This window comes from Lepidochelys olivacea (genome assembly GCF_965140295.1).
Source record: "Lepidochelys olivacea isolate rLepOli2 genome assembly, chromosome: 3".
Lineage (NCBI taxonomy): Eukaryota > Metazoa > Chordata > Testudines > Cheloniidae > Lepidochelys > Lepidochelys olivacea.
The window spans coordinates 148,477,145-148,587,682 of NC_140413.1; the positions used below are offsets into that span (position 1 = coordinate 148,477,145).

General features: G+C 46.3%; 4 protein-coding genes across 12 annotated transcripts in view; 1 reads left to right on the forward strand and 3 right to left on the reverse strand.

The window, feature by feature from the left end:
• Window positions 1-9,048, reverse strand: part of FAM98A (family with sequence similarity 98 member A) — an 18,855-nt gene extending 9,807 nt beyond the window's left edge. The window contains exons 1-5 of one of the 2 annotated variants that reach the window (XM_084624645.1): window positions 8,991-9,048; window positions 8,649-8,754; window positions 5,354-5,502; window positions 3,149-3,283; window positions 1,402-1,586 (exon numbers count right to left, since the gene is read on the reverse strand). In XM_084624645.1, coding sequence (XP_084480771.1) covers window positions 1,402-1,586; window positions 3,149-3,283; window positions 5,354-5,502; window positions 8,649-8,701 — 522 coding nt within the window. In that variant the 5' untranslated portion in view covers window positions 8,702-8,754; window positions 8,991-9,048. Of the gene's footprint in view, window positions 1-1,401; window positions 1,587-3,148; window positions 3,284-5,353; window positions 5,503-6,379; window positions 6,493-8,648; window positions 8,755-8,990 lie in introns of those variants that run through there. The other variant, XM_084624646.1, reaches the window with a different exon arrangement.
• A 15,751-nt stretch (window positions 9,049-24,799) lies between these two features.
• Window positions 24,800-60,242, reverse strand: ZNF318 (zinc finger protein 318). Its single transcript, XM_084624150.1, has 10 exons — window positions 57,580-60,242; window positions 50,383-50,534; window positions 41,472-42,099; window positions 38,177-39,589; window positions 35,766-35,865; window positions 34,275-34,561; window positions 31,653-31,856; window positions 31,079-31,178; window positions 29,812-29,930; window positions 24,800-29,367 (listed from the first exon to the last, which is right to left on the reverse strand). The coding sequence occupies exons 1-10, from the start codon at window positions 57,904-57,906 to the stop codon at window positions 25,807-25,809; spliced, it is 6,891 nt and encodes a 2,296-aa protein (XP_084480276.1). The 5' UTR covers window positions 57,907-60,242; the 3' UTR covers window positions 24,800-25,806.
• A 6,130-nt stretch (window positions 60,243-66,372) lies between these two features.
• On the forward strand, window positions 66,373-89,950 carry ABCC10 (ATP binding cassette subfamily C member 10). Of its 4 annotated transcripts, XM_084622461.1 has the most exons (23): window positions 66,373-66,594; window positions 70,974-71,171; window positions 73,038-74,418; window positions 75,463-75,690; window positions 76,069-76,225; window positions 77,136-77,275; window positions 77,372-77,451; window positions 77,618-77,789; window positions 78,818-78,916; window positions 79,177-79,366; window positions 79,828-79,902; window positions 80,643-80,831; window positions 81,387-81,522; window positions 82,016-82,211; window positions 82,792-83,135; window positions 83,318-83,487; window positions 84,482-84,642; window positions 85,087-85,340; window positions 85,749-85,894; window positions 86,400-86,497; window positions 86,775-86,887; window positions 87,541-87,632; window positions 89,373-89,507. In XM_084622461.1, exons 2-23 carry the CDS (start codon window positions 71,011-71,013, stop codon window positions 89,375-89,377), a joined length of 4,587 nt encoding a protein of 1,528 aa, XP_084478587.1. In that variant the 5' UTR covers window positions 66,373-66,594; window positions 70,974-71,010; the 3' UTR covers window positions 89,378-89,507. The 4 variants fall into 4 exon arrangements, with proteins under 4 accessions (XP_084478587.1, XP_084478584.1, XP_084478585.1 ...); XM_084622458.1 differs by lacking the exon at window positions 87,541-87,632 and having other exon boundaries at window positions 66,377-66,594; window positions 89,373-89,950; XM_084622459.1 differs by lacking the exons at window positions 66,373-66,594; window positions 87,541-87,632 and adding an exon at window positions 66,608-66,716 and having other exon boundaries at window positions 89,373-89,950.
• A 1,302-nt stretch (window positions 89,951-91,252) lies between these two features.
• Window positions 91,253-110,256, reverse strand: DLK2 (delta like non-canonical Notch ligand 2). 5 transcript variants are annotated; one of them, XM_084623021.1, is made up of 6 exons: window positions 109,937-110,256; window positions 102,072-102,173; window positions 99,798-99,861; window positions 95,494-95,624; window positions 94,170-94,314; window positions 91,253-93,536 (listed from the first exon to the last, which is right to left on the reverse strand). In XM_084623021.1, exons 1-6 carry the CDS (start codon window positions 110,016-110,018, stop codon window positions 92,759-92,761), a joined length of 1,302 nt encoding a protein of 433 aa, XP_084479147.1. In that variant the 5' UTR covers window positions 110,019-110,256; the 3' UTR covers window positions 91,253-92,758. The 5 variants fall into 5 exon arrangements, with proteins under 5 accessions (XP_084479147.1, XP_084479148.1, XP_084479150.1 ...); XM_084623022.1 differs by lacking the exon at window positions 109,937-110,256 and adding an exon at window positions 105,654-105,672; XM_084623024.1 differs by lacking the exon at window positions 109,937-110,256 and adding an exon at window positions 105,499-105,521.
• Between the last annotated feature and the right edge of the window lie 282 nt (window positions 110,257-110,538).

Genomic DNA, 110,538 nt, shown 5'->3' on the forward strand with positions numbered 1-110,538 from the left:
ACCATTACGTTTCAATTTTGTTTATAGTCAGTGTCTAATCAGCTTCACATTTTGGTTTCTAACTACTACCAAGATATTCCAAAGTTTGGATTGCAAACACTGCAAATTCCCTGAAAAATAAGTTTCTGCTTAACGTTTTTTAAAAATTCACTGAAACATCTCATTAGCCTTTTAGTCTGTTTTCACTACAAGATGACTTTGGGGCCTAAACTGACTTAACAGTATCCCTTTAAGCTTAATAGACTTAGCATTGCCTGTTATTGTGAACCAAGCAAAAAAGTGATAGGGAAGTTAATTATGAAATTTTGAAAAAGTATGAACTCTAGTATGTCATTTTTACATTGTATGATCAGAATCTTTTGATATAAATACAAAGAATTATCTATAGAGCACCTTTCATCAGAAAAACTTTGCCATGTTAATGAGTTCATCCATGTGAGATAAAGCATTTTCTCCATTTTACAGATGGGAAAATGGAGGCACAGAGATCTTAAACTGACTTTTCTGAAGTCTCAAATCCATGACAAAGCAAGGAACAAACCTGTGATCTCCTGAGTCCACATTATCTTTCCCCTCCTAAATGAGGGCAATTTGGAAAGCCAAATTCTCTTTAAAGACTTCCAAATGAGTCATTTCTAGCAACTTTGACTCAGCTGAAGTAGAAATTCCTAAAAGATTAACAAAAGGTTTCTAAAAGGGGGTTTGGGGACCTTAGTAATTATGTAAACTTTAAGGGACAGATAATATAAGAAAGTTAAAGGTTTTTTTTAAACAAAAATGTATTTTTATAACAAAGAAAAAATATTTTCCTTTTTTTCTGCAGTTTAATTTGTGCATTCGACCACACATTCAGTTTCACTGTTTCCCCCAGATAGTAAGAACATTCATTATTTAAAAAAAAAAAAGAAAATAGAAAATGTAATCAAAGTCACACAAAATGACATGGGGACTCTAGGGTAGGTGTTCACTTGATATAAATTTTAACTGACTAGATTTCAAGATGACAGATCCCTTTAAAAAGTTGTTTAAATATCTAAGTAGTAATTAGAAACAAGTTTCTCCTTGACTTACCTGCCAAGACCTAAGTTCAGTGGTTCTGAGAATCCTCAGCAGCAGGTAATGACTCAGAGACCTACAGCTGCATAAGGAATATGGAACCCTTCATGGTAATGAGATAGCCACAGCCTTTGAGCAAGATACACAGAACCCTGACCTCAGGTCTTAACAACGAAGAAGCCCTTAAGTTCACTTTTAATATCTGCAATTTCTTTGTGATTCATAGCACATTCTGTAAACCACATTAATCCCCAATGGTAGAAAAGTTTCAAAAGAGGCAATGGAGCTCATTTAAATGAAAGCAATAATACTCTAATATTGTACTTTTGTTCCTTTGGATCTTACTTTTTTTTCGATTCCACTGAAGAACTGGAACATAGTTATGTTGGCTGGAGGCTTGGACATGCCTAATGCAATACAAATGCCTTTTAGCTCCTGAAAGACCTCGCTACCACCTCCTTCTTGTGCTTTTTTTGGAGGGGTGTTCACACATAGCATTCTGGCAGCTTCCAGTTCTGAGATGAGGTATGCTGGGGTAAGAAAATTAGATTTCAGAGTAAGATACATCTAATTTTAAAATTACTGAGAATTAAAGTACTTACAAATGATAAAGGCACAAACAGAGCATTTTAGAAAGATTTCAGAATGTAATTTTTCAATCCAAAGAAAGCTCATATTTGTAACAATCACTGGGTAGGAGCATGTGGTCCTGAGGGGATCACTGAGAAGGGGAAACTCTAAGGTTGAGGCACCTGTGGCAACTGGCAGTCCTGCCGAGAAGCCCCACTCCAGTAGATTTTATTATACTGCCTAACAGAGCATGGCTCTTCCCCTGCAAGGCCTTTCCAGAGTGAGTAATATTGATCGGGAACATGGGGAAAAAAGCAAGAAGGGGCTAGCCCATGGATTTACAGCCAGGTTGATAGGACTCCTTAAGGTCTTGGGTCAAAAAGTGGGACGGCTAGAGGTATAAATGAAAGACTCACAGGGGAACCAGGATTGGAGATCATCCAAGGAACTGGGGAGCTAGGCTGGCTGGAAAACAGTTAAAACAATCGCAGCTATTCTTGGGGGCAATGGAGACACTATGTAAAGAAAGCAGGAACTGATGCTGAAGCGGACTATAGAGAACTCTGCAAAGCTTTTCACATGAAGACAGCAGGAAGATGGCAAATCAGGGATTTACCACCTCACCCCATCCTCCCAAAAAAACTCACAAATGAACAAAATCTTGTGAAGTGTCTGCTTATGTACAAGAATTCAGCATTATGTTTAATGTCAGATTTGATTATGTAACCTTAGCTTGTGATTCCCATAATTTTTAAAGTTTGAATTAAAATGTGATGTATTTAATGGTACATTTTCTCTTTAATTTCACCTAGAAATCTCAACAGTAATTTAGAGTTCTTCTGTTCCAAAATACAATGGGAATTCTATGTCAACAAGAATGTCACTTTACTATGCTGCTTTCAAACACCAAACAGCAAAAAGAGATACAGGAGCTATTTATGGAGGAGGCTGACACAGAAAAACTGAGGCTCCTTCTCTCCCCAAAAGTCAGGCTTTCAGGTCGGTTTTAGGGGTGTGGAAGAGGGAAAGTTCTTAACCATCCACCACCTATTCACCACATCCCAAGAGTCAGGTAGAAGGCCATGATAGAAGATTCAAACTAATGACAGATCTAGCAGTCAGAGTGAGATACAAAAAGTGAACCCTCTGAGCAAAGTCCAAGGTCTTTACCCTGACTGGAATCTCAACATGCTTCCCTCTTCCCAGTACCTTTGTAGAGAGGAATGCAATAGGCTTTTCACCAGGTCATTGCCTCTGGTCTTCACAGGTGCTCTCCCACCCTCAAATCTTTTCTACTGGATACTGACTGGTAAATTTTTTGAAAACGTGGCAGTGTAATGTGACTCCTTCAATTCTTTTGTTTGGATTTTGGCCTACTTAAGAATTACTGAAAAATTATTCACTCCTTATGGGAAACAAACAACACAATACCACCACTATTCTGTTTCAGAATCATAAAAAGGAACAGGAGCGGAAATCTTTGCATTAGCAGGCCTCTACGAAAATGTTCCCTTTAACTTACTGAGCAGCAGGAGGCAGTTCTTCTGATTGAGAAGGCGTTTTGTCACATCTCCTGATGTTAGTGATGCATATGGACAGTTCATTTCCCCCAGAAGCCCACTCACTTCAAGTTGGAACTCTTCTGCCTCATTTGGACCTTTAAAAAAAGCAACTTGTTTAATCAGTTCAAATATTTAGTTTCCTGATTTTGTGATCATAAATTAATTAAGAACTACAGAACTTTGGAGACCAGGGTGATTTGGTAAAAAAAAAAAAATTGTGGCTACAGCAGAAAGTTATTCATGCTAACGGAGTATCAAAATGAAAATATTGCTGTGGGTGAAAGCCACGAAGTCCTCTGGGTTTTCAAAGCTTGGGACTCAGCATGACTGATTTGAGGACAAGTAGTTCCTCAGTGATTGCAGACTTATGCTTCCATTTGCTCTCTCCCCCAGTCTAGGAACTCTTCACTTAGTAGCCATATAAAGTACAGAAGTTGGAACTAATGATATCACAGATACCAATCTGGAATCCGTGTGGAATCTTAGTGTCACTTAAATATCAGAGCGATAGGCATCTTAGATTTAGACAATTTTGACTGAAGTACTCTTAGTAAATAATTAGGAACTGCTGGGTAAGAAAGGTCAAGAGTATCACAAACCTACCCCTTTTAAGTTTACATTTATGACCCTCACCTACTTGCTTTTTCTTAGTAGGAGGGAAAGTCAAGTAGCTTAGGTGCAACATTTAGATTGACAAAAGATGTGTTTTCTTGTCCTAGAGCCCAAGAACTAGAGTGAAACTAAGACAGCTTTTCATCATCCAAGCTGAGTGAAGTACAAAATGTGAATAGAAAAAAAAAGTTTAAAATTAGGGCATTTAAAAAAGAGACATCAACTCGAAAATATTATAAGACCAAATCAGACAAAATTAGGATACCACTTACTAGCACTATAAATATATAAACCCTTGATATATATCTATTGCCCAAGTTCCTGAGAATTTAGGAACAGGCACAAAGATCCAGTTTAGTTCTATTTTGATTCAGCCCCTGAAGTGGGAACCTTATAACATGCAAGATCTTTTACTGCCTCTACTAGTAATGTATTCTCACTAAAATGAATAAAATATAGGGAGAAAAGGATTATTGGAAAGAACACACTAAAGAGAGGAAGAAGAGATGGAAAATATTGCAAAAAGGAACAGCGGGAAAAAGAATGGAAAGAGACAGGACGCTGAGAAACAAAAAGATATATAGGGACATTGAGTAGATTACAAGTTAAAATTCTCTTTTTACATTAAGAGTCCATTTGCCAATCTGTGTGGTTTTATATTTACACACACACACACACACACACACAAAAAGTCTCTTGTGTTGAAGTGTTAAATGCTTTCATTAACCAAAGGGGAAACCAATTGTACCAGGGAAAATTAATGCACAAAGTAAACAAATGGAAAAATACAGAAAAGTCTATAACTGAAAAATTAAAGAAAAATATTAGGATTAGGTATTGTAACAAAAATAGGTTAAAAAGTGTATACAATTCCACAAATATTCAGAATTCTGTTGAATACCTGTTTAAGATAAAATATGGATTCTGATACATAAAGTATAAGTCTGAAGAATGCCAGAATTAGAGCTCATTAAAAACTCAATAAAATTGTTTAAACATTTTCTTGAAAGTTTTATTTAGTTTTTCCCCATTAAAGTTAAAAAAATTATGAAAAATTTTAGATTTCCAAGTCCTCCCCCACAAAGCATTTCATAATTCACTGTTTGTCTTCCCTTTAAGATAATCAAGAGTAAATAGGCAATTGAGGCAAATCTCTAGTTATTAGAGCATCCCCTCTGGAATTTTAAATATAATTTAATACATCAGATCCCCAAAAAGTTGTAAAAAAGTTATTTTGAAATTTTGATAAATAAAACTTTTTCCTCCAAAAATAAGAAGGTATTCGAGAACTGAACACACTCCTCTCTGTGAAAATCAGTTAAAGGAAAAAATAACTTCAGTAGAAAGTTCATCCCAACAATGAATTCAGCTTCTGTTGGATGCACACTGGGTCAGCTTGAAAAATGAGGTGGAAATCATCCAAAAACTGATAGGATGCGCACAGTACTCAGTGGTACAATTGATTTAACAACTGTCAGACCAAATCTATAGAACACACATCTATAAAAGGGTATTAACTGCACAATTTTGTTCTCAGGGCTGTGGTTACTTACTGTTAGTAGCTTGCACATTTTCTTCTAATTTACAGTATAGCTTTAACTCAGATACCAGCCAAGCAGAGAGTTTGGTAAATTCAGGGGAACTGGCTCCACCAGAGACTGCTTGAGTCAGCGCTTCATCTTCTAACAATGGACCTTTGTAACTGGCAAGTAAAATTAAAAGCACAACTTATTAAGCATCTATATTATGACTGAATTCCGCTATAGATTTTTTTTTTTTTTTTTAACATCTATGTGCACATGTAAGGAATATCACCATTATATCTTAAGTGTTGAAGATACAGGGAAATGTCATAAAAATTCATGAATTTAACTATGGGGAAACAGGACATTAAAAATGTTTGAGTAAAACAAATGTGACAGGAGTCAAAATGTTTTCATCCGGAGCAATGCTACCGAAATATGGAGTGCAACTTCTATCATAGATATTAGTTTATTGATCTATTCTTTCTGCAATTCTAAAGTACCTCTCTGGAATTATTGCTTCATAATATGTTGAGTAACTAGTGCCTGACTGTTCTATTGCCTTTTTTTTTTTTTTTTAATTGCCCAAATGTCATTTGTTTTCATATTTTTACTGGGTTGCCAGACAATGCAAATTAGAAACACTGGATAAAGATGTTATATAAGTAGTGAAGGAGGAATAATTTTCTGTTGAATAAAAACTTTAATATGGACATTAAAGAGGTGAAAAGTTGTCTCTGTATGGAGACCTATGGGACAAATTCAGGCCTGGCATAAGTAGGCACGATTTTATAATGAGAGTTGTACGCACTATGTCAAAGCTGAATCTTATTCAACTCTAAATATAACACATTTTAGTTATTTACTGGTTTTAGAAGATCGGAGGTTTTTGGTTTTTTTGTCCAGAAAACCTAACAATTTCCCCCAGCACGGTAATGGCACAAATTACAGCTTGTACTCTAGTAAATATAAAAGGTGCTAGATTGTTTTGATGTAATATACCCATCTGAAAAGGGATCAAAGAAACCTCAAAAACAATTGAAGTTACCCTGATACCTTGAAGAAGTAAAACTTCAAATGACTGAGTCCACTTTGACAATTGGTGCAGTCAACTCTTGATAGATGTCAAAGATGACAGATGTCTCAACCAGCATACGAGGGCTCTTATCCTGCAAAGATTTGGGTTGTTACTCACAGGGTGTAAAGTTACACACACAAGTAATCTTTGCAGGATTAGAGCCTAAATAGTTTGTCAAGAGAAAGGCCCACTCTCTGATTCTCCTAGCAATTCTCCCTTCCCTAGAAATGCCGTCCCAGCTAACATCTCTCTCATAACCTGGCTCCACTTCTTCAGCTCTTTAGCTAGCAATCCAATCTATGGATTGCTGACTGAAACTTCAATCTGTGCCTCCCCATGTTCCATAACACACATACTTCTGCTCCTCTTCCCTCCAGTAATGTCCCTGCTCTGGTTGATGTATTTTTTCTGCTGCAGCCTCTTGTAATCCACAGTTTGACAGCATTTTTGTTTAGTCCAGATGGATCAACAAAGCCACACTGGGCAAAATTCAGCCCTCCCTTACATTTGTGTAATCTCCTATTGACATTGAAAGTTAAATCAATGTGCACCCTGAATAATGAATTTGGCCCAGAGTGCTATAAAGATGACCTGAAAAAGGAAAAATGGGCTTGTGTCCTTTTATTCTTCTTCATAATGTACAGAGCCTACATATTTGTTTTCCTCCCTTCTCTGAAGGGAAGGTTTTACTCCTGGTTCTCCCGCCCCGGTTAGCATGAAAGCATATGTTGATCAAAGAACTAATGAAGTGAGGACATCACAAGAAACAAGGAAATTAAAGCTGAGTAACTTAAAGCAGAAGGGAATTTTAATCAGAGACTTTTAACATATTAAAGCTGTTTGGTTTATTCGTTTTTAACAACATCTATTTGATTTCAGTGCCTAATGAACACTTTGTAGTAAGGCATCCTTCATTAAACATTCAACTAGAAAGGAAAGATTCTCCATTGGTCAGGGTGCTAGCCTGGGACTTGAAAACCCAATGTTCAATTCCCTGCTCTGCCATAAACTTCCTGTATGACCTTGGATCTCAGTCTCTCTGTGCCTAGTTCCCTCATCTGTAAAATGGGTATAATAGTACTCCCTCACCACACAATGATGCTGCAAGGATAAGTGATGACTCAAAACACTGCGGCTGCTCCTACTAATGTTTCAGTGTCGACACTACCTACGCAGACGGGAGGGGTTCTCCCATCTGTGCAGGCCAGGGGTCCCCAATGCAGTGCCCGCAGGCGCAATGGTTCCCTTTGGGGCAGTTGTGTGCGCCCGCATGACACCGCGCCACTGAAATGCCACTGCTGAGTGCAGCCGCCAGAGAACCGCCCGCCGAAATGCCGCTGAGAAGCACTGCCGTTTCTCGGCGGCACTTTGGTGGCGACACTTCTTTTCGCTGCGGCTTCTCAGCAGCATTTCGGTGGCGGGGTGCCCGGTGCTCACCACAGTCTTCTAGGAATAGGAATGTGCTATTCCCACAGAAAGGTTGGGGCCACTGGTGTAGGCAATCCAGCTGGCCTAGACACGGTAGCTAGATTGATGGAAGAATTTGACATCAGGGGTTAGGTCAGTATAGCTATGTCTCTCACATGCGTAGATTTTTCATTACCTCTGAGAGATGTACCGATTACAATGTAAGTTCCCAGTGTAGACCATCTCTCAGATACTGCACTCACAGAATCCAAATAAGTACCATCAACAGACAAAAAGAAAAGGAAGACTTGTGGCATAAATAAATTTGTTAGTCTCTAAGGTGCCACAAGTACTCCTTTTCTTTTTGCGGATACAGATTAACACGGCTGCTACTCTGAAACCATCAACAGACACAACACAATAGCCCTGGAAACTAAGTCTGAGAACACAACAGACATGCTGTACTTCTGCGAGAGGATTTTTCTGCTGTAAGAAAGATTTCAAAACCTGCAAAGTCGGGTTTCTTCTAGAACAAAGATTTTCCGTTGAAGAAGTTGAATCCCTAAACCCCACCTCTCCCTCTGCCACTAGAGGAGCCCCTCACGTGTGCCTATGGAAGAGGGAACAATAGGCGAGTGTCACATTGGCCACCCGGAGCTAACATGGAAACACGAGCACAAGGAGTTTTCAGCCTCGATCCCCGTCACGGGAATTGCCAAGTCACCCACCAGATACGGGTCCACCTGCCCCCGCCCCGAGCGAAGCGCTGGTTGGGCGAGCCGGGAGGGGGTAGCCGGTCCCACACGTGTATCCCGCGGAAGGCCGGGGAAGGACACCTACCCTAGATCCTCCAGCGCCTCCAGGATGTCGCTCTCCATGAGCTCGAACTCCATCCTTTGCCCGGGCACCCACCGGCCTGTTTCCTTGCGAGGGAGAAAGCTGGCACCTGCACAGCAAAGCGGAGTCAGTCACCAGCGCGCCAGCCCCTGCCCCGGCTACAGCCCCGGGCCCGGGGCGAGGCCACCTCACCCCACCCCGCTCAGCGGCAACCCCGGGCCCCGGGCTCCTCAGCCACGCCCTCCGCTACCGCTCCTGCCCAGGCCGGGGGTCACCCCTGTCAGCTCCCCGCCCCCTCCTCCAGGCCTGCCCCCTCCCTTGCCCCACCGGGCTCCCCCGACGCACTCTGCGCAAGCAGCTACCAAGCCGACTGCCGGGTTGGCATGTCAGAGCGGGAGGGGGGGGGAGGGGAGAGGAGGGGAGCAGGCCCCCGGCCTGACCTCTCACCCGGCACCGGGAGCTGCCCTGCGCGGTGCCTAATTCACATCACCACCTTGTGTTCTTTTAACGTCTCCGCTACTCTCCGTTTCTCTTTCAGTGTGAGGGGTGATTTTTTTTTTAATTTCTGGTTTTTTGTTTTATTAGCAGAAACGGCCCCTTGAAGAAAAATATTTTTGTCAGGCAGCGTCTGGCAGCCTTGAGCGGAAGGACCCCCCTCCTGTGGAACCCACGTTGGAATGTGGAGGGTTCTGGCCGTCCGGAGACGGTGAAGTTAAAGAAACGAGGAGACATGGAGCGGGAAAAGGGACAAACTTCAGCAGATGGCGGCCGTGGGTGCTTGTGCTAGGACTACAAGTCCCATCATGCCAAGCACTAGCTGGAGCTATGCGGCCGTTAGGTACCACATCCGCACGTTTCGTCATGGCTCAGCGTGCATCAATTAGCAACCCAGGTTGGAAAGAACGGGCCTTGCTCCAGCTACAGCGCTACCTCCCATGCTCTGCCGAGCTGTCCGGCAGCCACCTATGCCAACTGCCGCGTGCTCACTCGCCCGCCCACCGACCCACCCACCCACATCTTGCTGCCCCAGAAAAGAGAACCTGGGGGAGGAACAACGTCCAGCCCTGTGGGTCCGCATCTGCAGCCCCTTCAATGGGCCAGACCAGAGTCAGGCTGCAGCAAAATCCTGTGCTGAACGGTCCACTGCCTGCCCATCTCCGACGCCTGCCCCTTTTGGAGCACGAGGACAAACCTGGCACATGCCTACACTGAATGCATCAGATTACAGCCCCTATTGTGGCTCCTCCAGAGCCTCCTGTTGAGGTTTGGGCTGCACTTTTCCCCACAGCTGTTCATTTTCGCACACCCTGTCCGCAGCCCCACCAAGTCACGAGACCGCCTCGTCAACCTCCTCCTGGCCCTGGCCAAAGTGACCATCTTCAACACCAGGAGGAGGATGCTAAACGAGGGAGTGCTCTGTGACTTTGGGGCCTATTTCTACTCTTCCCTGGTCTCACACATCCTGGCAGAGTTCCTCTAGGCAGCATCTGCTGACTCACTAGATAGCTTTGAGGAGCAGTGGGCACTGTTCAGGGTTCTCTGCTCCCCCACTGGAACCCTAGTTTTGAACCTGTGACCTTCACTCCTGACCCTGTTATTCATTAGTTGTCCCCCACATTCACTTGGTTCCTGGGGCCAGTGGTCCCCCTTGCAAGGCTGGGGGAGGGGCCTTTAGACATAGGCAAGCACCTCCCAGGATTTCCAATAAGGCCTTCCCCATTCCCACCCTGCCTCCAGGGGAAGACCCTCCTCTGCCAATTAGAGTCTCTGTCTCTGCTGAGGGGCTGCTGGGCTTCTCAGCACCTCAGCAGGCAGTGCTCCCTACTACAGGAATGGCAATTTCCTCCTGCAACTTTTCTAGCTCCCAACACTGCCAGGTCCCCTGCTCCCCATCCCAGGCTTAAGGAGACTCAGGATTTTGGAGATCAAACAGGGAAGGGGCCCTTTCCCTCAGCCTTCTAAAACGGAAGCAGGGTGTTTGTAATGAAATGCGGTTGCAGGCTTGTGTGACGAATTTAAGCTGCTGGCGAGGGGAGGTTGGAGAGAGAATGAAACTCCGTGGGCTCCCTTCTTTTTCTTTATGTAGATTTATGCAAATAAATCATGTTTCCCTGTGAGGATGTTGGCAGGTGTGTGTGGAGATTAGAGACTGCCCCGTTGCCAGGAAGAGGGAGTGAAGAATCTTGAGCAGTCAAGCCCATTAACACAATGTTAAACTCGATTAGTCCCTGCCTACAGTAGCTGCAAAGCCCTGTTGATCATCATATTACTTAACATGACTTTTCAAGATATTAAGCAGGGTGTCATTTCAGAAAAATTCTGTGGGGAGGAGACAAACGTGCCAGCACAGAGTGTTATCGGTGGTTAAATGGTATCCTGGAGTTAGGGGACCAAAAAGTGGAAGATGTAATATAGACCTATGAAAAGTGGGGGGACCTCAAAAAAGGGAAAGGGCCCTTGCCCCATAGCAAATTAGACTACTGCTGTTAAACAGAACTCTGCAACCAGTGCAAATGGAAACAAACTGTTTAACATCATGTTAACATAATTTTTCAAGGTCATGTTCTAACAAAACCTTATTTTTTAGTCAAGGTAAATCCTGTGAGAAGGACAGATTCTGAGTGGATTCTGCCAACATCCTCAAAGGGGAAACTATGTATGTGCATAAAGGTACAGAAAGAGGAGAAAGCACAAGGGAATAAGAACCCGTCGAGAAGGGAAGAATTCCCTCTGCTGGCTCTGGTACTGCTAGGCTGTTTTGCCACAGGACAGGCACCCAGGGTCCTGCAGCCAGTCCTGCAGAGAGTCCATGAATCCCCAAAGGGTGGCTTGTCAAGGATGAGACAATGTTAGGTGGTAAAAAGCGAAGCCATGTTGAGAAGCTGGTACTGTGCTGTGAATTGAGTGGTGCATGTGTTTTCTCTCTATTGTATTTGGTGGTTTTCAGGAGCTGCAGACTGACTGGTCCTCAGAAAGAGAGTATTATTCCTATTTCTTGTAATAAAAATGATCAGTATGTGTTATTTTGCAATGAAAAAAACCTTACTGTACATTAGCTGCTTTGTGCCTGCGTGGGGGTTGGTGTGTCTGGAACAGTGATGAGCTTGGGAGAATACTCCATAGAGTCAAGTTCCACCTAGGCTGCTCTTCAGGTGAGATAAGCTGAGCCCTACCAAGGCAGGTGCTCTTGGGGCCTACATAGAAACGAGTGATCTTGAGCTCATCCAGTCCCTTTCAGAAGCAGCGCTAAAGAGGGAAGCTGGCAAGAAAGCTTTGTCTTCTGTGGAACTCAGCTAATCAGATGAGGATTCACTTGGAGCTTAGGTTACTGAAGAGCTAAATATCCCTGAAGGGTGGTGTAGCCAGCTATTTGGGGATATGGATGTGTTGTGAGTACTCTGTGCTTCCCTGTCTCAAGAGCTGATTGGCTGGTCATAGGAACGATCAAGGCATTGCTTTAATTGTAATCTGTCTAGTATAGATGTGCAAGTCCCCAAGTTTACCTGCTGCTATTTTTCCATGCCCAGAGGACATTTCACATCCCAGGCCTAACTACTCTAAAAATATACACAAAACATACCTGAAAAGGACAGATTTAGAAACACACAAGTGGGGTACCTGTGGAGTGATCTAACTGGGGTAGGGCACTTGGCCAGGCTCCTTATAGAAACAGATTTAGAAAGCATATATTTGGTTAATAGAGTTCTTGGGGGATGTTTTCTAAGTTAGAAGCCCCAAATACCTTTGCAGATCTAGGCCTAAGTTCTTTGCCTCTGTTGTGGTAGGTTTCAGAGTAGCAGCCGTGTTAGTCTGTATTCGCAAAAAGAAAAGGAGGATTCATATTCTCTGTGTATATATAAAGCCTGCTGCAGTTTCCACGATATGCATCTGAGGAAGTGAGCTGTAGCTCACGAAAGCTTATGCTCTAATAAATTGGTTAGTCTCTAAGGTGCCACAAGTCCTCCTTTTCTTTCTGTTGTGGTAGGCTCAGTAGCCATAGTCCAGGCTCTTAGATTTTGGGCTTGGCAACATGGAGACTTAGTACACAGAAAGACAAGGTGTAAATCTACAGCCTACTAGCCTGATGCACACTAACTAGCCACGTGGATCTAGCTACTAAAAAATTCTTAAAGTTTTTTTAATTTCCGATTTTTTGTTTTATTAGCAGAAACGGCCCCTTGAAGACATACTTTGACATAATTCTGTTTGTACGTGAAAGCACGCTTCAGAACTTCTAGTGTATGGTAGCTGGGTGAATGTTCCCTCTAATTTTTGACAGGCCGTGTGCACAAAAAATTTCTTTGCAAATTTTTGAAGCAAAGTTCAAATTTCTGCACCAGGAGGCAATTGCGCCCAAGCAAGTAAAATGCTTATACATTTTAAAAGTTTTAATTTGTGATAATTTTACACCATGTTATTTTATGTCATTTTTAAATACTTAGAAAAAGGAAATTTAACCTCCTTTCCCTTGCCAGCTAGTAGAATCTTGCTGTGTTGATAGATGGCTGGCAAACAATGTCAAAAGTCACCCGTAAATGATATTTCGGCCTGGCTCCGAAGTAGTATTTCATTTTTTGTGCGTGCAGTGTTTCACCATGTGTGCAGGGTTTAGGATCTGTGTGTGTACATGTACACAGCTTAGAGGGAACAGTGGGGTCCACATGGCGTGTTAGTGCATGTTGGAATAGCCTACTGTAGATTTACACCTTGGCTTGCCATGCACTACATCTTCATCTGGACATGCCCTTAGGCTTCAGAAAGTTTTGGACAGCTGTAGTCCACAATGGTTTGTCAGGCCCAAGGATAAACATTTTTTAATGTTTGCTTCACCTTCTGTCTAATCTTCATGGACCAAAGCCTGGTCCACTGGAGTCAATAAGAAGATTGCCACTGATTTCAGTAGGGCCAGAATTTGGTCATATGAACAGTAAGGAACAAAAATGTAGGTCTTATCTCAATGCAGCTGCATTCCTAGGGAAATAAGCTTGGCCTACGTTCCTCTGCCTTTTCAGGTTGATGGCCCCTTATTCAAAGTCAATTTTTTTTATCTCCCTCATGTACTATAAAACAGTAACCGTAACAAATATATCATTGATAATGATATACCTCTATAATACAAACTACTATATTTGATCTCACACAGTTTGAAGGCTTTTTTAATCCCAGTTTTCTTTGCTTTAGATTTGTAATAAAATTTTCAGTGCCTCACAAAATGCCCCTGATTGCCTTTTGAAACCCACCAGCTGAGAAACACTGACCTATACCAATACAAGCACTGTTATAGCTGTGTCCATAGTAGGAGGTTGTACCGATTTAACTATATTTGTTTCTAAATCAGTTTAGTTATATGAAAACTGTAGGATAGGCCTATGGAAGGAGAGAGGCATCTGAACACGACAGGATGGCCTTTGAAACAAAGGGATCTAGAAATAATCTTTAGCCATGAGCCCTGTACCAATAAGAGGTGGTACTTCCTGTCAGTACAATTCATTACATTTCCCTTTACCAGTAAAAGATCAAATTCCCTTACTTGGGCTGGATTGGACACTTCATATGTCAGAGGATTGAGGTTCAGCCCTATACAGTATGTAGCATAAAGACAAAGGAAATGTAATGTACACAGCTGGAAATGGGGGTAACTCGTATGTTGAGGAGACAGGAGGTACTGCAGTAGGAAAAGCAATTAAGAGTGAATATGAAAAAGTAGGGGATACTCAGTTCTTACTGTTGGGAATTCCTTTCCCTGCTACACCACCCTCTCCATTTACACAAGTTTAAACACACCCAAACATATTATCATTTAGTTAATGTATCTGTTTGGCCTGGAGAAGGAAGGTTTGGCTTCTGTAAAGGATCCAATGTTAGTGATCTGATAGAAAGTCTCTCTATTGGTCTAATTGGTGCCAACAAAACATCTCCAAGAACTGAGCTGATCCCTATAGTTCAAATACGGATTTGGGTTTCTTTGCTTTGAGGTGCCTTTGGTTCCTGCTGTTGTTTCAATGACCGGGTGGCAGCAGCATGCTGTTTCAGTCTCTGAGCAGAGGGATGCAGCAGCACAGATACTATTTCTAATCTGTCCTTTGAGCCTGCAGCATTGGTAGGGGATTAGCCAAGGTTATTTCTACAGCAGCTGCCTGGTGTTTTACAATTACAATTTGGTCTTTGTCCTAGAGATCTTACCCTCTTAGGTAATATCCATTGCCCTACAACACTCTTCCTCCTGGTAGTAGCATAAACTCAGATGGTCAGTATGCAGGGGAGTTGGGACTGTTAATAAGCTGTATACACTACCCTGGTCTCCAGTGTACTGGTAACTGGACAGAGACCTGCAGCTCATTTAACACAGACCACCAAAAGTCTGGTGGATTATTTCTAGGGAAATGTCAGTGTTGGAGCTAGTGTCCATCTAATCGGTTATGCTTGCAACCACAAATCTTTCCCCCTTCCTTCTATCCAGTGCCCCAGCTCTAAGTTTGACTGACTTTTCCCTAGGATCACTAATGAGCTCCTCTTGGTTAAAGTGAAGAGGTATTTCTCTGTTCTTGCTCATTCTGTTGCCTTAGATCACTTCTCACTTTCCCCTCTCTAGTCCTTTGTACTCTGATTTTTCATCCTACCGAGCTGACTACTACCTCACTATCTCCTGTGGCAGTTCACCATCATGCTGTGTCCTGGAGCTGTTGTCACTGCTCAATATAGGTTCTGTCCTTGTTCCTGTATTTTCTTCCCCAAGACTGAATTCTATTCACAACTCTGTCAATGACTCTTCAGACCTTTGGCAATGGGCCATTGCTTCTTGGGGCTTCAGTTTCCATAGGTGCATATGGGGTTAGCAACACCCACCTGTGTAAAAAGTCTGAAGTACTACCATGAGTGCTAAGTATTACTATATTTTTCTTAGGTGACTAACTGCTATGGTTTCAGCTCCCTCTTCTATGCAGAGGATTCCCCAGAATTCTGTTTAGCCCCTGCCAGTTTCACATCTCTTCTTCTGTCTCTTCCTCAGTCTCCAGAACTAAGCTCAACTTTTCTCTCACTGCCTCCCCTCTCTATCCCTGTTGACAAATCCAATACCCATCCAGTGTCTCTTCCTAAGGGTTTGTATGGTGCCTGTCGTCATAATATTTGAGCAACTGCTGTCCCCTCTACTCCGAAGTCTACTATTTCATGTTCTCTTCCACCTTCCTCCAAATCCCCTACTCACTTCTTCCATGAGTCCTTCCACCAGTGGTTTCTTGACATCCTCTTTACATTTCTTTTGTCTGTATTAACAGTACTTAAATACAGGGCCCTACATACATAATGATTCCAAGGCCACTATCTGCATCTACCCCTTGAATCAGAATCACGATCTGGAATCTAAGCATTAGTTTTGAAATGGTTCTAGCCCCTTTTGGTTGCAAAGAAAACATTGAAACTATGAAGCAAGTGTAACCAAGAGAGGGATATCTGACTAGTTTGCAGGTAGTCAGAAACAACCATTCTGAGATGCGTGAACTGTCCCAGCTGTTATCTGTTATGTCATCCACAGCTGTCACTTTAAAAACTTAAATGTCAACATTAACTGTTTCACTACTGATCATTATAACATAAACATTCAGCGAATGTGCTCATCTCACAATCCCAAACAGCCTGCCTGGTGCCACAAGTGCCAGCTGTGAAACACTCCTACACTGCCGCACATTTTAACAATTATGCAAGGTAGCCTATTTCCCCTTGTTTTTTCCTACCCCCCCCCCCAGATGTTCTGGTTTAACTTGGATTTAAACTTGGAGAGTGGTCAGTTTGGATGAGCTATTACCAGCAGGAGAGTGAGTTTGTGTGTGTATGGGGGTGGAGGGGGTGTGAGAAAACCTGGATTTGTGCTGGAAATTGCCCACCTTGATTATCATGCACATTGTAGGGAGAGTGGTCACTTTGGATGAGTATTACCAGCAGGATAGTGAGTTTGTGTGTGTGGTTTTTGGGAGGGGGGTGAGGGGGTGAGAGAACCTGGATTTGTGCAGGAAATGGCCCAACTTGATTATCATGCACATTGTGTAAAGAGTTGTCACTTTGGATGAGCTATCACCAGCAGGAGAGTGAATTTGTGTGGGGGGGGTGGAGGGTGAGAAAATCTGGATTTGTGCTGGAAATGGCCCAACCTGATGATCACTTTAGATAAGCTATTACCAGCAGGACAGTGGGGTGGGAGGAGGTATTGTTTCATATCCTCTGTGTGTATATAAAGTCTGCTGCAGTTTCCACGGTATGCATCCGATGAAGTGAGCTGTAGCTCACGAAAGCTCATGCTCAAATAAATTGGTTAGTCTCTAAGGTGCCACAAGTACTCCTTTTCTTTTTGCGAATACAGACTAACATAGCTGTTACTCTGTAACCCCCAACTGTGGTCACAAGGAATAGCGAAATAAATAACACAAGGGGACATGGTGTAGTGGTTCTTACTACTACTTCTAGTCTTGGTCCCATAAGGGATTGGCTCAAGTCCTTCTCTATTCCATTCTGTCTTAAAGCATCAATCCAGTTTTGCTCTAAAACACTATTCCTCCTGGTAGTAGCATAAACTCAGATGGTCAGCTTGCATTTCCACTTCTCCCTCCAGCCCCTGTTGCTTCCCTCGTCACCACTGCCCCATCCCTTCTGCTTCTCCCACCCCATCTCCTCTACAAACTCTCCTTGTAAGGGTCTCATTTCTCTTGGAGTCCAGCCTATAGACAATCTCCCTATGTAACAAGTTAAGCTGCTGGCTTGACACAGGTAGGCAGCAGAAGGTGCAGCAGAGAGATTTCTTTACTTGGGGACCTGCTTTTTCAGTGAATGAGGCTTCTCCTGTGTTCTGATTTGCACCAAAATCAAAAGGGTTGTGCCTGTTGATACCTAGAACATTCCCTGAAGTTTTGGAATTAATTTGATGTGGCATACCAAAGTTATCCCATTACAAAAAGAGAAATGCCATGAGATTGTATACGATGCCCCACATCAGAACTCCCACTGCTGTCAGTGGGAAGTTTTCACAAAGATTCAGGGTAAAATATGACCTTTAGTTAGCAATTATATTTTTCATTATCAGTATTATACCTTTTTACCAAATTCAGCATCACTTAGCTTCAGGACTACTGCTATTTCTGCCTCATGTTTCTTGTCCTTCACTGGCCTTGACTCTTCTGTTCTTCCTTATGCACTTACCTTCACTGCAGCAGCTCTCAATTCCCACTCCTAGGGCATCACTCCTATCTCATTCCACCTGGTAAAGTGATCAGCAAGTAAATAATGCTTAAATCATCAGCAGCAGGTTTTATAGCCAGCACCTGCTATGATTAATGAGATAGGACAGTTTACATCTCACTGCTATTGTCTCAGACTGCCTGCAGATTCAGGAATAAATCTCTGCATTGGTCCATGCTCCGTTCACATTAGGAAGCTTATTTTTGCAACCATGAAGGCTAGAAACTTATTGTTCTTTTTAAATACATGAAAACTGACATTCTGCACAACCTAAATTGTTTTGGGGTCCACAACTACAATAGGTAGGCCAGATATTGGACATCTCTGATGAAAAGGGATATATGGGGTCTTCACCACATGATCTACAAGCACGACACATGCAGCAAAATCAGCAGAATCCACTTCCTACAGATGGGAGAGCAGCTGTTGCTGTTTGAGCCCATCACTGGATTACTCCAATATTAACCAGATAGAAAGGACTTCAGTGCTTCTGTGGTTACATTTAGCCAATCCTCAACTTCTGTAGTGACAAATTAACAAAGAAGTCAGGGAAATTCACCATCTGTGGAGCAGAAGCAGGCACAGCCTTGGCAATTCAGTATGTAGACTATATAGAGGGACAAAGAGGAGTGAGTATGGCTGGTGCCCAGGTGTTACTTTAGAGGACATTTGTTTTTCACAATGAGAATTTCTTCCATGCAGCAAAGACAAGTGAGATCAGCTATTTCTTCTCACAGCAGAACTAGCTCAACTTGCATTATATATACACACAATATAAGGCAAGCTCCTGTGCAATATTTTCTGGGATAATTAACACCTATGATAAATGAATTTAATAAAAAAAGTCCTCTCCCTGGATTTGTTTCTGTTCTTTTATGTGCTTGCCAGCCACAGATTAAGATGCTTTCATTACAAGACATTTTTCTTGGTGAAAAGCAGCAGCATCCCCCTCAGAAGCAGGTGAAATAACTTCCTGCAAGTGCTTTGAGCACATAAAAGAGGCAACTTACAAAAGAATTTAAGAGTAGTTGTCAGTTTCACGCTGCATGGAAAATACCCAAGAAGTGCAGAAAGGTAAGAGTTTAAAATATCCTGTCCCTGCCACCACCAGTCCTTCCACAGAGTACATACACACGATTGTCAAATTCTGTTCAGCACACAAGCAAAGGTCCTGGGAGGCAACAGGAGTGAGGCAGCTTTTGCATCCTCCAGCACCTAAAACAGACACTGTTTTTAATATTCCTTTAAAATAACCTGCATGAAATAAAAGTTTTTAAAAATCCTTCACTGAAAATAAGATTTAATAAACAGCACACAAGGTCCAGAGTCATTTCACATTAACTGTTTAATATATTGCTTAATATTAGAAAGAGCAGTGTCCACATATACACACCCTTCTAGGATGCCATCAAAAGAACAAACATACACACAGGTAGGTCATGGACAGCACATCTGAAGACTTGGGGGTAAAAGCCTCAGCGCTGATTAACAGGCTCCGTTTTTACAGCAATGCTTTAAGCCAGCCTGAGACCTTGTGCCCTCTCATCAAAGAGAAAGGGAAAATAAGGAACTGTATAAAGCATGCAATTCTATACCCACCTTCTCAGAGTAGGATTCCAGCAGTCAAACAGCTCCAGAAAACATTTGTATCACTCCTGTGGGAAATTAACCAAAAGCCAGGAAGGGGACAGGGTCTGCCACAGAGCAGGGCAAACTGGGTGGTCAACCCAGACACATGTGCTGAGTACTTAAGTCTATACCACTCACAACCCTGTGGCGCCCTTTACTTTTCTTTCCAGCCACATCAAAACCTTCTGGCATACAGTTCTCTTAATGCCATCTGGAAAAAAGGCAAGTGGACTCAGAGCAGAATGAAAACAGCCAAACAAACTGATCTAGACACAATCGTGGATTGTGCTAACATCAGTAAACAGGCAACTGGTAACCACTGGGATAAGTGTTACTGGGGAAAATAAGCAACTCTGGTCTTGTCCCTTATGCTACTTAATCTGGGATGCTAACCCTCGGGTCACTTTACAAACCTGAGACAGGATATAGTCCCTCGTGTCCTTCCAGGAATCTGGACTGGGGATCAGCTGTAAGGGTCAGTTTGTACCTAAGAACACAATAATATCTAGCTCTTATAAAGAATTGTTATATTAGAATAGACCAGTTATCTAGTCCTGTATCCTGTTTCCAAGTGGCCAATGTGAGATGCTTCCAAGGAAGGTGTAATCCCCACATAACACACCAAACATACCATACCAGATGGGGTGTGGGATTCCTTCCTGACGTCAGTAGACAAGTTTGTCAAGAAGCATACAGACTGACCTTTATAATTTTCTCCTAGATGATGTGACTACAGATGCAATCAAGAACACATTTGTTTGGAGCTTGTAAAGACATTTGATGAAATAATACTTTGTGGCAGCAAGCTCCACACGTTAATTATACAATGTATAAATCCTCAAATCAATTTAAAATGTTGCTCTTTAATTACCTAGGGGCAACATAGTTCTTGTATAGTGGAAAATGGCAATAAAAACACTAAAGTATAAATGAATTGGCAGGAGTACCTATCTCCTTTTATTTACTTCTCCAAACTAAACAGTCCTCGTCACCTATCCCTCAGCTCTCCTCCCATGGGAATCCTCTCCAATCATTTTGCCTTTCAATTTCTGCTCTTCCCCATTTGAGTTTAGATAACCAGAACCAACAGAGGTATCAAGATGACACCAGCACCATCTATTTATGTAACAGCTGTAATATGGATTTGCCATCACCTCTATCTTCATAATAGCGCCTAACAACTTATTCTATTACTGCAAGACTGTGTATTTTGTTCTGTTTAGGTTCTTATACCACACTCATCATTGTATCTGAGTGACTTCCAGTGCACTGTGTCTACTCCATGGCTCTCAAAGGGAGCTGCTTTAAGGAGAAAAAATTGCATTTAAAAGTCCTAAAATTGTGTTCTCTGAGCTAGTCTGCAACTTTGAATCTGAAGTGTCTTGAATCAGCCCATCACTAAGGGGAATAGGTTAGCATGACTGCTTCCCACCACTTCCCCTGAAGCAGCTCTGATGCATGTTTTCCTTGCTACTGCTACTTAGCAGCTCCTCACTAGCTACTTGCTGCATCACAGAGGAAGAAAATAAATCTGGCTGCTCCATTACCTGTTTCCCTGATGACTACTGGACCTCCAAGAGCAGTAGAGGAGCTCTAACTGAGCCTAGGGGAGTGCCTAGCAAAGGACAGCACCCATCCCCCACAAAAGCACCAGGAAGCTGAGGAGAGAGGGGAGGAAGCGGGGACTGAACCAATCACCAAATATGGCTTCTGGAGTCTGTGCTGCAGCTCTAGTGCAGGTTACAGCAGCTTGAGGGCGGCTCTAACTTGCGCCAGCTATAAGCCACAATGGATCAGTCAGCTGGAGATAGCTGGAATGCAACATGAGGCCCAGAAAGGAGCTGTGTCATCTCTGGGGCTGCTGGGTTCTCATGGGTGGTTTCTGCTGCCTTTGTGCTATCTGAGTAGTGCAAAGAGGGTGGCACACTACAAAGATTCTGCCTCAGAGTACTAGTTTTAGCCTTCACCTTTTTGGAATATGTTTGGCCTCAAGATGAAAACATTGTTGCAGCAGTGCTGGACAAGTACCTACTCCAAGTACTCTAAGTGCTGGACAAGTACCTAGTCCATGCTTTTCTTTTGCCTTTTCTCTCCCCCGGGCAAAACACTAAATTATTTATGATGTGCTAAGTGTACATATTTGCTAAAATACAATACCTAGATCTTTTTTGTGAGGTTACCACTAATTCAGAACTCATCAGTGTATATGAGAAGTTTAAATTGTTTCTTTTAACATGCCTTATGTTGCACTGGTCTACATGGAATTTCATGGGTTGCCACATTGTCTGGCTTTGATTGGTACTTTTGAAGTTCCTCAACACTCCTTAGGCTTGAGGAACCTAACTAGTACCTCACTGGCATATTTTGCCACCTCTCTATTCACCCTTAATTTCCAAATATTTAATATATTAAACACCAATCCTAGAACTTATCTGTAGGTTTCCTTTAAGCCCTTTCCATGCTGAAAACCAGACAGTTATTCCCTCTTTTTGCCTAACCCTTAACTACTTTTTAATCTATACCAAAACCTTACATCTCAGCTCTCTGCTGCCTACCTTTATCCCTTAAACACAAATGTGGTCAGGAAGAATTCACGTCTGAAGATGGCTGACAGGCATTTTTTCAAAAGCTTTTTTAAAGTTTAAATAAAATTTTTTGTCATTATTTAGTTAACCATTTCGAAGAATTGCAACAAGTTAGAGACAAGATTTATCCTTAGAAGAACTGTACTGGTTTGTCCTCTTGTATTGTGTTATATCAAGAAAGTCAAACTTAATTTAACAAAAATAATCCAAGTAATTTCAGATTATTTGAAAGGGGTTACCTCTTTCCACATGCATTGTTAGATGTTACAGATGTCCAATACTAGGCTCATTGATAAGTGTTAAGAAGAAGGCCAGCAGCTTTCACAAGGAATTTCCTTGTTACATTGCAGCTTAGTAAGGCCCCATGTATCTTGCAGTAAACTTGATCTAAATTCACTACAGCAAGGGCTCTTCATTTCTGCTGCACTCCAGTATAGTACAATGAAACATGCAGCTTCTTGTACCATTCAAACATTGCTCTTTGAATTTACAAGAAGCTTGTGCCTGAAAGGTTTTTTTTTGCGTATTCAATATTATTCATGCTCCAGAGCGCTTTACTTATTCCACCTTATCAGCAGATGAATAGAACCAACAACTTTATAAGATGAAATGAAAAGCAACTTCCTACTTCACATAAAATGTTCAGACAGCCATCTCAGGGAGGAGAGGTAATCAAGTATGGCACCACTCACCCACCATACACAAACAAAACACCTCTCAAACTCAACCCTCCTCCTGAAACTCTTGAGTCAAGAATCCAAAGTCAGCCTAGGACTTAGGGCTTCCAAGTCAGAGGACTAGAGATCTACAAGCAGCAGGGATCAGTACAGTAGATAACCCATTAAATGTATTTATCTGTAAACCACAGCAAAAACAAAACTTATGCCATTTTACAAAAGTGAAGGGACCCATACAAACTCCCTGCCGCCCTCCACATATCCGCAAATATACCCTCATCCTACTCTTGAGCAGCTCCTGCTCTCCCACTGCTACCTATCCCAATGTCTGTCAGTACATCTCAATCCTAACATCCTGCTATTCCAATCTAGGCATACTGAACAAAGACGGTCAGTTGTACCACACTCTGGGATGAATATTTGCTAAGGAGTACAGTAAGAAAAAAAATCATTTCACATGTAATTTAAATCAGGTTTCAACATGTGGAGAAAAATATTGTGGCAGCAGTTCTCAAATTATGGCTTGCAAAGGGTTCTTGCTTTCAGCTTGTGCTAGCTGCTCATTTACAGTGTCTTCTACGGGTAAATAAGCTCCTCACTACAGAACACTGATGCCTGTAGAAGCAGCTGGAGAAAGAGGAAATGAAAAGAAAAAAAGGAAGACAGGATTCAAATGATTTCTTCTCAAAAAAATGTAATTTGGCATTTACTAATTCACCAAGTACACTACTTGCAACAGGGATATTGTGGTGCAGAATGGAGATGTATGGAGTGGGAAACTGTTCATTAAATTCTCATACATTAGTGATCCATATGATGACAGGCTTTGAAAACCTCTGGACTAGGGCAGTAACCAAAAAGTGCCACTGAATTCCAATGCACAGTGTTTTTGACCCAGAAAGGTGAAGACTAAGCCCCCAGAAAAGTGGAGAGTAAACTTCACCCTCACTATGTTCAAAGTCACCATTAATATTCTGAAGCTAATCCTCCCCCTCACCTGCCGACAAACTCTGAACGCCATACAAAGCTGGCAAGAAAATGGATTTCTCCTTCTCACTGGAGATTTCAAAAAAGATACCAGGGAGTAGGATACTTCTCTGAAGAAACTGATACAAAGAAAGGAGGAAAAACAACATCTACTGACATTTGCAATCAGTTGCATTCAGAGAACGTATCATTGGAGGAACAGAAGCTAATACAGAAGGGAGACTGAATCCCAAGACAAGAGCATAGAACTCAAACAAAACCCAAACACAACTTTGAAAGGGTACCTCTATGATGTATGAAGACGACTTGAACAATCTCTCTCCCCCTGCCCCAGCTTGTGTTTTAATAATAGCAGGAATGCATAATATTGTCTTCTTTGGTTTTGTGTTGGGAGGCATTTTGGGAAGTGGAAGATAAGCAATTACAACAGATATAACATTTTAATTGAAGAGGAGAGGGTGATGACTCACAAAGGCTTCCTGTATTCAAAATGGTAAACGCTTAAGTGTCAATAAAAAATAGTTTTAGGCAGTTTAACTAAAAATCCTTTCCCCTAACAGCTTAATTTTCATTATCTTGCTGCTTTCTTGTGATGTCACCATTTACACTAGCTCTCCAGTTTTTCAGCCTAGATGGGACCTAAATTTCTCACATAAAAATAAAGCAAAAACTTTTGAAAAAAATTCATGCTTTTACACGCATTTTTTTAAAAAGCAAAAAGGGCACCAGTCCGTTTTTACCTTTGTAAGTCCACCTTTAAGAATAAAGAGTTACAGGCTGGCGTGGAGTAAAACAAGAAATATGAAATGGTAAGTTGCTGCTCCTTTCTGCTAACCTTGCATAATTCAGAACTTGATCAATTTCCCACTGAAGTCAATTGGAGCCTTTCTGCTGATTTCAATGGGAATTAGATCAAGCCTTTACTGGTCAGGCTTAATGGTGGAGATCTTACTTCTCTACTGCGGTCATATTAGTGTCTCTCATCACCTGAAGATGGTTAAAATGAAATACTTGTTTGAAATAAAACAATGAATATTTAGAAAAAATATATTTTTGATTACCATAAGTTTATTTTAAATGATTTAACAAATAAAAAAATGTTAGATTTATGCAAGCAAACATTTTAACGCTTTAATCTTTGACAAACTGTACAAATGAAAACCATCACACTACAGGTTTAATGGCTCAGGGACCATTCAGGGTGGGCATGTATGCGGCTGTGGCACACCGAGCGAGTCCAATTCCTGAGACCAGGGTTCAGATCTTCTGGTTCTTCAGAGCAGGGCAGCTGCTAAATGATTTAACACAAATAGTTACTGGATCACAATACAATGAAAGAAAGGCCATTTCAAATCATGTAAGTGACCTCAAAATGTCTGGTCCAGGTGTCAGGCCACGGAGCCTTACCGATTAGTCTTCTTCTTCAAAAGTGAGTTGACAGATTTTCTCCCTTGCTTAGTGAGGTGGTATCCACATGTGTTTATACAATACAGTATGAGACCATTTAAGTACAGGTGTAATACAACAGTAATTACAAACCACAGGACATGAAACAAAGTCAACTCTATTCACACTTTCTGCATTTCAAACAATGGGAGCAATCAAAATCATGCATTACATCTGAAATAAACTTTTAGTTTCAATTCTTCTGCAAGAGTGTCCGTTTCCTTAAGTTCTGAATGGGTTTTCTTGAGCTTGTCTCACAGACTAGTCATGGAATGTTACTGATGGAAACGTGTGAACTGGAAACCATCCAAAAATGGTAAAGAATAAAAGACAAAAAATAAACAAAAACAACCAAATCACACATTATGAGATTCCATTTTAATGGCAGAGTACAGAAAAGAAATTGGTGAAATTTCACAAGAAAAGCATTTTACACAATTCAGTATGTACAGAATAAAGTGTGTGTCTGGTTTTTGGTAAAACAAGTGTAAGCTTTAGTCAGTATCTACTGCAGGATGCAAAATACTCCCATATTAAACTGAAACAAAGAATATACATAACAAAATCCCAGCACTGGCTCCTCAAATATTGAGACTGGCTGGGTCCATTTCAACCCACTGGGCTCTCTGCTGAGCTTTCAGCAGTTACTGAAACTAGCTTGTTAGTTTCCAAACTACCGTCAGCAGTTTTTGTCTTGCTCTGAACAATGCACAATCCATTGTCCCCTGAGCCACTCTCCTTTGCAGGTGTTTCCTTGAGCTCTGGGAGGACAGTTTCAATGCAGCCAGAAGCCTGGTTTTCCACACTGTCTCCATCACAGCTCAAAGATGGCATTTCAGCAATGTCTGCTGTGCTGTCTTTGCTCTCCTCCACTTGCAGAAGGATCTCAGAGATTGGAGGAATGCCCTGTATTTCTAGAACAGGCATGCCCACTTCGGCAGTGTCACTATTTGATAAGCGTGACTCAAGGTGTGGGACAGCTGTTTCAGAGATCAGGGTGCAAAATTTGTCTTCTTGATCACCAGAAGTTAATGCAACAAAATCAATAATTTCTGGTTCATCCACTGGATGCTCAATGCTCAGTTCACTGGTTTTGCTGGGCTCCAGCCCGATGGATGCAATGGTTTCTAATTTGGGGAGATCTTCAGTATCCTCATTTAGAATTCCTGCTGTTAGGATACCAAGATGTTCACGTTCCACTTCAATGTCCCCCAAACTGAAATCAATGCTTTCTAACTCCAACTCTGCTTTCAGGATGGGAGTGTCACTAGGTTTCACATCTTCTGGCTTTAAGGAATCTTTCTCATTTTCCATATTAAAATTTAGCGTGAGAGTTTCTGATTGTTCAAAGCTAAATTCTGAGTAAGTGGTGTTAAGGTCAAAGTCATTAGCTGCTGAGGTACTTAAGACCTCTTGGTTTATTTCTGTGTGGGTAAGGGTCCCTCCTCCAAGACGACCCACACTGAAGTCTGCTGGTAGAGCATCTAGTGGCTCTTGAACCATATCAGACTGAGCACTAGAAAAGTCAACACCTCCTATTTCTAATGCATCTTTCTCTGCAGTAAAATTCCCTAACTTTATATCTGATTCAGGGCCCCTCAATGTATTATTTTCAACATCATACATTAATTCTAGGCTGGAATTGGGTTCAACAGTGTTTGCAGTGCAGGTGCTGACTAGCTCTGTGACATCCTGTTCCTGGTGGTGGATGTCTAACGTCGCACAGCTTGAATGTTCATGCCTGAGCTCTTCTTGTACCACTAATATGCTATTTTTCATTTCTACATTGGTGAGACACGTGACAGGGACACTGACTTCATTAGAACCATTGTTTATTTCTGGATTATCTACTGTTTGAGTATATAGTAGTTCCTGACTACTTTGTGACTGAGAACTAACCAAGATGACCTGTTTGTTTTTATTACTAGTTTGAGAGGAGTCCAATTCACTTGGGCATTTTGCTGTCAATTCTGAAACCCTATTTTGGATCTCTGAAGTCTGGAGGGCTTCATCAATGACTGCTGACTGAGACCTTTCCAAGACTACATTTTCCAGTTTTATACCTCGTAAGGAAGCATTATGTTCTATCATTATCGCTACTGAAACTTTTTCCTCACTGACTTTATTTGATGTGTCTAGTTGTTCAGGAACCAATTCACCCTGAACATATGGCAACTCTGGGCTGTCAATTTCTGTATTAGTTTTATGGCTGTCATCACTTAATTTTTCCTCTGTTAAACTGGGATCTCCCACCTTGTGGATTTCATTGCATCTTTCAGGTAACTGATTCTCTGGGTGTCTGAGACTAAGTTCAAACTGAGCTCCTGTTAACTCTGAGTCTTCCATCTCTATATCTTTTTCAGAAGCATTAGATATATCTGCTTTGGCATCCACAGTACTGTCTCTCTTCTCCTCTCTGGTTTTCCCTTGGACCTCAATTATTTGTGGATCTTGGGATTCCTGGCAGACCTCTTGTTCTCCACTTGTTCTACCCATGTCTCTCATTTCTATAGATTTCTGGATATGGGTGACGGTTTTAATTTCTGACAATTGTGTGACTGACATTTCTGGTATCTGAGGCTCTGGCAGTTTCTTACTAATTTCTGCCTGATCAATAGTTTCCATTTCTAACTCATTCTCCCAGGGAACTGAAGCACCTGCTGCTTGATCTTTAGACTGCGCGATTTCCTCCTCTTTGGATTTAGCCTGAAAATCTGATGCAAGAACATTTTGGGATTCATAGCTCACCTCCCCCTGAACTCTGTTTGGGATTTCAGTGCTCTTTTCTGTATAGGGTGTTGAAGTCTCCTGGACTTCTATTTTCTCAGGTTCTGAGGCCCCCTCATCTGAGTAGACCTGACTAACCTCTGAGTAAGTAGCTATATTTTGGAAAGTTTCTTTCATGGAAGATGGACTGCCACTTGGTTTAGAGTTTGCTGGCATATCTATGCTTCTCTCTGTTTTTGCTATGTTAAAGTTTTCTCCATTTGGAACTGGGGAACTTGCAAGTTTGCTGTCAGATGAATTCTTTCCACCACTACTGTAGAATATATCATAGAGGTCTTTAGCATTTGCTGTGGCCAGACAAGAGTTCCGTTTCTCTATTTTTTTAGCCTGGTCACTAAAAGCAGTAGAAGGTGGTGGTGGAGGGGGGCGCACTGGCATTGCCAGCATTTCCTGGTCACTCTCAGATACCCCTGGCGCCACTTCATCTGCTAGGATGACTGCTGCCTGTTTAGCTGGGGGTGGAATTGAGGGTGGAGGGGGAGGTGGCTTCTCAGAGGATTCATTCTTCTCTGGCACTTTCATATCTTCCTGTGTCCCTTTCAAAATTACCTCCTCTCCCCCAAATGCTTTTGAGATTATATCTGGAGGCAGCAGAACATCTGCATTGGATTCTTTCACCACGGGTAGTGGTTTGGTGGTGGCACCAGAGGATTTTATAGACAAAAAAGTGTTTAAAGGTGCTGGCTTGCTTACTGTTGCAGTTGCAGACTTCCTGAAAATCATGGTAGGGACTGGCAGATTGGGTCGAATTTTTGCTTGTGTTGAAGTGGAAGCGACTGGCGTCCAGGGGCTAGTGTGTGGTATAACGGTCTTCCCAGAGAGCTTAATTTCAATGGGCTTAGCATGGGGTTTCCCAGATTGAGACTTGCCCTCCTCCTTATCTTTACTTCCTTCAACACTCTCCTCCTTTGGGGGAGCTGCAACTGCTCCTGGATTTTTATCCTCTCTCTCATTCTTTTTCCAGCTGAACTTTCCAAAGGAAGATTGAGTTGGCGATTCCTTTTTTGAGTCCTCTTTCTTCTCTTCTTTCTTTTCTTCCTTCTTCTCTTCTTTCTTTTCTTCCTTCTTCTCTTCCTTCTTTTCTTCCTTCTTCTCTTCCTTCTTCAATTTAAGCTTAATACCAAGTTTCCGTCCAGCAGTATCCATTTTGCCCTGAGTACTACTGGTTTCACTAACCCCTTCTCCCAGCTCTGGAGTGCTCTTTGTTTCTTCTTTTTTTGCCACTTTTGCCTTCTTCTCATCTTTCTCCTCTTTTTGCTTTTCTCCCAGTTTCCTTTTCATCTCATTCTGCCGCCTGCGCTCTGTTTCCAGGACCACAGCCAACCCAGCTTGACGGTCCAGGTTTCTCCTCTCTTCATAAAGTGGATTCTCATCCACATGTTTCTGTGAAAAGAAATGGCACAATCTCAGCAGCTGTTACTAAAGAAATAAAACTTTGCTCTGGAACGGTTCTGACTTGTTAGATTTGCCAGTTCAACACTATTAGGAGAATAGAGATCTTCTTCCTGCCAAGAAACAGGAAATAGGGGTTTCACGCCCAGAATTCTGCAACTCAATGCTAAGAAAACATTAAAATTAAATCCTATATTCTACGGAAATGTTTGAAAGTCAGCACTGGGATTAAAGCCTGACTTCAATACCACACAGATGAACGAGCCTCTATATAAGCTAGTAAATTCTATTTCTTGCTCTTAGTGTGTTTAATTTGTTCAGTCGTAAATGGTCACACTACTCAACCATGAGGCAAGTATTATTTCAAAGGGAAGGAACAGAGAGAATCAGAAGCTAACCAAGGAATGGCTCACTGCCAGTACCCCAGGTACCAACCTTGTATTTCTCATTGTGGGGATGACTTTTCACATGTTGCTCTCCTGAGATTTGATCTCCAAAAAATTCATGACAGAGCTGGCAATAATATCCAGTGATGGGAATCAGAAACTCAGAGCCTGAAAAGGCAAAAGAAAATATAGAAATAAAACAGAAGAAAATGCCTAACCTTTAATAAAAGCCAAAAAAAAAAATCCATGACAGGTACCAGTGATGTAGAACCTCCAGCAATGTTCCTATTCATGCTCCTGGAATTGGACAAACTATTCTTTACACTTCCAGTATGGGAACTTGCACTATCGGGAATACTCCTTAGATTTAACACATCTATCTTCAGCATCATGGCTGGGAGAATTATTTTCAATTCTTTCCCTCATCCACTACTATTTCTTAAAATATTAAACTGCTAGTGCTTGTGCTTTTTGTCTGCTTTCTCATCTCCAACACGAAGTCCACTCAAATACTAATCACCACCTAAAACTACAAAGCCTTCTAAAGGAAAGCACTGAAAATCCACAATGCATGCCTGGGGAAAAAAGGCAACTTTCTCAATAAAGCTTAATTCATTGGGTCTTTGTGCCCACAGGAAACCACCTACTGTAACCTAACATACAGCAGATCCTTCCTCCAGTGCCATTATCCAACACACCAGATTGAGAAGATTATACACAAGTCAGTAAATCAATTCCTAGCAGGACTGTTAAGTACATCACTTGTGTGCAGTAGTATTTTTTGATCCAAACATTATACCTTCCCAATTCACTATAAATCCTTTCCTCTGGTCTCTGTCACTTGAACCCAACAAGTTTACATCAGAGGCCTCTCAGGGGCAATTCCCAGGACCAAAGCAAATATATAAAGGAAAGTTACAGGCTTCAGAGCAGCTAAAATACTAAAGTCCCCCAAAACACTAAATTTTACAACCTTTTTCTTACTCCCACTGTTTCAGCAGCAGATCTTAGAACGTCTGGAGAGAAGGAAACAAACCACCTAACGCTTAGAAGAAGCAACCACCACAAAAGTCAAATGTTAAAAACAGCTTATGTTTCCCTACAATCTCACTCCATGCTCTTTTAAACTTGATAATCAGGTAATGAAACATTCCCACCTAACTTGGAATGGTTACCATACTCCTCCCATACATAGCAAGGTTTTACACACTATCTAGAACCACAATCAAAACCATTGGACTTCCTCTCCCAGAGCAGCTGGAACCTGCTGGAGGGCAGATCAAGATCATATGTAGGAGAAAAGGAAGTAAAGTTACCTTTGGCGGGAACCGTTATCTTATCAATGCGTTTTACGAAGTCTTGTTTGGCCTCACTCTGGGTCTTCGAAGCCCAAGGTCTGTTGTAAGGATCCAGGGTCTATTTGCATAGTGACAGAGGCATACAAGCTCATTCATTACACTAACAAGTCAAATACACCCTTCTTGTTTTTTCTTTTTACATCACTTTAATACAGTGAGAACCAAAATCAGAATACAAATATGTACACGAACTATGTTCTATTCCCTTTCCCCTTCCCTCCTTGTGATTTGTTATAAAGAAAATAACCTGTGAAAAGGTAACAGATAAATCAAATCAACAAGTAGGTGGTGTTTGAAATGCAAATTTTAAAAACTGGTGCCCTACTGAACTAGATACAAAAGCCCCATTTACGCTCATAAACAAGTTACACAAACTGCTGAAGCTTTACATTAAGCAAATTACATTAGGCAATTGCTCTTGAGTTCAATATCACTTTAGGCTCTCTTGCAAAGGATAATTTTGTGACTGATACTTCAGTGTGTAATTCCTTATAACATGAAATCTACTTAATGAAGGAGGCTTGACACATACCTGTCTGTGTTTCTTATTGTGCATGTGTGTAAAAAAGTCAAACATGGTCCCACAGATGGTATTGCAGTCTTTGCACCAGTGGTTCCCTGCATCATAATATTCATAAATATTGGCCAACTGGAAAGGATGCTTGGACGACTGAGAAGAGGATTCTGCAGGCTTGGGACTTTTACCTCTGGACTTTTCATTTGTTGTTTTTGATTCCTAAATGGAACACAAGGAAACGTTTCTTTAAGACATGGAAGGACACACGATGTGTTGGAACTCAAAACCTGCCTCCAGCAGAGACCATACACACACAAAAAATATATATCACCTGCTAGTCAACGCTCAGGCTAAGTCCACCGTTTCAGTGAGCTGGCACTGCAGACTCAGATGCTGTGTGGCCAATGAAGAGCTTCCAATAAGATTCCCAGATGTAATGGCTAGATAGTAGGTATGTAATTAAGGAACCAAATGAGCAAATACCCCCAGGGTAAGCATCCTCCCCATTTTATGGGGTAAGTGTATGTACCCGAGTGGTGCCAGTTAGGAGTACCAGCTAAACATTGCCAGGAATATCTAAAAAACTCCCTACTGCCATACTGCGGTTATTGTAAAAATAACTTGGATGGAAACAGAATAAAAAGAAATTGAATCATTTAACTCAAAACTATTTAACAGGCAAAGAACAACACCCTGCAAAACTAAACAAGCGCCTTGTATTTTCCAACAGGCTCATGATTTCTAAGGAGCCAAAAAGAAGCCTCTTTTACCCAAGTTTATGTGATACAACGTGTCTCTTGTGCTCAGATACATCCTGGAATAGACGCTAGCGCTTTACGCTTTGAAGTCTATGCTAATGGACACTGACCTGTAAAGGCCAAAGTCATACAGCAGAAGACTCCCACCATTTTTAAAAATAAACAAAATGAGTATCTGAGGTACAGGTGAAAATCTGAGAGTGAAAAAAATCAAACAATACCCAAGAGGGACATAAGATTGAGTCAGCCTTGTTGGCTCAGACAATGACCTGTAGATATTGCCATTTAGTAAATACCGAGTTTGTGCTTTACATTCTGATTGGGTGAAACAGCATCATAGGACCATTTCTAATCTGTGCAACTGTCTCAAAAATTAACGTTTTAAGGTAACTGAGATGGCACAAAGCATGGATCTGTTGCACCATCTCCAAGTTATTCAGTTCCCAGTGTCGAACAAATCCAACTATATGACCACTCCATATCTTCTCATTAGTGATCCCTACTTGAAGTTCTCTTTGATAATAGAGCCGGAAGAGATCTACACACCTAGTGGCTACTTCCATAACTACTGACTGCTCAGGAACAGAGTGAACATAGCATTCTCTCATCCAGAGAATGTACAGGGCAACAAGTGATTGGTCAAAAGAACAAGGAAGTGTATCCATTGTATCTAAGAAGTGGGATTGCTTATGCTGTTAATTTTATATACACTCTCATATTTGGGGTCCTACAAGGCATTTTGTATGGCAGGGACAGACCCCAATAAGTCACATCCCTTTGGAATGATCATATTGACCCAATGACAGATGGCAGTCACTTCTCACCTCCTTTTATGCTTCTTCGCTTGAAAGTGAGCAGCATGCAGATCACAGGATCTCTCTTCAATACCAACAGAAACCGTAAAGGAAAAAAGCTCATGCAGGAGAGCAGCCTTATTAGGGCCTCTTGTTTAACAGGCAATACTGCAAAATTGGTGCTTCACTTCTTTACCACTAGTATTATGTTTCAACTTCCATATTTGCAATGGGTTTGTGCCACCACACACTGACTATCCAGTCTCAGCAGACAGATAGATTGTAAAATATTGCCACAGAGACAGATACACTCATGCCATGGAGAGTTTGTTTCAGCCCTGCCCAAGGCCAAGAAAAATGTTCAGAATCCTCATGTCAGATTAGAAAAGGTCACAACCAATTTTTCTCTTTTTCTTTTTATTAAAAAGCTACCAATCCGAACTCCTAGGTGAATCTAAGAGATTAACCCCAGTATTCCATGTGCCTGTAAGAATATACCAGCTGTTCCTGGTGAGGGTGTAGAATTTTCCAAATTAAAATGAGCAACCATTAAAGGAAATCAGTTGACTATGAGTATACAGAGTACAAACAACATAAGACAAAGTAATAAGAGTGGAATGCTCCATAGTCTGAACTGTCGCAACCCCACCAACCCCTTTGCAAAATACACAATATGGTCACACCTACAAAACAAAACAAATTTATGGTGAATACTATCTCCCCTCCAAATATATGTTACCCATTCAGAAACTAGGTTCATACGTCTCCCAAACATATACACCCCTCTTCAGAGGCTGTTGTACATGTGACCTACATAAAAGTTTTAGGACTGTCCTCTGGAATGTAGGTAATCTATTCTGGGGTTATTGTTACCCCTTTAAATGTAGAGAGCCCATATGAAGAGTGGTGGCATTCCCCAAAAGTGAACAGGCATGTATGTATGTGTGCACCAATAATGTCATATAAAAATGTTAGCTTAATAAGTCTTGCCCTGATCTCCTAGTGAGTGGCTGGGAACAGACACCTCCTCAGTGCCCTCTTCTCAAAGAGGGGAAATCGTTTTTCACCCAAATCTAAGATTTTACCTTATTGGAAAAGGGCGTTTTCTCCAGACCTTTTGCATTCTCTGACTTGCTGTTTTTTTCAGTGGATTCTTTAGTTTCCATGGATGGTTTCCGGGGTTTTTCAAAAATGTTTATCCCCAGGATCTGGGCTACTTTGTCAAGCTCAGATTGCTTCTTCTCTGCTGCATCAGACTCCTTGTGCAGCTCAGAAATCTCCTTCATAATGTTTTCTTGCAGCCGGTTCACCTCTGCTAGTAAAGGGTCTTTGTGCCCATCCTTCTCCCGCCTTTTCTTCCGCAGCATCTCCCCTGAGCCAAATGAGGAGGTAGAGGAGTAGGAAGCGCAAGAGGAAAATCATGTTAAAACATGTACAATTATTCCAGTCAGATAATTAACTGTTAAATTTATAAAATATCTAGGAAATATCTAGGTTAGAGTTTTTGACCAGAAAGGAAAGAAGGATGAAGCTGAGCTCTTGGGAAATAGCCACAATGGAGTCAGCTCACACCCCAAGAGAGAAACTTAAATTTCCCTCTTACTTTTGAGCAAACAAGCAGTCCTTGGCTTTCCCTGCATTGCTCCACAAATGGATCTCAAACTCTGTCCTGAAGGACACTTTTTCCTGGGATGAAGGAAGAATTCAATCTTTTGTTAGTTAAACAAAAGTTTGAAATTACCCAAAAATATGTTTGACTCTGTTAAGAGATTGCTTGCACTGTTGTTGTATCCATGTTGGTTCCAGGATATGGGAGAGACAAGATAGCGAGGTAGTATCTTGTACTGGACCAACTTCTGTTGGTGGAAGGTACTAACTTTCAAGCTACACAGAACTCTTCTTCAGGTCTGGGGAAGGAAATCAGTGTCTGCACTAAATACCGGTTAGGATAGATTGTAATTGTATTTAGTTCAGACACTCGGATTTCTTTCCCCAGACCTGAAGAAGAGCTCTGTGTAGCCAAAAGCTTGTACCTTCCACCAGCAGAAACCGGTCCAATAAAAGATACTACCTCAACTATCTTGCCTCCCCAAAGAGGAATTTATCCTCTCTCTCCAGACTAAATTTAATAAAAACAAGTAAGTGAAGGGTAAATTGACAGGCCCCCATTTCTGCTACATTAACACACTGCAATGTACAGAGTGAAGTAAATTTAATTTGTCAAGTTGCTCAATGGCACATTTCAGAAAGTTGGGCACAAGTCGTGGCCTACATACTTTGGGTCACTACAGAGAGATTCCAATTCCAAAGACATGTAAGCAACTGCTGGTTACAGAATGGCTGTTTCATTTGCCTACACGCACGATGGTAATGTTACAGTCACTGCTTTCAAAAAAAATTCTGGGGTGCCTGGGTGGGAAAACATTATATCTCATATTCTAGACTATTATTCTGATCTGTACTCATATTCTAAACTATTATTTCTGATCTGTACTTATTCTGATCTGTACTATGACATAGGGCCTCTGGAGTACATCCTGAGAGAAAAGGGAAGGAGGAGAAGAAAGCAATAGTACCTTGTTGTTTACGTAGCCTATCTAATTCAGTCTTGAGATAATAGAGCTTCTTCTGTCTTGCTTCTCTGTCATTCTTCAGTTTCTCTCTCTCTTCTATGACCTAAAAAGATTGGGAAGAGAAGGGCATGAAACTCCCATCTCCTTCCAGCACAGATAAAGCAATACTGCAAAAGTGATTGCTAGGACCCCTTTGCAGTTCATTGGATGTCAGTCACTTATTCTAATCACTGTTCTCAAAATAATCTTTTGCTGTTAACTTTTTAATATAATAAACAAATCCACTTTTTTTTTCGCATTTTTGAGTTACTTTTTGTATCTGTGTCAATTTTTCAATCCAACGAAAACCCAAGAAAAAAGTCACCACTATATCTAGACTTGAACTGCATTAATTCTTGTTGCTGCTACTGCACTGGTAAATGCAGTTATTCTCAGAAAATCTAATTTAACTTTTTAAAGAATTCAATCACCAGTAAGTTATGGGAGAGAGTACAAGGCTCATGCTAATCTACTGCAAGCCAGTGACATCTATTTGTAGAATATAGCCTTTTGGCAGAGAATAAACTAAATCCATTAGCTTACAAATTCTTTTTACATTATGACTGGGATTTTCAAAAGCACTCAGGTGTTGGCCTACTGACTTCGCTGAGTGCAGTTAGTCCAGTGTAGAGCCCTTTTGAAAATCCCACGCTATATCTTCACAGCATGCACACTTCAACGAAAACAAATGAAAAATGGACTGCCAAGCCCTACATCTGGCTTTCACTACTTACACTCTCCTTGGATTTAACCATTTAGTTTTTGTTTCAGTGCTACCAAACAGTTTGTAATGCTCTATGTTTTGAAACACAACTGACATCTGTTGAGTCCCTGGATGCTGTCAGCTTCTTGTATAACACAGACAGAGATGGGGACTGGGGAATTCATAGCGCCTATTTTCAATGTAAATAGGCTTCCATTTAGAAAACAATGTTCCTGTTCTAAGGAAAACATTTACAATGAATTTGGAAGCTTTTTTCAGCTTCCCCTCATCCCCTCCAGCTTTGTTTTTTAAACAGACTCACCAGGTTTTGTTACCTAGGAGAATCTGGCAGCATACAAGGACCCTCTAAGAGGGTAACACTGGTCCCTCCCGTACAAAAACAAAATGGGATACAAATTAACATTAAGGAGTCTTAACGTTGTTGTAACCATAAAGTGCTGAAAGGACATCATCAGTTTGACAACCAGTCAAATTTTAAGAGTGAAGTATTTTCAGGTCCCCCTAACAATCAAAGTTTTATGCTACTATACTTTTATTCTAGGAGTGCTTTATCAGTAGGAATATCGGTACTTTATGCTGGCAAAGAACTCCTAGTGTGGATGCAGCCATACCAGCAAAGCTGTGCTTTATTCCAGTACACTAAGACCCTGCCCCAACAAGCTGGTAAAAGCATAGTTTTGCCACTATAACTGCATCAACACTAGGGGCTTCTTTCAGTACAGCTATGTCAGCCAGGGATCACTCCTCTTCACACTATATAGCTATGCTGGCAGAAGTCTATAGCATAAACAGAAAAACATGATTTTAAGGCTATTTTAAAAACATTTTTCAATCCCTGATCTTATGTGGAAGGCCCACACAAACAGGCAATCTGACTATACAAAAACATACAGGGAAATTAACTACACAAAAAATGCTGTCAAATGCACTAAGTAAATTTAAAAAGCAAAGAACAATATTTTTTCCTATCTCTTCCACTTCTTAGAACCTTTGGAGTTACTTGAAACAAATGTAGCAAAAAAAATTTTTTTTAAATGTGATGTTTAATCTGGTCCTTTAATACCTATTTAAGAATTTCTAATGCATCCAGCACTGTGCTATCACTACACTGTATTTAAAAAAAAAAAAATCAAATCAGAAAAGCTTGTTTACCTTCAAAGGCTCAACAGTTCCCCATCTCACCAGAAAATAGTCTTCTCTAACAACTATTTTTCCCGCTGATACATAAAAAACTCACCTGTTTAAAAAAACAAAACAAAAAAAATGCCTACTACTGTCAATACTCCAAGCTCCTGTAATGTTTTAAGCATAACATAGTGATCTTCATGTATTCCTCAGCCATTTCTTAGCTGGTTGAAGGTGATCAGCTTTGCACCTCCCTCCCAAACTGCTCAGCAACAGCCCAAGAGCATATGACTTGTTGCGGTTTAAGTGAATTCAGTATAAATATTGTTAAACTGCAAGCACACGGAAAAACATGCCTCTGAAGATGAAAAGCCAATTATTTCATCAGAGCATCAGCAGCAACTAGCAATCTAACCAAGAAACCTTGCTGTGTCAAAGAGGATTGAAAAACAAACACAGATACAAGTTATGATTCTAAATTTGAGTGGTTTAGCCACATATTTATAATTCCAAATAATACACTCACCTTCTGCTTTTGAGCTGCCCGATTTTTTTCATCAGAGATCTTTTCCGTGGTACTTTTGAGTGGGCGTGTGGCAAGCCGAAGGGGCATTTTGGAGTAAGTGGTAGTCGTGATGGGGATTTGCATGAGCACAGAGTCACCTCTCTTGATATTAGGGGGATTTTTGCCCATGGAAACTGTCTCAATCACCCGGAGGTTTGGGCGTGTGGGGTTTGCTGGCACTGCCATTGTGAGAAGCCCATGAGCCTCTGGCAGTGTAGGGTTAGGCTGCTGTGGAGGGGGGTACATGGGCCAGCCAGAGGCTGCATAAGCCATATAGTGCCCATATGCATCATAGGCGTGAGGGGCCATTGTGGGAGGTGGATAGTTTTGTGGCATCTGAGCTGCAGTGAATTGTGGATAGTTTGGAATCTGGTATTGGGAAACAGAGGTAGGGGGCAAACTGGCAGGAGCAGGCGGCGCAGAAGGGATTAGAGACACAGAAGGAACAGACTGTTCTGGTGGGCAAGCAGGTATCTCCTGACCCACAGCTTTGCTTTGAGAATATTCTGATTTCTGGAGAGAGGATGTCTCTTTGGATGGCTGGAAAGAGCCAGGAGGTGATGCAGAGCGCTGCTGGCTTGACTCTGGAGAACGAGTGTCACTCCGGCTGCGGCGCATCTCCCAGGATTCCAGTCTGCGGGAATCTGAAGAGTGACGATCAGGAGAATGAGATGCCAGCTTTTTGCCATGGAGACGTTCCTGCGTGCGGACAGCCAGTTTGCCAATTTCAGCCACCCCAATGTCAAGCCCAATGGTTTTGAGCAAGTCATGAATCTTTGCATATTCTGTATTGGACTCTTCCAGAGAATCTAGCTTTACAGCTGGAGAAGGAGTGGGACTCACTTTCTGGCTTGTAACTTCACTCCCACAACTCACTGGGGGCTTTTGAACAGAGGAAGATTCTGTTTTGGAGTCTTCATCCTCATCACCATAAAGAAATTTTTCTTCATCCTCAATGTCAGGAAAGCTGCGCCTTCTCTTTTCTTGAGCACTGGCAGAATCAGCCATCATGCCCAGAATGCGCGAGAAGCCACTGCCATCCTGACTGGCCCTCTCATGAGGGAGGAGGAAGTCAGTATGACGGTCTGCAGGCTCTGATTTTGGTTCCAACTTCTCCTTGTGACTTAAGAAGTTTCCAAACTTCTTTTCAAATGTAAAGTTGTCATTGGGAAGCCCAGGAAGTGAATTCCACTCATATACACCATCATGCAATTCCTTGTTTGCCGATTCCACAGAGTCTGTGTTAAACCGTTTGAGAAAGTTCTCCACTTCAGAGGCAAAAGGAGTGCTGCTGCTGCTCTGGGACAAAGATGAATGACTTGAAAGAAGAGGGAGATCTTTGCTGGATGGAGAGCTGCTTGGAAAGCCCTCAAGCTGAAAAAGAAAAGAATGTTTATTACAGCACCCCAAAAGGGGGATAAGCACCTCAGAGTACAAATAAAAAGACAGGGTCACTTCACCTGAAGAATTTACAATCAAAAATTTAGAAAAGACAACACATGAGAGCAACAAACCATGGAAAGGGAACAAAGGAAAAGAAGGTAAGTATTATAAAAAAGTTCATGTAGTTACTTGGAAAGTCATTAAGATGTTTTTATGGGTGCTTAAGAGAATACACATGCACAACCACTTAGCATTTTATTACAAGTTCTCAGCAGCCTCACAAATTGAAGTTTTCTTCTGTGAACTTCTATGAGATAGAGAACTATGCCACAGGTTTTAATCATGTATCTAGATAGATCAATCTCAAATACAGGTAAAACTGTGTGGATTGGGGCTATTTTCAATCACTTATATACAGGGTATGCATGCAACTCATTCTCCCTTGAATAGGGCTTCCTCTAATATATCTAGCCGAGACCCTTCACTTTCAAAAAGAAAAGGAGTACTTGTGGCACCTTAGAGACTAACCAATTTATTTGAGCATGAGCTTTCGTGAGCTACAGCTCAAAGTATCCTCTACTAAATGCTAAATGCATACCAATGAGTTTTTATTGCTAGCCTTAATTGGTGACTGAACTATGTAATCTTATTTCTCATAACAAACATGGTTGAGCCTGATCAGTACTTGAATGGGAAACCAATGAAAAATGCAAGATTTTGTAAAAAGTAATACTGATACTCAGTAGGTGGCTCTCTTCACTGATCCATTTCTAATCTAACACTCCGCTAAGCCATTTCCAATCTAACATTTTGATGCAAAGAGTTCTAGGGGGCACTGTAGCTGGAGGTGCCACTCAATTAACATACTGACTGCCTGTGTTACTAAAGATACTGTAGCACTTTCTGTAAAACTTGGCGCTGATCCCAGCGCCCTGACTAAATTGCAGCCAGGGTATTTCATTCTGCCTCCCTAAATTCTACTTGCATACAAGAGTCTTCATTAACTGCCCTAACTATCGTATGGAGCTACCATGAACTGCTGAATATCTGAATATCTAACCTAGATGCTAATGCACCATTTATTCCGGATTGTACACCCATTCACTCAAACCCAGCTATCATAGCTTTAACATAACGCAAAATTTAACACACACAAAAAATAGGCAATGCAAAGATTCAGGTTCCGACACGTTAACCTGGTCACATTAAATACATGTAACATCTTTTATTCCTCCTTTTCCTCTCTAAATATACAGGTTTAGTATATTTGTTTAAGTTATTACATATATATCTGTACCATAAAATATAGAATATGTGCATCTTGGCTGAGTTAATGTTGCTGCTACTTGACCTTTCACATCTCCGGACTTAACACTTATTTAACTGTGGGGACTTTCTTTAGAATTTCAGCTCATGTGCGCGTGTTTAAGGGGTGGGGAAGGGAGTATATCTTAATTCTGGACCTATGCAGACAATGACAGTGACCCCACTAGATGGCACTAAAGCACAAGATTTCCCCCCATAGCTATCGCTTCTCTGGAAAATCCTTGGTAGAGTTCCATTCTGCACATAAATGAAGATGTTTAAAGGGAGGACACACAGATCTGATGCCCTGAGACATAAGAAACTAGGGGAAGTGGTCACAAGTGGTTACAGAGGTACAGAGAGCAATTGCGGCTTCTGTAATTAACTGTGCTGGATCAAACTCCAAAACAGGGAGGACAACCTGCAAGAGACGCACCAATACGACAGAACAAGTATCCTTAATTCAGTCTGTCAGAGAAAGGAAAAGGCAAGAGACTGAAGATCAAATTAATGCAGTGGAGTGCAAATGGACTGTTCTGAGAAGTAGAGGAATAGTTAAGGGCCAAACCTGCATTGGGGACTCCATTTCCACCTCCACTCGTTTCTTCAGGATAGATTTTTTGGGCATAGATGGCGCTTCATCAGGTCTGTATAAGTACCGAGTCTCAGAAGACTGCAGTGTGCTAGTTAAGCCAGGGATCATGTATCCACTACCAGACAGATCATGGTTCAAGTTTCTGCTCCGTTCTTCCTCTTCTCTTTTCCTCCTGGCACGGTCAAGCTCCCGGAACTCTTCACCCAGATATGATGGGCTTTGGCTTCGGCCACGGCTCCGTCTGCGATAATTTCGTGTTCCCAGTGTGAAACCATGATGATCACCACTCATGCCATGCATCTTCTCATCCTTGTCGTACCGAGGGCGCTTCGCTTCTCGCCCTCTCTCCTCTGGCCTTGCTGGGTAGGAGGATTTCCTGAGTTTATCACTATCCCTGTCAGGTCCCCTTGACAGTTCTTCACGATGACCATAGTGTGGACTATAGTCTGATCGGTGAAGGAATACATCTCTGTTGCGGTAGTCCTCATCATGCCTCATTATGTAGGGACTGGAAGACGGATCTTCATGAGAGGGATAGCGTTCAAGGCCTCGAGGGCATGGGAGGCCTCTGGTAAATATTGGACCATCAGCCATGTCATCCCTGGTAAGAGAGGCACATGGAGTTAAACCTAGGTCAGTGAGTTAGAGGAAAAGTTTTTCAGTCTCTTACTCTACAGTAGCAAGACTTCAACGCTGCCATTTGAAAACAATATGAACTCATGGCATAAGTGAAAAGCAGCACCTCAGAAGCAGGGAAGAGGACCACCAGTATTATATACATATGATACTTCACCCCCCTCCTATGGGATCACTCTCAAATACAGAAGTCCAAACACAAATTGCAGAAGGACAGCCAAGATTTAATATAGGAAACTGATCAAAAGGATAGCTTTGGTTTTGTGAAGGAAAAAGGCTACATACATGTTTTCTAAATTTCATTACGACTAAGTTTCAGGCCACAAAAGACTTCTCCCACCCTCTGCTAGGTACTCTGGTTGTGTTACATAGGAATTATTCAGGATAATTTAGCTTTGCATTGCACACGTGGCCAGATCTTCAAGTGCTTTAAAATCAGCTATGCAGATTTACACTAGCTGAGGATCTGAGCCATGAATTCTAGACAGATTTTGTACATGGGTTATCAGTGAACACATTTCTAGTGTACCAGAAAAGATGCTTTGGAACCTCTTCAAACTTCACGAGGACACCAAAGCAGTGAAGTCTGTACATGTAAGAAAATCACTCCTTTGTGCTAGCCTCAGTTTAGATGGGAAGAGTATATATTTATATGATATGTTAATAGTTAGTACAACACCAAATCAGCACCTTCTTTGGTGACTGCTCCCTACTAACACTCCCCAGTGCACGGAAGATGTTTAAAGGGAGGACTTTAAGAATGTTTTTCCCCCAGTATGCCTTTCTGGGATCGGCCTTTAACAGAGCCAAGCAGCTGCAGTCCTGAAGTGGCCATTTTGCAACTGGCAGCTGCTGGATGTCTCTCTATCTCTTCCATCTAGTAAGTACCTGTTAAGCTTTCCCCTGATTTCCCCATTTTCTTCTTACTGGGAAGATGGAACATTTTCACAGTACATAAAACTGATGCCTGTACTGGACTTTTTGTAAAACACTGCTAATTACAGCTTACTATATAGATCAGTATTTGACACAGTAAAATTATGATATTTTGGCAAGAACGCTGGAAGCAAAATGAAACTGGAACAAGAGTCTGGGGAATCCAGAACCTCCTCCCAAGAGCTGCATGTGAGAGTAGTCTTCTCTAATATGGATGGGTCAGTAGCAACTATTTCTTCAGTGGCATTAAGGTTTTGTTCAGGTTTCAATTAAGTGTTATTTAAATCCTCATTGAGCATGGAAACAAATACTGATGTTAGGCTAAGTTCTAGAGTACTTTTTTTTATGCAAGTCTGACATGTGACCCCTTAGAGAAATTTAGGGCTGGTGTCTAACTGCTTTGGATCCCTCTCCTATAGAAGACTTAACAGTTCAAACTTTCAGGAGAGGTAGCTCTAAAAGTCTCATGTATTGGGTAGTTTTTAAATAGCAATATTAAAAAGGCAACTAACTTATTTGGGAATTTACTTGCCCTGTAATTTTGCTTCTCTGAAGAATTCATCTTGCAGGATTCTCATACATTACATGCACTGGAGTCATGGGAAATTCCCATCTCTCAATACTTTTGACCCTCTGAAGCGCATGTAGGGTAGCTTGAGGGGTCTGTCATATTGAGCATGGTTCAACTTCAGGTACCCAAACATTCTAGCTAGTTCCTTTCAACAGCAGGAAACAAAAGTGCCCTGTAAGCCTCTAATGAAACAAAAAGAATAGGGAAAAACCTCCCTCAAGTAATCAACATGCCACATAAAGGATGGACAATGGATAGATGATTGTCTAGAGGATGAAACCCCAAGCATATCATCTCCTATTCAAAAAATTCCAGAAATCGGAGATGTGATAGGTGAATGCATGTGATTCTTGCCAAAAAGACACCTTCAAAGAATCAGAATTACAGTAAATATATTCCCATCTCTAAAGATATCAAATAAATCATTACCATTAAAAATCCTAAGCATTAAAATGACTGGAAATTATTAGATAAGGTAGTCTGCATAAGTATTCTATTCCTCTTACAGTTTATACATTGTTAATAACAACACTGATATGTGAAAATTCATCTTCCTCATGCCAGTAATTCAACTCTGAGCCACAAGACAATTCTCAACACACTTCATAGGTCACTGATTGGATGCTTTACACAGAATAATAGAATATCAGGGTTGGAAGGGACCTCAGGAGGTCATCTAGTCCAACCCCCTCCTCAAAGCAGGACCAATCCCCAATTTTTGCCCCAAATGGCCCCCTCAAGGATTGAACTCACAACCCTGGGTTTAACAGGCCAATGCTCAAACCACTGAGCTATCCCTCCCCCCCAAGTCAGAGACATACAAATTTAGTGATGGATATATACTGAAAAAGTTAATTAGCACTGTCTTTGGATCAGAGTTAAGGTGGAAGTAGGAATTAACAAGGTTCTACTGTAATCCTAAAGTAGAACACACCCAAGTTGACTATATGATCACGTTTCTAGCTTTGGCTTCTGGCAACGTACATAAAATAAGCACCAAAATATTTATACCACAGTAACTGAAAATAACTTGCACGCATATAAAAGCTGGTACTTTCACCACTACAGGGCACAGCTGACTAACTTATTCTTCACTTTCAGGAAACACCTTTTCAGTACCACCCCCTCCTATTCCTGAGATCTCACTACACCCAGAAAAAATGCATGAAAATGTCATGGGGAGTAACTGATTCACGTTACAAAATACCTTCAGCTGATTTTTTTCTGCAATTAACTATGTCACTCTCACTAGCCAAGTAGCAATCAACAATCCTTATGAACTCTGATTATAGCAGCCAACTTAAGGGGAACATTTAATGATATCTCAGAGGGGATGGAGTTGAAATTGTGTCATCGGCGTAATTAGCAAAGGCACCAAAAATACACTCTGGACAGCAAAGAAACATGGATTTAGAAGACAGCCACACTGGAGAGCAAAGGATATAACACACCTGTGTACAGGGCTGGGGATATATGAAACAATTGCTTATCCTACAGTAACTCTGGTTCTTCAAAACATGCTGTCAATATACATTCCATTGTGGGTGTGCCTGCATCCCACACACTTGGCCAGCAGTTTCCATTGGGACTGCACCTGTGCCCTGAGTGTCCGCAAGCCTCCCATCCTGAGAGCATAGAGGGTGAGGCAACCCCAACCGCACCTCTGTTCCTTCACCAATAAAGAATCCAGGGATTACAGGATTCCCCAGTAGTGAGGAGGAGGATGGATCATGGAATATTTGTGGACAGTGCATCCTAAACAGCCACAGCTACTGTAAGGTAAGTAACAGTTTCTTTGCCTTTGATATGGTTCCTCACCAAAGATTCTTAAGCAAAGCAAGCAGTCATGGGATAAAAGGAAAGCTCTTCTCGTGGACTGGTGGTAACTGGCTTAAAGATAGGAAACAAAGGGCAGAAATAAATGGTCAGTTTTCACAGTGGAGATAGGTAAATAGCAATGCCCCCTTGGGACCTGTGCTGTTCAACATATTCATAGATGATCTGGAAAAGGGGTTCACACCTATATGGAAAAATCTGTCAATGATACAAAACTACTCAAGATAGTTAAATTCAAAGCTGAATGTGAAAAGTTACAAAGGAATCTCAAAAAACTGGGTGACTTAGCAACCAAAATTGCAGATGAAATTCAATGTTGATAAATGCGAAGTAATGCACGCTGGAAAACAATCTCAACCATACAAACAAAGTGATGGAGTTGAAATTAGATGTTATCGTTCATGAAAGAGATCTTGGAGTCATTGTGGACAGTTCTCCAAGAACATCTGCTCAATGTGCAATGGTAGTCAAAAAAAGCTAACAGAATGTTAGGAACCATTAGGAAAGGGATAGATAATAAGACAGAAAATATCTTAATGCCACAATATAAATCTACAGTATGCTCATACTACGAGTACTGTATGGAATTCTGGTCACCCCATCTCAAAAAAGTATATTAGAATTGGAAAAAGTCCAGAGAAGGGCAACAATGACTAGGGGTATGGAACAGCTTCCATATGAGAAACAATTAAAAAGAATGGGACTGTTCATCTTAGAAAAGAGACAACTAACGGGGATATTATACTGGTCTATAATATCATGAATGGTGTGACAAAAGTGTTATTTACCCCTTCATAAACCACAAAAACCAAGGGTCATGCAATGAAATTAATAGGCAACACCTTTAAAACAATCATAAGGAAGTACTTCTTTACACAATGCACAGTCAACCTGTGGAACTTGTTACTAGGCAATGTTGTGATGGCCGAAAGTATAACTGGTTTCAAAAAAGAATTAGATAGGTTCATCTGTGTTTATTAGCCAAGACGGTCAGGGACATAACCCCATGCTTCTGAGACACCAGAAGCTAGGACTGGACAACAGGGGATGGATCATTCGATAACTACCCTGTTCTGTTAATTCCCTCTGAAGCACTTGGCACCAACCACTGTCAGAAGACAGGATATTGGGCTAGATGGACCATTGGTCCGACCCAGAATGGTTATTCTTATGTTCGAGTGTTTATCCATATATATTCCACTGTTGGTGACTCACTAGCAGAGACCTAGATCAGTGGTTCTCAACCAGGGGTCCAGGGCCCCCTCGGGGGCTGTGAGCAGGTTTCAGGGGGGTCCACCAGGCAGGATCAGTGTTAGACTTGCTGGGGCCCAGGGCAGAAAGCCTAAGCCCTGCCACCCAGGACTGAAGCCCAGGGCCCTGAGCTCCACCACCCAGGGCTGAAGCAGAAGCCTGAGCAACTTAGCTTCATGGGGGCCCCTCTGGCGTGGGGCCCCAGGCAATTGCCCGGCTTGCTACTCCCTAACAACTTTTATATGCAGAAAACAGTTGTTGTGGCACAGGTGGGCCACAGAACTTTTATAGTGGGGGGGGGGGCACGCGGGCTCAGAAAGAAAAAGGTTGAGAACCCCTGACCTAGATCACAGTAGGTGGGCGCTAGGAGCCTACGTAAACAATGATTATAAAACAGCCCTACCGAAATGGGGATCAGATCTTGATGCTTCTACCACAAAGTAATGGTGAACCCCAGGTAGCTCCCCTATGTATCTCTTGTACTGAACATTTCTCAAAGAAGCTAAAGAAACTGCCTGAGCTCTAGTGGAATGTGCTGTAACACTCAATGGCAGATCTAAGTTGGTTACTTCACAGCACAACTTAATGATTGTAGAAATCCAGCATTAAGAGTCTGTGTGTGGATATGGTCTGACCTTTTACTCTATCTCCCTAAACTACAAATAATCTGGGGGTAGGGGATTCCAAAAACAATTTAGGGCATGTCTACTCTAGAAACTTAAGTAGACCTATATTAGGTCGACTTACAGCCACCGCAGGAATTACTGCAGTGGTGCATATCCACACTACCCTCCTTGGGTCAGTGGTGTGTGTCCTCACCAGGTGTGTTGCCCCTGCCCCTCGCCTCCCCGGGGGAAGCCACCCAAGGCTTCTTGCCTCCCCCTTCCCCACTGGGAATGGGGGGGAAGACACCCAGGGCATCTCATCCCCAGGGAGTGGGGTCCAACAGCCCTGGCTTTCTTTCCTCCGCCTCTTCCCACCCACTCCTCCTCAGGTTATTTCACAGCTCTGAGTCCTGTTCCAATAGGAAAGTGCCCTACAAACATCTAGGGCGTAAAGTTTAGTCTGCCCTTTGCTGGAATGTGGCTCTGAAAAGAAAACAGGCAGATGTATTATGTGGCTGACATGGAATTTACAGAGTACTTGGGCAAGAATTTTGGGTGAAGTCTCAAAATTACTATCTTTATGAAAAAACAGGGAACTTGTAGGCAGAATGCTCAAAGGGTGGACCCTTTAAACCTATCATTATAATGTTGAGATCCCAACAAGGGGGAAGCTTTCAGACTAGAAGATATAATTCCATAGGGTCTTTCAGGAACCTTGATACTGTAGGATGTAAAAATATGGAATATCCCTGAATTGGATGGTGGAAAGCTGAGATGGCTGCCAGGTGGCCCCTAAGAGAAAGAACTCTGGGCTATTTGAGTTAAGCACAGAAGGTATTCCAGTATGGCAGGTGCTAAATGGAGTCAACTGATGCTGCTGAGCGTACAGTGAATCTTTGCCACTTGGCTGTGTAAGTAAGTGTCAGAGTCCTTTCTACTATGGATAAGGATGTTTTGTACTTAAGAGATACAGGTCCTTTCCACGGATGTTAACCAGACAGCATTCAGGCTGTGAGGTGCCAGAAGGTGGATCTGGATGAAGAATCTATCCTCATCTTTGGGATATCACATCAGGCTCAAATGGACTGGAGGTTGAATGGAGAGATTCATCATGTCTGAGAGCCAGAGCTGCCTCAGCCATGCTGATGCCATCATGATCAATGTGAAAGTCCTGCCTGAGTTTCTCTGAAGTTCTTGGGATCAATAAAATATCAGAGTAAACATTAATTACGTCCAAGGGCCAGGGGATCAGGAATGCATCAGACTCTGACTATGCCCATCTCTGGAGCAGATCTTGTGGCACTTCTTGTTCTCGTTAGTGGCAAAGAGGTCTATGGATGACCCCACTTAATGAATATGTCTTGGATAATGGTATCCTTTACTGACTTTACTTTCTCCTTTTGAAGGAAGAAATCAAAAACTCTAAAGCTAATTCAAGTAACTAACTATTAAGTACCAAACTATGTACAATACAATGCATAGACCACTCAGTAACCAAGAAATTTGGACACTACAAGTTCTGACTCCGACTTGTAGCTGGGGGGAGGATATCTAAGACACAGCTGGGGTCACTGTGCCCTTTATGCCCTCAGGTGGGATGTGGGAGGCATGAGGACACTCAGGGCACAGATGCAGCCCAGAGACTGCTGACCAAAAGAATTTGAACTGGAGTACATGAGATGCATATATGCCAACAGTGGATAGATACGGGAAAGCATTCAAATAAGAATGTAAGTTTATATTATCTCCCTTTCTCCTTCTTATCTTAGTCTGGTTTAGCTGTTGCTTTTCATACTTTTTTAGCCCCATGTTCCTCACTACTTCTTTTACCATTTCAAACGAATAACAAAGCTTTATCAGGGAGTCTAAGTGAAAGCTGTTAATTTGTCTGAGGGAGGTAATGTCCCTCCCAGCAGGGCATTTTCACTTTCACATTAAAATAAACTAGGCCACTTCTAACCCTAAAGCATGACCACAAAACATGATATATATATACACCTACTGGAGAAAAGAAAGCAGTGGGGAAGCCCCAACAGGCAAATAAGGACAAGCCTTAAAGTTGTGGCTATGCTCACATTTCTCTTTTGTATCATTTCCCTCCACCTCCAGGACATGCTGCTATCCCCTGTGTATGTGCACCAGTTCTGGCTGGAAAACTAGTACCCTGCAAAGGGGATTTACAGATGAAACACTGATTACAAGAGAATTGAGCAGAAGGCTTAAAAGTGATAGTATTACCAACTAAACCCTAATTTTAATTACCGCACCTGCTGGAACATAACAACTTTAAAGAGCTGATATACTTCTCGAGACAGGAAATATAATGAAAGAATTCTGCTCAGTTCCCCTCCTTTGTGCTACTACTGTTGGGGTATTTGCATGAAAAGAGGATGTTTCAGTGCCTCCTCTGCACCTGCTGCTTAACCCCTCACCTGAAGACACAAGTGGCTCCAGTGATGATGATGAGGAGGGACACAGACTATGTAAAGTCTTTTCCATCTCTGACTACTGTGTTCCTATGTCAAAGCAGATAACAATTTCAGTGGAGAAAAGACGATTCAAGCTTTGAGTATTAGTTCTTTATTTCCTCTGCCCAGTTTCACCTGCTTTTCTGTAATAGACACTTTTAAAATATAGATGTCTATCTATATTTATACCATGCTCCTCACAGTACTATCTATCACTTCCAGTAAATCTCTGAACTAGGTGTACTTGTCTCCAAGTCCCATCACTGGGGCTTTTGAAATCCTAGCACTTCACTGAATTTTTGTCCTGTGTGAGACACTCTCCTTCTCAATGTCCTAGCAACAAAGCATGGCCTCTTGCTCAATTCCCAAAGGCTGCTTTTACATCTTGATGCGCACTCCATACAGCTTCCAGCCACTGCAACGGCTTTTTCCCAGCTAGAACACCCATTTCACTCTAGGGCTGTTATCTGGGCTTTTCTATGGCTCAAGCAAGTAGGGCATTCCAAAAAAATTGCTTAAAGAACCTGGGGAGCTAAGCCTTAGTCTCACTCTATGGGATCCCAGTCTGCAGAGAACCATACCTGTCCATGTCACTGAGGTTATCAACTGGTGAGCCCAGTCGTTCAGGCAGCCTCCTTCGCTCTGGTGTGTCAATGCAATACCGGTCATTACCAACAGTGATCCGCAAACTCTGCTCCAGTGAAGACTCAGAACGGAGGCTCGGAGAACGTCTCTGTAATTGAAGAGAGAATGAAAGCCCAGCACAGGACTGTCCCCTCAACCACAAGACAGGCATCTGAGTCTGTCCACCTCATCATATTAGACTTGGGGGCAGGGATCGTAAGAAATAAATTAATTGTACATCTTCTCCATTTATATAAATTACTATGCAATTTAAAAAAAAGAAAGGGACTGAGTGTAGTTACTTCTAATCCTACATGCAACTAACAGTCACTCTGTATTTACACTAGCTCCACAGGAACTTTTAAATTTGAAAATACCTTTGAAGAACTGCACTTCTGGAGGTAGAACAACAGAGAGGAAGAAGAGGAAAAAGAAGTTGTTCAATAAATTCCAAAGCTGCTGTTGTGCTCTCCTCTTGCTTGGGGACAGCCAACTGTATGAATTGCATACCCTGCAGTGCCAAGGAATTTTTGTGCACCTATAGCAGATACACTTACTGGGCAGGTCCTCTTGGCTTAACGAGAGCCTGGGTCAATGACAGTGACAAAGCCCATTATCAAAACTGGAAAGTGTTCCAGAAGGGGCTCTGCTACTTGACTCAGTAGTAAATGAATGCTCTACATCAGTAGTTCTCAACCAGGGGTACGCATTCCCCTGGAGGTACATCAACTCATCTAGATATTTGCCTAGTTTTACAGCAGACTACATAAAAAGCACTAGTGAAGTCAGTACAAACTAAAATTTTCATACAGACAATGACATGTTTACACTGCTCTATATACTATAACAAAGTTTCTCAACCTGGGGGTGGGAACCCCGGGGCAGGGGTGGGGGGGGGTCACAGGATGAGTTTAGAGAGTCACAAGTGCTGGGCCGGCATTAGCAGGTGGCAAGCAGGGGCCCCCAAAGCTAAGATACATGCAGAAGCCCAAGCCCCACTGCCCACGGCTCAAACTGAAGCCTGAGCTCTGCTGCCCGGAGCTGAAATCAGACTCATGAAATGGGTACAGTTCTCTGGAAAGGTAACCACTGCTCTACATGAAGGAGCTCCGCTATTACATAGGACGGTTAATCTTCATGAGCTGGCCAGTTCAAGATACTGAACACTGGTGATGGGTTAGAGATGAGAAGCTGTAATGTCTCCCCAAACACATTACTTCTGTAAGGGAAGGAAGATGCACTAGTCTGGAGTAAGAAGTACAGCACACATTTCTTTTTATCAAACACACTGTACCCATTCTGTGTTGTTTTGTAAGAAACAATACTATTTCCAGCTCCTCAACAAGCCACCTATTATTTGATGGAGCCCTGAAGACCATGTTCAAAACAAAGCCCTGGATTGCAATCGCTATTCTACCTGAAGAGTGGGCAGGAAGATCTTCCAAAGCCCATCAACAAATTGAATGGCTGAAGGATTGTTGTTGAAGGGCACAATCACCTTCCTATCTCCAGGACTGAGCAGCACCTGCACTGGGGTTTCTCAGCAGAAATTTCCACACGTTGCTAGTGCAACTCTATCAGAGCAGTACCAATGTGAACCTTAGTAAAAACAAAGCTTCTTTATCTACTGGCATTTTCAACACCTTCCTTGTTGTCTAACGTACTTACAGCAGCTATAAACACCACAGTGTTAAAAGTGCCAACGGCCACAACCGCTTCATGTACATTAGCATTACCCACATTGTTACCACTAGAATCATAGAATATCAGGGTTGGAAGGGACCTCAGGAGGTCATCTAGTCCAACCCCCTGCTCAAAGCAGGGCCAATCCCCAATTAAATCATCCCAGCCAGGGCTTTGTCAAGCCTGACCTTAAAAACTTCTAAGGAAGGAGATTCCACCACCTCCCTAGGTAACCCATTCCAGTGTTTCACCACCCTCCTAGTGAAAAAGTTTTTCCTAATATTCAACCTAAACCTCCCCCACTGCAACTTGACAGTTGTGCTAGAGTTTTAAAAAAAAAAAAAAATCTCTGTATATCTAGGTAGGCAAGGTCTGAGTGAGCTATCTTTGTAGACTTCCCCCTAGAACACTAAATACCCAAGAACTTCATTAACACAGAGTTAAGGTTGCCAAGTGAGGCATTCCAGAAGATGGAGTGATGACTAAACCTAAAAATCAGAAAATCAGGACATAAAAAAGTTATGGTATATGCCACCTGCACTACACTACCTTGACTCTGACCCTGAGCTAGCTAGCAACACCCACTGGGAATGGTTCAGCCAGGGAGATGCCATAATAAGCAGACAAGGAAGTTCTAAGAGAATATGCCACTGTTTCTGTTACATAGCACAGATTTGAATTCCAGCATTTATCTGCATGCACTCCAATTGCCTTCACTGCGTTATGTGTAGTTGTACTAAATGATGGAGGGTTTTGTTGGAGCAGTGTGACAGAGCTGTTACTGTGATATGATGAGAGGTGGCTGTATACTTTGAAGGATGAAACACACCTGATTTCTGCAATGAGTTTTGTAGGATGTCAGTAAACATGCACAAGGACATCTTCTTCCCATGGGCATTCTCAATGGTCTGGTAGAATAGATGATAGCATTCTCCAGGGCTTACCGAGGGGTAAGCAAAGGCAATGTGTCAGAAAGAATCCTCAGGGCAAGGGTGTTGGGGGACCACATTTAGCAACCGGGGCGGGGCGGTGAGTTGAGTTGTATGGAATAGACTTAGTGTTTCAAGGTAGGCCTGGTGAAGACAGCTCCCGATTGCTATACCTGTCCTAAACCCGAGTTTTGCCTTAACAAAGAGGTGTTGGAACTTTGTCCTGTAGTGCTCATGTGCTCTGGTCCCAAAGTGTTCTGTAGCACCTGAAGGGTAGAGTGCGAGTATATGTTACTGCCATGGGGGGACATTGCTCAGAGGGCAGAAGTAAAGATGCATAATGGGGATAAGATGTACCTTAACTTAGTATTTCCTGGTTTCCAGATGTTTAAGTTTGCATTACCTTAACTCTTCATTTTCTGGTTTTCAGTTTTAAGTTTAGCCACTCCCCTTGTTCTGGAAGGACATGAGGCATCACTGGGCAACCTTAACTATTGTGTTTATATTTTTGGGCATTTAATTGCCTTCAGTTTTAAAAATAATAGTTTCTCAGCACCCCCTTGTACCACAGCCCATCTCTCCCCCTCCATTGCCCCAGGCTCCTTAGCCATGATTCCTCCAGCCACAGAATGCACTGGCTGCACGTTAATCCCTTCACTGCCCTGCGTCTTGTCTTGGTCTCCCCTCTCTCTGCCTATCCACAAAGACTTGGTCCTTCCTCCCCCCAGAAAAGAAAGGGTCAGCAAAGGACCTGCAGTTTGAGGAGCTGTGACGAGGATGCAAGAAGAGTGCAGGGACAAGCATGGAGTCAATTGGGACAGACATGTGGGGCATGGACGTAGGGGGTTTGGGGGAAAACAGAGAAGTCCCCTAACATTCCCCATTGCACAGCTCAGAACTCCTGCTTTCCATCCCATTTTTCAATATACTGTTCCAACACCCCGCATTCTCTCACTGCTGCAACTGCCTATATTCCATTCAACTGTGTAAGAGACCCATCCATTGCTCCAACAGAGCTCCAACTCCTCCAACAGTCTCTCCCTTACACCCATTGTTCTGATTACTCACATATTCCCCACTGCTTTGAGGTTCATCTCCACCTCCCTCCCCCGCCAATTATATCATGTAAAGCCTTCTCACTCCACCTCATCCTTTTCACTCCATGCCCCTGCTAAGCTTGGAGAGCTTGTAGGGAGGTGGTGGGCTGCCAGGAATGCTGGACACAGCAAGGGGCAGGAAACTGGAGATGCAGTTTCCCATATCTAGTTCTAATGTATGGGGAAGGAGATCTACAAAGCCATCTACAGCATGGGAATCTTAAGCTATGTCTACTCTACAGACCTTACAGCGGCACAGCTGCACTGCTGTAAGGTCTCCTGTGTAGCCACTCTATACTGATGGGAGAGAGCAATCCTGTCAGCATAATCAAACAACCCCCCGAGTGGCGGTAGCTATGTCGGTGGGAGAACATCTCCCAGCGACATAGCACTGTCCATGCCAGTGCTTTTGTTGGTGAAACTTATGTCGATCAGGAGTGTGTTTTTTCACACCCGACCAACAAAAGTTTTACCAAAAAAGTGCTAGCGTACACATAGCCTTAGAGAAGTATAAAGAAGCATATTCAGCTGAGAACATCTCAAATGAATAAGTACAACCAATGGAGATGAATACAGCCTGAAACAATCACTCTGAGATTTGTGACCTGCTCCATTCAACTCAGCAGGTGTTCTCACTGCCTCCCTCAACCTTTAGGCTCACAGAGGGGAGAGGGGCTCAGATCCACACCCCCAATAGAAAGACCCCAGATCCCAGCTCACAACAGGGCAGGGAGAGGGGTTTACCCTCACAAAGGGAAGGGCCCCCTGATCTTGGCTTACACACTGGGGCAGAGGGACATAGGAAGAATGGCTCAAACTGCTCCACCATGCTAATCCCCCACTTCCACTTGCCACTCATCCCAATGCTCCCTCTCAGCCTCCCAACCCCTCTCCCTTTGCCATTTATTCCCCACCGCATAACCCACCCTCTCCTCATTGCAACTGCAAACCCCTCTCTCCCATCTCCCTCCTAACACCCTCTCTCAATCTCCACATTCCCACACTGCTCTAACAACCTCCCCACATTCCCTCTCAATGCTATAACCCCCCCTTATTTCCTTGGTCTGCACCAATAGATTATAAGGATCTGAAAACTTTATGAACAGCTCATGTTAGGGGGACTCTGTATTAGGAAAAAGTCCTGACCAAATGACCCAGTGACTTGCTCTCCTTTGATCATGCTTCCTGAACAATGGGAACTTTGAGTGTGAGCACATTATCCTGTCTTTCATCTTTTTTCTGTTTGATCAATGCTAATTTTCTTGAGAACACACCTAAATTTAAATGAGCGTATGCATGTGAATTTTAGAGCACTTTGAAAAAATATCATTTTTAAATCAGAAGTTTTGGTCTCAGGGCAAAACTTCCAAAATGAGCCCCTGCAGAATGCAGGTAGAGAACAAGGAATGTACACAATGCTATGAAAACTATCAAGTGTAGGGCTCATACTCAGTGCACAGGTGTAGCTCTGGGTCAGCGACCATAGCATATCGTCTTGAGCCACTCAGTCACTGCGGCAATAGCTTGCCTAGAAACCCTCTTACTTCAATAGAGCCCTAGTCTAGCTGCAAATGCACATTTCAGTTTCTTTGGTTCTGCAGTTCGCCAATCTCTAGATCCAAAAATCTAAGGTCAATACTTTTTTTTCCCAGTATTGCTTCTCCAAAGGGGAGGTGGGTACTATGCCCAAGCTGAGAAAAATGCTGAGTGACTGCGATCAGTTCTACCTCATGAACCCCTTACTCAAATGACCCCAAAATTGGAGCATTAACACTACCCAGCACCCCCAAGACACATAGCAAGTGTAAAGACAAACTGAGTAAGCATATGGATTTTAGAGCACTCAGAATAATAAAAGCAATTATTAACTTTACTAGCAGAGCTGGTGCTAGGCTACAATCATTTGGGAATCTCTTCTGCAAGTATATTATTAACTAAGGGCTTGTCTACCCAAGAAAATCTGGAGTAAGGTAGGGTATGAATTTAAAATGGATTAAATATTCCTGATTAACTACATGTGCAGAGGCTCTTATTTTGGAATAAGAGTACCTTTTTCTAAATTATTTTAATCCACTGGACTGCTGTCAAACCCAGTGGATAAAGCTAATATGGAAAAACGCACTCATTCCTGAATAAGGGCATCCACACATGGAGTTAATCAGGAATAGCTATTCCAGAATAATTCTCCACATTGAGAAGCTCTTACAGTTCAAGACAAAAACCTCTTTCTTACTGCAAAGCATATTCATAGATAATCTACTATTTACTATATAGAATACTCCTTATACAATCACAGTACCAAACAGTAAAGATATTCACATCAGAAATAGAATTTTAAAAACAAGGTTTTACATGCACAAATCTGAATATTTTGCTTAGGCTGAGATGAGAAGTTTTAAAAACATATTAAACAACTTTCAGAGAATGAATCTGATGAACCACTAACTGGCTCTCTATATCAACAGGAAGAACTTAATGTTTATTAGACATTTGATTTAGAAAGTTCTCTGCATTCTGCACATATAAATGATCTATAAATACAAGATTCTGTTAAATGGTCAAACTAATCCCATTAGCTAAATATTCTATTTTACCCATAGGAGCCTTTGCTTAGCTAAAAGATAGTTTGATCTTTGATTCTTAGCTGAAATGGCTAAGGTTTCTGGCCAGCTATAACTCTGAAGAGGAATAAAAGCCTGAAGGGAAAAAATCAAAGGGGCATTACTTGGGATGGGGATAAATGATGAAAGGAGAAATCATTAGACATTAGAAACGAAAGATCCCTAGTAAATAAAATCAACTGCTTTTAATTTGTAGATCTCAAAAGTAGGTGAGAATGATTATCCTTACTCTACATACAGATGGAGAACCTGAGGCTCAAGGAAATTACGTGATTTACGAATGGGCACACTGTGGGTCTGTGACAGAATCTGAAACCGAGCCAGTTCTCTACACCCACTCCAGTGCCCCACTCACTGACTAGACCATCCTGTCCACTTCTCTAAAAACACAGGACTGATCCCCATGGACTCTGTCAGTCAGGAAAAATATTGTTCTGTGGAAAGAGGTGTCAGATTCCGAACGGATTATTTCATGGAAGAATCAGAAAGACTTCAGGGGAGCAGGACAATCAGTATTACTGAGGGGAAATCAAACGGGGGTTATTTGGGAGAATTCAGATGAGGGAGATGGGGCATTCAGGAGTAGTTTCCTGGCTGCGGCTGTCCCTCCATGGTGGGACAGGTGAGAAACATACAGAGCAGGGTGTCCTTACCCCAGTAAGAGGGAAGGGTACAGTGGGAGCGGGGACAAGTACACAGCGCCAGGCAGGCAGCGCTAGGACACCACAGACTGTCCGATCCGCAGGGCAATCGCCCAGCCTTGGGAGGGGGCGGAGCGGCTAATTACCCGGGGCCTAGCCGAGGGTGTCCTGAGGGGTAATTACCCGGCTACTGCTGCTGTCTCCATGCTCGCCCCCGCGTCGGGCCCGGCTCCTCCCGGGCCCCGCTCCCCCCGGCGGGGAGGGCAGCCTCTTGCTGCGGTGCGGGGACGGGGAGCGGCGGGAGGCTGCGCGGTGGCCGGACGGGGAACGGTGGCGGCGGGACGGGGGAGGCGGCGAAGCTGAGGAGGGGGGGCGGCCGCGGCCTGGGCCCGGGCCCGGCCCGGACCCCGAGGTACCCGAGCGGGAACTGCGGGACCCCGACGAGCTGCTCTCCTTGGAGCGGTGGGAGGAGGGCGGCGGACCGGAGCGGCCGCTGCTGGAGCGGTACATGGCGGCGGCGGTGGTGGTGGTGCAAGGGGCCGGGCGGGAGGCCTCGCAGTTCAGTTTCCCGGCGCTGTTCTCCTCCTCTGCCCGCGGGCCCCCTTGCGTGCGCGTCCCCGACACCACCACCGTCACGAAGGCGGCGCGCTCAGACACCCGAACAAAATGGCGCCGGCAGAGCCCCGGTCACGTGATCTAAGGCCGGCGGGAGCGTCTCCCTGCTTCGCGGGTGACCCTGCCTAAAATCGCCCACCTCCCGCTAGGGCCAGCGCCTCTTTTTCCCTGCCTCCCGCAGCACTGGCGCCAGCCCCGTCTCTGGCGGCATCCTGCCCTGCAGCGCCCCCTGCCGGCCCGGGGGCGGGAGCTGTAACCCCTCGCGTGCGGCCGCGGGGCGCCGGGGCTGGCGGGCAGGCGGCCCTCCTTGGAGCGAAGTCGGGACGGAGCGGGGTGAGGCCTGTAGCTGCACAGAAGCAGAGCTTCCCCTCCGCGACCAGCGCCCGGTGCAGAGAGGAGACCGCTGGCTTCGCCAGCAACGAGCAGTCGAGAGGAGGCGGCCGGCTCCCTCTCCCCCTGTCGTGCTACAGGAACAGAGGCACGTGTCATGAACCGGGGACGCACCAAATGTAGATGTGCTGGAAGCAAATATGTTGACACGCATGTAATTAACCGGTGGAATGCCGAGCCCAAAGCTACCGCTGCGGCCAAGAGATTAACGGGATTCAAACCAAGCTAGCTGGGGATTGGGAATGCTCCTGGCTACGTTAGATAGAGTTTTGTAAAAGTTTGGAAAGCATATTAAGTCTCCTGCCTCAAGGTGTAAGCCAATCACTATACAACGGAGTCAGGAAGAAACTCCCTTTACGGGGAGATTATTCCATACGTGTCCAGGCTCTTTTGCAGCTTCTTTGGAAACATCTGGTACTGGTCACTCTCAGAGACAGGACATTGGACTGAGGGACTGCTGTCCTAATTTAGTGTGACAAATCATATTTTCCTGTGTCAAAGCAGACAAGTTAATGTTGCAGTGGAAATCCCCACTTTCTAAATCCCTGCCCTTCTTTGTTGATTAGGAGTTGAGATGAGTTTAGTCTTTGGTTAACAACAGGTTGGGATCTGAGGGATGGTGTTTGTAGAGCCTGTACGGATACAAAATTCATATTCGCATCTGCTCTGCAAACATGTTCTGCAGATATCTGCAGATTTGCAGGGCTCTAGGTCTTTGCAAGCTCAGCTCAAATTTTGCCCACTTCTGGGGTTTCGTGCCCCAGAGCACACTTGAATCAGACAACTGTAGCTGTAGAAAGGTTTTCAGGCTTATTGGTCCCCTGACACCTTAACAAGGCACATGTGCAGAGGGGGTAAACTGAGTTTTAATGGCACACTACATCCAACTGCCTCACCTTTAAACTGTTTCTGAATGAGTGCTCTGCTATACTAATTCAGGAAATACACTTAAATGTGTAAACCATCAAAGCATGCACAACACACAGCACCCTGCATAATCACGTGAATTTATTTCTGTTACCCTTCTCCACCCTACCCACTACTCTCTCAAAGTTTGTTAAGATTCACTTGTGACTTTTGACTACATTGCATGTATTTGTACAGTGCCCAACGTAAAGGGACTCTGATCCTAACTGAGATTAAGTGTGCAACACAATAGAACTAATTAATAATAAGGAAAATGACCAGGTAAATAATTTCTAACTAATTATTTCTGCAGAGCTCAGAATCTTTCAAACTCAGCAATGCACTGAGTACTGCTCTGTGACAATGTTATGAAACCACTACAGCACTTAAAATTTGCAACCAGGACAATGTAATAGGTACAAATATACTTCGTTTATTAATTAAAAAAAAAATCTTCATGTCTGAAAGTCAAGGAAAGATGCGAGCCACAAACTTTAAAAATGCAAAAATAGATTCCAGTGATGGAGAAAAATGTCCTTTTTTGGTTTCCAGCTGCCTGAATATTTGTTCCATCCCCTTGCTTTCCTCAGAACAGTCCTGAATCTTTGGTTTAAAAAAGACAAATTTGTTTCCTTTTTCTGTAGTCATTTTACCCTTAAGACAGTCACTTTAAAGCAACCAATATAAAAACCCTAGGAAAGCTTTCTCTCTCAGGCTTTTAAATAACATTCATTACTGTGGCATATAAATGCTGCACAGAAACCCAGAACACCAAAATGTTTTCTCACTTTGTTCCTCTAGACAGAAGAACAGGTCCTGGTGACTATATTGTAGTAAGTGGAACCTGGAAGCAGAAGGTATCCAGGTGCCATTGCTATTATGTTTTTGTTCTGTGTGTATACAGTGCCTTGCATAATGGTGTCCTGATCCATGGGCTCCTCAATATAATGATAATAAAAATAATAAATAATATGTTACAAAAATGCAAATGAAAAATAATAAGACTAAAACCTCTTTCTCCATTCAGATGACAGAACTGCTCAATGGCAAATAAAAAGGATGCAGACACGAGAGATTACATGGGTCTGAAACAGTCTAGAGTAGAAAAACTCATCTTGTCTTAAAGAAGCATTACAACCTAATGTTATAGTGTCCTATTATCCTACTGGGCAGCTCTTTACATTTTCAGTTAAGAAACTGCACTATATTTCCATCTCTAGAATACACACTACTGACCCTTTTTTCAAAGGGGCTAAACAATCTTTAACGTCAATGGAATTTATGGGTGCTCAGCAGTTCTAAAAATAAGGCCATAAGGGTTCAGTCCTTCCAGGTGCAGAGCAAAATGTGGATGCTCAGCACTTCACAGGATGAGGCCCTAAGCTTTGTCATGTGATTGAAATACTCAAGCAAGGTCCTTACCTGCTTTGCAGAGGTTTTTGAAAAAGTCCCATCATTGATGCTCCAGGCTTTCACAGGACAAAGGGGCTGCCACTCAGTCTTCTGTGCTAATTGTTGGGACCTGAAACTGTCCTTTGGAACCCTGAGGCTCATTTTGGGCTGAGGAACTTCCAACTAGCTGATCCTTGAAGAAAGAGATTTTAACCAATCAGATGTAGATGGCAGTGTTTGGAAATAAGGGGTCTTTTCACTCTTATTTCTCCCAGTCGGTAGCCAGATACCCAGAGCTGGATACAAGAAGCCTTAAATAAAGAAACAGAAGGGAGAATGTGGCAGAAGAAAGTAGTTTGAGGAAAGAGGAGGGGAGAGAGTAACATGAAAGGGAATTAGCCAACAGAAGTTAGAGAGAATTAAAAAAGTAAATAAGAACAGGCATCAGGAATCGGGTTTGGCTGACAAGCTGTTAAGTGACAAGGACAAGAATAAAGGCTAGGAAACATGTAAAATCTTTATTTTTAAATTTGTTTTACCTTCATAAGTCTGAGAAAAGACCAGAGACCAGCACACAGCAGGCCCCAGTATCTCTAATCCCTGGAATATTAATAAGAGAAAATGTGGTTTCTTTTCTTTCTTCCTAGGCAGAGTTGCATGTTTGCTGCTGTGTGTGCATTCACCCATATGAGGTGTGTTGGAGGTTATCCCCTGTCTCCAGAATTTGGCATTAGTTTTTTCTGTGGAGGGCAGAGAGAAGTGTACATTCTGTGTCTTCAGATCCAGAAGTAAACAGGTCAAGAAAATATTCCAGACTGAGCCAGCGAGGGAATGTTCAAACCTCCCCCTTCTTGTGACATCACAGAATTCTAAGACAGTTCAACTGATAGTAAAGCCCCAGCTGGGAGAACAAAACTGCAGCCAAATAGTTATTTTAAGACCATTTGTGGATGATGGTGAAAACACTGATATTTCTGGGTTTGAGCCTTGTCTGGGTCTGCCTCCTCCTGATTGAATTCAATACCTACCTGTGTTTGGGAGGTGAGATGGTCATACACCCCCCTCTGTCACTTCCCAGTGCACAAGCCCTGCTATGGGCACTATGTAATAGGTCCAAAAATAAATTATCAACGAAAATAGGAGACGCTTCATCATTTGGGACATTTTAATCTTGATTGGTCAAAGCCCTGGAGAATAGACGGTTGGGAACAATTTTGTGCTAGGCCCTGGGGGAGGGACTAGTCCTAACTTTTTCTCCATCTCTAGTGTTAGGATTCTATGATAAATGTAGGGTGTGTTATTATTTATAAATGGTGTGCATGGTATTTTATACGTGAATATGGCACAAGCCCCTGCTCCAAGTTGCTCAGAGCCTAGATCAGACAGAAACATAATGGAAAATTAGAACAAGCCATGATGATATTACAAGAAGATGGAAAACAGAGGAAAAAAAGCATTATTTAGTAATGAGACCCTGCTCCCACTTAAGTCAATGTGAGTTTTGCCATTGACTTCAATCAGAGGGTACAGACTTTGGACCAATAAGTTCAGATCAGTTATGTTGGACTCTGGTGTTTTTTTGGTTCTTTTCCTGGTTCGCTTTATTAGTTTTTTATATATATATAATCGTGTGAGTGGGTAGACAACACTGGCTGAAGTAAAGAAGGATCAGTGGTCCCTGAAAACTGCTTCTCGTTCACTCCCGAGGAAGCAGGTCCAAAAGGAGAGGTCAGGAGAGAAGAGTAGGCAGAATGAGGGCACAATAGGGGCAGCAGAAGGAGACAAGAGACACTAGAAGGTCTAGTTGAAAAAATCTGGGGAGAGTAGTTTGAAGAACATAAAGTCATGCTTTGTTCTGGATATCTAAGAACTTCTCTTGGTGCCTTATAAAGCTATGAGAAGCTTCTGCATTTGAACTTAAGTAAGATTTCAGCACAATGAAGAGCTGTAATGTTTTATTCAAGGATAGATACAAGCTCGGATGTTTCATATTTGTGTTCTTGAGATTCCTTTTGTATCACAACATTTCCTCAGTTGTACCTTCCTTGATGAGAGAGCACATAAAGCAACAGCAGAAATCCAATCATCATGTCTTCTACATGGAAGCTGACTTACTTATTAAAGTCAACATAATCTTTCTTCATAGCCTTTAAAACAGTATGGTAGAGGCAAGAAAGAACCCACCAAACACACACACAGTTTGTACAGAATCAACGGCCGGCAATACATGCATGATAATGGTACCTTCTGACTTCTACATGCAGGTAAGTGTTACATTTAAGACCAGGAGGAGCCAGGATACATGGGCAGAAGAATGGGACAAGCATATAGATATACCAATAATTGCTTTATGCAACCAGGCGGACCAGAATAGACAAATAAACCTTTTTCTTGCCCCTTAGTAATAATACTTAACATTGATAGAGGGCCAGTGAGTGGAATAGAGGCTCACAGTCATGGCCTACACAGAGCCAGTTCTTTCCTTTTGTCCCTGTTTACAGTACAGTATTCATGCCCTTTGGGTCCCTCTGTCTGAGAGGAAGGGCAGGACCCCAGTTCACTCAATCTACCAGTAACTCCAGCTGAAAGCCAGTGTTCTGATGTGAAAAGAACAGCACAAGATGCTAATGGTGGGGAAGAGGTACTATCTCTTGTGGAGAAGGGGAGACCAGATAGTAAGTGTGAAAAATCGGGACATGGGGTGGGGGGTAATTGGCACCTACATAAGAAAAAGCCCCAAATATCGGGAGTGTCCCTATAAAATCAGGACATCTGGTCACCCTAAATGGGAACGTAGTAGAGAAACCTTGATCCTTTACACAGTTTCTTCTCATCTTTCACAGCATGGCAAAAACAGGATAAGAAAGGAGCAAAGTGAAAGGAATCCAAATACCAAATAGGCTCAAGTAGGAGTCTTGGCAGTGAGCACAAACTATCTGGGACTGGGGGCACTCAGTATCCACCCTGGGGCTTCAGTCATTCTCCATCCCCTTAAAACCTGCAAAAGACCTTTGGTGAGTGCCAGCTGCTTCAACTCTCCTTTCTCTCCCTCTCTCTCTTTCAAGGAGCCTAAGATAAGAAGGTGCTTTGGCCTCACAGCTTTTACTTCTGCCTCTTCTATCTCAGGTTTCAGAGTAACAGCCGTGTTAGTCTGTATTCGCAGAAAGAAAAGGAGTACTTGTGGCACCTTAGAGACTAACCAATTTATTTGAGCATAAGCTTTTGTGAGCTACAGCTCAAACTCCCTCAGCCTGATTGTTTTGTTTTCCCAGACAGGAATGCTGCTGGTGTTTTGTTTCTCCAGCACCCCAGTGATGAAGTGAGCTGTAGCTCACGAAAGCTCATGCTCAAATAAATTGGTTAGTCTCTAAGGTGCCACAAGTACTCCTTTTCTTTTTGTGAATACAGACTAACACGGCTGTTACTCTGAAACCAGTGATAACATTGACACTTACTCTCACAAGCACAGAGGACTCTTCACCATGTGTGTCTGTACTGGCTGGGAGTTGGAAAGACACTTGCTATCTACAAGGAATTGCTTGCATCTGATGATAGAATTACCACTTTGTACAGAATTGCAGGGGGCAGCCTGTCTGGCCCTGAAGTTAACTCTGGCAGAGTCAGGGGTCAGAGAGACCTTGGCAAAGGCGTGTACTCATAGCTTCAGTACTGAAAATCACAATTCCCTTCTCCACCAGCCAGAGTGCTCATACTGTGGGGGTGACCTTACACCCACCTATCATTCTGTAATAGATGGGTTGTATGTGCATGCAACTGTCCCATCCCAGATGGGAATGTTGGACCTGCTTATGTGTATATCAGTTCCTTCTTGTCTGACTTGAGGAAGCTGAGCCTTTATCTCATCTGCTAAGGGCCTGTGTGTTTGTAGTTAAAAGTTGTGTCTTGTATTTCCTGATTCTGCTTGCCTCACATTATACATGCTTTAGTCAAATACAGTGATTGGGCTCAGTCAGGGCTTACTTTCAGCCAGAGTCATCTGGAGTGGAGCTCCAGTAAATATTTTCAAACCTGCAGGAGCTCTAGCACCTCCTCCGGGGCTGAAAGCCTGAACCCTGGTTTGCCCTGTAGTGCAGAAGCCTCAAGCCTTGGGGCGCCTCCCACAGGGCAGAAGCCCTGAGCCCCAACACATCCCGCAGGGCTGAAGCCCCGAACCCTGGTGCGTCCCACGGGGCTGAAGCCCTGAGCCCAGGTGCATCCCATGGGGCAGAAGCCCAGAGCCCCAGTGCACCCCACAGTGCTGAAGCCCTGAGCTCCAGTGCCCCACCGTGCAGCTAGAGCCCCAACCCCTGGTGCCCCATATGGGCATAGAGCCCCAGTGCCTCCCTCAGCAGGGCTAAAGCCCCAAGAACCCCACCCTACAGCTGAAGTCTGGAGCCCTGAATGGGGCTGGGAGGGCATGGGGGGCTCCAGGAAATAAATTCTGAGAATTTAACCCCTGGGCTCAATATAGTGGTAATTGATATAAATTCTCTGGCCTAGTTATACTAGATTATCCTTATGGTCTCTTCTGGCCTTAAAATCTACAAATCTGACAACAGGTGGCTGACGTTGAGAACCAAGATGAGGGGAGCAGGAGGGATGTCTGGGAAACCTGTGAGGGAATTAATGGGATTTGGGAAACAATTATTGTTGTTCTTGGACACCGATCTGCTTTCTAGGCATTTTTTCTGGGGGGTGGGAGGGGAAGGAAGGCTGCATAGTATTTGTATATGTACCCAGTGTACTAGTTAGGCAAATATTTAAAGAACTCAGATTCATTAAGCTGCACATATTTTATCCTTTCCTCATAACTTGACCCACAAACGTGTTTTGATGCACTTCTCTGATCTCCCTCCAATTTGTCATCTTTCTGCTAATGAGGTACCCAAAATGGCACACAATATTCTAGAAGCCGTTGCAGTGGAGCTGATTAGAGCGAGATTGTGAACTCTCTACTCCAAGATACGACGCTCTGTATGTAGCCCAAAATTGCATTGACCTGCTTAGTTGCTGTGTCACTTTGCAAGGCCATGTCTTATTTGTTGTTCAGTCACTCATACATCTCTTTCAGCCATTCCTACTTTCCAGGTTGCTCCTTCCCATATGTTACCCTTCCCCAGACGTACTAGCTGCATATTTTAAAACTCAATTTATTTAAATATTTTCTACCTCTCTTTTATCTCTGTTCCCCCCATTGTATTACATTTCTCTAACCTAGTGTTTGCAACTCCTTTCATTGTAGTGTCATTGGCAAATTGTATATTCCTTGGGGTTATTGCTTTGTGTGTCAAGAGTCTCAAATTCTATTGCTTTCTAATTTGTATTTTTTATTATTTGCCTTGTTGATTTGACTGTCTCTGTAGTGTCTCTCCATCAACTTTATGGTAGCAGGCATAGATTTACTTAACTGATGAATAACATATGCGATTACTTTGTAATGCTGGATGTTTGTCTTCTGAATGGCACCCTTGGCTATGGTACCCATTGGGAAATCAGATCTCTGCGGGTGGACCCTTACACCTGCACAAAAACCAGCTGAACTCCAGAGGTCTCTGCACCAGCACAGGGGTCTGCTTGCACCCGTCTCACTGCAGGGCCAGGGCCGAGGTTCCTCCTGGTCTGACACTCCCCTGTGCAGAGCCAATGGACGGGCGCTTTCCCCTCCTGCCCGCTCCGCCCTAGGGCCCTGCACGGCTGCCACCGGAGCGGCTCGGGATTGACGCGGACACTGCGCCCAGGCCCGCCGTGGGACACGGCCCGGGTTTGTCCTTCTTGGCTCGCCGTCGCCAGGCCGGCTCGGCAGCAGTACGCGCTCCCGGCGGCAGGGAGCGCAACCGCGAGGAAATGGGTGCGGGCTCGTCCTCGCGAGCCCAGCGGAGACAGGGACGCGCTCAGGTACCGCGGGGGCAGGGGTCAAAGGCCGCCCGCTCAGGGGGCGGCAGCCAATGACATCACCCGAGCCCCTGGCGGGTGCTGTGGACGGCCCCGGCCCTGTCCTCACTGCCTGCCCCTGGCGGGTAGGCCGGGGGACCCTTCCCTTTCCGGGCATCGGGCCGGGCGGCGGCTGGGGCGGGCGCTGCGGCCCGGGCGGGTGTGCGAGGCTCAGCCGAGGCCAGAGGGCCCCGGGCTCCGCTTGGAAGCTCCCAGAGCCGGGCTGGGCCCGCTGCCTTGGCCACGTCCCTCCCGAGCGCTCCGCCCCGGACAGCCGCTGCGAGAGGGAAGGAGGAGCCCGGCCGACCCCCCGCGGGACCGGGCGGGGTTTGGGGAGGAAACGGCCAAGGGCGGAAGGTGCGAGGGCGGGAAACGGGGCCGGTGTCTGGTTCGATGGAAGGGACTTTTCGCTTCCCAGTGAACGTGTCTCTCATTCAACCAGCGAGGGCTGCGCTCAAGGGAGACACCCTGCTACCCCCCTTCCCCGGAGATTGATTTGTTGGATGCTCCATCCCTACCAGCTTTCCTCTCCCCGGCCCCAGGCAGGATGGGACTTTTTTTTTTTTTTTTTTTGGAGCTGGAAAACTGCCTCGCTGCCCTAGTAAATTGCATTTTCTCTCCTTTCGGGCCCAGTCAGGGTTGTACCCAAAGTGATGGGAATTAGGTTTGAGATTTGCTGAGACCAAGTGTTTCGCTGAATCCAGCTTGGGAAAATAATTTTGGCCCCCTTCCATCACCCATCCAAGGAAACAAGTTTGTGACCTGCTGAGGATTGTTGTAGAAAGGGGGCTTGGTGCCTTTTTTCTTTCTTTCTTTGCTGCTTTATGATGGAGGAAGAGGCCTGAAAGAGGGTTTAACCTTTTTAAAAATAGGGGGTGAGGTGGGGGAAGGCTTTGCTTATTTTCTTAACCTTGGATATGGAAGGCCTGGTCTACATGTAAAATTTACATTAACCTAGCTACTTCTAGGTACAGAAAGGGGTAACAAAAATTACTAGGGTTATGGAATAACTTTCATAGGAGGAGAGATTTAAAAAGACGGGCCTATTCAGTTTAGGAATGAGAAGGGAGGGGATATGATAGAGGTCTATAAAATCGTAAATGGTGTGAGAGAGAATAGGGAAGTGTTATTTACCCCTTCACATACCACAAGAACCAGGGATCACCTGATTAAATTAACAGGCAGCAGGTTTAAAACAAACATAAGGAAATACTTCTTCACACAGCACTGTCAACCCATGAAACTCATTGCCAGGGGATGTTGTGAAGGCCAAAAGTATAACTGGATTAGGTCCACCAGTGACTATTAGCCAATGGTCAGGTATGTAACCCCATGCTCCAGTTGTCCCTAAACCTCTGACTTCCAGAAAGTAGGACTGGACAACAGGGGATGGATCACTCAGTAATTGCTCTGTTCTTTTTATTCCCTCTGAAGCATCTGGCACTGCAAGTGTCAGAAGACAGGATGCAAGGCTAGATGGACCAATGGTTTGTCTTATGTCCCTCAGAGGTGTGAAAACTTCATACCCCTGAGAGATGTGGTTAAGCCAGCCTAAGTTCTGGTGTAGACACCACTAGGTTGCTGGAAGAAATCTTCTGTTGACCTAGTTGCTGCTTCTCGAGGTGGCAAATTTACTGCAACAATGGAAAAACCCCTCCTGTCGCTGTAGCAAGTGCTTACACTACTGCAGCACTTGTTTTGACAATGTAGCGCTTGTAGTGCAGACATATCTTCAGGCACATTAAGGGCATGTCTACACTTAAAGCGCTGCAGTGGCGCAGCTGGCAGCGCATGTAGTGAAGATGCTCTATGCCAACAGGAGAGAGCTCTCTCATCGGCATGAAATCCCCACCTCCACAAGCGGCAGAAACTATGTTGGCAGGAGAGCTTCTCTCCTTACAACAGTATTCACACCCCCTGAGTGACCTAAGTTTTGACGACTTAGGCTGTTGTGTAGACATAGCCATAGTCTAGTTTTCCCTGGTTTGCTGGGGAGGGCTCAAAGTCTACAATATTTTAATTAGTTCTTGATGTAGAATCATAGAAGATTAGGGTTGGAAGAGACCTCAGGAGATCATCTAGTCCAACCCACTGCTCAAAGCAGGACCAGTCACCAACTAAATCATCCCAGCCAGGGCTTTGTCAAGCCAGGCCTTAAAAACCTCTAAGGATGGAGATTTCACCACCTCCCTAAGTAACCCATTCCAGTGCTTCACCACCCTCCTAGTGAAACAGTGTTTCCTAATATCCAACCTAGACCACCCCCACTTTAACTTGATACCATTGCTCCCTGTTGTGTCATCTGCCACCACTGAGAACAGCCGAGCTCCACCCTGATTGGAACCCCCCTTCAAATAGTTGAAGGCTACTATAAAATCCCCCCTCACTCTTCTCTTCTGCAAACTAAACAAGCCCAGTTCCCTCAGCCTCTCCTCGAAATCATGTGCCCCAGCCCCCTGATCATTTTCGTTGCCCTCTGCTGGACTATCTCCAATTTGTCCACATCCTTTTCATAGTGGGGGGCCCAAAACTGGATGCAGTACTCCAGATGTGACCTCACCAGTGCCAAATAGAGGGGAATAATCACTTCACTCAGTCTGCTGTCAATGTTTCTACTAATGCAGCCCAATGTGCCGTTAGCCTTTTTGGCAACAAGGACACACTGCTGACTCATATCCATCTTCTCATCCACTATAATCCCGAGGTCCTTTTCTGCAGATCTGCTGCTTAGCCAGTCGGTCCCCCTGTAGCAGTGCATGGGATTCTTCTGTCTTAAGTGCAGGACTCTGCACTTATCCTTGTTGAACCTCATCAGATTTCTTTTGGCCCAATCCTCCAATTTGTCTAGGTCACTCTGGACACTATCCCTACCCTCCAGCGTATCTACCTCTCCCCAGCAGCTTAGTGTCACCTGTGAACTTGCTGAGGGTGCAATCTATCCCATCATCCAGATCATTAACAAAGAGGTTGAACAAAACTGGCCCCAGGACTGACCCCCTGGGGTACTCCGCTTGATACTGGCTGCCAACTAGACATTGAGCCGTTGATCACTACCCATTGAGCCCGACAGTCTAGCCAGTTTTCTATCCACCTTATAGTCCATTCATCCTATCCATACTTCTTTAAATAGGCGCTAACAAAAACCCAGTGTTTAAAACAGTGACTAAAATGCCCTTTCCCTTAATTACTGCAGCTTTCACTCTTTTAACTGTTGTAATGTCATGCTGTCATGTTTCACTAGTTCTCCAGTTGTCAACCTTATCATGATGCACAGGACCGGAATTGCTAATATAAAAGAACCCTTTTCATAACAAAACATTTCCAGGCCCCTGTACGTATCAGTAAGAGGCAAAAAATGAGCACAAGTTCAATTTTTTTTCCTTTGTAGGTAATCTTTAAATTCCCTTGGCAGTTTCAATTGGAATAGGATTCTCTTCTGCTTCCTGTTCTAAAGCGTTGCATAATATTGCTGTGCACTGTTAAAAAACTGCTGTTTTCCACTCCAGGCATAGTCACATAGCAGTCATTGGGAGAGTTGTACGAATAAGTGACTTTTCAGTTCATTGGCCATTCCAAAAAATCAAGGGGAGAGGGAATTGTGGGTTGACCCAAAACAAAAACAAAAAAATCTAATTTTTAGTGAACCAAAAATTTGGGGGAAAATGTCGTTTTGGGTCAAACAAAATGTTTTGTTTTCAATATTTTCAATATTTTTTATTTTTTGTAAAATTGAAGTGAATTTAGAAACAAAAAGTTGTTTTGAATTGAAACATCAAAATATTTCATTTCAAAAATGTCAAAACAATGTTTTGATCTTTTGTGGATTTGGCAGGGGTTGGGATTTTGACCAAAACAATTTGACACAAATTCATTAGATGTTTCAAAGAATCATAGAAGATTAGAGTTGGAAGAGACCCCAGGAGGTCATCTAGTCCAACCCCCTACTCAAAGCAAGACCAACCCCAACTAAATCATCCCAGCCAGGGTTGTGTCAACACGGGCCTTAAAAACCTCTAAGGATGGAGATTCCACCACCTCCCTAGGTTTCCATCAACCTGAATCTACAATTTTCAGCAAGAAAAAGTTTCACATGAAAAATTTCATCTGGCTATAGTCATGGATGAAGTTAATCCTGTGTGTGTCTTACCTGTTTCACGGGGATAAGGGGAAGGCAGTAAAGTGTAATAAATGTTTGTAAAATTGTTTGAGATCCTCATAACAAGGGACCTGCAGTGTGGCAAGGAGTTTATTATTAATAAAGGAGGAATCTTCCTTTCCTATCTCAAGCTGTGTTTGATTTAGCTGTGTGCCTAACTCATTCTCTTTCCTGTTTTCTTCCCTAGGAGCTCTCTGGCTGTTGCACTTGGCTCCTAAGAGAAGATGGAAGAGATCCTGGCTGATCTGTGTGGTACCAGGCCGGAAGACCCACTTCCTGTGTGGGTCCATGGTAGTGTTGGTCACTGCTTTAACCAGCTGATTTTGAATGTTGTCCCTCACGCAATCCTTGCTTTAGTAAGCGCCTGCTACCTCGGCACTCCAAGGTACGGTAGCCATCTGTGTCTCTTCTGCATTGTAATGAAGAATGTGGGAAAAGGCTCCTGAATGGTGGAAATCATCTCTCTCTGTGTCACGTGGCAGCTGCCTGCAGGAAACATTGACAGTCTTGTGTTTACTCCCTTTTGGGAGGAGTGCTGGAGCATATGCAGAGTGAAAAAGACTATTCGGTCCTGTTTAGTCCATCCGTATCTCTCAGGGCCAGTGTAGAATCTAGCCGTATAGTCTATTCCCCAGGGTTTTGTCCAGTTCAGTTTCAGATATTCCAACCAATGGAAATTCCACCGTTTCCCTTGGGGAGATGATGCCCAAGCCTAATTGTCGCTAATATTTCCTGATATTCAGCTGACATATTCCCTTTTGAAAAAGTTATATTTATCCTGTGTTTGTGTTTTGTTGCATTACACACCATAGCTAAGCCAGTTGTACGTCTTTTCTCCTTCCTCTTCAGTTCAGTGGTTCTCAAACTTTTGTACTGGTGACCCTTTTCACACAGCAAGCCTCTGAGTGCGACCCCCCCCATAAATTAAAAACACTTTTTTTATATATTTAACAGTATTATAAATGCTGGAGATGAAGCAGGGTTTGGGGTAGAGGCTGACAGCTAGTGACCCCCATGTAATAACCTCGTGACCCCGTGAAGGGTCACAACCCCCAGTCTGAGAACCCCTGACCTAGTTATACCTTAGGTACCATCCTAAACAATTCCTCCGGCTCCTTTCATAATTGTAGGTGGTTATCATGTCCCTCCTGAATCATTTCTTAGCCAAGCACATATATTCTCTGTATCTCACTCCCTCCAGTCCCTTAGGTTGTATTATTTTTTAAAACAAGAAAAGTCCTACATGTTGCTGGGTTCTAAATTAACTGTAACCTCTCGAGAAAGATGTGTTCATCATTGTGGACAGCTCAGTGAAAACATCTGCTCAATTTGCAATGATAGATTGTTAAACAAATGCATCCTTTATTCTGTATAAGGGATTGGATAGAGAAAAATATTATAATGCCATTACACTAATCAGTTTCCTCACCTGGAAGTATTGTATATAGCTGCTGTTGCTATATTCTCAAAAAAGATTGAGTAGAAATAGAGGGAGTTCAGAGACTAGTGATCAGAAGGATTAGAGGCCTGAAAAAAACTTCTGTATGAAAAGAGATTGAAATTATTTAGGTTAGAGAGGATATAAATACAACATGGCATTGAGAGAATATACAAAGTAATAAATGGTGTACAGAAATTATATTATGGTTTCCTATTTACTCCTTCTCATAATTCACAAACAAGAGAATGGTCAATGAAATTGAAAGGCCACAAATATATTACTGATAAGGAAATTGTTATGCGGTGGATAATTAGCCAGTGAAACTCTTTGCCACAAGACATCACTGAGGTCAAAAGTTTAGGAGGAATCAAAAAAGAATCAGAAATTTGTATGAAGAACGTGAGTTATATTATCCAGAGTTATATTAGAGAGGATAAAAATATATATTTAGCAGGGATTTAAACCGTCCTGGTTCAGGACCTAATTCAACCACCAAGTATCACAGGTTAGGAAGAAATTTTCCCCATAAATGTCAACTGTGGGGTTTCTTGCATCTTTCTTTGAGGTATGTGCTACTGGCCACTGTCAGAGACTAGATACCAGAGTATATTGACAAATGATCTGATCAGGTATGGCAATTTTTATCTTCCTAAAAAGCTCTGAATGGGACACAGAGCCTGCCACCCTCTGTATGGGTGAGAACTAGGGGTGACTGGATAGTTGTGGGAAGAGAAGAGGAGGAGTGAGTCAGAGGTGATGGAATGGTAGCTGGCTCCACTCTGAAGCTTTCACCACCTTTCTCTCCACTAGATCTCCTGTCCCAGGGGCTTCCCACAGACCTGGCTGGAAATGCAGAATTGCTGCCTCCTTCGTACTCACTTGCCTCCCCATCCTTGATATAATCTCAGCAGCCATCACTCAGCAGGAGTTGGGTACCCTGTATCTGGTAGTGCTGGCAAGTGGCATTGCTCTGCTGGCATGGCTCACTCATAGCCTGGCACTCCTCATGCTTTACAGGTCTACGTACGGCTCCTCCCGTGGCCCTGCAGCCATGGTGCTCCTAGCCCTCTTCCCTGTCCCTGCCCTTATCATCACACTGGTATGGTACTGCCAGAATGGGGTGGCCTGGCCCCACCTCCATGCTGCTCACATCTGCAGACTCTCCATCCTCTGCCTGCAGTTGGCCTCTCTACTTATCTATGTGATCGGGTATATTACTCCTGTTGCCAGCAGGCAAGTTTTTTGCTCCATCAATGACTCCTGGCAGCGTGAACCTCTCATCACAGAGTCAGGGATCCCAGCACCTAACTGGCAGGGAGTGGCAGAGGATGGTGAAAGCTGGCTCTCGCGCTTCTCTTATGCTTGGATGAACCCTCTTATGAAGCGTGGCTATCAGTGGATGCTGAATCGGCCACAGGATGTCTATCTGCTACCTCGACGGCTCCAGGCTGCCAGGGTCCATGACCATTTCTACTCCTGCTGGCAGGAAAAAGCAGCTCTCATCCAAGAGGAGGAAGATACAGTGTCTTCCACTAGCCCAATTGTCACCAAAAGTGATGGGAGTGGAGATGCCTCCCCCTCTTCAGGGAGCCGCTGTGATGCCCAGCAGGCTGTGCAACTCCTCTCAGTGCTGCATGCAGCCTTTGGGCTCCGCTACTACTCCCTAGGGCTCCTCAAACTGGCTGGTAGCCTGTTGGGTTTCTCAGGTCCCCTGCTCCTGAACCTGCTGGTTAGCTTCATGGAGTCGCACCAGGAGCCTCTGAGCCATGGGGTGCTGTATGCCCTTGGCCTCTTTGCTGGCTCCTTCCTGGGTGCTCTCTTGCGGAACCAGTTCAGCTATGAGGTGAATAAGGTGATGCTGATGGTGCGTGCGGCAGTCATCTCTGCCATCTATCGCAAGGCTCTGCGGGTTAGCGGCAGCAGTCTGGCTGGCTTCACCATGGGTGAGATTGTCAACTTCATGAGCACAGACACCGATCGGCTGGTCAACTTTTGCATCAGCTTCCATGAGGTTTGGAGTCTCCCTTTCCAGTTTGCCATCACCCTCTACCTCCTCTACCAGCAGGTGGGGGTGGCCTTCCTGGGAGGCCTGGCCCTGGCCCTGCTGCTTGTGCCTGTCAACAAGGTCATAGCAAACCGTATCATGGAGAACAACAAGGAGATGCTGAAGCACAAAGACACACGAGTTAAGGTGAGGCAGTCTTTGGGTTCATTGCTGCATTTTTTTCCTGGTCATTCTTAGAACTTTGGATACATATTGTGGAACCCATTTAATGAGCTGGGACCTCGAAAACCCTGATGGGAGAGCAGAAAGGTGAGATACCCAAGGAGCTCAGTGCAAAGCAATGTCATTGTGATTCCACCTAGAGGGAAGTTGTTCTGTAATACCATTCTCAGATGTTCCATTGCCTCCCTGACATGTTCAGTCTCTCCAATAGATCCCTGTCCTGTGAGTAGCAGTTACTGTGGAACCCAGGGCCCATTCCTTTGAGACACTCCCATCCCATCTTCCCGCTGATGCCTTCTAATTCTGGGACCCCTGCCCACTGCTGGTTCAAAGTGCGTGCATGCGTTCACCTTTGTATGGTGGGTTTGTGCCTCTCTGATTTGGCAACCTCAGAGTCAGTGTCATCCACTTTCTTGCTTCTGTCATGTGAGCATCTCCACCACTGACTCTTCCCTCTTGGGATTACTGTCCAAGTGTCCTGGGCTCCAGAGTGATAGGATTTTATTGTAATGTTTTAATTTAGCATCTGCAATGGCGACAGAGCTCTCTCCAGCCCTTCCAATCCTTTGGCAACTCTCAACCCATATTTTGGAAGCATAGAAACTTAAGTCTCACTCCCATACACACAGCAAATCTGTAGGAGCTTTTGCAATATGTTCCTGAAGGAAGTTATATCTAGTTTATATTTCCCCCAGTGTGCACGGTGGTCTTCTCTAGATAAGTTGGGACTGCTCTGCAGGATGAACCTTATGTGAGGAGCCAGTTGTTTTGCTCAGACGTTAAATACTCAGTGTTTAGTTTTTTACTGAACACCACAGAGCTCAAATAGAAGGGGGTATCATCAGGGAAGAGGGGTCAGAACTCCTGACTGCTGCTACTGCCACATGTAGACATGTCCTAGCCCTTTGTTTCTCCATCATTTGTCCCCTGTTTGTCAGATCTGTCTGGCTAGTGTCTAGTGTGACATGGCTCTGGGACTGTTCTGTTCTGCTTGCCTCTCTGACACAGCTAATGACAGAGTTCCTGTGTGGCATGCGAGTGATCAAGTTTTACACCTGGGAGCAGCACTTCGGCGCCCGGATAAATGCCTGCCGAGCCAAGGAGCTGCAAAAGCTGCGAGCCATCAAGTACCTGGATGCCGTGTGCGTGTACCTGTGGGCAGCACTGCCAGTAGTCGTCTCCATTGTCATCTTCATCACCTATGTCCTGCTGGGGCACCAACTCACTGCCACCAAGGTGAATGACAGGGGAGACCTGTGCAACCCCATTGCTCTGCTCAGACTGATGTGTGAGGTGGGAGGGGAATTTTCAGAACTATTCTAAGCATAATGACAGTGGGGGCACCTCTCCCGCATGGGGTTGCATTTTTCTGGAATGTCCCCTGGGGACAGAGCTCAGCCCATCATGCTGAGTGCAGCTGTAGCCACCCTGAGAATAGAACTCAGTACCCTTCTGTAAGCCATGACCTTCCCACAGATGCAAGGACATCTGTCCATGCTGTCTTCCCCTTCCCCATGATAGTCTCTAATCTGTGAAACTCTTCTTTGTGTATGTAAGGGGGGTGCCAAAGGGTCACTATCCCCCGATTCTTTATTGTCTCCCTCTCTGACACAGGTATTTACAGCCTTGGCGCTTGTTGGGATGCTGATTCTTCCCCTCAATAACTTCCCTTGGGTGTTGAATGGAATCTTGGATGCCAAAGTGTCCCTGGATCGCATCCAGTGTTTCCTCGAGCTCTCTGACCAGGACCTGCATGCTTATTACACCACTGGTATGGAGACAAGAGATGGGACACAACCAGGAATGGATGCTGTAGGCTTTTGTATGGAATTTCCATGTGTGGGGTGGGAAGAGAATGGAGAAGTCTGAACACAGAAGGTACTTGGGGTGTATATGGCACAAGCCTATAGGAACCGGGCTCACTGGCCCTAGTGCAGTTAGGTAACTGCTCCACCTCCTCTGAACTCCCTAGAGTGCTGAGTAGTGAGCTGTGCTTCCTTCAGTCAGTCTGAGATGAGCGCACACCATGGACCTGTGGAAGTGTCCCCAGGAGAGGACAGAGCAGTAGTATTACTCTCCACCAGCACCAAACAAACCATGCCTGTGCCTGCTGATTCCAGCCTTTGTATATTCCTAAAGCAAAGGCTGCTTGCTCATTTCTCAAAAATCTCCCTTGACACTGAAGCCATGAGCCCTGTTGGCTTTGGTTGGCAGAATGGGTGGAACCTCTGCACTGCCCTCTACCATATTTCCCTTCTCCCCCACCCCCGACTCCCTGTTGCCAGCTCCCTGCTGTTCCTTCCACCTTCAGACACAGGGAATCCAGTTTGTTCTTGGAATGACTCCATGGGAGTCACTGGGTCTCCACTTGCTTCCTACAGGGATTCAGAGACAGGTGGAAGAGAGAAAGAAGGAAGGATTTTAAGGTGAGGTTACAACAGGGAAGTGTCTCAGTGTCACACAGTGGCCTTGTACAGCTGCAGGGAGTGTGTCAGAGCTGTGTCTTATCCTTGCCTACTCTGTTTGGGAGTGGAGCTGATGGTGCTACCAGCATCTGAGATTGTCTGGGTGCCTTCTCTCGGAAACATACTACCCGAGTGACTGAGCCCAGCTTAGTGTCTCCCGTGCACTTTTGATCCTTGAGGATTAATGCAGTGGCTGTGCTGCTTTTCTTTTGCCAGATGGCCCCACAGACCCATCCTCTGCACTGGAAATGCGTCACTCCATCTTCTCCTGGTCACCAGCCCGGGAGGAGAGCACCAGGCAGCACCTGTCCAGAGGGACTCTGCAGATCTTCATTCAGGACCTGGCAGTGGCAAAGGTGAGTGGGGGTGCAGGGAATATGGAAGAGGGAGCCATCACCAGAAGGACCAAGTGTTAATCCAATAAATCTTCTGCTGCTTGTTTCCCTCTGCAGGGGGCGCTGGTTGGAGTTGTTGGGAAGGTTGGCTGTGGGAAGAGCTCTCTGCTTGCAGCAATCACTGGAGAACTCAACAGGTAAATAGCCAAAAGACATTTCTCTCCCCTTGTCCCACCTTCCAGCACCTCTGCTACAGGGGATTTTCCATGGGTAGACCCATTTGCCAGGCACACTTTCCCCATGTTATTTCTTCTCCTTTCCTTTTCTGCCTCTCTCCCCTACCCGGCTCTGGGGTGTTTGCAGACTTGGCGGGCAAGTGTATGTCTGGGATCTGGAGCGAGGATTTGGCCTGGCCACGCAGGAGCCCTGGATCCAGTTTACCACTGTCCGTGAGAATATCCTCTTTGGGAGGGACTATGATGCCAGGCTGTACCACGAGGTGCTTGAGGGCTGTGCACTTTCCGATGATCTGAATGTGAGTGCCTTGTGATGAAAACATCCCATTGGCTTCCCTGTGCCCTGCCATGAATCTCAGCCTGAACCTTAACTTCTCCATCAGGGCACAGAACCTATTTCCCCAGCCTCTCCCTCCTTCCTAAGCCAAATGTGCCATGTGTCTCACACAGCTTAGCTGTTTGTTCATTTTCATTACTGGTCCCTGACATTGAGTCACTTCCCTTCCCTTGGGCAGAGGCTCATGTGTGAGGTTGGCTTGACAACACTTTGTACTGTTTCCTCTAAGACTTGTCCTGAGGAGCAGAAAGCTCTGAATCCCAAGAAACGGAGAGGTTGTTTGAGGCTGCCTGAGTACTCCCATTAATAAGCAGTCAGGTTCTGGCTACAGGGAAACTATCAGAAGCCAATGCTTTGTTGGAGCAGAAAGTCCTTCCCCAGAATCTGGTGGAGCCACACAGGATGAGAAGAGGCCTGAAATTGTGTCCTCCATGTGGGACTGCTGGTAGTAGCAAGGCAGGAGCCCCAGATGTCCCAAGGAACTGCAAAGCAGACTCCTTTTGGGAGATGAGGCAGCATCAAATCTCTCAGAGGTCTGATGATGCTCCACGCCTCAACCCTAAAGAGAACTGGAAGGAAAGAATTGCTCATCTAGGTTGATTCAAGCCCTCACCCTTCTCCAATCAGTAATCCCCACATCCCATCCAGGAAGCACATTAGAAACATTAGCTGATGAACTCTCCTACAATACCCAGGAGGGAGGGATTGTTGTCCTTCCATTGCACAGACAGGGAAGCAGAAACACAAGGAGGCTTATGGTCTGATTTTTCAAAGATGCTGAGTTCTGGCAGCTCCCTTTGATTTTAGCGGGAGTTGTGGGTGCTCAGAGTTTCTGAAAATCAGGCCACTTGTGTCTTGTCCAAAGTCTCATAGTGAGTTAGTGTCAGAGCCAGGAATAGAACTCAGGAGTCCTGGTTCTGCATCCCCTATGTCATGCTGTCTGTGTGAAGCAACTTTTTAAATGGATTATCTTGTGCATTTCATTTCTAGATCTTACCAGCAGGTGACCAGACGGAGGTAGGTGAGAATGGAGTGACCCTCAGTGGGGGACAGAAGGCTCGAATCGCCCTTGCTAGAGCCGTTTATCAGGTAAATAGGAGAGTGACCCTACAGAGGGCCAGTTGCTGCAGGTGCATTATCCAAGAGCCAAGGCTGGGCTAGAGAAGCAGGAAGTGTCCAACAGCCAGAGCTCCTGCTGCACATCCTCCAGCTCTTCCAGTTCAAGCAGGCTGGCGGTAAAGGAGCTGGGAACAGCCCCAAGCCAATGCACCTTTCTCTACAACACCACCTTCTGGGGAAAGCTGGCACTGATGGAACTGGGAGATGTATCACTGTCTCTTCTTCCTCAGGAGAAGGAGATTTATCTTCTTGATGATCCACTGGCAGCTGTTGATGCTGATGTAGCCAATCACCTTATGCAGAAATGTATTCTGGGAGTTCTCAAACACAAGACCAGGATTCTTTGCACACACAGGACGGAGTTTTTAGAGAAGGCTGACACCTTGCTGCTCATGGACAATGGCAGAATAGTCAAGACAGGTACAGTGGCACACCTGCTTTTGTTTCAGTCTGTGTACCAGAGGGCTAAGAACTCTGTCCCAGCCTTATCAAACAGACAGGTGGGCTGTGAGTTTGGATGGAAAATGGCCATAGAGGATCAAAGCAGACAGCTGCAAAGAGGCTGGGGTAAATTAGTGGAAGCCCAGGGGAAGATGAACACTGGATAAGCTGGGAGAACTGGGACATGGTGAATGTACAGGAGTATGGATAAAGCAGACGGAATCTGAAGAGATGGGTCTTGGGGTAAGACACAGTGCATGGACAGGAAGCTGTGGAGCAGTGGTTGTAGGGTTGTGGGTGCTGAATGGAGGAATAGGAGGGCAGAGGTAGAAGTAAATTGGGCTGTCTTGTACCAAATAGCTAGCTGAACTTTTGCAGCTAGCATACGGTTCTTAGGATCTCTGCAGTGTATAAAGCCCTCACGCTCGCTCTCTTTCCAGGGACCCCATCTGAAATCCTGCCACTGGTGGAAGCCACTCCCAAAGTCAATGAGAATAAGAGGAGGCAGAATAAAGGTCAATATATGGCAGTTTGAGGGGCTTTGGTGAGGGTGGGTGGGGTCACTGTGGCTCAGGATAAACATCCATGCGTAACCGCCTACTGCCACTATCTGACCTCCAAGCAGGAGTTCAAGACAACTGCTCTAATGGGACAGGGTGGAGCAGGAAAACAGCCAAGGGAAACTGAGGGAGACAGAGGAAGTGACTTGCCTAACATCACAGGGTGAGTTGGGATTATTAGACTCCTGGTTCCCAGCCCTGTGCTTGATCTGCTGACTAGGCCTTGCCTTCTTTTTGTGGCAGAAATAAGAGCATACAATATATGTGGAAAAGGTCTGAATACACAGGTTTCTCTGAGTTCTCCTGGCGCCTTAGCAGTAATCACATCCGCAGTTATGAGCTGAAATGGGGGTAATTAAATTGATAGCTGTAGGGCTTGGAAAAGAACCCCCATTCCCACACCTCGCACAGTGGGCCAGGGGTATTTTCTGTGCTTGGGGTAAAGGAGCCATCGGATACTGGCCAGGAAGCAGTAAGCTGATCTGCACTCCCACCTGCTGCAGGATTTCCTGATAGAGGCCTATGGTACAGGGTGCAGCTGGCATGGACTCTGTTGCAAAGGGAACGAAGAGGGGACAAACCTTAGAAAGCCTCCTAGGAATATGGTGAAGCCTTCCCTTTGGCATAGACCTGCCCTGTTTACAGTGAGGAGCTGGTCCTATTGATGCTGCACTGACCTGTGCCTTTTCCCCCAGTCCCTGCTGAGCAAGGCCAGGAGGAGGACATGGAGATAGAGGAGGAACTGGGCCAAGCCAACTGCCTCCTCCAGCGAGAGGAAGAAAAGAAAGAAGGGGCAGTAGCTTTTCAGGTGTATAGGGCATATTGGTTGGCAGTGGGCAGCTGCCTAGCATTGTCCATCTTCTTCTCCCTGCTCCTGATGCAAGGTAAGGCAGCAGCTCGCTCCATGCTCTGTTTGGGCCATTCTCCATTCTTGCTCCCTTGCTGTGCTCCCCGGATATATGAGGGGTCCCTGGGGGGTGGCAGACTTGGTTTTCTCTCTCTCCCTAGCCCCTGCAGGAGGAAGGCCCAATCCTCCTAACTTTCCAGCCGGGGCCACTTCAGCACTTTCCTGCCCATCAAGTTGAAGGGTTTGTCCAGAGCCCTTAGCCAGAGTGAGGGTAAGACATTGTGTCCTAATTTGTGCTCCTGCTACCATGGGGGACACTGGGGTGTGGGGTGGTGTCTCCATAGAAGACTGTTTTTCCCTAGGGGACCTGCTGTACCTGGCTCCTATGGCTGCTGGCTGTCATCTCTACTGCTCAAGTAACCGCAGTGGCGAATGTATGGACGGCAGGGTATAGGTTAGGCTGGGTAGTGAGGTGGTAAGAGCAGTTCCTCAGAGTAGCCCCAGCTCAGCTCCACTTCCTGCTCTTCTCCCCCATGTTGGCTGAAGCAGAGTCTAACCCCCACCCTGCACTGACTCTTGTGTATCTCTGCAGCATCTGGGAATGTCTCAGTTTGGTGGTTGTCACACTGGATCTCCAACCTGCCCCAGATGGCGAACATCTCCACGAGGCCCCTGTCAGCTTCTGTCCCTTCCCCACAGCTGCTGCTCTTCTCCCTTGCGGGGCTTGTGTAAGTGGGCATAGGTTGGCTCAGGAGCTGGTGTGATCTGGCTGTCGGGGGAGCAATAGTCTCCAAAGTTGCTCCTTGGTGCCCCTTTTGCAAAGGCCTCTTGCTGTGAATAGAAGCTGGCTAAACACCCCCATTGCATAGAGCCAATATGGTTGTGCGAGCTAGATAGGGACAAAAAGGCCAGCCCAGCGCAAACGGGTAGTGAAGAGGTGCTGCTGGATTTGCTGTCTGAGGCAGATGGAAGACCCCCCTGGCTGCACAAGGCTCTTGGGGGTGGAGAGCGCCTACAGCTGGAATTGTAGGGATCAGTCTGCTGCAGCTTGCCAAGGCTGATGAACAGCAGGAGGAAGCTGGTAGCCCACCTTGGGAATAAGGACTCCTGGCTTCTCCCCCACCCTGGCCCTTGTGTTTGCTGTCTCAGGGGCTCTAGGCTTCAGCCTTGGCATAGTGCGCACTGTGGCTGAAGCACGTTCTGTCTCCTTCTCTCTCCCAGGTCCCGCATCCAGGTGTTGGGCACAGCTCCAGTCCATCCCAATAGCACACTGGATGTGAACTTCTACCTGATGGTGTATGGCGGCATTGCTGGGGCCAACTCGGTCTTCACCATCCTACGGGCCTTCCTCTTTGCCTACGGCACCATCCGCGCTGCCACTGTCATTCACAGCCGGCTGCTCCAGAGAGTGATGAAGGTATCGGTCATAAGGGTGGGGTGGAGTGAGGTCCCAGGAGCTCAGCTCGGGGAAAGAAATGGGGGCAGGGGGAACAGAGATGGTCACAAATGGGGTGGAGTGCTGACATGCTCAGCTGGGGAGGGGGAACAGAGATAGTCACAAATGGGGGCAGGGGGAACAGAGATAGTCACGGCTCACTGGAGTGCTGACCTGCTCGCCCACCCCTTGGCTGCAATCATTATGCCTGCCTCTCAACTCTCCACAGCAAGAGGTACCTTGAAGCCACCACATTGTGAAGGTGGCTGGCTGTGCCTTGTGAGATGTGTGCTGCTGCTGGGGATTGAGGATGCCCATTCCAGCAGGGCACCTCTACACTCGGGGGGAGAGGGGTTTGGAGTCTGGGTCTGCTGGACCAGTGCAGGCTGGGAATTCCTTCCTTGTCCATGTTCAGTCCTGCTTCTCTTCAGGCATTCTGAATAGTGGCTGCTTGCTGGGCCATCTACCAGCCAAGCTATATATAACTCCAGGGGCACCGCTCCCTCTCCAAGGTTGTCCCAGTCCAGTGTGGCTCTTACCACTCTGGTTCCCATGTTGCCAGGCCACGGTGACCTTTTTTGACATTACGCCCACGGGCCGGATCCTGAACCGCTTCTCTTCGGACCTGTACTGTGTGGACGACAGCCTGCCCTTCATCCTCAACATCTTCCTGGCCAATGTCTTTGGGTTGCTGGGCATGCTGGTGATGATAACCTATGGGCTGCCCTGGATTGGCCTGATCTTGCTGCCACTGGCTGCCCTCTACTTCTCCATCCAGCGCTATTACCGGTGTACCTCCCGTGAGCTCAAGCGCCTCTACAGCCTCACCCTGTCCCCCATCTACACCCACTTCTCAGAGACCCTGACAGGGCTGAGCACTATCCGAGCCACCCGGGCCACTGACAGGTGAGGGCTGCTCCTCGGATGGGGAGGGTGACAGCACCTGGAGAACTTGGGGCTTTCACTCTTGTAAGGGACAAGGGTGTTACCTAGAGCTTCTGGCCCTGGGGCTGGCTGGGGTGACAGATGAAGGGCAGTGGACCCTGGGACTGATCCTGACATTAACCACTGTATTGTGCCCGGCTCAGATTTGAGGCAGAGAATCAGCTGCGACTGGAGCAGAACCAGCGCTGCCTCTTTGCCAGTAACACCGCCATGCAGTGGCTGGACATCCGCCTGCAGATGATTGGAGTTGCTGTGGTTACAGCTATAGCAGGAATCGCCATCATCCAGCACCAGAGGCAACTGGGAAATCCAGGTGTGCTGTGAAACTTTGGAAGTTCACCCAGATCAGTAAGGGATTGTGTCACTGCCTGCCCAGTAACCCTGGGTGCTTCTGTGCTGTGCAGCTTTGGCTCAGAACCCTGATACCAGCAGCCTGCTTGCAGCACAGTGACCTCATCCTGGCTTCCACCAGCCTGGTTACTCCTTGCAGGGTGGCACCAGCAGCCCTTCCAGTCCCGAGTCTCCCCAAAGCTATCTCCTCTGCAGTGCTCAGCCCCGCTCAGTGCAGCACTCACAAAACCTGATCAAGTTCTCTGCTTCTTTAAAGAGACAGCACCAGCCTGTTAGATTGCCTGGGGATTTTACTCTTCAGTTGGAAATGCTGCACTGAAAGGGTTGTGTAATAAAACAAGATTAGGTTTATTAACAAAGAACAGGTATTTGAGCCTTCTTAGTGTATACGCAACGTGCCTCAGGTGGCACGTGACCTGGATTCGTCACTGAATTTGGTCCACGGGTCAGATCATTAGCTTGCCTGGGCCGGGTACTAACAGGGAGTGCGACATGAACACCGATTCATGGCCCCCGGTATTTAAGTGATACTAAGTAGAAGGAAATTGGGATAGAAATGGTTACAAACAAACAAACGTAAAAATATGCTTCTAAGACTAAAACCTAACTTAACAAACTTGAATCTCTTGTTCAAAGTAGTTTTCTCACCACAGTCATTCTTCCAGCATGGCTGTCCAGTCCTTAGCCAGGATCTAACACAGAGCCCAAAGCACTTGGTTTCAGGCCATCCTGTTCCCTATCCTAGAGCTGCAGCTCTGTCCACCTTCCCAGGAGGTAGATCCTCAGCCTCTTCTCCTCCCCCTCCATCTCCCTATCTCAGAGATGGGTTGCCAGCTTATAACCTTCCCCTGGTGCTTTGGCTCCTTCCTTGTCCCCCTCAGTCCTCCCTGGCTGGAGCTGTGTCCCCTGCTTTCTCTACTCCTTCACATGCCTGCTGTGCTCTCTTATCATCTCAGGTCTTGTAGGCCTGGCCCTCTCGTATGCCCTGTCTGTCACAAACCTGCTGTCAGGCCTCATCTCCAGTTTCACGCAGACAGAGACCATGATGGTGAGTGTGGAGCGAGCAGAGGAGTACTCCACAGACATCCCCATAGAGCCCCAGGAGCAGCTGGTCCAGGTAAAACTTCTCACTCAGCCCTCCAGGTCTGGCCTGCATCCCATCTCATGGATCTGTGTTTTGCACTCTCTCTCCTGTCTGTGCATTCTTCCCATCTGCTCAGGTGTCCCACAGGGCTCTGATGAGCCGGTGGCTGGAGATGATTACAGGGATCTAATGAGTGGGCACTGGGGACTGCTGGCCTGATCTACAGGAATTGTTCAGAGCAATTGCCCTTTCCTAATACCAACCCCCCATTTCCCCCGCCCCCAAGGTCTTCTTGTGCAGTGGGAGAAGGGCAGGGTGGGTGGAGCAGGGCTGTTGTGCGATTGGGAAGTGCAGAGGAGGCTTAGAGTCAGGGATGGTCAGGAACAGAGAAGCCAAGTAAAGGGACAGGTGGCAAGTGGGGCAGGGCTGGTAGTTGATCCTGGTCACACTTTGGTCTCATCCTGTTCTTCTTTTGAGGTTGCCCCTGACTGGCCGAGCCAGGGCCACGTGGAGTTCCAGCAGGTGGTTCTGACATATCGGCCAGGACTGCCCAATGCTCTGGATGGGGTGACCTTCACCATCTACCCTGGAGAGAAAGTGGGGATTGTGGGGCGCACTGGATCTGGCAAATCTACAATCTTCTTGGCACTCTTCCGCATGGTGGAGCTGAGGGGGGGACGGATCCTCCTGGACAATGTTGACAGCCGATCAGTGGGCCTGGAGAGTCTGAGGTAGGGTGGGCAGAGCAGAAGGAGGAGCAAATGTCATTTAGGGTCCAGCCAGGAGCCCTTCCACCAGAGACAGGACTCTGGTTCTAATGGCTGCCAGCAAAGTGATACTGAGGGGGTTGGTTAGTGGAGATCCTTTCTGGCCACTTTTGGCTGCTTGTGGCAGTTTCCTATCAGTTGCTGAAATGTTCCTGAGCCCCTCCTGCCCTGGTTGTGTGTGCTGAGACTCCTAGGCTGAGAAGAGCCCTGCCTGGTCCCTAGTGTGTCTCAAACATGCCCTGTTTACATGCCCATGCCTGGGACCGGCCCAGGAGAGTCAGGGCCAGCCTGGTTACCATTGGCTCAGAGGAAAGGCCTTTTGCTTTCGTGCTGTTCCCACCCGCTAAGCCTTCATCTCTCCTCTCCCTGCAGATCCAAACTGGCCATAATCCCCCAGGACCCATTTTTGTTCAGTGGGACAATCCGGGAGAACTTGGACCCCCTGGGGCGACATACAGACTTTGACCTATACCAGGTGCTGGAGCAGTGCCACCTACAGATGGTGATTACTCAGATGGGTGAGTCCAATGCCAGCAGGAGATGAGGAGGCTCTGGCAGTGGGCAGAGCCAGTGAGTTGGAGGTGGTAGTCAAGGGCCTAGATGCAGCAAGATCTGCTCTGGGGAGGCAAGACCCCAGTGGGGTCCAATGGGATTGACATGTGAGGCCCAAACAGAATCCTGTAAGGTCCAGTGGAAGGACACAAGCAGGTGAGTTTATCTGATGGGGGTAGTAGGCAAGGCTCTTGCAGGACTGACTAAGGGAGGCCAACCCCCAATGGGATCCAGTGTGGGGGAAGAATAGGGGCTTCCAAGTCTCACACACTAGTCTTTGTGATCCTAGCAGAGGATACACACACACTGTTAGTGACAAATCTTGCTTCTGTCCGAGTCTAAAATCCCAAGGCTTTGGGCTGGGACTGAGCAGAGATGAGGTCTTGAGCTGGAAGCTCCTGGCCCAGGCATGCTGTGCAGGGGCTCTAACCAAAGCCTTGCTAGATAAGAGCTGTCCTTGCCTACTTGCAGGTGGACTGGACTCTGAACTGGGGGAGAGAGGGAGGAGTCTGTCGGTGGGACAGAGGCAGCTCGTGTGTCTGGCAAGAGCCCTCCTGACCCAGGCCAAGGTGAGTGCTGCTAACTCCAACTGGATTCTCCCTGCTCAAAGCAGGGAAATTACTTGTTTGGAGAGGGGGTGCCTGTTCCTGATTGTGGGGATAGTAGGGCAGGACAGGGAGTCTGTGTCAGGAGGCCCTAGTGAGTAAATGGACTGTCTGATGTGTATGGGAATTAGGGCTGTGAGCTGATTTATGGTGCCCTCTTAGGTGTATCTCTGGGCCAGGAACAGAGATCTCCTCCTATGGTGTTGGGATACCCTTTACTTTGTCACTGTGTCGCTGGCAGGTGCTGTGCATCGATGAGGCCACAGCCAGTGTGGATCAGAAGACCGATCAGCTGCTACAGCAGACGATCCGCCAGCGCTTTGCTGACAAAACTGTGCTCATGATTGCTCACAGGTACAGCCGGCTTCCTCTCACACCAAGGGCATGTCTCCTCTGCATTGGGGAAAGAGCCTTCCAGCCCCGTCCACAGATTTGTGCTAGAGGGGCTCACACTACTGCTCTCAGAATAGCTGTGTAGATGTTGCAGCTTGTTCTAGAGCTCGGGTTTTAAAGTTGGGGGGAGAACGGGGGGCCATGTGAGACCCTGAGCCCAGCCCAAACCATAATGTTGAAGCACCATCTGCACAGCTATTGTTAGAGCACTAACATGAGCCCTGCTAGCACAAGTCTCTGGACCTTGGCTGGGAGGCTGGCTGCCAGAGGCAGTGTAGACATACCCTGTGAGCCTTCTAAATGCCTTATGGAGAAAGGGACAGCCCTCTGCTCTTAAACTCACCTCATCACAGCGCCAGCCTTCCCACACCAGCCACAGCCCCACCATTAACCACTCACCATGCCCACAGCGCCAGCCTTCCCCCACTAGCCACATCTACAGCCCCAGCATTACCCACTCACCATGCCCAGTGCTGGCCACACCCACAGTCTCAGCATTGTGTTTGCCCCCACCTTGATATTCAGCCCCATATGTGAGTTGACCTGTGAAATCAGCATGACAAGATTTTTCAAGTGCAAACTTGTCTGTTTCCTTTTGCTGCTCTGGAGCGAAGCAGACATTTACCATCCCCCTTCAGCTCCTGCCCCTGGGCCCCAGTCCACCTGACTGCCAGTCTCCAGGAGCATCCAGATACTCTTCTCTTTGGTAGGTGCCAGGTGGAAACCCAGCATGTTCTATATATTGCTGGAAGCTGTCTGATAGGGACTTAGGGAGCCCCTGAATTTCCTGCCAAGTGGAACAGGGGTATTGTAGCCTCAGAGGGTGAAAAGGGGTTGAGAATATAGAAAACGGAGAGCCTGACAATTGTACTCAAAGCTCCCCACCATCATGGAGAGCAGAGAGGGTGCAGAACATGAAACGGAGCTGGTCTTGCCCAGTAGAGGGCACTGCAGGACAGGCAGAGGACAAGAGACTGCACTGCCACCTCCCGGCCAGGGATGCCCTTGCTCCCCTGGTGTGGGCCATTACCACTAGGTTAAAAAGTTCCAAGAGAAAGAAGGGACTGATGGATAGGAAGAGCATGCTGCAGCCAGGCCACCTCAGGCTGTAGACTATACTCATCTTAATACTGTGTGCAGTTCTGGTCGCCCCATCTCAAAAAAGATACATTAGAATTGGAACTGGCACTGAGAAAGGCAACAAAAATAATTAAGGGTATTGAGCAGCTTCCATCTGAGGAGAGATTAAAAAGAAGGGGACTGTTCAACTTGGAAAAGAGACGACTTGGGGGGTTATGACAGAGGTCCATAAAATCAGAAATGGTGTGGAGGAAGTGAATAAGGAAGTGTTATTTACCCCTTTTCATAATGTTGGAGACCCCAGGGCATGGCCACTAGTTAAGTCGAGGGGATGGAAGTGGAGGAGGTCTTCCTGCTGAAGGCCTAAGGGCTTTTTTTTAACCCTTTTTAATAGAATTCAGGCCTGGCTGGTTTGAGTAAGCTCTTTTGCTTTTAAAACAATGTTGCAGCCGCAGATAATGCCTTATAGTATAAGGTTTGCTGACACCAAGTTAAAAATAATAGGAGATAGACCATTGCTCTGACTCAGTATGGCTGTTCTGATGTATGTGACTAAGTCATTACTTGGATGGGAGACCTTTAGGGAAATCCAGGTGCTGCAAAAGAATCAGTTGTTGGTACTTTTCACTCCATCAGGACTGACTCGTGCCCCAGCCCGGCACTGTGGGCTGCAGGAGGTTCTGTCTTTTGGGGGAGATGGGAAACTGAGATCCTGACCACCTGGGGTCCATGTGAAGATCCACTCGTACTTTCTGTAAGAGTTGGGTTATTAATGTCAGTTCTGATCCAATTCCAGTGCTGTGACTTCATGCAGTTTATTCTAATACCATTAATAATACTACATCCTCCCACTGTATCTCTGTGTGCTTTAGACAGGAATGAATTTAGGCTCCCAGCCCCCCGGGAGGCAATGGCTATCATTATCCCCATTTTACAGATAGGGAAACTGAGGCTCAGATTGGCAAAATAACTCACCCAAGTTCACAAAGCCAGTTGATGGAAAAGCCAGGCAGATGACCCAGGTGTTCTGACTCCCAGCCTTCCTGCTCTCACCTACGAGAAATGCTGTCTTCCTGGTTTCTCACTCTGTCTTGAAAGTTGTTGTGTAGCGTTCCTGTTAAACAGCTCCCAGATTTCTCCCCAGAGATGGCTGCATTTTAGCGCTGAAGGAGTGATCCCTGTGTATATAAGTGCTCCCTCAGCAACTGTGATGAAGGGCTCCGTAGATATTGGTGCCTATGTGGGGGGGTCTCAGGCTTCTGTGCAAATGAATGGGGGAGCAGTATTTGGTGTGTCTCCCCCTGCACAGACCAAGACACCCACGCACACACACACACATGCATCTTTCTATGTTTGCTCTCACCAGGCTGAACACTATCCTGGACTCAGACCGTGTGCTAGTGATGCATGGGGGGAAGGTGGCGGAGCTGGATTCACCTGCTGTCCTCAGCAAGAGGGAAGACTCCTTGTTTCAGCAACTCTTGACCAGTGGGCAGCAATGACTTCTCTGCTAAAGGACTGAGACCAGTGATGAGCACCTCCTGGCTGCACACTTGCAACCCCCATCTCTGCTGGACCCCAACAGGCTGGTGGGTGCAGGCAACTACCTACTTCCTGCTGGGCCAGGAGCTGCCATAGGGGATGCACTAGCCTGCACAAAGGACAGCAGAGGGTGACACTGGCTCTTGGCTTGGGTCCTGCTCAGAGTGGACCTTGTTTCAGGCGGGAAGTCGTGGGAGGACGAGGAGCAGTCTCCCGAGCCATGATGGGGTTGGACTGAGACTTACTGGTCTGGGTCAAGAGTCCTAGGATGAGGAAACATGCTCCTGGCTTGGGGCAGCATCCCCTTTGGTGTAATGAGGGTTTATTCTCTACTGTTAAGTGAATCAGTGACTCCCAGTGAAGGACTCATGGTTTAAAATAAAGAGCAAATGTCCTTGTTAAGCTCTCTGTTTGTTCTCTGGCTCTGGCCCTGGCCCTCATCACTGCTCCCCTTTCCCCAGAACCAGGCCTCCTCACAATCCCTCTCCCAGTCAGAAGATTCCCTCACTCACACAGTTTTCAGGTGCAGTCTCCTCACCGGCCTCCACAAAGCAGTCCATGACTCTCCACACTGACACCAGTGACAGGCAGTGCTTAGGAGCCATGGTTCCTCTGTCCCTACATCTCCTGCTGGAGTAAGCCCTTTCGCATGCTGGGAGCCCAGCACAGGTTGCAGATACCTCCTCCCCTGAGCTGTGGTTTCCTTACGGCACAGCCTCAGCAGACTGAATAGTGGGCATTGGGTCAGGGACAGGATCTGGCCCCCTGTGCGTACAAATACGCTAGTGCCCAGAGATGGTGTCAGTGTTGCATGTTGTACTCGTTATGGCTGCTCGGGGACCCCACACCCTTCAGGTGTTTAAAGGCCTCCAAAGTTAATCTAGGTGGCACTATTCCAAAGGAGATCTTATATCCCTCCTCCCCCAGCTCCACAACCTTCTGGTTCAGGAGGCTGGAGAAATCTTCTCCTCAAAGCTCCTCAGCACTGCTCTGATTCCAGCTTGGCCATAGAGAGAGGCCCCTATAATGAAGACTGAAGCCTGGGTATCTCACATGATAGGGTAGAGCCTACCAGCCTGGGGATCTGGGGTGTGGGCAGGGAATGAGGGAGCAGCAGAGCTGGGTTTTGAATCCATGTCTTCCACACAATGACGTTGGCCTATGTAAGCTGAACCTCCCTTTCTTACCTCCCCATGGGTGGGAGTTTTCCTCCATCCTTTGGTGTGAGATCTCTCCCCATTTCCCCTCCCACTGCCCATAGTTAGGCTAGACAGACTCATAACCCATCTCGTTCTCCTAGTGTGCAGTTTGGGGACCCTGCCATTACCACACAGCCCCTCTCTCCACCACTCTGAGGATGCCCATAGCAGAAGCAAACCCTTCTCCAGGCTGACCCGAGACACAGGTGCCCCTTTCCTGCACCTGAGGCTGCAGGACCCAGCTGCATCCCTGCGGGGTGCTCTGGTCCCTCTTTGCTCATTGAGCTGTAGCCCAAGTTGTAACACTGCCTTTCTGTCTTGGGGGAAATAGGATTGAGGACCCCCCCAGCAGGCTCCATGGGTTAGAGGGTCTCTCTGAGGTACAGCATGAGAATCAGGTTTTAGAGGGGCTATGGGGAAGCTCCTCTGGCAAAGAGTTAGGGTGGACTTGGGCAGAAGAGAGAAAACCACCGGCAAAGGGCTCTGCTTGTGGGCTTGTTAGGCTCCATGCTGGTTCTGGTATTTTATTTGATAAAGTTACATCATCCATCAGTGTATTAAAAAAAATAATCTTCCTTGTAAAGCCCTAATCTCCTCTCCCTCTAGCCCCTTTGCCTGCTCTGCCTCATTCCCACGCAGGAGCCCGCCCTTCCACCTGGGGCTCTAGCTCCTTTACCTTGGCTGTGGCATGGCTTCTGTGGACCCTGCCTGAATACGACATAGCAAGGCTGTGGGGCAGTGGTGAGAAACAGGGAAACTCTCTCACCCTTGTTTGAGGCATGGTGTCTAGCCCTACGCTGTCCTTGGCAGGGAGGGAGTGAATGATCTGTCACCGGTGATTGGACTGGACCAGCCAGGAGATTACCTAGATCCGTGGTTAAATGTCCCATTCCCTCTGCTGTGTTTTAGGGATCAGGACAGGTGTGCTTCCTACTGAAAGGTGCACCAATGGCTGGTTTTAGCTTACTCCCAGCTCTGTGCCTGGGAGAGGCAGTCAGGAACTGGGAGCTGGACTACTTCTGAACCAACCAGAGCTTACTTCCAGCCTCCTCCAAATTCAATTCCACCTGCAGGGGCATGTGGTAGGGACCAGCCCAGTCCTCCAGAACACTGGAGGGGAGATGGCTGTGTTTTTAACACATCTGGCTCTCCCCATCAGCGAGTGGGGAAGCAGAAGCATGTGTTGGGGTGCGGAAGGAGCTTTGTGCATTACTAGTAGAAGACACACAAACCAGTTTGGTAAAGGGGGAAAGACAGATGGATCAGCAGCAGCAAGGTACAAAACACTCTCACAAGAAGGGACATGGTATCAGGGCAAGATGGGCTCTCAAGCCACCTCTGGAGTCTCTCCCAACCAGCTCACAGCACCTCAAGGCTATGGAGGGAGCCCGTTTGCTCACTCCTTTGGACTGTGCAGTTGGAACAGACAAACTATGGCCACCAGAAAGAGCTGGGAGCCCCACAGCACTACAGAAGGGCAGACACAGAGCCCAACAGCTCCAGAAGCCCTAGCCCCATTGTGAACAGTAGGCCAAAGATGGCACTAGTGTCAGCACTAGGAATTACCAAGCATCCAGGGGCCTGGCAGAGTTTGAGTTTCTCAGAGGGTCATGCCCCTCTTCTGCTCTGCCATGATCAGTCTCATTTCTAGCGTGGTTTAGTATAAGATGGTACCAATGTCTTCTGGTGCTAGCTGACAAAGTCAGTGTGCTGCCGTTTCCAGTAGTGGGCTGTTTGGACGCAGCCCTTGCTCTGGACTCCTAGGTGCGCCTGGTTGATGGAGATGCATTAGATCCAGGACAGGCTGGTCACACCCTGTTCGAGAGTTCTGTTTTCAAATACGAATTCGCTGCCTTGTGGAAACCCCCTCCCCACTGATTCACAGACCAGGTTATACCAAAGACCTTTAGTACTTTGGAGATACCCAACCAGAATGACTCCCAGGGCGTAGTGTGAAGGGTTCATTGGCATGACTGCCTGGCAGGGCCTCACTCTAAGAGTGCCAGAGTCCTCACAGCTCTGTTGTCTTCCTGGGTTCTACCATGACTGTATTTAACATGCCCATTTGACATTCTTGTTCCTGGAGCTTCCTTGCAGCCTGTGAGGGGCTTTGGTACCAGTTTGACCTCTGACGCCCTCTCTGCCGGTTCCGCAGCATTAACAGTATGGTCACCAGGACCAGCGCAGCTGTGAGTATCCCAAACACCAGCATGGTCACCAGCTGGGACTTACTCAACCCTGCGTCCCGCTGGGTCACCACCTCTTTCACAGAAATTTTCAACAGCCCTCCCCCACTGGCTCTCTCGCTGTGGTTGGCAACCCGCCTCCCAGTAACCACAGTCCTGACTGGCTCAGGCTGCGTGACCCAGAGATGCTCGCTGGTTGTGCTTTTCACAGCACCGTTGTTCTCCCTGTTAGCAGGCAGGTAGAAGGTGACCCAGGTCGGTTCCGGAGTGGAGACCTCACACGTTTTGCCAGTAAAACCGTCAGGACACAAGCAGTCAAAATCATTGATGCGATCATAACACTTTGCCCCATTTTTGCATGGGCGGCTGGCACAGTCGTCAATGTTGATGGTGCAGAAACGGCCTTCGAAGCCCACCTGGCACTGGCAGGAAAAGCGGTTCAAGCCATCATGGCAGGTGGCACCGTTGGCACAGGGACGCATCAGGCAGTCATCTACATCATTCTCACAGAGGGCACCGATAAAGCCAGCCAGGCACTTGCAGGTGAAGTTCCTAGCAAAGCCGTTCTCGTCCTGGCACTGGCCACCATTCCTGCATGGAAACCTGCAGGCAGAGAGCAGGAACAGATCACAGGCCTGGATAGGACATAGCTCTGGCCCCAGATAGACTTGCATTCTCAGGGTGAAATGCACTCATGGGCTTAAGTGGTGCCTAGGCCTTGTGCTTGGTCTCTGCACAAGGGGGAATTCCACCCTCAAGCGGGGGAGAGAAAAGGGCAGGTGTTTGGGTCCCTGTGCACAGAGGGGAAAAAGGCCGCCAAAGATGTCTCTATGGACGTACACAGACACACCTGGAGCCCAGCTACGTCCCACCCTTCTAGAGATTGTGGCCAAGTCACTGGCCAATCCCACATCAGGAAAAGCCTAAAGCCAAACCTTACAAAGGAGAAGGCTGACTCCCAGTAAGTTTCCCTGAGTGCAAAGCAGAGGCAGGGTCACTGCGTTAACCGTGAGTGACTGGAATCTCCTCTGATCACAGCTCAGACTCCATCCACTGTGGGAGCTGCCATTACAGTTAGCTAAACCAAAGCTCCCCTAAAGACTAGGAAGATTTTGGCTTTGTGCCATAAACAAGGAAATCCACAGCTAATGATCCAAGCTGGGCTATTGATTGATAGAGTAGGAGCTGGAGCTAATGCCTTATGTAATCTCCACCTGCCCTGCCGCTCTCTCTCACCCTGCCTTCTCACATGGCCCTGTCTTCCGCTCACAGTCCTTCCCATGGAAGCCCTCAGGACACAGGCAGGAATACTCCCCATCCCCGTCATAGACGCACTCGGCCCCGTTCTGGCAGGGGAGCTCATGTTCACAGATGTGTACGTCTGAGGAGAGAGAAAGGGGAGGCATTTGGTAAGCTGAGCTGGTGCCAACAAGAACTGTCAACCCCACCCCAAAGGGAAAAGATGAATCATGAGCTGCAGCTTCCCTCAGTCCCAGCAGCATGGCTTTTACACAGAACTCACTGGGGTACAACTCAGTCAGTTCCCTGTCATTGCCTCAGGCACTGGAGCACCTCAGTCCCGCCTGTTCTCTGCCTGTGGCACACAGTAGTTTAGCCTTCTGAGGGCTGTAAAACTTTGGTCTAATTCTGGTGGTTGGGCTTGGAGTGGGGGTGGCTGAGCAGGGTTTAATGGCCTGTGGTATAGAGGGGTCAGACAGTTTGGATAAGCTGGTGGTCCCATCTGGCCTTAAACTCTTCAGCGACAGCTCTCAACGCACTTTTACATTGTTCTATATGGCAGGGAAAGCGAGATGCAGAGAAGGGAAGGCCCTTAGCTGCCCTGTGGCTCTGAGCGCCGTAGTATAACTGCGTACTGCATTCTGAACACCCTCCAGCCTGAAGCGCAGAACCCCGAGACCCCTAGCTGGAGGGCAGATTAGCTATGCCACGAAGCTGCTTCATCACTCACTTCCATTTGAAGTGGACAGAGTGAGTGGCTCCCACCCAGCTGGCTGCCAAAGGCAGAAAGTGTGGATGGAAATAGAAAGCACTGTCAGCAGACCCAACAGTGAGGGAAAGCCAGTGAATACCATTAACGCCACTGCCTCAGGCCCATCAGTGTCACAGCATCAGGGGCCCTGCAAACTGGGAATCAGAGCCCAGCAGCCTGACCACCTTCTGTAGAAAGGAAAAGGGATGGGCCAAATCTCTGACAGAAAGGTAAGACCCCAGCCTCCCATGCAAGCATCACAATGAGAAAACACTGGTCACCTAAACAGCAACATCAACCTTTCATTTAGGGAATGTGTGCTGGGCTCCTACCCTAATCGTGAAAGGGTAAAAAACAGAATCTCATGGGGATACGCTCAGGCAGCTGGATTGACACCTGGTGCCTCGAATCCCTGTGCCCTCCACATTCCCCTCCCTTGCTTTGCAGGGCACTTGGACCCTCCCCCCCACCACATTTTCCCCACCTGGAGATCTTTATTGTAAACAAGTTACCAGTCACTGAACCCTTTGCTGAAGCAAGCTGGATTCCTGTCCAGCTGGTGGGACCTACCTTTGTCACAGAACTTGCCAGCCCAGCTATTGTGACAGATGCATTGCCAAGGCTGATGGCATGTACCATGGAGACAGCCCGGCATCCGCACACACTCCTCGCAGTACTCTCCTTCCCAGCCTGGATCGCACCTGCAAGAGGATACAGGAGGGTCAGTCCGAGCACAGCAGCCTCCCCAATAGTAGCACAGTATGGACAAGAAGTGGATTATGCGATGGCTTACGTAAGCCTATCTTCACACACCCGTCCTGCGCTTGCTATAGGTGTGTGGGGTGCTTGGAAAGTCTTCTCTCAAAGCGCCCCCAGGAGGCAGAAAATTGCTTCTTCTGGGGAGCCCATCAAGGCCAAGGGAGGAGGCAAAGATGACAGATCCTGGGCATGTCTACACTCTAATCATGAGGTGTAATTGTAGCTGGTGTAGATGTACCCAAGCAAGCTTTATTGTAGCCAGCTTGGGTCCCAGAAGCAGTAAAGCCGGGGCAGTGCCGGCAGCGTAAGTATTCCTGGAACCGTGGGTAATTCCTCTACAGCTAGCCCATCACACCGCAGCATCACTTAAAGCTAGCTCTGGTAAGTCCACTGAGCTGCGATCACACCCGTGACTGCAGCGTAAACATATGCCTGGTCTGGTAACATGGCTGTAGTGACATTGTGTGCATACATGTCGACCGCTACTACCGCATTTATTTTCTCCCATAAAAGCTGGAGTAGCAGCACTCAGCACATGCTTTCACACACTTCAGCATCAAAGCCCTTTCCCAACATTTAATGCCTCACTCCTCCCAAGGGATGGAGGTAAATATTATCTGCATTTTACAGATGTGGGAATTGAGGCAGAGAAGAAAAGATTTACCCAACAAGGCTACATAGGGTGGCAGAGGCAGTAACAGAACCCCAGACATTTGGCTAACAGCCTTGATTTTAATTGCTAGTCCACATTGTCCTCCTCCCAGTAATCTGCTCTGTATCCAAGTATCAAATTAGACAGAAAGAAAATGCCTGTACCCTTCCAGCCAAGCTAAAGGGCAGGTGGCAGGCACCATCAGGGATGCAGAATTCCCCCCAGGGCCCCGTAGCTTTGTACATTTTGTTGCTTTCTTTTTACTAGTATAATGTGTCCATTTCCTTCCTGCAACAAAGCTACCAGCTCAACTCACCCCCTCCTCTCTGGCTCTGGCATTGCAGCAACTTTTGCCTCAGTTTCCCCTCACTGTCCTTTGGCCTACTCCAGCTATAAGATTGGTCTGACCAGAGGGCGAGGACAATTTGAAAATTTCTGCCCTTCCCAGGGCCATAGAGTCCTTTACCAAAGAACAAAAGAAATATCAACAAAACCAAATCTTCAGCCCTCAGCTGGCTGCCTCTTCCTCACAAATTTGCCTCATCTCCTACAGATTGTCCCCATACCTTGTCAGATTCCTATGCCTTGAACAACCCACTGTCCAGGGAGCAGCACATTCCTTCCTCCCTTCCCTCCCTCAGGGGTTCTGGCAGGCTATAACACCTCAGGGTCCCTGTCTCCAGTTGGCTTCCAGCTCACTCCTGCAGTAGCCAACCAGCCTGCCCTGCTTCTCAGCCTCCTGTCAGGCTGCTTCCTAGAGCAGAAACTTTCTACCTCCTCTCCTCTGGGTCTCTCCTCCCCAACTGGGCTCACCCAGCTCTTTATAGAAACAAGCCCTGCTCTTCCCCCAGCTGGGCTTTATCTCTAATTATGCCTGGCCTACCCTCCAAGTATGAGCAGGCAGGTTAATTGGTCTGTCAGGCCCATATTAACCCTTGCCCAGCACATGTGGGATGAACACCCCATCACACTTCCTGAATTGTGGGACTCAAGGCACTGCACAATAATCCAGATGTGAAGCCATGTACAGTATGCCAGATGGGATCCATGTATAGTATTACCTTATTCTACAAGCTCACCATAAGAGTGTGATGGAGAAACCAGTCACTGCAGTACACAGCAGCATTCTGGACCTAACAGGACAGTGGGCATTGATTGTAAGTGTTCCCTGATTGGACAGTGCCCGACTCCCCAATGGGGAAAGAAGAGATGTGTCCGAGAAAGAGAGCACCCGGATTAAAGTAGAACTGAGCTGAGGTGACAGAGCAGGGAAGATATAAGAATCGGACTCAAAACGTATCACAGAATTAAACCTCACAAACTCAATGCAGTGCCTACAATCCCAATAGGCTCCAGCAAGATAGCAGGAGCTCTGAGCTTCTCCACATCTGGGCAATGAAAGTCCGGACAGAGGCAGCCAGAGCTAGCACAGGCTAGCCAGAGAGTCTCTCTGAGAACCAGATGATGGGGAGAAGAGGCTGCCAAGCTGTAGGAGGGTTCAGAGAACAAGGGTGACCTGAAAAGGGAAGGCAGTAACTAACACCTCTGTAACCACCTCAATAACAGGCAGCAAGACCACCATCCTGACTAGCACAGCACCCTTGACTTGCCCTTGCCACCTCTTGTGCCCCAAACCAGCCAGGGGCAGCGAGTTACATGGGTCTGTGGTGCCCGGGCTCCAGGAATATTCAAGGCCAGGGGCCCAGCTCCACCAATGTTTGGAGCCAGGTCTCTTCCCCGGCCTGGCCCCTGCCTGCCACCCCCCCGTGTGCCTCCCCCCGGGCCCCAGAGCGTCCCTGCCTGATTGAAAGCTGGGGGCTGCCCTGCCGCTCTGCGCTGCTCTCCCTCACCTGCCCTGCCGGCTGCTGCTGCTGCCTGAGGCTAGGTTACAGCACAAGAGCAGGCCTGCGGCAGCTGGCTGCTGCTGCACCTGAGGAGGTGCACACATTATTGGCAGCCCAGCCCTCCCCTCCCCTGCCACCCACCGGGAGGTGACCCAGAGTGGGTTTCCAGCCGGGATACGTCTGGACCTCATTCACCTGAGCAGCTGCTAGGGCTTCCTTGAGTGTCTGACCCTGTGATCCTGCCCTGCAGGACTATGGTGTGGGGCAGGAGGTTGCAGCAGGGGAGGAAGCCACATGTGATGGCAGCTCCCTCCCCCTCCAGCAACCACCTACCACAGGGGAGATGAGGGGGCTTCCTGGACCTGAGCAGCTGGGGCTTGGGTGAGTGTTGTGACACCCTTCCCCCCCCCCCGCCCACAGTCACTGTTCCTGCCCCATGCTGGGCAAGCAGCAGCCCCATACCCCACCCCCAGTGAGGCTACAGTGAGGGGCAGTACCAGTGGAGGAGAGGGTTGGGGGGAGTCCTCCTCCCTGGCCCTAGCCCAGAGGCAGCCTGTCTGCACCCCAAGCTCCTCAGCCTCAGCCCTGCCCCATCCCAGAGCCCTCACCATCCTGCACCCCAACCCTCAGTCCCAGCCCTGAGCCCCCTCCTGCACCAGCCCATCCCCCGCACCCAAAACTCCCTCTCAGAGCCCATCCCCTGCACCCACTCCTCCTGCCCCAACCCCTCCCCTGCATCCCAACTCCCTCCCAGAGCCCACCTTCTGTCCCAGCCTAGAGCCCGCACCCAAACGCCCTCCCAGACCCTTAGGGAGGTGGGGTGGGGGAGGGGAGCATGACTTGAACCTGTTCTGGGCATCACCAAAAATTATACAAACCTGCCACCCCTGAAACCAGCCACATCACTGTCTTAGAGGCCATCACTACAGAACTGAGCCACAGTGGGTTCCCCCATTCCCACCTGAAACAAGTAGCACAGAGAGAGTACGGCTCCAGTGACACTGTTATAACTGAACCCTAAGCCAGGATTCTAGCTAATGCTGCTCTTTCTGTTGTGGGTGTCAACGCTACTGTGGCCTTCTGTTATCATGTATGTTATGTGTTCTGCAAGTACCCACATTGCACACCCACAGGAAGACAGTCTCTGCCCCAAAGAGCTCAGAGTCTAAAGCAGCTTACAATTAACCTTTTCCTGCTGTCTGGGTGGCTATCGTTCTCTGTCTAGGATACCCATCACTGTAATATCTAAGCCCTGAGGATCCCTAGTGTCTCTCACATTGCTGTGCTGCCTATCAGACTGCTGTTGAGATTATAGGGGCCACTTTGCCTCTGCAGAACTGTGCAAGTTTGTTGGCTTCAGGTGGGATCTAAAGGCATTGAAGCAAAGCCCACAACCCTTTCCCACAACGAGGGTGGTCCATCCAGTTGGCTGGAGTATGTGACTCTTGGACCCTGGGGACTGAGATCTGGATGAGTTGAGTAGGATGAGTCCCTTTGCGTTCTTTGACCTAGGAAAGGGTTTGGATGTCCCAGGGAAACAGTGCATGGAGCGAGAGATCAGCTGTCCCAGGAATGGTTAAAGTTGAAATGCACCCACACTGGAATTCCAGACACCATACCTGCACTTGCCGTCCTGGTCACAGCAGCCGTGGGCCAAGTTACAGTGCTCACTGCAGTCATCACCTGCAGGACAGGGCAGAGTGGGAGTTAGTGCACAAGAAGGTCAGAAAAGCAAGCATAAACCAGTGCATGCAAGCCCCAGGGTTCCAGAACTGCTCATGCCAAGGGCCCCTATTAGGTCAGATCTATCCACGCTGAGGGCCCTGGGGCGATATATCCCTTTTATCTTGCAAGTGCTCACTTCCCCCTCCTTCATTTATCTCTGACTGCCCCTCATTATGTCACTACCGCATGGGGTGTGAGGGCTTTACAAGAGACCATCTGCACAGGGAAGGATCAGACAGTGAGGAGCAGGTGCACAGAAACAGGTAGTACTTGTATGACAACAGCATTTTGGAACCCCAATCAAGAATTAGGGGCACTGGTGTGCTAGGTGCTGTATAAACAAGACAATCCCTGCTCCAGAGAGCTCACAATCTAGGGCTGTGACAAGACACAGCAGGTAGGTGGCTGAAACACTGCGTCTTTGTTCAGAAAACTAACAATGTGCTTGAAAATTACATATTGGGATCATGTCCTTCACCCTGTCTGTGGCACTTTCCTAAGACTGTGGCTGTTCTGGGAGGGAATATGTATTACTTGTGGGTTTACAGCACCCAGCCCAATAGGGACTCATCCTACTGGGGCCTCCAGGTGCTACTATAATATAATAAATAATAATGATAGTAAAGTCTAGGATTAGCTTCCGAGCAGAAATGTGAGGAGCTTAAGGGCCTTGAGAAGGATTCCTTCTATTCTAAAGATTCTAAACATTTGTGTCCTTTGGGAAAAGCCAAGTTTCCCCAGGATGTGAGGTGAGTGAGGCTGGACTGGCACCGTCTCAGTCCCCAGCAGGGCCTCTATCCCTAGGGCTGCAGATGCTTTCAGAGTGCTATGCTGCGAGGCTCTGCCAAGGCCAGGCTCTGAGTAACAATCCCTCACTCTATTGCAGAGAGGAAGGCAAGAGTGGGGCATTATTACCTGACAGGTGTCAAGTTCTGTTTATTTATTTAAAGGCCCCAAAGGCTGTAACTGAGCCATGGCCTGACCGCGCTGCTCCTCCTCCCCACCACTGGCCTCCTTTCTTCAGTCAGGTGTCTCCTTTCATCTCCAGCCCTCTTCCCTCCTGTTCATTGCTCTCTGCCTCTCCCTCTCGGGTCACCTGCTCTCTTCTTCCTATTCACTGATTATCACTGAGACATGGCTTTCCAGGGCTCAGAAGTGGCCATTAGACTCAGTCTAGAGCGCTCAGTCCCACATAGTCTTGTGGCTGGGACAAGCTGGGGGAGCTCCACTCCCCATCATTGTTACTCTTAGGCTTTGAGAGCCAGAGGCAAGAACAAAGCAAACAGCTTCTCATCCTGCCCCCTGTCCAGCAGGTGTCACTGCACACCTGAAACATGGGCTGGAGTCAGACAAAGAGAGCAGGAAGAGAGACCCGCATGGGGTAGGAATGGGAGAGCAGAAGCAAATATCAGGAAATTGGACCTCTTATCTCGGGGACTGAGCCTCCTTCAGCCCCCATCTTGGAGATGGAGGACTGGTAGCTGATTGAGTCCATCTCCCCTTGGCCTGTGCTGAATCTCGAATCCCATCAGCAGAGCTTATATCAGGCTGCCAGCAAAAGAGACTTTTGGAACATGAGAAGTCAGAGGGGATGGCGTGTTCTCCTCACTGCATCCTAACGGCCTTCACTGCAAGCAGGAGGCAGACTCCCTCTGGCCCAGACCAAGACCAGAAACTCCCATAATGTGCCATGGCTAATCTGGAGCAGCATGAGGGGCCAATTCAGCCTGTGGCTGAGTACTATCTTGTTTCATGTCTATAAGCACTCTGCAATGGTGGGTGCTTTGTGGCTTCACCACTTAACTAGGGCAAATTCAGGATCCAAGTTGGAGTTTTGCACTCCTCCTGCCTTTCCCTGCCTCTTGGAACTTTTGTGTCCATTACCATAATCCAGCCATTTTTATAGAAAGTGAGTGAGCTCCCTATGCAGCCCAAGGGAGTCCTACCCTCTGTCCCTTTGGGCATTGCCTAGCACTGCACTGATATAACACTTCTGGAAAGCAGCCAGTCATGCACAGTACGCCTACTGGCTAAGCAGAGCCGCTGCTCTCATCTGTCGGATCAGCTTCCTTTTGCTGGACAACAGTGATGTGAGGAGACTTCAGGAGCACCAAAGTGGGTTTGGAAGGATGGACACAGGAGAAAGACACATGTCTACTGAGTCCCACCTTGGGCAAGATGGTGATGGGCCAAGAGGATCCAAACCAAGGACATGAGCTGAAGACAGAAACTTCTAAGCATGGTCAATGTGGCCCCACCGAGATGAACACCTACAGAGACATAAAGAGAACAGTCAGAAAAACCCTACACCCACCCCCCTGCAGCCTTGTTGGGTTGCTTCACACATCCCTTTCTCCCCATCATCCTATTTCTCTAAGTTCACATGCATTTTTACAAGGATTGTCCACTTGTCACATTCTCACTACATCTCTCTACCAGGTCTTTCTGGGCTACCTCCTCTCATGGGGACAACCAGCGCTCCAGGGTCCAAACAGCCTCCTTTAAATGTATAAAGCAGAATTGTATCTGTGTACTGTATATAATGACTAAGGATATTAAACTGGAGCCCATCCATGTATCTCAGCCTTCCCCTCCAGCAATCCCACTTCCCCAGCATAGGGGAACCATACCCATTTTTATTCAATACTGAGATCACCCACATGACTCTACCAATGCATCTTAACTGCAGTCTGAATGGACAGGTGACACTCTCTGAGGTGCAGCTCAGGCTGTGCTGAGGAGATTGCTTCTCAGTCCTCACTGCCTCTGCAATCAGTGCAGCCAACTGCACTCAGATGTAGAGCTGGTGACTTTATGTCCTCTCACTAGACTCTGAGCTGCAGCTAGCAAACCTAATAAAGCTGATGGCTAAGCAGGGAAATTGCTTCTGTCTCTGCCAGACTCAAAAGGGGGAGGGAGGAAAATAAATCCCTCCAACTCTGGCAGGCGGTCAGTACTGCCAGGAGCAACATTTGCAGGACATGGGAGTGGGGTAAAAGCCCCTAGATTTGGGGTTAAAGCTTAAAGAAGCAAAAGCAAAGATTCCCTTCCTAATTAACTGTAGTTCATTCTTTCCTGTTTCTCCTGTCTTCCTGCAGCGCCACTGGTAGCTCCAATGTTTCTGAGGCCATTTATTTTCCATCCACTGCTTGCCCTCCTGGAGCAGCACTACTACTTCCCAAAAAGGCCTTGTTCCTTCATAGCTTTCTGGGGCACATTGGGACTGTTATGGGCAAGCAATTGACACAATAGGGAAAGAAATATAACCAGATCAGAAGGGCCAGGCAATTTTCCTAGGAGAATGATGAGCATATGGAGGGACTCTACCCAAACATGTGGATGGGAAGGACAGGGGCTCTTCTACCTTAAGGGTGGCTTGCAAGCAATGCAGTGCTGGGCTGAGCTAATGCTTGGATGGGAGACTTCCTAGGATTCAGGCAGCGGACAGACTCTTCAGGAAGTGACACTGGTACCTCAGCAGCGGGCTGGTCTGAGTCTGGACTGTCCTGTTGTCTTACAGGTACGGTGCTGCTAGAAGCATCATTCAAATGAGTTGCAGAACAAAGATTCTAACCACCTGTGGCCATTACAAGTCCCATGGCACTTCTGATTAGCCTGACCAAATTCCACCACAGATAATTACATTCTACCTCCCTGAATTCCCCCTTGCAGTTTACATTTGGGCACAGGATTCTCCTTCACTTCCTGTCCTAAAGTGCTATGTAGTGTTGGTGTGAGCTGTTGAACAGCTGCTGCATTTCAGGCGAGGGTGAAGTGATTCCTGTGAATCTTATAAAATAATTTAGGGATTATGATTGAACAGTTGGCAGCCTGCTCCTCCGGGGCCATTAGGAGCTGAGCCTCATACCACATGTCATTGAAAAGGTCATTTTCCCTTAGATTTCTCATGAAGTGTCCCAGTTTGAGGCATGACCATCAAAATGTGGACATTATTCCCAACGCTGTACCTGCAGCTCAGGTAGAACCTTCCAGCACTAGTGGGGAGGCAGCATGCAGAGACCGTGCGAGCCTTTGGGATTAAAGGCTCTAAATAAACATAAGGTGTTCTGACAATGCAAAGGCAGTATGAGCAGTATTTGGACTGGGGCTAGGTCTTTATTCCAAGCCCTAGGTCACTCTCATGAACTGAAGGAACTTTCTCCTTTCAATACTGTACTCATGTATTTATTAGGCTTGCTGAGTAGGGATTCTGTGGGCTACCAGATCAGCGGGTTCTGGGTGAATTGGTGGATGGGGGGATTGGTGGCTGACGGTTACTGGGGGGGTTGGTGGCTGGGGTTTCCAGGGGCTATGACTTACACCTCTAAGCTCCACTCCCCACCTAGAGCTGCCCTCCTGACCTCTCTGCTTCCTTAGCATTGACTTCACAGACACACGAGTTTGCTCACTAGGCGAGCGTCACACTTTGGAGGTGGGGGCGGCACGGGCTCCCTACAGCTCTCTCTTTTCTGGGAGAGGGAGCTAAACTAAACTAGCTGTAAATGAAGGCAGAGCACAAAGTGGATCAGCTGAAAAAAGCAACCACCTCAGAGCAAAGTAGGAGGATTGTCCCCTGCCCCCAGATGCTGTTGGAGGGGATGGCCCTGAATCTCTCTCTGGCACATCCTGATATTGCTCAAGCTCCAGGTTCTGGCTCTTTGAGGCCAGGGCCCGATCTCCCCTGGGCAGCAAGGAGTGTGCAGGGGGTGGTGCCCCTTGGGGTGCACCCCTCGAGGTTCAGTGCTTTGGGGAGAGGAGCACTGTCAGCCCTGCCTAGCCCCCTGACTCCTGTGCACTCAGGCAGGGTCTCTGCATCCAGCCTGACCCCCAGCCCAGAACGGCTCTGCCCCGCGGGATGGAGCGAGAAGAGAGGGACCTGGGAGCCAGGTCTCCGAGATCGCTGCAGACGCCTCCATTCCTCCCCCCGAGCCAGCTGCAAGGGGCTCGCTTAGTGCAGACACGTGCTGCCCCCGCCTCACCTCAGCCACATCCCCCTCCCCAGGCGCCCGGCCCGGCAGGGGGCGCCTCCCCCCCGCCCGCCAGCCAGCAAAGGCCGCCGGGCACCGAGAGCCTGGACTCCAGCTGGCGGTGGGGCAGCACCTCTGCCGGCTCCTGCCCTCCGCGCAGCTGCCTGCTCGCCTCCTCCGTAGGCAGCCGGATCCTCCCTCCCTCCCCTCGCGGCCCCGCACCCAGCCCACCGCCCCCTACTCCTTCCCCAGCCCGCAGGCCGCCCCCTGATCTCCCGCGCCGGTCCTGCCCGCCTCCCGCCTCCTCACCTCGGCGATCGCAGCGGCTCCTTTGGCTCCCGGGGTCTAACTCGGGGAGCGGCGGAGGGGGGCTGCCATGCCCGGCCCGGCCCGGCCCGGCTGCGGGGGGTTCGGGAGGCGCAGGGCTGCGGAGCTGCTGCGAGGCTCCCCGCTCCGGCTGCTCCTCCCGCCGCTGCCGTGCGCTCAGGCCGGCTGCCAGGGGCTGCGTGTGGCTGCACATCCCTGCGCCCTCCCCGGGACATGCCGCCTCCCGCAGCCCGACGGCGAGCGGGAGCCAGGAAACCCAGAGCCCCCAGCCGCAGGCAGCCCCCTGCCCTGCCCCACTCACCTCTCACCTGCTCCAGCCCGATTGGCAGCTGGGAAGCCGCCTCTGCCTGAGCCGAGAGCTGGGCTGACGCCTCCCTGCCCCCTCCCAGGAGATCTTCCCCCTCCGGCCTCCCCCGCAGAATCTGCCCCAAGGTTTTTGTCCCTGTGCTTGCTCACCTAGGGGGTGGGGGGCAGCCACACACCACTGCAAAGCAGGAGCAGGGGAGAGGAGGAGGGAGGAGAGTGCCCTGTTACAGAGCCCGAGCCCCCTAGCTCTGTCCCAGTCCTGGGGGGAGGATCCCCCTGTGATCTGGAATGGCACTGGAGCCCTCTAGGGTCTGCCCAGGAAACACTGAAAGGGAGTGCAGGGCTGAATAGACAACCCCTTCCCACTGATGGGGTGCTACCGTCCCATATGAGTGAGGAGAGGAAGTGGGGAATGACATCTGGGGGGGAAGGATACAAGGAATGAAAAGCCAAGGAAGGAGAAACCACTGGGTGCCAGGAACCAGTACCAAGGGCTGGAGAAACAGACGTGAAACAAGGAGAAACCCCCAGGACAACTCTTGGGTTACCCCATGCCACAGGATGCTGGTCAGTGGTCATGGAGATTTTAACTACGCACATATTGCTTGGCAGCCAGCCAAAATCTGCTTCATGGAGACTGACCAGCAGAGACACCAACCCAGGCTTCCTGCTGAGAGTGGAAGATGAGAACCAAGGACTGCAAGCAGCTTCAGATCCACATGGAGAATGGGGCAAGAGACTCCCCTAACACAGCAGGGTCTTGGCTTCTCTGGCATTTCTCTCCTTCTCCCAGTGGCACTAGCACCAGTACGGCTCCAGCAACAGGAGCAACATTGGAAGTCCTTGTGTGAATCAACCACACAAAGATGCCACATTTTAATCACTGCATTATCTAGGCCTGCCTTGATCAAGTCTTCCTGCTCACACTTGCTGCTTTTTTCTGCATACCTTTTCATACATCAGTGCTCATTTCCGCCATTATCAATCATCTCTTGAAAAATGTCTCCATCTTCTATTTTGATGTTTATATTGAAAGTACATGCAAAATTATCTGAATTAAGTAAAAGCTCCTCCTTCAGCCCCTTCCTGTCTAGTTTAAAGGCTGCCCTGCAAGCTCTTCCAGTTTTCACCCCAAGGGATAGTCCATTGCTTAAAGCAGAGACAGAGTAATTCTGACAGTCACCTCCCATCAGAAAAGCAATCTGAATGCTCTGTGAATCCCAGCCCTCCTCTTCATACCATCCACAAGCCATTAACCAACTTCTTCTTCTCCATCCACTCAAGACGGCAAGGATCTCCAGGAAGCTTACTGGTGTGTCAGTCCCATCTTCAGTCAGCTGACTGCTTGTGTCTGCGTGTGCGTGTATAACAAGGATCTTTATGTGTGGTGACAAGGACTCCTGGGGAGCATCTGATTGTTTGTTCTGTCTGCATCTCCAAACCAACTTGCCTCTCTAAAAACTCTACGTTTCCTTGCTCCTCCCGAACCTTCCATTACATGGATAAGCTCTAAGCCCTTAAGAGATCACTTGGAGAGGTACTGGTGCCCCAAAGCTTTCTTCATCAGACATAGACAGAACAGCTAGTCCTCTGCAAGGCCTCTCTCCAACCCAGGAAGGCACCTTCCTGTCTATTGCTGTGTAACATCCAAAGGCCCTGGCAAGTTTCACTCTTCAGCATTACCAATCTGCTCTGCCACCTGCCCACTTTCTCCTCTTCCCCTCACCTCTTGCCCAGAGTTTGCCACTTCCTACCACTCCAGAACTGCATCAGTTAACAAAAGCACACAGCCACTAATTCCGCGCTCCCTGTCTCCCAATCCTCCCAAATCACCATATCCACGCTCATCACATCTGACTACCTTCTCTCAGGCCCTGTCCTCTCCACTCTGGCTCTCTCTGCCAGCACTATGATCGTCCGTTCATTTCTTGGCAGCTCTATCCCTACCACACTCATAGCTGCAGTGCTCCTCAAGAAATCACTTTTGACCCCACTGCTGTCAAGTGTGGCCCCAGATCAAATGTACTCTTCAAAGCAAAATACTTTTGAAAATCATCTCTGCAACACCCTTAGTGCCCACAGCATCCTTGGTCCATTTCAATTTGAACTCCAGAGCACTGAAAGCACCCTCCTCAGGCACTCTCCTCCTCCCCTCTGTTGTCTAGGGCTCCCTCACACTTGACCTCAGTGTCGCGTTTGACATGGGCTACACATCCCTCTTGGACTTCAGGCTGGCGTCTCTGCTCCCTCCCTACCTGGGATCTCACCTGTCTCTATAACTGTGCCTCATATGTCTGTCATACAAGACACCATTCTCTTCTCTGTCCACCCCTTCCAACTTGGGCACATCATTTCACTTACCTCAACTATTGCTTTTATGCTAATCACCATCAACTCCCTCTCCTTGCATCTCCCTCCCCTTTTGTCACACACGGTGACACCTGGCTCTTAACTTGCTCCACTCAAACATCAACAAGACAGACACCTTCCCTCTTGGATAGAGAAGGATACTCAGCTGTAACCACAATTCAACCACCTCCCTTCTCACTGGTCTCTTTTCTCCTCTTGGCCCTAAGTTCCCCTAGTCTCTCTGAGCAAACTGTTGCACCTCAATCTATCTTCTAGACCTTCTTTGCTGAATCGCTCCCTTCACAAGTCAGGTGCATGAGCACCCATTTCCATGGTCTCCAGAGGCCCCTCAGATCCATACCTCAGTCTCTTCAGGATGCTTCAGCCATCTGCTCAGATGTGCATGGAACAGAACTGCTCCAGCTCTATCCTGGGAGGCCTTCACTGGTTCTCCATCTTCTGCAAAGTCACTAGCCTCATCTTTGTAGTAGTAGTTGTATTATCATAGCGCCTAGGAGACCTAGTCATGGAAGGCACTGTTCTTCAAGGCCCTTTGTGTTCCGACTCAGTCTACAAGTGTGACCCTACCTCTCTTGATACTAGGCATTACAGTAAAGGGGAGCAGTGAGGAGGAGAGTACATCTCCCCTTCCTCTGCTAAAAGCAGAAGGAGAGCTCTCCCTCCCTGGCTGGCACTGCTAAAAGAACAGGAAGAACTCCCTTGCTGTTCAATCTTCTTTGACCATTGCCCAATATCCCCACTTGCTCCCTCTGCTCTGCCAAGCCCAGGCAGCGCCTGGCACTGCTAGCACCTTTGCTATGGGGCTTAGGCTTCTCACCTCCCTCCCTCCTCCTCCTTCAAATGGTACTGCCTGCACCAGCTTCCTCGGACACTACCCTGGTGTAGCAGGCGCTTGCTATTACTCACTCTTCGCATCTCTCCCTGTTCCCTGTCCTCACCTGTTCTCACATGCTCTTATTGTGATATTGCCCTGGGACTGACTGCTGGGCACTGCGAGGCCACTATGGGAACAGGGTCCCATACAATTACATTGTATTTTTCTTAGTTTGAGTGATAAGGACCTCTGAGTGCCAGTGGCATTGTGTGTGCTGCTGGACTGAGTGTGTGTGTTATGTATTTGTGTAGCCGTGGTGGCGTCAGTGTGTGTGTCTGCTCTGACAGAGTGAATGTGTGTGTACCCATATAATGAGAAGCACTCCATGTTAAGATCAGCGTGTGCGTGTACATACAACTCACCAGGATCTGTAAGAGGGGGAGATGGGCTTAGATTGCAGTAAGTAATACAGGACCCCGGGTTCTCCATTCTGTTCCTCTCAAGCGTGAGAGCCGTGGCACTGAGTGAGTGCCATCTGGGTACATGAGGTGACACTTGGTCACTGGAGATATAAACTCACAGGCAGTAGGGTAGGGAACAGAAATCATTTCAATAACTGAGAGAGGAAAAAATGGGTGAATTTAAACAAATGACACTTTTCCTTTCACTTTTTAACCATGGTCCTTGTATGATTCTTACAGAGAGTAAGAGATGGGGAGAAGGGAGGTAAAGAAAGTGGGGGAAGGGGACAGAGGGGAAAAAGGAGTGGGAGAACACCTGCAGCTTCTTGTCTAGCACTAGGGGCTCAGAGTGAAACTTTCCGAGGAGTGCAGGGTTCTCAACCTTCCCCTGCTGAATCCTTGGTCTAGGACTTGCTATAACAATGTCCAATTCTTTGAGACCTAGTCAGGAAAGACAACTCTTTCTGCAGCCCCTGAGATTGGAGATTGGGATTCCTGCCCCCTAGCTCAGGCTTAGATCCTGCTCTGCTCGCCTCTGATCACTGCTATACCATCCCCAGCGGCTTCTCACATTGAACAGCTGCTGGGTCAGAATTAGGAAGGATTTTTTTTCTAGCCATAAGAATCTGTCCAGAGATTTTCCCCTGTTCAAGGAAATCCCACAAAGTGGGAACCTGGGGTTGGAATGGGGTGACCTGTCACTCCTTTGGCACGTGCCAGCTAAACAGCCCCTCCCAGGCCACACTTCCAAAGTGCTATCACCACTCACATACAGCCAGAAAAATTACCTGTCAAAACCAGCTGGACCTGCTTCCCTTTCTTTTGCTGTCTGGAGCCTGTTCCTTGGAGGCAACTGGACATCAGGGGCATGAAGCAGATGCTGGGCTGAGGGAACAGGTGATGCTGCGGCTTCCCCTCCACTGGGGAAACTTTCTCCAAAGCAAAGAGAGAAACACTTTTCTGTGCAGAAGCCCAGTGAAACTCACCCCTTCCTGCCCCCTCTAATTCCTCCAGGCCAGGAGACAGGGGAGTAGCGGAAACCAGCTGGAGAGAGACCACAAAAGCCACTGAGCTGCCAACTCAATTTATCATCCCATAGCTTGGCTCTCACTCCAGGTCAATCACACACACACACTGCACAGCATAGCACAGCACCAGGCGGGGGGCTATATATTAAAACAAATGTTCTCTCCCTCCCCCTCGCTTTTCCCATTCCACCCTGGCCCACAACAAACACCCGCAGCCCGCTGGCCCTGCGGCAATGTAACCCAACCCCCCTGCCATTGTTCCCCCTTCCCCAAGGTCTATATTTGACTCCGCAGCAGCAGCAGCACGTGTCTGTGTCTCTGTGTGTGCGTGCACGCGCACGCTCCGATATTTGTTCAGAGCC

What these genes read in the sequence shown, in the direction of transcription:
- DLK2 (XM_084623020.1), bottom strand. Translation starts at nt 105,390, where the DNA reads ATGTGCAGCCACACGCAGCCCCTGGCAGCCGGCCTGAGCGCACGGCAG. An exon ending in CCATCACCATCTTGCCCAAG is followed by an intron (nt 99,862 to 102,071) that starts GTGGGACTCAGT and finishes CCTGTCCTGCAG; the next exon opens with GTGATGACTGCAGTGAGCAC. An exon ending in GACCAGGACGGCAAGTGCAG is followed by an intron (nt 95,625 to 99,797) that starts GTATGGTGTCTG and finishes ATCCTCTTGCAG; the next exon opens with GTGCGATCCAGGCTGGGAAG.
- ZNF318 (XM_084624150.1), bottom strand. Translation starts at nt 57,906, where the DNA reads ATGTACCGCTCCAGCAGCGGCCGCTCCGGTCCGCCGCCCTCCTCCCAC. An exon ending in GAGACAGCAGCAGTAGCCGG is followed by an intron (nt 50,535 to 57,579) that starts GTAATTACCCCT and finishes CTTCAATTACAG; the next exon opens with AGACGTTCTCCGAGCCTCCG. An exon ending in AACCTCAGTGACATGGACAG is followed by an intron (nt 42,100 to 50,382) that starts GTATGGTTCTCT and finishes CTCTCTTACCAG; the next exon opens with GGATGACATGGCTGATGGTC.
- ABCC10 (XM_084622458.1), top strand. Translation starts at nt 71,011, where the DNA reads ATGGAAGAGATCCTGGCTGATCTGTGTGGTACCAGGCCGGAAGACCCA. An exon ending in TGCTCCAGAGAGTGATGAAG is followed by an intron (nt 82,212 to 82,791) that starts GTATCGGTCATA and finishes CCATGTTGCCAG; the next exon opens with GCCACGGTGACCTTTTTTGA. An exon ending in GAGGCAACTGGGAAATCCAG is followed by an intron (nt 83,488 to 84,481) that starts GTGTGCTGTGAA and finishes TTATCATCTCAG; the next exon opens with GTCTTGTAGGCCTGGCCCTC.